The 108,166-nt window shown below is 39.9% G+C and overlaps 1 protein-coding gene across 2 annotated transcripts; it reads left to right on the forward strand.

The window, feature by feature from the left end:
- Window positions 1-20,448: 20,448 nt before the first annotated feature.
- Window positions 20,449-104,842, forward strand: EPC2 (enhancer of polycomb homolog 2). 2 transcript variants are annotated; one of them, XR_004647643.1, is made up of 14 exons: window positions 20,449-20,824; window positions 49,394-49,553; window positions 62,807-62,952; window positions 67,616-67,822; window positions 70,349-70,497; window positions 70,788-70,920; window positions 74,862-75,053; window positions 76,033-76,122; window positions 79,619-79,764; window positions 79,881-80,224; window positions 97,595-97,731; window positions 100,122-100,281; window positions 101,438-101,500; window positions 102,216-102,304. XR_004647643.1 is itself a non-coding variant. In XM_034785356.1 (14 exons), the coding sequence occupies exons 1-14, from the start codon at window positions 20,672-20,674 to the stop codon at window positions 103,642-103,644; spliced, it is 2,424 nt and encodes an 807-aa protein (XP_034641247.1). In that variant the 5' UTR covers window positions 20,451-20,671; the 3' UTR covers window positions 103,645-104,842. The 2 variants fall into 2 exon arrangements, 1 of the variants encoding a protein (XP_034641247.1); XM_034785356.1 differs by lacking the exon at window positions 101,438-101,500 and adding an exon at window positions 103,572-104,842 and having other exon boundaries at window positions 20,451-20,824; window positions 102,216-102,549.
- The last annotated feature ends 3,324 nt before the right edge of the window (window positions 104,843-108,166 follow it).

A 108,166-nucleotide genomic window follows, 5' to 3' on the forward strand; every position in this document is an offset into this window, starting at 1 on the left:
ACCTAATTGAGGGGGTCTGGTCGTACCTACACGCTCTGCTTGAGACTGTGTTCCTGTCCTTAAATAAACCTTCTGCTTTACTGGCTGGCTGAAAGTCGCAGTAAATCTCGGGAAGAGGGGTGCAGGGCCCTAACTCCCCCACAATCCGCAACACCATGCAACTAAACTTCTGATAGTGTCTGCCATGCCTTTCAAACACCTTTCTCCAAGGAACTACAGCAGTTTTAGGGAGGAAATTGATAGATGTGAACTTAAGGTTGTTAACTTAAGGTTGTGTAGATTGGGTGAATTATTATAGAAAGTTGACATGTGTTTTCTGTTTATTTTTCATGATGAACATAAAGTTACTCTTTGGCCTGAGAAGAGTATCCTGCCACTACCAACTTTACACTGGTCCTTAGACTAGGGCTCTCTAGTATGTATTTGTTTCCTGATGCCCAGTGGCCCTTGTGATCATGCTGACAATTGACAAGTCACAGCTACTTGCTTGCTTTGCTCCCACTTGGTCCCACTGTTCAGCAAATGGGTGAGGAGCATGTGTCATGGTCACACTGCCATAATGTTGCTTATTAGTGTCTTCCCGCTTCCCTCTGTTTAATACTATTTTCTATAACAATACTCCTAAAATAAAAATAAATCAGGAGCTTTGTTCTCGGGACAGAAGGAAACCCTGCAGCATGCAGACAGAGAGCAGCTAAAGCACACAAACCACTTGTGCAGAAAGATGCCAAGGGCAAGACTTGAACTCACAGCACATGAGTAATGCTCAGAGTTCCTGGCCACAATGTGTTACCTTGAGTATCAGCTACTCTAACATCAGCAAATACTCACCAGCAACCGCACACCATACAACATAAACACTAACCCAGGAACCTATCCTTGTAACAAATCCCGATGCCAACTCTGTCCACATATCTATTCAAGTGACATCATCATAGGACCTAATCACATCAGCCATGCTATCAGGGGCTCCTTCACCTGCACATCTACCAATATGACATATGCCATCATGTGCCAGCAATGCCCCTCTGCCATATACATTGGCCAGACCGGACAGTCTCTACGCAAAAGAATAAATGGACACAAATCTGACATCAGGAATCATAACATTCAAAAACCAGTGGGAGAACACTTCAACCTCTCTAACCACACAGTGACAGACTTGAAGGTGGCAATTTTGCAACAAAAAAACTTCAAAAACAGACTCCAAAGAGAGACTGCTGAACTTGAATTAATATACAAATTAGATACAATTAACTTAGGTCTAAACAGAGACTGGGAATGCTTGGGTCATTACACTAATTGAATCTATTTCCCCATGTTAAGTATCCTCACATCTTCTATGGGTCATCTCGATTATCACTTCAAAGTTTTTTTTTCTCCTGCTGATAACTCATCTCAATTGATTGGCCTCTTACAGTTGGTATGGCTACTTCCACCTTTTCATGTTCTCTGTATGTATAAATATCTTCTTTCTGTGTGTTCCATTCTATGCATCCAAAGAAGTGGGCTGTAGCCCCGAAAGCTTATGCTCAAATAAATTTGTTAGTCTCTAAGGTGCCACAAGTACTCCTGTTCTTCTAACATCAGTCTGTCCAGAAACACTTCAGCTTACGATGGAACCACAGTCCTGCTGTTCATGCACAATGACTTTCTCTGGCTTGTCAGCTTGGCATGAGCCACGTTGTGGTTCCAAATTTTACTCTGAATAACTCTTTAAATATTGCCTCCCCAAAGGTGCAGTGGGTGCTGGGTAGTAGTTAATATCAATCCAAAGCAGGTGATATCAACCTGTGAAAGATCAGAGTCAGGTTTGCGCTCCAGGTGTGTGCAAAAAAAATAGAACTGCAAACTGTTGATGTTGTGACTTTTAAAGGGACTGTATCTGGGTACCCCCTTGCTCAAACAACCCCAAATGTGGGCCATTAACTTTACCCAGGACTCAGAAGTGGCACAAGACAATTCAAGTAAGCATGTGGATTTTAGATAATTTAAACAAATAGTTACAGTTAAACAATGACTGTCTGCCATGTACATTGGCCAAACCGGACAGTGTCTACGCAAAAGAATAAATGGACACAAATCTGACATCAGGAATCATAACATTCAAAAACCAGGAGGAGAACATTGCAGTCTCTCTGGTCACTCAATAACAGACCTAAAAGTGGCAATTCTTCAACAAAAAAACTCCAAAAACAAACTCCAACGTGAAGCTGCAGAACTGGAATTAATTTCCAAACTGGATACCATCAGATTAGGCCTGAATAAAGACTGGGTGTGGTTGGGTCATTACAAAACCTACATTTAATTACCCCAATACTAATTTCTCCCTACTGTTACTCACACCTTCTTGTCAACTGTCTGTAATGGGCCACTCTCTTACCACTTCAAAAGTTATTTTTCCTCCCTTGGTATCCTGTGGTTAATTGATTTATCTCGTTAGACTGACCTCACACTTGGTAAAGCAACCCCCATCCTTTCATGTATTTGTACCTGCTCCTGTATTTTTCACTTCATGCATCTGATGAAGTGGGTTCTAGCCCACGAAAGCTTATGCCCAAATAAATTTGTTAGTCTCTAAGGTGCCACAAGGACTCCTTGTTGTTTTAGTTAAACAGTAAGTCCATCTGCACCTTAACTAGAGTAATACTAACACCCCACTATATCATTTCAGATGTCTCCTGGTTTGTATTTTCACAAATATACCTATAAACTCATTTGTAGAAAGCATCCTGGCAACCACACTGATCTTAAAGTTCAGCAGAACTCTGCAGGTTTGGGGAGAGGAGAGAGAGCACCTTTTCAGATGGTGGCAGAATTTCTCACAGATTACATTTCTAATTAAAGACATACCCTCTGGGATCTGAATGTGATGACTACTTTGAACATACAACAAAGACACACCATTTTAAATACCCTGTAGCACTTACAGTGTTGGCAACTCTTGTGATATTATCTTGAGTCTCATGATTTTTTTTAAAGTCCCAGCTCCTGGGGACATGTTATTTAATGAGAATCTCAGCTTTCATTTAAAAAAAAAAAAATTCTAGCAGAGAAAAGCTTGAAAAAGTGACCCAAGTGTATCCTCAAGACTCAAAAACCAGAAGACAAATAAAAAGGACCCAACTTAAAAACAAACAAATAAAACAACAACTCCTAATTGTTAAGCCAATCTCATGATTTTTGGGGCCTGACTCATGACTTTTGAATGCTTAGAGTTTGAAATATTGCACCTATGCTGTGGGCAGATTCCGTCAAGATCCTTCTTACAGATTATTCATAGCACCTCATTCTTGCCCTCACATTATTTACTGACAATTACCAAGAGCTTTCAGAGTGCCTGAATGAATAGCAGTACTTCAGATAGCTTTATTTTGACAGCTTCATCATAAATCCTAAAAGTGGGAATATAAGCCTATAATTACTTCTGTGAATTGATCTTGCTTTCATTAGTTCCACTTTCAAATAATGGATATGCTCAACTTTATTATTGCAGGATGCTTACCCAAACAATTATGCCCCCTCAGCGTCCATAAAGATCTGTGGTGTCAAAGGCCTAAGTCAGGATAAGTGGAAGGACATAAAAATAGTCAATGTCTAAGGTTTTTTATATATATTATTTTTCTCTATGGACTTGTTCTTGAAAGGATTATGTATTTAATTTGTGCAAGACTGTTTTTCCATACCACATTTTTCATGATTTCTTTGAAAGTTTATCACAGACTGGCTGCATAACGTGGAATTTTCTTATGTTTATATCTCAGTAGTACTAATAGTTCACACTTACTTCGCACATTACCTTCAGAGTGCTTTACAAACATAAATATACATCCTCAAAACTCTCACAGAGTCAGTGTTAGAGCCAGGATTAAAGCTCAGAGTTTCTCACTGCCACTACTCTCTCTAGATTCAACCACTCTACCTCCCATGTGTGTGATGCACTTTTTAAAAGATGATGATTTTTTATTTAGGAATCAATCATGCAAGTAATCCTGAGCAGAGATCATTGAAATCCCTGGAAGTCCTCCAGGTGACATACTTTAAGTCCTTTAATTTGTAAATGAGGTAGTTAGCAGTTCTCTACAGCCAGAACAATTCACCTCAAGCCAGGATAACTCTTATAATTTAATTTGATTTTAGTTGGCCAGCAGAGTTTCTGGTTTTGGTTGATCATTTTCTTTGGATCCTAGTTTTTGAGGAATATTGTGACTGTGTGCAAGCAAGGAGGCACTGAATTGCAGATCCATAGAAAAGGAAAAGTGCTGACCTCTGCCTACATATATGTGAGCAGGATTTAAGACATCATCCAGTTCTGGAGACTCCTTCTTGAACACTTACAACTAGTCTACAATAGGAGATATAATTTTATTAGACTGTATTGCCACATGCTTCATTAATAAGGTCAGTTAACTCAATACTAATATGCTTATTTGGTTCCTGCCCCTCCTGTAATGGTTAATTATAGGGAAGCAGATGAATTGGAGAATTGTTACTAAGGGGTTCTATATAGTAACTCACTTTTTCCATAGTTCCCATATACTCTTCCACTTACCTCTAAAATAGAATACTAATCAAATAAACAATCCGCCCAGATTTAATTAACTTTTTTAAATATGAAAAAATCCTTTTTCTGTAACAATGAATATAATTAATAGTAACATACAATTAAAATATACTTTCCAATCAGAGCCTTACCCTGCAAGGGAGCCGAGGGCACTCTGCATCCTTCCTCCAAGAACCTCAGTTCCCAGGTAACCCCACCTGGTCAGTTTGAGTGGAATTGATGCCCCAAGTACAACGGTAGCCACCTAGCTCTGATCATGGTCACTAGCCTTTCCTCTGCAAGTCAATTAATTGTAACAGTTATCCTTTCTTTGTGGACGTAAGCATGTTAAAATGTGATACTTCTCTGAGTTGTGCATCCCCCATGGTAGAAAAAGCTCCAGTGTGACTCATAATGATGGGGAAGAGAGTAATGTAGCCCAGGAAGTGTGATCGCACAACGAACAAGTACACCAAGGGTGGTGGGTGGGTTGGTTGGTTTGGTTAGTTGGTTTTTAAAAAAGCAAAAGACAAAATCTAGTCTGGGGTTTAACCACTGAGAGAGAGCGGGGCAATTTAGGGATCTAAAACGTAATACTTGGTATTGATATAACATGTCCCTACTTAATGACACAGAAAAAGCCACTGCTTATACTCAGTTGGACAATCCTTCAAACATGCATGTAACTGTTCCACTTGATTTCAGTGAGACTGTAAAGTTACTCACATGGTTGTGAGACTGGGCCATGTGATGCATTCCTGCAGTCTCCTAGCAAGTTTTACATAACAAACCACAAAAGGTCCAGCAGAGTCACCAAATCCTAAAACCACCATCTAAACATTATGCTCCATAACAGATCCAAAATATTCTTGACTTAACTTTAATTTTGCAATGTTTACAGCTGTTGGTTGGCTTATGCACTGAAGCATGGGGTTTTATGTATCGTCCTAATTTTAATCATATTTAAAGTGAATATTCTATGAATATACTCATTATTGCATACCATATGGGAGGAAGGAAGAGTCCTATAAAACCTTGCCTGCTTCCAGATACATCATCACCAGGTCATATTTTATATTCCCTTATGTGTTACAAATACAATTCAACTCAACTTCCTTATGCACGCGTGCTGAATTCTTTAAAACACCTAATATTTTTGCTTTTTTTCCCACATACCATATTGATAAATAGATTCACTTCCAGATTGCTACGCATAAATTTCAGCCTGTAAACTAGAAGTCTGACAATGTTATAAGCATCTGAAAATGCCACTTTCAAAATGAAAAAGCTTTTGTAACCTTAACCATAGATGTTGCTGAGTTCTCCATTTACTTTATATATAGTATGCAAAAAATGCCATTGAAGGGAATACGTTGCAGTAGTTTTATTCCATGCAGACACACTTTTATGGTATTATAATGAAAAGGCAAACTCTTCCTGTGTTATAATTGTGCTACTGTTCATTTGGTTTTAGAGTGGTATAATATAACAGTAGTAGGATAAGTTTGCCTTTTGATGATGACTTCATACACATGTGTAGAGGGAAAACAGTTGTATCTGCTTCATTCAGTGGTATTGGGAACCCCTATGAATAACACCTTGGATTTTGGCTAACACTCAAAAAGCTTATTTCCCCTTTTAATTTAAAAAGTAATTCTTGAAATACATTGTTTGGTGTAAGATTACTGAATATTGCTTGATTATTTTTCATCATATGACCTTCATGCTCTAATTTTGGTATTGGATATTTCCACAGTTACTTCATTGATTTATGGATTTATGTTGTGCCTATTGCCGTTGTGTTCAGCATTTAACTTAGAAGTTTTCAGCCTAGAGAGCTTTCTGTTTTTTGGTTATTGGTTTAAATCTGATAAACTGCATATAAACTACTTCATGGTAGATTTCTGATGGTTTCTGGCTAACTTTCAAAAACAGAGGCTTAATTCAAAAGAGGAAAATGTGCAGAGAGATAGTTACCTAAACTCTTTGCATAATTGAAGTAGAAATGGTTTGGAACAGCTGATATATTTAACTCTGAACATTAGACACTAAGCATGCTTAATATCTACTTTGATCAAGCTTTTTCCCCCTGACAAAACCCTCATTGAAATGCATAGGACAGAGGGTCCATTCACTTCAATGAGAGTTTTCAGACAGAGGGAGAAAGAAGGACTTCATAGCCTTTATAAAGACTCCTAGTCCATTCATCTATCCGCTAGAATGCTCAGCACTTGTCCTTGTGCTGAAGATACGGCACTTGTTTTGTGTCTACTCTTCTGCTACCTTCCAGCGAAGCGCCACTTCAAACACATGATCAAAAAACTGTAAAATGAGTAGCATTCTACCCCCACTAAGAAAGGCTCCCTGAATATATGACAGATGTATCTGTGAATCTGGAGATTGTTTTATGAACAAACAACCATCATCACACCCTCATAATCACATTTTTTCACCTACTCGAGTAGCGTTTACTTAGCATGTTAGAAATATATGTTATTGCAATGTGGGAGATCCAGGTTTAAAGCTGATTCTTACAAGCTTCTTGTCTCTTTATAATGTTTTCTGTGTGCTCCTATCATAATTAAATTATTAGCATCCTTAAAGTCCATTTAACCTGTATTTTAATATGATACAATTAAATTATGTAAACACACCTAAAAAAATGAATTGCAGCATACCTTGTTTAGAGGACTTTTAGGATTCTTTCAGATGATGTCCCTATGCATTTCTTTATAGTGTTCATCCATTTTTTTTATATTGCAATCCAATGTCTCTTTACAAGATCACAAACGTGCAGATAAAAATGTAAAATAAGAGAATACTAAATGTTCACAGTTGGGTCATGATGGAATATTGTACACTGAGATAATTCTCAATGTACATATCTGGAAAATTTGCATCAATGCCTTGCTTAGAAGCCTAGGGTTAGGGTGATGAGGTGGAAGATGTTAGTGCTAGTTAGAGGTTGGATCAGAACCTGTTGGTGTGCTTGCTTGGTAGGTTTTCTGTAATGTTTATTTTTTTCTGTTTCTGGTAAGAATGTCATTTAACTCAAATAATTAAATAACATCAAGGATTAGACACCAAAACAAGCACATTCCGAGTTAAAGCTGATAAGCATCCCAAACTATATCTATCTAGGCATTGCTGCATACCTTTCCCTAGTATACATAACTACATCTTCTAAGTTCCCCTGCCTTTTATAAATTAACTCAATCTTCCACAATGTTAACTGCATATATGATAAAATGGGTGGTTTTGGTCATATGGACAAAATATGGTCTCAGAAACAGAAATTAGAAAAATAAATCCTATTGAGAGGAAAACATGAATATCCATATACTTACTGTGAGCCATATATTCAGTGTTCACTCCATTCTGACTCAAGCAAATCTTGATTGATATAAGGACTGAGTGAAACCAGAGTAAGTACTTTAGGGTTTGCCCCATATGTAGTAATGTATATTTATCACATCAATTACAAAGAAACCAGTAAGGACAATTCAACTATTGAACAAATGTTTTTGCCTGAGACATTATTTCTTTGATTTTGCCTTTCAGAAGTCAGTTCTTTTATCTGAGGGTCAAGTACAAACAGTTTGTACTTGATCGTTTGGGTTCTATCAAATCTGTAATATTTCACACAGACAGAGAGAGAGAGATGAATATATAATAAAATAAATTAAGGATCTGGCTTCAAGTTAAAAAAGCAAGAATAAGTTCTAATTTAAAGTTGAAACTTTCTTCAACTCATGCTTTCTGCCTGTGCACAGCAGCTCTCAGATTACATAAAATAACCCAGTATCGTAAAGGGCCCCTGATTTAAAAAAAATGGCATTGCCTGCAATACATAGGCACAATGCGATGAGTTTAGGACCCAGAGCCATGTTGAAGTGTGAATATACTACTCTAATTTTGTTTGCTTTTCTAAGTTTAAGCAGTGAAAAAAGGGAAAACACATACAAAGGGAATAAGGTTATCAACATCTATTGTTTCGTTTGTGTTAATTGAAGACACAAAGAATGTCATGGAAATGTATGAGATGTCTATTGCTTGCTAGAAAGGAAGCAGGGAAAGACAGAAAAATCACTATTCTCATTTTACCTCATGGGAGGCATTCAGATATTATGATGATTGCCAAGGGAGCATCCGGCCCTCTGACTACTACCTCATGCTGCTCATCCATGCGGGCCCTAATGATACTGCAGGGTATAACACTGAGCAGATCAGAAATGACTACAGGGATCTGGGAGTGTGGGATGAGGGAGCTGAGGTCTCAGGTGGTGGTCTGATTGATCCTTCTGGTCAAGGGTAGGGGCCCAATTGGAGACATACACATCCTGGAAGTGAATGTATGGCGGCATGGATAGAGTTGCGAGGAGAGCGTTGGCTTCTTCGATCATGGGATGCTGTTCTGAGAAGAAATGCAGTCCACCTATCAAAGAAGGAACAGAGTATCTTTGAATACAGCTTGGCAAACCTAGAGAGATGGACTTTGAGGTTCGATGGGGGCAGGAGACAAAAGCCCACAGGTAAGTCGAGAACATGGAGACATGGGTGAAGGGTCACAATCTGGAGGCAACATGGGCAATCATAGCAGGGACAAAGGAGAGACAACAAGGAATATAGAGGGGAAAATCTAATGAACATCCTAGATGTCTGTATACTGATGCAAGAAGTATCGGGAATAAACAAGAAGAACTAAAAATATTAGTGAATAATCAAAATTATGACATAATTAGCATCTAGAGACTAGGTGAGATAATTCATATGACTAGAATGTTGGTATAGAAGGGTATAGCTTGTTCAAGAAGGACAGGCGGGGGAAAAAGGAAGAGGTGTTATTTTGTATATCAAAGGTGTATAAACTTGCACTGAAGTTAAGATAGAAGTGGGAGATGGACTTGCTGAACATCTCTGTGGGTAAGGATTAAAGGGGTAAAAAATAAGGGTGGTGTCATGGTCAAGTCTACTATAGACCACCTACCCAGGAAGAAGAAGTGGATGAGGACTTTGGTGGTGATAGAGGACTTCAACTACCCAGACAACTGTTGGGGCAATAAGACAACAGGGCACAGATTATTCAATAAGTACTTAGGATGCATTGGAGACAACATTTTTTAGTACATAAGGAGGATAAAGTGACTAGGGGAGAGGCTGTTCTCATTTAGGGAGGAACTGATTCAGGATTTGAAGATGGAAGGCAGCTTTGATGAAAGTGATCATGAAATGATAGACTTCATGATTCTAAGGAACGGTAGGAGGATAATAAAGACAATGCACTTCAAGAAGGCAGACTTGAGCAAACCCAGAGAATTGGTAGGTAAGATCCTGTGGGAAGCAAGTCAAAGAGAAAAAAGAGTTCAGGAGAGTTGGTAGTTTTTTAAAGAGACATTATTAAGAGCACAAGAGCAAACTATCCCAATCCATAGGAAAGATAGGAAGAAAGGAAAGAGACCAACCTGGCTTACAAAGGAGGCTTCAATGACTTGAAACTCAAAAAAGAGTCGTACAAAAAGTGGAAACTAGGTCAAATTATAAAGGATTAGTATAAAAAAACCCACAAGCATGTAGAGACAAAATTAGAAAGGCCAAGGCAAAAATGAGATTTAACTAGCTAGGGACATAAAAGATAACAAGAAAACATCTTACATATACATTAGATGCAAGAGGAAGACCAAGTATAAAGTAGGCCCATTACTCAATGAGGAAGGAAAGACAATAACTGAAAATGAAGCAATGGACAAAGTGTTAAATGCCTTTTTTGTTTGTTTTCATCAAAAAAAAAAAAGGGTTAGCAGTGATTGGACAATTAATATAGTGAACATGAGTGTAAATAGGGTAGGATCTGAGGCTAAAATAGGGAAAGAATAAGTTAAGAATTACTTAGACAAGTCAGATGACTTCAGGTCAGCAGGACCTGACAAAATACATCCTAGAATACTTAAGGAACTGGCTGAAGAGATCTCTGAGCCATTAGCAATCATCTTTGAGAACTCATTGAGTACGGGAGAGATCTCAGAGAACTAGAAAAGGGCAAATATAGTACCCAGCTATAAAATGGGGAATAAGGATAACCCAGGGAATTATAGATAAATTATCTTAACTTCAGTACCCAGAAAGATAATGGAGCAAACAATCAGTTTGTAAACACCTAGAAGATAATAAGATGATAAGTAACATCATCATGGATTTATCATGAACAAATCATGTCAAACCAACCTAAAATCCTCCTTTAACAGGATAACAAGCCTTTTGTATAGGGGAAAGCAATAGATGTGATATATTTCGACTTCAGTAAGGCTTTTTCTACTGTTTCACATTACTTAAAACGCTAGAGAAATATAGCCCAGATGAACCTACTATAAGATGGATGCACAACTGGTTGGAAAAGTGTATTCAGAGTAGTTATCAAAGGTTCACTGTCAAGTTGGAAGGCCATATCGAGTGGGGTGCCTCAGGGATCTGTCCTGGGGCTGGTTCTATTCAGTATCTTCATAATTGATTTGGATAATGGCATAGAAAGTACACTTATAAAATCTGCAGACAATACCACAGCTGGGAGGGGTTGCAAATGCTTTGGAGGACAGGATTAAAATTCAAAATGATCTTGACAAAATGGAGAAATGGTCTGAAATAAATAGGATGAAATTTAATAAGGACAAATGCATAATACTACACTTAGGAACAGGGCCGGCACCAGCCCACCAAGCTTGTGTTTGGGGCAGCACCTGGAGGGGGGCAGCGTGGCGGCTCTGGCCGCCGAGGAGAGCAGAGCCGCAGTGGGCTCGCCGCCCTCCTCCCGGAGCTCTGGCCGCTGGGGAGAGCGGAGCCCCGGCCGGCTCGCCGCCCTCCTCCCGGCGCTCCAGCCGGTCGGGGAGAGCGGCCCATGGCCGGGCTTGGCGTCCTCCCCTGCCGCGCGCGGGGGGAGGGCGGGAGGGAAGGGTGGCGGGAGGCTTTTTTGCCTTGGGCAGCAAAAAAAAGCCAGAGCCGGCCCTGCTTAGGAAGGAAAAATCAGTTGCACAAATACAAGCTGGGAATGACTGCCTATAAGAAGGACTGCAGAAAAGGATCACAAACTAAATATGAGTCAACAATGTAATACTGTTGCAAAAAAAGTGAACATCATTCTGGGAATGTATTAGCAGGAGTGTTGTAAGCAAGACATGAGAGGTAATTCATTCACTCTGCTCAGCACTGATAAGGCCTCAACTGGAGCATTGTGTCCAGTTCTGGACACCACACTTTGTGAAACGTGTACACCTTGGAGAAAGCCCAGAGGAGTGCAACAAAAAATGATTAAAGGTCTAGAAAACATCACCTATGAGGAAAGATTGAAAAAACTGGGTTTGTTTTAATCTAGAAAAGACTGAGGGGGTGCATGATAACTATCTTCAAGTACATAAAAGGTTGTTATTCTCCTTATCCACTGAGGACATGACAAGAAGTAATGGGCTTAAATTGCAGCCAGGAAGATTTAGGTTAGACATTGGGAGAGACTTCCTAATTGTAAGGGCAATTAAGCACTGGAACAAATTACCTTGAGAGATTGTGAAATTTCCATCACTGAAGGTATTTAAGAACAAGTTAGACAAACACCTATCAGGTGCTATAATAGGGGGAACGGGTCCTGTGGGACCTGCAGGATCCCAGTCCCAGATCAGGACTTTGATGTAAATCAGGAGCAACTCCACTAGTCATTGGCATACACTAACCAAAATCAGGTCCTCAAGTCCTGTCTACACTAGGAATTTGACCCATTATTGATAAAGGTGGTCAGCAATGGTTTCCCTTGTACTGGAACTGAAAATAGTTTAATGTATAGCATAATTCTATTTTCAGTAGCATTAGTTTCTACAATGCATTCTGTAAGGGTGCTGAAAATGGTTTTATCTCATCTACACTAACCATTAAACTGTTTTCTGCACTGGTTCAGGGGGACCCATAGTGACAGTTGGAGCAGAGATAGCATAGCGGGAGCGGGTAAAATGTACTTTGTTGTGGGCAGGATCGGGTGGGCAACAAAACAGACTGCAGTAATTTGCGGGGAACACTTTAACTCCTGTTTAATAGGCATCAAATCTCTTTCTAAACCTCACTTAAATTTAAGTATTAAAAGTTTTAAAGTATTTTTACATGGTTTACGCAAGATTTGTTTTATTCTTTTAGTGGTAAAAATTGTCTGAATTCCGTGTATATACAATATATTAGCAAACTGTTTTTTTAGTAGCATGGGGGAATCTCTGTCTCTTGCAGGATTTGTGGGATCTAAAGATTTTGTGGGTGAGAATGGGATACAAATGCAAGAAAAAATGCAGGAGCAGTTGGATATTGTGGAGTGAGAGCTGGATATTGTGGGGTGAGAGCTGGATTAAAAAAATAGTCCTGCACAGGGCTCTAATTTTATATCTGTGAGAGATACAGATAATGAGATTAGTGAGGATGTCTTTAAAAAGACTGGTATAAATAAAAATAAATAAAATATTTATGTAACTTATTCCTATGATCCTTTGAAAGACTAGCCAGGAGTGACATTAGCAGTACACCTCTCCCCTAGCTTGTGGGTCCTGTACACAGGGAAGTCTTTCACAGCAGATCTGTAATTCACTCAGGGCTGTCCCTGAAAAACACCATGGGGTTTCAGCTGGTGTAGAATGCAGTGACCCATCTTCTACATAGGGCTCAATGTTATGAGCACACAAAATCAGTGGTCAGATCATTGCACTGGCCTCTTATATGCCTTTGGATGCAGTTCCAGATGTTGATTATCTTTTAAAGCCTGAATGGCCTTTTGTTTAGTGTTTTGTTTATTAAGTATATAAGAACGGCCATACTGGGTCAGACCAATGGTCCATCTAGTTCAGTATCCTGTCTTGCGACAGTAGCCAATGCCAGGTGCTTCAGAGGAAATAAACAAAACAGGGTAATTATTAAGTGATCCATCGCCTGTTGTCTAGGCCTAGCTACTGGCAGTCAGAGATTTAATAAATAAATAATAAATTAATGGAGATATCCTATCTCCTAGAACTGGAAGGGACCTTGAAAGGTCATCGAGTCCAGCTCCCTGCCTTCACTAGCAGGACCAAATACTGATTTTGCCCCAGCTCCCTAAGTGGCCCCCTCAAGGATTGAGCTCACAACCCTGGGTTTAGCAGGCCAATGCTCAAACCACTGAGCTATCCCTCCCCCCGAGGGACACCCAGAGCCTGGGGTTGTATCCCTGACCATCTTGGTTAATAGCCATTGATGGACCTATCCTCCATGATCTTATCTAATTCTTTTTTGAACCCACATATAGTTTTGCCCTTCACAACATCCCCTGCCAATGAGTTCCACAGATTGACTGTGCATTGCATGAAGAAGTACTTTCTTTTGTTTGTTTTAAATCGGCTGCCTATTAATTTCAGGTTCTTGTGCTATGTGAACGGGTAAATAATATTTCCTTAATCACTTTCTCCACATCATTCATTATTTTATAGACCTCTATCATATTCTCCTTTAGTCATCTCTTTTCTAAAATGAACAATCCCAGTCTTTCTAATCTCTCTTTGTATGGAAGCTTTTCCATACTCCTAATCATTTTTGTTGCCCTTCTATTATTTCCAGTTCTAATATATCTTTTCTGAAATGGGGCGACCAGACCTGCATGTAGTATTCAAGGTATGGGCATACCATGGATTTAAATAGTGGCATTATGATGTTTTCTGTCTTATTATCTATTCCTTAATGATTCCTAACATTGTTAGTTTTTTTGACTGCTGCTTCATATTGAGCAGATGTTTTCAAAGAACTATCCATGATGATGCCAATATCTGTTTCTAGAGTGGCAACAGCTAATTTAGACCCCATCATTTTGTATGTATAGTTGGGATTATGTTTGCCAACGTGCATTACTTTGCACTTATCAACATTGAATTTCTCCTTGTTTTGATTTAGTTTTGTTGTGAGTTTATTCTGTGTTATGTTTACATGTTTTGTTTTGGTTGTTAATTTTTGGCTGTTCTGAATGTTGAATATGCTCTTTATTAAATGTAGACTGGTGACAGCCACTATGGCAGTATAATTTAAAAAAAATAAATTAAAAAATGCAATTGAATCCCCTATCATAATAGGCAATGTAAAAATTAGTAACATAAATAAAATGAAAGGATATTTTCATATAATAGGTGCTCCAAGGGAAACATTACGTTGTGTGTGTATTATACATACATACCTGTGTGTGTGTGTGTGTGTGTGTTTTGCTTATATTTATACACCATGTGTGGGCATATGTAATAAATACTTCACACAAGGTTGGTCCCATGCAAGTAATAATTGGTTTTAAATTATTTTGTAAATAAAACACCTTGTTCCTATGGCAATAAGTGCAAGAAATGTGTAATCATAATTGTAAAGAATTTTAAAATGCCTATTATTTACCTGGTAGATTCTTCTATTGGACCTATGCCATTAATGTGTATGTGTGAGAATATTTCTGTGTGTGGGCACATTCAAAAAAGTCTCCTCATGTAAGTGTGTTTGTGTGTGACACACACAAGAATGTAATGGTTTTCATGGAGTGGTCTATCAGATAATAAAAAGAACAGGAGTACTTGTGGCACCTTAGAGACTAACAAATTTATTAGAGCATAAGCTTTCATGGGCTACTGCCCACTTCTTCAGATGAAGAAGCCCACGAAAAGCTTATGCTCTAATAAATTTGTTAGTCTCTAAGGTGCCACAAGTACTCCTGTTCTTTTTGCGGATACAGACTATCACGGCTGCTACTCTGAAACCTATCAGATAATACAATCTCCATTTAAAAAGTCCCTAAATATGCATTTAATTTTACAGTGACTGTTGCCATAGTAAGGAGGTGCTTTACTTACAATTCTAAAATACAAAATTGAAAGAAACATACCAACCTCTGGGCCTAATCATGCAATCCCTACTCTGTCAAAACTTTTTGAAGTTTGCAGGAATCTTGCATGAGTAAGATCACAGAATTTGAACCTCAGCAATAGCGTGTGTGTGTGTGTGTGTGTGTGTGTGTGTGTAATACATGGAACAAAGCACTGGAGAATATGCTGTGAGGAACAGTCCTCCACTAGCTTCAGGGGCTGGAATAGATGTGATTTAATAGATATTTTTTTCCCAATTTTGAACTTGTATGATATCCAGTCATGGTGAATTTTTCTAATAAGGATGATCAACAGTCAAATAATTAACAAGCTTAATATTTATATGGTCATCAACAGAGTTAGCATACCACTGAGATAAATGAAAGCAGTTTACACCTCTGTTGCAGCACAGAAATAAAACTTCTTACAGCAGCTATGGTTTTAGGCATTTTTCCTGTGGCCTCTAAGAAGGCACAAATGTGGGGTTTTACAATTGATAAAATTTACTTTTCACTCTACTATAATAAAAAAAAAAAAGCTCACTTCCCTAAACAACTAACTGGGGAAGGTACTGAAAACAGAACATTTCAGCTGAAAAGGCAAACATTTCAAAATGTTCTGTGCATATGAAAACAGGAAGTTATAATGGAAAAAGTACTGAATTTTAACTATACGGGTTGCTACTAATGCCTACTGAAATTGATCGACTCTGACACTTATTTAACCTATTTTGTGTATATGTACCTTTGTGTTGGCAGTCATAGTGTGCATCCTATTTTTAAATCTATTTGTTTTTAAAAGGTGAATTTACTCACAAAATGAGGATCTGATAGCTAGTTTTAATAATCAATTAATGCACACACAGTGCAAGTTTCCACACTTGGCAATGATGACACTACCATTTTTACTAGTCAGTATCCATGTTTTTGCTATTCCAATCCTGTACCTCTCCTGAGAAAAGGTTGACACTTGTTTCTTTTCTGTTTTTTCCCCTTGTGATGCAGTATGTGAAAAGTGTCTGTCTCTATGCAGATTGAATGGTATTGGTTCTAAATTCTGTTTGGAACTGTGTATGATTTAAATATTCACAATGGAGGTTAGGGTGACCAAACAGCAAGTGTGAAAAATCGGGATAGGTGGTGGTGGGGTAATAGGAACCTATATAAGAAAAAGATCCAAAAATCGGGACTGTCCCTATAAAATTGGGACATCTGGTCACCCTAATGGAGGTTGAGGAGACTATGTCCACCTGTAGACCTTAAAGGTGATGACCCAACATTTATTTTCTATAAACCATGCCTTATCATCCTGGGAAGCCTCCATAACCTTTAATTTAATCTAAAGTGATACTATAATCAACAACATCCATCTTCCCCAGAGTATCACACTGAAACCATTCAATCCCTGTCTGCCTCTCTTCCCTAAAATATCAGGTGAGACCTTCTTTCTGGTTGTCCTAAAACCCATTTGGACCTAGATCACCAGAGGTGAAAAGCTAGTATAATAATCTGCTGTTACCCCTATTTTTGAGGAGGTCTTAATATAGGGCAGATCTACACTACAGCCTAAGTCGATATAATTTATGTCGCTCGGGGTGTGAAAAAGGTCCCCTCCCCAAGCGATGCAAGTTTCGTGCTGTCCACACAGGCGCTATATCGGCGGGAGAGTGCTCTTCCATCAGCATACAGTGGCGCAGCTGCACCGATATAACGCTGGAGTATAGACTTGGCCTAATACAGGCTATTTAGAATCACACTGCGGTGACATACAAAACATAGGTTCTCAGTAAGAATGGCAATAGGAAAAAAAAATCCTAGATGGATTACATGTGTCTAGCCATTTATGTTTCTAAAATATACTGGCGCTTACCCTGGTTTTAATAAAGGAGTTAGCTTAACCAGTGCAAATAGCACCTTTGACTATCTATCCTACAAGTTTGCACTGGTGAACCAATGCCATTGGCTGGCTGGGCAGCCTGCAGTGCAGACAAGCCATTAATTTATCTTTGCAACCACCTGCATATGTAAAACTGCTTTAGGGGAACTACAGTCAAATACAGCCTATGCCACTGATGAGTGGTATATCCTCTCTTCATCTATGACACTAATACATATAGAGTCTGCCCTGGAAATCACTAGCACCTAAAACAGAGTTGGGAGTAATTTTCATGTATAGTATTAAGGATATTTCTACACTTAAAACACTACAGCGTAGACACTACCTACACTGACAGGAGGGATTCTTCCTTCAACATAGGTAATGCACCTCTTTGAGAGGCAGTAACCCCTAACCCTTCCATCAACCTAGCGCTGTCTATACTGGGGGTTAGGTCAGCTTAAATACACCGCTTAGGGGGCTGGATCGTTCACACCCGAGGTACATAATTAAGCTGACTTAATTTTCTAGTGTAGACCAGGCCTAATTGCGTTGCATGAAAGGTCTTATCAATGTTACTAAATTCTACCATGCTGGGAGGCCTGGTAACAACACATGCCTGATGGCTTTAAAACATGGTTTAGTCATGACAACGTAGCTAGAACTGAAAAACTGTGTTTTAACCATGCTCCTATATTATGCTTGCTTCTTGATCTTGCAAGGTTGCAGCACTATTTGATAACACTGTAAATAATGTGGTAACTAAACTAAATCAATATCCGCTATTCTTAAACCCATTGAAGAGTGGTCACATAAGGCTGTTGAAATTAAGATAGTTAGATCAGCGCAATTGCTGTGGGAAGACCAAAGCTTAAATTTTGTAGAAAATTTCTTGCAAATTTTATAGTTCTTATTGTGAATTTTGCATGTCCTTAGCTAAAGATAAGCTTTTCCATTAACTTGTGGCATCACATACAAATGTACATTTTAAAAAATCCCTTCAGAATTGGGGAAAATCCTGTCTGAATTGGGGGGATGGCATGCCATTTTCTGCAGATATAATTGTCCCACTACCACAATTTTCTCCTCTCCCTGTTTGTTGCATACTGATTACTATTTGAATTACAGTGGTGCCTATATGACTCAGCTGAGATCAGGGATTCATTGTGTTAGGTACTGTACAAATAGAAGAGTTTATAATCCAAACAGACTAGACAGACAAAATATTGGAGAAAAAGTATTTATCCTCATTTCAAAGTTGGGAAATGAAGGGAGAGAGTGTCATTTTTCCAGGGTTCCACAAGGAGTCTGTTTGGGGGTGCAGGAATTTAAATTTGACCATTTTTGGAGGGACACGTTAAACACCTGATGTTAGGAGAAAACACAGGACACCCTCGTTATAATGAACTCCTGGCGATCCAAGCCATTTGGCCTTTATAGCCAGGGGTTTGTTATACCAAAGGGTGTGTGGGGGGGGGGGAGGGGCAGAGCTCCGCCAGAATTGGGGGCACAAAGCTTCTCTGGCCTCGGGATTGCAGTGGGGGCGCAGAGCTCTTCTGGCCCCGGGGCTGCGGCGGGAGCTGACCCTGCCTTAGCCCCAGAGCTGGAGGAGCTCAGTGACCCTGCCAATGTGTTGGGGGGACCGTGCCTCCCCAGGGCCAGAGGAGCTCTGATCTGTGACCCCACTGCAGCCCCAGGGCCGGAGGAGCTCTGTGGCCCCACTGATTATTGGGGAGGCCCATGTCCCTGGTCATCCCCCCGCTTCTGCATGCTCCTGAGTCTGTGGCAGACCTGGGAATTGATCTCCCGAGTTGCAGTCCCCAGTGCCTTAACTAGAAGAAGATCATTCCTTTTATTAGGAGTGACTGACTGGTACTGTTTTTATTCTTCATCATGCTTTCTATTACATTGCTTGATACCTAAATGTAACTGCACTTTGTGTGTTAGTAAACATATTCTGTTTTGGGAGTTTAGATGTTCTCCCATCAGTGGGTAGGGTGACGGTGTGCATCACATTAGTTACTTTGTATCCAAATTTCAGATGGCTAGCTAGTCTCCTGAGTCATATTATCAACTACTCTAGGAGAAACATGGAATCCTGAACTCAGATATTTGACAGATACATGTATAGAACCTACAGAAGTTGATGAGAGTTTTGCCTAAGTGCTACATCATTAGAGGCTATGATGAACCTAATCCAAAGCTCACTTGATTTTAATGGGCGTTGGATCAGTCAAAATGTGGCCAGATCCCAGTTGAGAATCTACCATGAGGCGTTACCTCACATGTAGGTAACTCTAACTAACTCTGAACTATAGACAAACTCTGTGAGTTTTGGGAACCATGTTTGAAATCCTTTTCTCTTTGAAGCTGACAGCCGAAACTCCCGTGTGCTTCAATTACATCAACCTCTTCTTTGGAAAGTGTTCCTTCATTTTCAATATGTTAATGCATTAAATGACATGGGAGCTACATTGCTATAAAATGCCATCTTATATATTTTGGGTATGTAGATCTGTGTATTTGATTTGTGTATTATCTGCACCTGAATGGGTGTAGATCTATAGCTGTATGTGGTGCTGGGAACGGTGCAGCTCTCTATATAAAATATATTTCATGCAGGTGGAGAGCTAGCTCCTTGTCTGTTGTGGGTGTTGTTTTGTAGTGTGTACAGGGGGGGAAATGTATTTGTGCATCGGGCCGTACACATCCCCAACTCCTCTACATTAACTGCTGCAAACTGCAGGTGTTTACATGGGTGGGTGGGTGGGTGGTGTGTGCCGTAGTGCAGCTGTACATGTGCGAAGGTGTATTTGCGCACGTGGGCGCAGGCGTGTGTACACACACAAGCGTAGGTGCTTAGGGTTCGGGTGAACGCATTTGTTTGGCCCTGGGCACGAACTCCCGCCGCCAAGCCGCTAGGGTCGATGTGGCCGAGCCGCTGCGCCGCGGGCCAGAGTCCCCCGCCGCCTGCCCGGCACTCACACCCCACAGCCCGGGTCGCGCTGCCTGCGCCGCGCTCGCTCTCTGTCCCCACGGCCTGGTTGCGCGCGCAGACCGGCGCCCCCTCTCACTCCCTCTCCATTCTCCCCCCCCCCCCCCAGCTCTCGCGTTGGCTGCCGGGATCGCTGGCCGCTTTGGTTAATGTCCGCCATGTTTGCCATGGCGCAGGGAGCGGATCGAGCGAGCCCGGCGCGGAACTAGGGCTGCGGGGCGTGCGCTGCGAGCGGCTCTGCGGGGAGCTGTGCCGGGGCGGCGGGGCCCTCCATGGTGTTGCGGGCCGGGTGCGGGAGCGGCTGGGAGGCGGCGGCGCGGCCGCAGTGAGGGGCCCCCCGCCCGCCCGGCCCCGGGGTGTTATTGTGAGGGGGAGACAATGAGCAAACTCTCCTTCCGAGCCCGGGCGCTAGACGCCGCCAAACCGCTGCCCATCTACCGCGGCAAGGACATGCCCGATCTCAACGACTGCGTCTCCATCAACCGGGCCGTGCCGCAGATGCCCACGGGCATGGAGAAGGAGGAGGAATCGGTAAGGAAGCTGCGCAGGGGGGGCACCATTGTTTATCAGACACCCCCTCCCCTCCCGGGAAATAGGCCATTGGTATTCACCAAGCGCGCTACGCACGCTCTACGCCGCAGCCTTGCATGTTCCTTATGGGTCCTGCGCAAGTAGCGCAGCGTAAACTTCCCTCCGACGCCGTAAGCGGGCCCTGCTCCGCCATCTTCTTTGCGTCCCGACTCGCGAGTGTTTTGATTAGCCGGGGGAGGCTCTTACGCTAGCGTAAGAGAGAAGTAGGCGCAAGAGGCATTCTTGAATGGGGGAGTGTGCGCGCCAGCCGCTCTTGGCGTAGCGTGCCTGTGCTGCTGCACTCTTCACTGTTGTGTATGTGGGACTCCAAGGCAGCAGGGGAGTGGAGGGGGCTGTGTGCGCTGTGCTCTTTCCGTGCAACCAGGAAGGCTTTGCATTGTACAATAGGAACGTCCTGCTTTTATACTGTCCTACCATGGGGGGTAATGGGACTGGCACTAAACGAGAATGAAATAGGATGGGGGGGGGAGGACCCCCATTCCCACATTGACAGCTGGAAATATAAAGACAGACTGCTCTTATGTTCTGAGTTTGGTTGTTAACTGTTGCATCCGATGTAGGGAGCATGCATGCCATGTAGTAGCTCAGCTGTCCATTGCTGCGGTGCTGTAACTGAAGATACACTGCTGTGTGCATCATACTGGAAAGCTTTTGTGCTTTGTAGTTCAAGATTTTTAAATAACGCAGCTCCCAGCAGGTTGTCTGTTCATTGCTGAAACTGGAGTGATATTGCAGCCTGCAAAACATATACACACTCTGGTGCAGCCTGCATTACTGCACTCTTAAGGAAGGGCTTTGTAAATGTTGCAAATAGAATACCAGCTGTCTGCTGTTGCAGATCCTATAGTTGGAAATATAACTGCTATAAGAATGCTTTGTACATGAATGTTTAAGAAACACAGTAACTAGGAGTTAGTGGTGTTCGGTTGTGCATGTAAAATACCTGCTGTTACAGCATAGCTGTAGCTGGATCTATAACTAGACCTAGATTTTACAGTGTAGACCATGCTGTTTAGTGTTAAGATGATTTAAAGTAAGCTAGTCAGTATTAGGAAACGTATTGCCTGTAGAATGCTTGCTGTCCATTTCTGCAGTGCTGTAGGTAGGATACATTATTGTCTGTATCTTTACTAGAAGGTAATTTTAAGATGAGTCTTGTGAGCATTAGAACAGCACTGTGAATACTTGCTGTCCATGATTGCAGTGCTGCTTGTCTGAACTTGTCACTGTCCTTCTTAAAGACTGACACTTGAACTGTTAGCTTTGCATCCGGCTCACTGCAGTCACACAGGATGTCCCCTCGTGTGGCTGTACTTATATGCAGAGTTGAGAGTAAATGCACCCATAAGAATTTCTTCAATGAATCTCTATCTCCGCCTTGTAGCCAGCCCACTATGTTTGTGGATTGGCTTTTCAGAGGTTCTGGCTGTCAAAAGAAGGCTCCTACTCTCTCTGATTGGCTTCCTCATTTAACTATTAATATTGAAAGAAATCTTTTGTGTCTTCCATTGGTTACTCATGGTTCTGACCTCATTGTATTTCTCTTGTATTACAAATTATAATGTATGGTGCTCAGCACTTACAATGCTTTACTGTATTTTGATCTTAGAGCCCTGGAATGTGTGTGTGTAATTTTAAACAGACAGCAATATAACATTAATGTTAACAAAGCAAACTTGGAGGTGATACATCTTTCTTTTCCTTGCAGTAAAATGTAATTTAAAAGACCCATTAGTAGACCGTGTGACATATTGATTGTTTGTGGAGTATGGGAATTCTTAAAATGGCAAACATGACTCCTGATTTATATTTAAAAAAAATATGTGACAGTCTTTTTTTTTTTTTTTTTAATATGTCTCTTAAAATATTCTAACTTTCAGAGTGTGACTTGTTAAATTACACTTTAAGTAAGTAAAAGTCAGACATACATTTTCTGAATTCTGTAGTCTGTGATTGAGGGGGAAAGAAATAAATTGCCCGTGTTCCAGTTAAATCAGTGGGGGGGGGGGAGAGTATTGGGCTAATTTCTGCATTGTAAAATCCCTTTTTATATGTAAATGATCGACTAAATAATGTTCTACTAAAATAATACAATCTCTATTTTATGAGCAAAATTTGTGTCCCCACTGCACTAAAAATGTGGCTGGGTTTGGTATACTCTTCAATTCTAAAGTTATTTCATACTGAGATTGTTATGGCTTAATATACAAGCATAAATGCTAGCCACTTCAAACATCATTTCTGGTTGAATTCCAAGGTCTAATGTTAAATTAAGATTATTGTCACTGCATTTGCAATAGTTTTTACGTGTGTGTGTGTGTGTGTGTGTGTGTGTGTGTGAGAGAGAGAGATCTACTTTATGCAGCTTTGCAGCTTTTTTTTTTTTTTTTTTTGACTTGACAGTTAAGTCTGTTAGTCACTCTGTGTTTAATTACTGAGAGATTATAGAGAGACCGGGTGGGTGATATCCAGTATATTTTATTGGACCAATTTTTGTTGGTGAGATAGACAAGTTTTCAAGCTACACAGAGTTCTTCAGGTTTGGGAAAGGTACTAAGCTACCCCTACAAAGAAATACACTGAAAAGAGCTGGAGTAGGACAGCTTGATAGTTAAATTCACTGTACAGGCAAGCAAACGAGATGTTTCTCTGGCTTCATTCTTGCATGTGAACGAACCCCTTCCCTTGTATGACGCCTCAGTGAAGTTAGTGGGACCCATGTGCGTGCAGAGGTCCTCTTGTGTGCAATAAGTTGTGTGGTTTTGGCTCATAAGAAGCCACTGAACTTCTCTGGACCTTAATTTGCACCAAAAATAACATGTTTCATAGCATCTCAATTTTTTTGTACTATTATCATCATAACAAAAACTGAGGTTCAAATTAAACTGTTAACCCGTAATGAAGAAAGGTTTGTGGGTATTTTTTTACATAAATTCTCTGTGTGTGTTTTGTGTCTGATAATTTTGAAGTATTAGATTCTTCTCACATAACAAATACTATATTGTGATTAGAATGGGAGGTTTAAATTTTTTATTAAAATTTTACTGTTCATTTGTACTACTCCTACATTATATTATAATGTCTTACTACTACACTTAGTCCAGATTGTTATGCCATTTACATTGAAAAATACTTAACACAAAAAGCAATCCCATTGAATTCAGTGGGAAAAATTTGTGTAGTAAGGTACCCTTACTCACACTGAGCAGTATCACAATCTGACCCTTAATATTACCATTTTACCAGTGAATCTTCAAATAAATTCTGGAAATATCTTGCCATTTTCAGTATTTTACTAATAGGCTTCTACCCTTGCTGATACGACATTATACAAACTGGGGGCCCAATGTTGTGTTTCCATGTATCTGTAATTTTCATGGGAGTTCTGTGTGTGCAGGGAATGTAGGATTGTACTTCAAGATCTGAATCTACTGATGTTCACAATTTTAATCTTGAATTGAGCTATTGGGCCACATCCTGCTCTCAGTTAAAATTACATAAATAGGGAGAAACTATTTTGATTTAAATGGAACAAATCTGGATTTATGATGTCATAAGTGACAATAGAACTTCTCTCTTTTTTTGTGTGTGTTTAGTATTAGAAGGTGGGGAGAAGGGGAGTATTGTCAAATTCCTCAGATGCTATATTGAAAAGCTACTTAATAATCTTAATTCAGAAAACAGTACAGTACACTAGTACTTGATGTATTTCCTAGCACTTAACTACCAAATCTGAATTAAAATACATATTATCAGAGGCTATTGTGTTACACCCTAAGGTAAAAATTAATTTTTAATAACAAGATGAGCCAAAATCAAGAGTAATGGAAGGTTTTAAGAGGTGGATTTGACTTCCTTTGTGTAGTTACAGACACAAATACATCACAGTAATTGATAGTTGTGACTGGGCAGTTGAAGTGCTATTAGAGATTTAACTCAGAAATTTAGATTTGAGCATTTGTTCATTTATAACTAGGCATGACTTCATATTAAAAGTCAAAGGTTATAAAGAGTAGCAAGGTAAGGCTATTGTCAGACGGTGCTAAAATGCACGATATTTTTAATGTACGCATGGGGGGAAGAATCTTAAAATTGAAATGGGTACATTTCATTTTTAAGTCTTTGATTCAGTCATTTGAGGATACTCCTTTCAGTACTCATTTAAACCATCATGTAATTTTGGGTGTTGGCAGAGTAAATTGAATTCCCTTGGTCTCTGTATTATGTCTTTTTTTTTTTGTCTTTCTCCATTCTCTACTTCCATTGCAATGTTGGAAACCTGATTTCAGTTCATCATCTTACGACCAGTTCCAGGCAGCTAGGAAGTACTTCCAAAGCAGCACACGTGTTCCCCAGCTGAGGCAATTGGTCTAGAGCAGTGGTTTTCAAACTTTTTTTCTGGGGACCCAGTTGAAGAAAATTGTTGATGCCCGTGACCCAACAGAGCTGGGGATGATGGGTTTGGGGTGTGCGAGGGGCTCAGAGCTGGGGCAGAGGGTTGAGGTGTGGGGGTGAGGACTGCAGGGTGGAGCTGGGAATGAGGGGCTCTGGGTTTGGGGGGAAGGTGATTGGGGTGTCGGGATGGGGGTGCAGTCTCTGGGGTGGGGCTGGGGATGAGGGGTTTGGGGTGCAGGAAGGGCTCTGGGTTTTGGGGGGGAGCTCAGGGCTGGGGCAGAGGTTTGGGGTGCGGACTTACCTCCAGTGGCTCCCGGTCAGTGATGCAGCTGGGGTGCAGAGGCAGGCTTCCCACCTGTCCTGGCACTGCAGACCGTGCTGCGCCTGAAGCTGCCAGCAGCAGGCCCGGCTCCTAGGCGGAGGTACACAAACGGCTCTGCACAGCTCTCGCCTGCAAGCACCGCTCCCTCCCTCCAGCTCCCATTGGCCAATTCCTGGCCAATGGGAGTGTGGAGCTAGTGCTCAGGGCGGGGGCAGTGCATGGTGCCCCATGGCCCTCTACCTAGAAGCCGGATCCGCTGTTGGCTGCTTCCGGGGCGCAGCACGGTGTCGGAACAAGTAGGCACTAATGACCCAGTATTGGGTCATGACCCGAACTTTGAAAAACGCTGGTCTAGAGTGCTTTCATTTTGCACAAATTACACTTCTTCCTTAATTCTGAACATTTTTGTTATTACAAGCAACAGTGAAGACTACTATAACCAAAAAAGATGTAGAAAAATATTTTTCCTCATGTTTGTCTTTGGTATTTGACAGTACTCCCTGTATAAACATTTCCACTTGTCTCTTCATCTTTTTATTTATTTATATAGTTAGGTCCCAATCCTAGACATATATTGCTCAGGCATAAGGGTCCACCTGAAGTAGAGTTCCACTGAAGTAATCATCCAGTGATCCATCCCCTGTCGCCCATTCCCAGCTTCTGGCAAACAGAGGCTAGGGACACCATCCCTGCACATCCTGGCTAATAGCTATTGATGGATCTATCCTCCATGAACTTATCTAGTTCTTTTTTGAACCCTGTTATAGTCTTGCCCTTCACAACATCCTCTGTCAAGGAGTTCCAGAGGTTGACTGTGCATTGTGTGAAAAAATACTTCCTTTAGTTGTTTGTTTTAAACCTGCTGCCTATTAATTTCATTTGATGACCTCTAGATTTGTGTTATTAGAAGGAGTAAATAACATTTCCTTATTTACTTTCTCCACACCAGTCATGATTTTATAGACCTCTATCATATCCCCCTTTAGTCGTCTCTTTGTTTATGACACCAAGTTCCATATTTGTTTGGAACTGTGTTGACTTGTATGTTTTGGGGCAAGTCACTTAATGCCTCTCTTCCTCCATTTCTGCATTCGTAAAATGGGGATGCTGATACTTAACAGCTGTGTTGTGAGGCTAAATTAATGTTTGGAAAACACTTTGATATTTTTGTATGAAAGTTGCTATATAAGTGTAAATTATTTAATGTCTTTATAACAACAAAACTATATCTTACCAAGAGTTGCTTCTTGTATACAAAAGTTGGTACTCATACTTGAACATAATGTATATGTACTTTTTTGTCTATACGAAATTATGATTTCCTAACCATATATAGCAGAGGTCGGCAACGTTCGGCACGCGGCTCGCCAGGGTAAGCATCCTGGCGGGCCGGGCAAGTTTATTTACCTGCTGACGCGGCCGGTTCGGCCGATCGCGGCCCCCACTGGCCGCGGNNNGTCGTACTCTCAGTAGTCGTACTGTCCTCAGTCGTACTATTAGCAGTCGTACTGACTCAAGTCGTACTCATGAGAGTCGTACTCAAAGCGGCTTCCCGCCGCCCCTATTGGCCCGGGACGGCGAACCGCGGCCAGTGGGGGCTGCGATCGGCCGAACGTGCCGCGTCAGCAGGTAAATAAACTGGCCCGGCCCGCCAGGGTGCTTACCTTGGTGAGCCGCGTGCCGAACGTTGCCGACCCCTGATATATAGGATCTCTTCCTTCCCTCCCCGCCCCTTGCTCTTTCAATACTCAACTGAAGGAAACATTTCATAGGTGTTTGGCTTATATCGTATGTAGTGTTCAGGCTTCTGGATTTTAATAAGGAATGCTTAATATTACATTTACAACTTGATAAACTTTTTTCAATAAGTAAGGTGATAAGCAGCTTCTTTTAGTCATTCTTCAGCTAATTAGGATATATACCAGGTGCTGCACACCATTGGTGCTTTTTATATTATTTAAGTGCCTGTTGTTCTTTCTATAAATACGCCTCTCCCTCAGTAATGTGTGTGAGAGAGAGAGAGAGATTAGTTTTACCAAGTGCATGTAATATCAGGAATAAGTAAAACAAAATTTCTTTAAAAAAGTATACATTATTGGTTTAATGTAGATATTGATATCTCCTATCTAATTGTGTTGTTTCTGCAGAGCTTGAATTATGTGAAAAATAAACTGCCTCGACTTTTTATTAATTTTTATTTTACAGTATATGGGAATGAAGTGTTAGATGAGATACTCTACAAATCTAACTCCTATTCTTCAAGTATTGGATACTAATTAATATAAAGAGTGTAATTACTGTCAGCAGGTTTTAGTCTACTGCTCCTTGTAAGATGAGGATTTGTTGAAAATATATATGCAAAGAGATTGTCATACTAATTTTTTTTGGGTAAGTGTTATGTGGTGCAGTTTGGAAATATTGGGGGCAGAGCGTAATCAAATCAGTCAGTGCCCTTATAGCTTTAGGCCTGTATAAATAAAAGAATTTTTTTCCCCTGTAAGGGCCTACTGTTCCAGAGAGATTGTTTTAAGTTGAAAGTTTCATGTGTTGGAAATGCACTGATGAAATGCAGCTGAATCCACCAAAGTCATTTCCATGGGAGGGACTTAAGAAGAGTAGACCCAAAGAGCAGTCCACGAAAGCTTATGCTCTAATAAATTTGTTAGTCTCTAAGGTGCCACAAGTACTCCTGTTCTTCTTTTTGCGGATACAGACTAACACGACTGCTATTCTGAGACCCAAATGGTCAATGCAAAATTCTGTAGGTCAGAACTTGGGAACGAGTGATTCTAGGTTTGGTATCTCAAGAGAGTGGAGTTTGTGCAAAGGTATAGATAGGCTTGGGAGAATTCTATTTTTATTTTTTATTTTGATGGATACACCTCTACCCCGATATAACACGAAATCGGATATAACACGGTAAAGCAGCGCTCCGGGGAGACAGGGCTGCGTGCTCCGGCGGATCAAAGCAAGTTTGATATAATGTGGTTTTACCTATAATGCAGTAAGTTTTTTGGCTCTCGAGGACTGCGTTGTATCGGGGTAGAGGTGTAGTATTGATTTTTAAGCATTTATTTTTTTATTTAATTTTTCATAGTTGCAAGAAATATATGGGCATGGTCAGACAATAATTCTTTAATGACAGTGGACCAGTAAGCATTAAGATTCAAACAGTTAAAGCTTTTATAACCTTTAAAACACAAGTTGTAACCATCACATGTCAAAATATACAACATAAATATCCTTAAAACAAACTCTACTAAGTTCAGGGGTTTTCAAACTGGGGGGTCGGGACCCCTGAGGGGGTCATGAGGTTATTACATGGGGGGGTCGCGAACGGTCAGCCTCAACCCCAAACCCTGCTTTGCCTCCAGCATTTATAATGGTGTTAAATGTATAAAAAAGTGTTTGTAATTTATAAGGGGGGGGTCTCACTCAGAGGATTGCTATGTGAAAGGGGTCACCAGTACAAAAGTTTGAGAACCATCTAAAGCAACATTTTTTTTATGTTGCCTATCTGTACATTTTGATTATTATTGATGGAAATATTTTTTTTTTCTTTTGTGTATATGGTTTACCAACTTTTACCAGTAAAACCTAATCCTTCTAAGCATAGGTACAGTCAAGACAGGATTTCTTTCCTTAGGGGAGAAATGTGGTAGAAGCTGAAGAAAGCGTCTCTACAGAGAAGTTTACTTTTGGCAGTCTGTTTTCTAGATGTTTATTACTTATATATGTAAAGTATTATAGCAGAGCAACAGCTCTGTTATAGTTAGGGATAAGACCAGCTTGCTGTTTAAAGCTCTAAAAATCTGTATGGTTGCTTGGATTGACTTGGAATGTGGTGTTCCAGATGAGGGTGCAGAGTTAGTGATCCAAATTTTGGATCATTTGACCAAGTGGTTCCCAAGATAGGGCACTTGCTCAGAGCTGGAGAGCAAACCAAGGCTCATCATTACACCAGGGTCTCAAATGCTCGAGCGTTACCCCAACAGAGTGCACAGTACTCTCAAGTCCTTGGGGGGAAATCAAATTAAAACATTATTTAAAAAAAAAATTGCTTCAGTGAGGTGAGCTAAGCTCATATGCCTATTTGCATGCCTAATAGATTATTCTGAGTATATGCAGCGAGAGAGGCTAACGCTCTGGAGAACTACTCCTGCATCACAGGACTGGTGTGGCTCTGAGGGCATGTAACAGTCTGAGAATCTGAGCACTAGCTCAGGCACTGTGAATTCAAATTCAATGTAGGGCAGAAATCTGAGGTAAAAAAAAAAAGCAGGCGTATTGCTGTAATCTGTCTCTATCTGTTTTTATTTTGGGGAATATGCAGTCTGAATATACTAGAATATTCAGATGCTGATGAAAGTAATTTTTGAGAAGAAAATAAGTTACACAAACAAATACAGGGAGTGGAGGGTATTGGGGTAGAAGACTAGTTGGAACCATGGGAGTAGAGGAAGCGTAGTTGGAGGATCAGGTGATGGGAGACTAGGGGAGTTGGAGGGGAGGGACACTGGGAAGGGAGACATGAGGGTCAGTGGCGGGGGGTTGTGGAAGAATGCTGCCAGGGGTGCTTGTCAGCCTCACATTCCCATCCCATGTGTGTGCAATGATCTGGGGAGCCACAGCCAATCTACAAAGGTATGGACCCCCTTCCTTGCCACCCTCAGGAGAGCCTTATGTGAGCCTGGAGGCAGTTTTCCTATCTGGGGCTATGTGAGTCCCACTCCTTAACCCCATCATGGGATCTTAACCCCTCGGGTTGTCTGGGGGCGTGTTTATCCTACAAATTTTGTCAACATAAAGCTGTCACAGAGAGAATATTGCTTGTGTGTATGCATACTTGACTCCTTACTTCAGTGCTGTGTGTACTCACTAGGAGCACTGGTTGCGATGCACAGTGCTGTGTGCTATGGGTAGGTATCCCAGCATGCAACTCTCCGTCCAGTGCACTGTCATTTGGTAAGTTTTAGCAATGTGTGGTGAGGCAGAAACAAGTCATGCAGGGGTGACTGGGACTGCGGGGTCAGTTGTGCAGGTTTCTGCATCACATAATGCTACCTCTATCCCAAAATTTTTGCACCTATTTTGAAAATCCCACAAACCTGTGTGGAACTTGTCGCTGTTTGCCATCTCTGGCAGAAGCATGGAGCCTGCACAGCTCTGCACTATTGTCATGAGCATTGCACGGGATGCACAATTCACTGGTATTTACAGAGCCTCAGGGAACATGATAGCTTTCTTTGATATGGTAACAAGCCTGGTGGATGGGGGGGAAGCGTTAGCTGTGGCATAGCTTGACTTTAGTAAGGCTTTTGATACTGTCTTACATGACTGTCTCTTAAACGAACTAGGAAAATACAACCTAGATACAGCTATTATGAGATGGGTGCATAACTGGTTGGAAAATCATTCACAGAGAGTAGTTATCCGTGGTTCATAGTCATGCTGGAAGGGCATATCTCATGGGGTCTCACAGGGATCAGTTCTGGGTTCAGTTCTGTTCAATATCTTCATCAGTGATTTAGATAATGGCATAGAGAGAACACTTACAAAGTTTGTAAACGATACCAAGCTGGGAGGGATTGCAAGTGCTTTGGAGGATAGGATTAAAATTCAAAATGATCTGGACAAACTGGAGAAATGGTCTGAAGTAAATAGGATGAAATTCAATAAGGACAAATGCAAAGTACTCCACTTAGGAAGGAACTGTGAGTTACATACTGAAATGACTGCCTAGGAAAGAGTACTGCAGAAAGGGATCCGGGGGTCATAGTGGATCACAAACTAAATATGAGTCAATAGTGTAACACTGTTGCAAAAAAAAACCCCAAATCATTCTGGGATGTATTAGCAGGAGTGTTGTAAGCAAGACATGAGAAATAATTCTTCCGCGCTGATTAAGCCTCAACTGGAGTATTGTGTCCAGTTCTGGGTGCCATATTTCAGGAAAGATGTGGACAAATTGGAGAAAATCCTTTTGTTGCTCTTCTCTGGACTAAAGGTCTAGAACGTATGACCTATGAGGGAAGATTGAAAAAATTGGGTTTCTTTAGCCTGGAGAAGACTGAGAGGGGACACCATAACAATTTTCAAGTATATGAAAGGTTGTTACAAGGAGAAGGGAGAAAAGATGCTGTTCTTAACCTCTGAGGTTAGGGCAAGAAGCAATGAGCTTAAATTGAACTAAGAGCAGTTTAGGTTGGACATTAGGAAAAACTTCCTAACTGTCAGGCTGATTAAGCACTGGAATAAAATTGCCTAGGGACAGTGTGGAATCTCCATCATTGGTGATTTTTAAGAGCATGTTAGACAAACTCCTGTCGGGGTGGTCTAGATCCTATTTAGTGCTGCCATGAGTACAGGAGACTGGATTAGATGATCTCTTGACGTCCAGTCCTACGATTCTATGATTGTGACACTATTTCCTGGAGGTCAAATTGTTGTGAGTCCGAGTGAGAACCAATTCAAGGTTGTTGTTGGCATTCATGAAGCAGATGCAGATGTGGAGCACCACTTCTGGGCCTGAGAAACAAGCACTGACTGGTTGGATCGCATTTTAATGCAGGCATGGGAAGATGAGCAGTGTTTGTAGAACTTTTAGCTGTTCAAGGCCTCATTCCTGTATCTGTGCTCCATGCTTGCCTCAGTCTTCCAGCACAGGGACACCAAACTGAGAGTCACACTTGTAGTGGAGAAGCGAGTGGTGATCGCACTACAGAAACTTCTAATACCAGATTGCTGCTGGTCAGTGGGAAATCATTTTGGAGTTGTCATGCAAGCATGTAGGACCGTTAATCGTCTCCTCTTATTCAGGACTGTGACTCTTGGCAATGTTCAGGACACAATGGATGTATTTGCATCAGTGGAGTTCCTGAACTGCGATGGAGCAAGAGATGGCAAGCATATACATGTTTTAACACTAAACCACTTTGCCACGGAGTACATCAACAGAAAGGGCTATTTTTCTATGGTTATGCAGGCACTAGTGGATTACTGGGAACATTTCACCATCATCAGTGTGGGCTGGTCAGGGAAGGTGCATGACGCTTGCATCTTTAAGAGCACAGGACTATTCAGAAAGATACAAATAGGGACTTTCTTTCCCGACGGGCAGATGACCATTGGTAATGTTGAAATGCCAATAGTTATTGTGGGGGACCCAGTCTGCCCCTTATTTCCCTGGCTCGTGAAGCTGAACACTGGTTACCTTGGTAGCACCAAGGAAAGATTCAGCTACCAGCTCAGCAGGTGCAGAATGACAATTGAATGTGCTTTTGGTAGATTGGAGGAGCACTGGCCTTGTTTACTCACCAGACTGAATCTCAGTGAGAAAAATATCCCAAATGGTTTTAGTGCTTGCTGTGTCCTGCATAAGATCTGTGAAGCAAAGAGTGGGAAATTGCTGCCATGATTGAGGGCGGAGGTATAGCAGTTCTTTTTTCAGTTTGAACAGTCAGATATAAGGGCTATCAGAGGAGCTCAGTGCGATGTTATATGGTTCAGGGAGGCTTTGAAAGAGGACTTTAACAGCGAGCCACAGTAATGCGTTGTGGCGTACTGTACCCTGGCCCTACAGTTTGGGGGCTGTTAGGAATTGTGTGCACATCTATGAATATAACACCGACAATGCATCTATTAATTTTATAGTCCTTGCTGTAAATCTTCGATTATTACACTGTTAGTCAATGATCCTAAAAGTTGTGTCAAAGTGTACGCTAACAAGTGGGTGCTTTCAGTATTGGCAGGCATTCTGCAGTATATGTTGAGAACTAATAAAGATGAATTATTTTCCAAACAATAGAGTTTGATTGAGTAACAAAAACACTTCAAAAAATTCTGTGCAAATTAAAAGCAAATACATGAAAACCTTAACATATTTATGGAATGGAGCTTGAAGAGCATTCATGTCCATTTTAGCGGCACATACAGTGACCTGTGAGAGCCATTGTTGAAGTATGTGAAGCTGTGCTTTTCCTTAATGTTCCCTGAAATGGAGTGGTAGCGGTAGGGATGTGGCCCCTGATACCATGTGGAATGTTGAGGGGCTCGTGTAGGGAGGTGCTATACTGGAGTTCTCCATGAACTGCAAAATAGGCGAGTTGTAGGTCCACAAGAGTCTGCAGCATATATGTTTGCTGCTGGAGAAGCCCCATTATATCCTGGTGCATCTCCTCTTTGTCTGCTTTTTCCTTCTCCATACAATCTGCAGTATTCATCCTCCAAGCCCTCTGATTCAGCACTGTCTTGCAGGACCTTGCTGAATATATCATCCGGAGTTCTTTTCTTCCACCTCCTTATCTGGCTCAGGTGTTCTGTGAGTGTGGAGGGGAACCCCTCAAAGCAGCAATGGCAGTAGCTACAGATAAAACACAGAGGTTACAATGTCAGTATAGTCACAATGGAAAGCAAAAATAAAGATTCAGAACTCCCTTTCCTTAGAAGTTCATAGAATATCAGGGTTGGAAGGGACCTCAGGAGGCCATCTAATGCAACCCCCTGCTCAAAGTAGGACCAATCCCCAGATAGATTTTTGCCCCAGATCCCTAAATGGCCCCCTTAAAGATTGAACTCGCAACCCTGGGTTTAGCAGGCCAATGCTCAAACCACTGAGCTATCCCCTAACGTTTTAAACAAGACAGGTTTATTGACTCTCCTGCTTTGGAGGCATGGTGCCATTCATAGCTCCAGCCAGGTGAGTATGGCCCACCAGGGGTGAGGGAAGTGAGCAGGGAATTGTTTCGGCTATGGCTACACTGGTGCTTTACAGCGCTGTAACTTTCTCACTCAGGGGTGTGAAAAAACACCCCCCTGAGTGCAGCAAGTTACAGCGCTGTAAAGCGCCAGTGTAAACAGTGCCTCAGCTTTGGGAGCCGTGCTCCCAGTGCTGTGAGCTAATCACCTCGTGGAGGTGGAGTACCTGCAGCGCTGGGAGAGCTCCCGCAGCAGCGCTTTGAAGTTTTGAGTGTAGCCACGGCCTTAGTTGCATGAAGCCATGAGTACAGGGCAGTGGCACTGAATACAGACACACTTTTCTACAGGCAGTGGTGACATCTTATTTCTGAGGCTAACAAAGGCATAGAGAACACAGCAGCTGCTGGCGTCCCAAAGCTGTCCGGGCCTGTATGTTTGCTAGCTTGTCTACTGCAATGGTGCTTGCCGAAGTTATCAACAACTGGCATGGGAAAGCCTCTTACCATGGAGAAAGAAATAAGGAAGTCATCCCGAGAAACTTTCAGGAGAGGATTGCAGGGTACTTCCATGAAAATTTCATCAAGATCTCTCAGGAGAATTCAAGGGACAAACTGCTCTGCATCCCTGCCCTCCTTCCAACTCTACAGGGGAATGAAAAGCAGATAACAAAGAGAGGTAATGTTGTTGTAATGATTCCTCTTCTGGTACAAGTAAATGAATGCAAAATCAATATCTATGATCTGCGTAGTTGGGAGTGCCATCACTGAAATGGGAAATAAATGTGCAAACTTACTTAAAGTTCCTTCCCCTGTCATGCTAGACTGCTGAGACTGACTGGATTGCAATGGAGGCTTAAACAGGTCCTGGCTCGTGGCAGAGCTGGAACTCTTCTCTCCCTTGCCCCCGAGTCACATGGCACTCCTCTTGCTCCTTCACCACCACCTTGTTGTTCAGGCTTGGGACCTCTGGCTCCTTGGAAGTATCCACAGTGGTGTGCAGGGGAGTGGTAGTGTTTCCGTCAAGTATGGCTTGCAGGTCTTTTTAAAAGCAGTAGGTCTGCAGTTCAGCATCTGATTAACTGTTGGCTTCCTTGGCCTTCTGGTGTGCTTGCCACTGTTCCTTTGGCTTTACATGGCACTGCTAGTGATCCTTGTTGTACTGCTTCTCCTGCATCCCCCTGCTATCTGCTTGGAGTTGTCCATGTTTCTACAACTGGTCCATACCTATACTTGCACAGTCTATTCTCCCCACAAGCCCAGCAGATCCAACATCTCTTATGTACTCTAAGCTGGAGTGTATCTGGTATAGCCAGCATGATCACCTGAGCACTTGCAGTCAACACCGAAAAGCTGCTAGGTGTTCTCACCAAGCTGGACAATGAGGAAAAGGCATTTCAAAAATTCATGGGGTTTTAAAGGGCCTGGTGCACTTTCCATTCTCTGACTTCTGGGCAGTGGAGTTCACAATTGTGACTAGGGTGGTCGGTGTTTTGGAACAACTGCTGGAGGACTGTTAGGGTTGACATAGGTAATGCAGTATCTACATTTGTGCTTTGTTGACTTCAATACATCAATAGTGGTTCAGTGCCACGCAGTGAGGTGATGTAATGGAGAGCTTACATTGGTGAGAAACAAATTTTAGTGTAGATATATGCACAATTAGGGTGACATAAAGTGGGTTACGTTGACCTAATTTCGTAGTGTAGACCAGACCTGAGGCCTGCTTCCTGCACCTTTGTTTGTGCCAGGATCTGGGCAAGTGCTACCCCTCTGGGTGGGAAACTTACAACAGGCATGCTCAGAGCATGCACCAAGAAAGCACTTGTGAGACTGGTTGAAAAGCTGAGAATGGGTTTGCTTGACACATACCAGAAACTCTCCAGCACTGGGGAGGGCAGAAGAGATCACCCACTGACATAAATGGAACAATTAATACGTTTCAGAGCTATTGGTTCAGACTGTATTTATCTCTATTGGGTATTCTTTCATCTAAGAGCATCTCCATTGAGACACATGGGTCACTTCACACCCCTCTGAGCCTGTTATCCTGCTGATGGTTATGTAGAGCCCCTCTAATTCTAATTCTCCCTCTAATTTCAAACAGTACTATAGCAGTTCAACACTGCCATAGTTGAGTATAGAGCATAGCTTTGCCGTAGTTAAGGTCAAGACCAGCTTTCTGTTTAAAGCTCAGTTCTAAGTGCTCCAAAGTCCGTACTGTTAACCTAATTGCCTTGAAATTTGGTGTCCATCTTGGGGACACAGAATATAGTCAGTGATCCAAATTAGTGGGCCTTTTGAGCAAGCAGTTCTTAAGAAACAGCCCCTAGGTGGGGGGAAAAAAACATTTCATTGTTCACAGATTCTAGCAACTTTAAAGTTTGAAACTCAGCCTGGCTGAAATCTGAGAATGAAGTAAGAGAGTGTGTGTGTGTGTGTGTGTGTGTGTGTGTTGCAGAATATTTGGACGGTGCTGAAACAGTTTTTGAAAAGAAAATTAATTATACATGCAAATGTTAACTGGAAGAGAGGAGAGATGATTAGGGGTGCAAGAGTAGGTGGTAATATTGGAAGAGGGGTTTGGGTCTGCAGTGAGTGAAGGGGATATTGTGAGGAGGGGATAAATGGGAATGTTTGGTAGGGGAGAGAATAGGGTTTGGAGGGGCTCAGGTAAGGGGGAGTGGTAGGGGAGAAGACAGGAGGGATTGGGGATATGGGGGTAGCAGAGGAAGTTGGGGGTTTAGGAGTGTGGGGGGTCAGTCAGCCCTGAAATCTTCTGTGTGTGTTGGGAGCCCTATTCCTCTGCAGGGGTCTGAGCCCCTTTTCCTGCTTGCTATATTTTCTGGAATCTGGGGGACCCTGTTGTTCTTGGGGTGTCTGAGCCCCTCTTTTTGCCCCTCCAAGTGAACTTGGATCTCGGTTGGGTGGACTGAAGGCAATGCAAATTTAAACATCTGAAATCCAGAAAATAAATGATTAAGATACACATTACCCCCTGTGTGGGATGTGGGAGTGAGCCAGAGAGTGGATAGACTGGGTAAACCTGACTGAAGCAGCAGCAGCATTCCCAGCTGGAGGTGGGAGTGAGGGGCTAGCTCAGTGAACAGCTAGGGCTACATAACCAAGGTATCGTGCAACCTAGTAAGCTGCTGCCCGTGGTATGTGAACACAGAAGCATAGGGTAGGAGACAGCAAGGACTAACTTCTTAGATTTAGTGCTTCTCTATGGTGCCAACTAGTGGCTTAATGGAAAGGGGAGGGAGAGCTGGAAATGTTGTCAGGAGGGGCTTTATGTTGTAGGGGGTAGAGAAGGAAAGTGACACAGCAGTCTTCCCTCATACGATTAAAGTTACTGTAACATCCATCTAATAAAACTATCATGGTTTTGGGACATAGACCATGGGTGAGATTTCTCTCACTGGCAATGTTAGCAGCTACCCATTTCAAAGCATGACTATTATCCGTGTACTGCTGTAACAAAATGTATTGGAGGGGTAGGAGCTCTGAGGAATCACATAGATGCCAGGAAAGACCACTGGTCTGGGACTGTTCTTAGCTCTGCCATGGCCTGCTGGTTGACCCTAGGCAAGTCATTTCACTTCGCAGTGCCTCAGTTTTCCATCTCTAAAATGGGGACAGTGATGTAAAGTTCATTTGAGATCTACTGATCTAAAAAAAAAAAGCTAGATCTCTTGATTATTGCTAGGTGAGAACTACAACTGCCTGAATGACCATTAACCCCTACCACAAACATTTCTGTTTAAAAAATGCCAAAAAAAATTAGTTAAAGCAGAGTTAGGATTGCACTATGATAGTTTGTACCCATCCACAACATCCAGTTCAGCAAGACTCAAACTTCTGAAAACCAGGAAATACAGAGTTAAGATAAACATCCATGAAGTCTTAATTCTACCCTCTTTGAGTGATGCTCCACATCGCACTCTCCCTTTTCACTGTAATGGACAGGTGTTACCTGCACTTGTCCTACTCTAACACTGAAGCTGCTTCCCCAACAGAATATCATAGTTGTACAATTTAACAACCACTTCATACCCTTGTAGAACCCCTTCACACTGGCACACAGAATACTATCTAAGCCTATACTTTCCCCTACCCATTATTAAATTCACAGATTGTTCTCATATCCCTACACACTACTGACAATACCCATGGCAAAAGGACCCCAGTGCCCTCCTACTAACACGATTTACACAATTTTGTATTGAAATGATGCAGACAGGAACCTCCAGGTACTTCTGCACCTCTTTCCTTTATGAGACAAGGCAGGTGAGGTAATATCTTCTGCTGGATTATCTTCCTTTGGTAACAGGCATGGGGGGAGACTCAGCCCCAGATCACCTCATACAGACATTCCCTGGGTTATGCAAACCCGCACTCACAGAAAAAGTTTCGTAAGCTGGTTTTGTTGTGGTTGTTGATTTTGCGCGTAATTGTCAGGTATACGTCCCCGACTTACGCAAAATTCGACTTACGCAAGGTGTTCTGGAACGGAACGTTTGCATAAGTCAGGGAGCACATGTATCATAATCACAGCTCTTCTAAGCTGCTCTTACTTATTCCTCCACCATTCAGTACAACTACACCTAATACAGTGAATGCAGCTGGAGTGCATGCAGATAATTCCCACTGGCTATTCCCAGCTGCAGGGGGGCAGAAAATGTGTGGGCATTTATTTTAACACTGTATTTTCTGGTTTTCAGAAGTTTTGAGTTTTGCAGAACTCTCTGTTCTGGAAGGGCATAAGATCTCACTGGGCAACCTTAACTTTGTATTAACAATTTATTTTTTGCCATTTAGTTTGTATATACAGTGTTCTGAAATTGCTTGTGTTACTGAAGCTTGGCAAACACTAGACAGTGTAACACTGCTTTGTACATTGACTTTTAAAATTTACTTGTTAATGACAATCCTTCACAGGATTTTTAATTCCAGTTTTGTCTATTTGTAAGAGCTTTCTCCCATCCTTCTCCCTCTCTGCGCCCCCCCCCGTCCATGCGCTCATAAGGAGAGAGGTTTTATTTCATTGCATCTTGTTCTCCTCCCAAGCACCTAGCATTTATCCCCTTTTCCCAGACTTCAGTCCTGTTATCAACAAACATTCTCTTGTCTTCCAGTGGTTTGTCTTCCACCTGCAGAGCATCTTCACAGCAGAAGAAATGACCTTTCAGTTCACTTGTGCATTATGATTTCCTGTTGGTACTGGCATTGTAGGCTTAAAACTGAATAGATAGAATCACACAAACCTAACTGCTGGTATTGTCAGGAAAGTGCTGTTGAACGAGAACACAGGCTTAACTCAAGCTGAGGGTTAATTCTATGGTGAAAGTTTAAGAAACTATTTGAAAATCTGATTCTCTGTGCCCAGTTTAAATCCTTACCTCAATACACTGGAGCTTCCCAAACATATGTACTAAAGCTTCCTTGTCTTTAATCTTAATGAAACCATGGAAAGAGATTCCTCAGACAAGTTGACTTTTAAGGGGGAGGTGGGGGATTGTATAGTGCCAAATCTCATGCTCCTGGTGCTTCACAAAATTTAAAATGGTATTCAGTGCACATTTTAATTATTTAATTTGTAAAAACCATATTATATTGTTACTGAGGCTGTAACCAATAATACGGTACTCATATTCAGCAGCATTGGTATAAAGTTGAGTACAAAGTCAGTAATTCCAGGGTAAAAATCTTGAGTTAAATTCTTCCCTCACTTACACAGGTGCAAGTCCCATTGAAATCTGTGGGAATATGTAATGAATGCATATACACTGACAGGATGCCTAACCATGTAAAATAAAAAGAGAGACAACTTCATTATATCTGCCCTTTTCCTATATCTGCTTTTGCCAGAAGTAAGCTGCCGAGAGCTGGCAGAGAGTGAAAGAGCTTTAGGCTTCTGGAGCATAAATAGCTCTCTGTTTAAAACTGCCTGTCTAAAATATAATAAAGGTGGATATAATAGGTCATCTGATAGAGTCATCTGCTCTTAAAGAAATCCAAAAATTGAAGAGGAAAGAGGACTATCTTCCCCCAGTTAACACAAGTTGCATCTCTGTGAGGGCGGAATTGTGCTGCTTGTGATTAAGGAACTAACTGTCCTTTTGGCTCAACTTTGGCATACTTTATACAACGTCCAGGCCATCTTTCTACTACTATAGAATTTTCCCCGGCAGTGTGTTTTCTAGTGTTTTATCACTGTTGACAATCATTAGGATTTCTACCTTGAGAGGCTATTTTCCAGTTTGCTAAATATAGTTCTTGAAAGTTTTTCATGATGAACAGCAAATTTTTCCTCTCTTAACTTTATCTCATTATGCCCATCTAAATGTTCATATTTATGTTGGTCAAATATTAATTATGTTCTCTTGCTCCCTCCTGCTCCAGTCATGCCGTGAGCATATATGGCCGACTCTCTTCATTTTTCCTTATAATTCAGTTCCTTCAGCTTCTGATCAGTTTTACTACTTCTCTTTGAAGGCTCTCCAATTTATCTTTCTGGCTATTTGATTCCTGAAATTCAGCACACGACTCCAGATGTGGTTGTACCAAAGCCACAAAGAGAAGGGACTACTGTCTCTCTGATTTGTAAATGCCTCCGTATGATGAATTTGCTGTCACATTGTTTTGCAGACTCATGTTTTTAATTTGGTGTCCATTATCGCTACTTCCCTACCAAATTCATGGCCACGAAAAACACATCATGGACCATGAAATCTGGTGCCCCTCCTCGCCTTCTGGTGAAATCTGGACTTTTGTGTGCTTTTACTCTATACTATATAGATTTCATGAGGGAGACCAGCATTTCTCAAATTGGGGGTCCTGATCCAAAAGGCAGTTGCAGGGGGGTCACAAGGTTATTTTAGGGGGTTGCAGTATTGCTATCCTTACTTCTGTGCTGCCTTCAGAGGCGGGTGGCTGGAGAGAGGTGGCTGTTGGCTGGGCACCCATCTCTGAAAGCAGCACGGCTGCCAGCAGTAGCGCAGAAGTAAGGGTAGGAGTACGGCAACCCCCTCTACAATAACCTTGCAACCCCCTCACAACTCCTTTTTGGATCAGGGCCCCTACAATTACAACACTGTGAAATTTCAGATTTAAATAGCTGAAATCATGAAATTTACGATTTTTTAAATCCTATGACCGTGAAATTGTCCAAAATGGACCATGACTTTAGAAGGGCCCTAATTATCGCTCCTATGGCTTCTTCACGTTTACTACTGAAAATACAGATTTTTCTTCATTCTGCTGGATTTCTGTGTTTTGAATGGTTATTCCCTAGTGGCAGATCGTCAGCTGGTGTAAATAGTTACAGCTATGTTGAAGCTAGTGGCCCTAACGGCATGTTTACACTAGCACTTTTGTCGGTATAACTTATGCTGCTCAGTGGTGTGGGAAAAAAACATCTCTCTAAGCGACAAAAATTATACTGACAGAAACACCGGTGTGGACAGCCTTATCGGCGGGAGTGCTATTCCACCAATATAGCTTCCGCCACTTGTGGTTTAATTATGGCAATGGGAGAGCTCTCTCCCATTGGCAGAGTATGTTTCTTCTCTTCTATCCCCATCTCGTCTCTCTCTCCGCTCACACCCCCCCACCCCAAAAAAAAAGCAGACACGGGAGAATAGATTATTTTGGGTGGCTGATCCATTTTCCCCAAGGAATCTTGCAATTTTAAATGAAGTATAATACATTGGACATATACCCTTAGCGCCCAAGGTTTTTCTAAATCTTTACCCTCTATTAGTAGCATTCAACTCCTTGCCTGCTCCTGCAGTAAATGGCTGAACAGCCAGCCACTAGCTTTGTTACATACTCAGTGAGTGGATTGGAGTGGCATAGCTTATTCTAACACTCCTCTGCCACCTTACTGTCGATGTTCTGCTGAGTTATGCAACAGAATGGCGTAGCTCATTCTGCCATTGACAAAATATTTCTTCCCTTTAGCCATTCTCTAGTAGTAAAAATAGGACTGAAGGGAAAAAAGGTTGCCCCAAATGCCTAGCTCTTTTGATTCTCCTGAGGTGGTAGTTCTTCTGTATAGCCAAGACCACTCTTTCTGGTGCCCTCTAGATCAGTGGATCTCAAAGCTGGTCCGCTGCTTGTTCAGTGAAAGCCCCTGGTGGGCCGGTTTGTTTATCTGCCGCGTCCGCAGGTTCGGCCGATCGTGGCTCCCACTGGCCGTGGTTCGCCGCTCCAGGCCAATGGGGACTGCGGGAAGCGGCGTGGACCGAGGGATGTGCTGGCCGCCCTTCCTGCAGGAGAAAACAAAAGGTGTTCCTTTTCTGTTTTTTTTTCGAAGACCAGAAATGCAATTTACTAAAATTGACTTTTCTACAATTGTCAAATAAATTCATGTTTGCTTCTTGGAAATCTGTAAGAAAGCAAATTGGCCTAACCCTGAAAAGATTAAAGACCAATTGACCAGGGTTGTCATTGGATTCCATAACTATTAGGGATCTTGTTAGTGTTGGGCAGAGGTGTTACTGCAGTGTTCTACACACTTTCTTTAAAATCTGTGGTTGAGATTTTCAGAGTTAACAAGGGAATTTGACACAACTCCCATTAAAATTGAATTGGAGTTGTGAATCTAAGTCCCCAAATCAGGTTTGAAAATCTCAACCTATAACTTTAATGTCCTAAATTCAGTAGATGTAGCGTTCACCCAGTAGGACATCCAAGCTTTAGTGTAGTAACCTTTTTTATGGATTCCCTCTTTCTCCTCTTAATTTTGTTTTGGTTTGGAAATAGAGCAGACTACTGCTTACCTCTGGGTGGGCCTGGAAGAGATTTCATCTGATTACAGAGAATTCCTAGACAGATTTATCTAGGGCTTGGTCTACACTACCCCCCCCCAATTCGAACTAAGGTACACAACTTCAGCTACGTGAATAACGTAGCTGAAGTCGAAGTACCTTAGTTCGAACTTACCTTGGTCCACACGCGGCAGGCAGGCTCCCCCGTCGACTCCGCGGTACTCCTCTCGCCGAGCTGGAGTACCGCAGTCGACGGCAAGCACTTCCGGGTTCGACTTATCGCGTCCAGACTAGACGCGATAAGTCGAACCCAGAACTTCGATTTCCAGCCGTCGAACTAGCTGGTAAGTGTAGCCAAGGCCTAGAGTTTTGGGGAAGTACTGTGGTGACCTGTGAGGTCTTGCCTACACTGCCACTTTACAGCGCTGCAACTTTCTCGCTCAGGGATGTGAAAAAACACACCCCGAGCGCTGCAAGTTTCAGCACTGCAAAGTGGCGGTGTAGACAAGGCCTTTCAGCGCTGGTAGCTACTCCCCTCATGGGGGTGGGTTTTTTACAGCGCTGGGAGAGCTCTTTCCCAGCACTAGTGCCACAACTACACAGCCACATTAAAGCGCTGGTGCGGTAGCACTTTCACTTAGCTTTTCTGTGGTATGTCTTTGCTAGCTAATTGCTTACCTGCTAAAATTTCTTGGGTCTATAAAATATCCTTTTGGGATAATTTCAACATTTCTATAATATGTTTTACCTTTAAATTACTTATATGTAGTTAACTCCTGTTCAACAGTTTTTATGTGCGAATTAATTATTTATAGGATGAATAGATAACAGAATATCCTTATTTAACCCGTTTTCACTTTTTGATGATGATTGTTGTAATAGTTGTTCTTACCTACCTTTCCTCTCAATGTGAAGATTATATCAAATTAGATCTATTACTCTTCCATTCCAATTTATTTTTTAGAAGAGTCTGCTCTGTGGGTGTACCATTAATATGTCTATTTTAGTAACTAAAGTGAATGACCCTGAGCTATATTATTTGTAATCTTTCATCAGTGTTGTGACTGTATTTTAATGCTATGAATTAAATCTACACTAATTGCTTAATTGAATGTTTACATATATATTTAACTCTCACTTAGGAAAATTGTGATTCATTTGGATATTACAAAATATGCTTAAACTGCAAGAATAATTTGTATTAAACTCAGCTATTTTTGATTTGAATGTTCAGCTTTTGTTTTTAGCATTAAAGTGATATATCAGTATAAATCACATTTGTCTGAATTTTTTGAGACATTAGAAATGGGAAAAATGTCTCTACCTTTTAGTTTCTTTCTTTGTTCATTTGGCAGCACTTGCATGTTCAGTTTCACTGTTTTGTCTTTATAGTAATTCAGTTAGTTGTTTGTATGGGCCTTTCATACACCAACAGGGGAGATAAATACTTGTAAAAATATGATATTCTGATTTGTAAAACCATAAAAAATGGCAGAAATCTTAGGCAATGTACTCAAGACTACTTAGTCTTAGTATGTCCAAGACTACTTTTAACTCCTTTTGAAAACTGATCATGTTTCAAGTTTGCTGTATCCCTTTTAGTAGATCGAGTCTAATATGAAAGTCTTTAATATAGCAAACAGAATTTCAGTTGTAGGAATTAACATTTAGCTTGTATAGATTTTTTTTATGAAGTTTTGAATTTTTAGAAGATTTTGATAGCCTGTTGCTTAGTCTGTGACCCTTGAAATAAAGAACAATTGTTTCAGAAAATCATCGTATGTTTCAGTACTGTGTTTTTTTGGTTATAGTTGAGAATTCATGTTTGTTTATTTTCATTAAGACTGAAATCCTTAATTACCTCTCAGTTTTTATAAACTCGCTTTGTATGCTTTATTTCTTATTTGTAGTATTTCTTAAGATTGTTAAGAAAATGTGAATTTATTTCCATTATTAAATAAAATATAGAAATATTTCTAGAGCAAAAGAAGGTTTCCTGAATCTCAATTGTTATATGCCTTCCCTTTCAAACAGATCAAATTTCTCTATCCCTTCATCAATCAGTACATTTTTATTCCTTACTTTATTGGCCTGCTAAACCCAGGGTTGTGAGTTCAATCCTTGAGGGGGCCATTTAGGGATCTGGGGCAAAAATCTGCCTGGGGATTGGTCCTGCTTTGAGCAGGGGGTTGGACTAGATGACCTCCTGAGGTCCCTTCCAACCCTGATATTCTACGATTCTATACAAATTGGGTTACTTTATCTTTTATTTTCAAAAAGTTTGTTTTTAAAATGTAAGTAATTTAATCCGTGGTATGGCACTTCTAAAATAGCTTGAGGTGTGTTGCCTATAAGGATTTCAGAGCACTTTATTCAGCATCTATTTTATAGTCTTTTTAATAGAAATTTATAGTTACTTTGGATAAAATGTCAAATTGAAAAAGGAACAGGAATTCTTTTGCATGACAAAGTTTGACCGCGGATGCCCTTGCACATTCGTATTGTACAGATTGAGCAAATCTTTGACACTGGAGTATGTTTACTGAAAAAAGGTGCAAGAGAATTTAACTAAAGGTATTAGAACAAAATCTCAGAGGAAAACTTGCTAAATCTAATTAATTATATGGCTTCTGAAAGTATGAAATGTTAGCACAGGAAGTTAAGTGTAGGAGGGAAAAGCAAGTGCCTTGGGAATGACTAGAAATCCAATTAAGGTCTGAATAGGAGAAATTTACATGTCAGTCAAACAAGTGGTTTCTGGAAGCTGTGCTAGGCCATCAAATGCAATAAGATCCTTGTTACTTCGCAGTACAGGAGAGATAGTAATGGCTGCATTGGTAGTAAGTACATCAAGAAAGTTGTAAACTTGGATTACAGATGAAGTGGTGTCAATCGGAATAAGATCGGTGCATGGAATCCTTGAAAACTAGGGTTTCTCAAGGTGCCTGTTACTATAATTTAAACCCAGAATCTGACTGTGTGTGGTCATCCTATCATCCCAGGCCTACTTCAAAGCTGTGTCTGCAATAAGAAACTCCCAAGGTCATGGATTCTCAATAAAGAGCAATTTAATACCCTTGCCACTTCATCAAGCACTTGGGATTAGGCACCAGGTTACATAGTGTGTTCATCTGGGAGGAGAACTAGACAGTTTATCTTTACTATCCAATCTTCTACTTCCCAAACTTGAGTGAAATTTTTAATGTAGTTTGATGGTCTCCTGTATTGATCTTTTCATTTGAGCCAGATTTTGATATTGATGCATGTTGCAATCCATATAAATTAAAACACAAAGTTCTCTCTAAGTATGTTTAGGGAAACAGGAGTTATAACCTCCAGGTAAGGAGAGAGATACATTCTTCAAGGTGTGCTGACAATGTAAATAGTGGTCTGGACGAAGAAGATTTTGAAGAAGTAAAATAAGGGCATGTCCTACAGACTCAGGAAAGAGCAAGGATACTAGAAATTTATGTTTTTAGAATAAAATGCAGGAATCGTAGTTTCAGTGGCCTATCTGAGGACAAGGAATGGCAGAAAAAAACTTGGTATTTTCCCACCTCAGTTGTAGATCAGTCTTCTGGTCCACTTGATGTGTTTGTATTGATATCAATTAGGGACTACTATGGGGCCGTTTGACAGCTAGTAAGAAATCTAGAAACGAACTGAGTAACTGTAATTTTCTTAGTTAAATTGCTCAAAATAGCATTGTTCATCTTTATTTTTAAAAAGAGACTTACACGATGAAGTATTAGATGTGCACAAGATATCTGGTGTGTTTTTCTGAAATTATTATATTTGAATGTACACTCTCTGGTCTGAGCTACAGCATTGCACTTAAGTCTTGGGAGCCTGATTAATCGAGTAATTTTGACTTTATTTCTGTTGGAGATGCCTAGTCCTCCTCTTTTAGAGTTTGTGAAGTCTGTAGTTTGCCATTGCAGTTTGTTTTAGTAGTGGATACTTCCTTCCCATTGCTGAAATAACTTGAATTAAAAATAAAATATTTATTAAATAAATATGCATGTTTTGAAATATCATTGTTTCAACAAGTAAAGGCAGATGAATGAAAACTGATTTTTGCAGAATTAAAAAGAGAGAAACCTCTATTCCTTTTGGTTGTTTAGAGAGTTTACCAAATATAAACCAATGTGGAGTACTTTTCTTGCATCTGCCAACCTGCATCAAATGAAATTTAAAAGAATAAAACGCTTCTTCATAGATGTGTAATTGTCATTTTCACAGTGTTGATGCTTGGTGAAATTATGAGCACAAGAGACAGACATTGGAGTTGTTAGTGGGAGGGAAGACCACCCAAACCCCAGATGCTGGGAAGGGAAGAGAGTAATGAGGGATTTTTTCCATTCACCCCTTCTTCCAATAGCTAGAAGTGTGAAGGAATAGGTAGAATAGAGAATCTGAGCCCCTTACAGCAAAGCAGTGGTGGAGGCAGAGAGATGAAAAATTCCCTTACGGCAGCAAGAGAGAATTTGGCTTCAAGTTTATCATAATCCTGTTAGCCTGATATGAAAGATGAAGTCCCCAAGAAGGTTCGATGGCAGGACCGTAGTATATCATCCTCTCCATTCTCAGCAGCTGCAAATCTGGTCTGTGGGGACTGTTCATCTGGCATTTTCTCTGGGTCTTGCTAGTGGGGTTCACCACTTACCTTTTATTGCTAGGAGGTTTAATCTCTGATTAGTAGGTTTCATACATTTTTCCAGCCTTGGTTGCATAAACAATTGTTGAAGCAAAGTTACACTGCAAATATAATTGTATATTATGTTTTCTAGCAGCTTTCTTTCTTTGTCTCATGGATTATAGTGTGAACGTTTTACAAAATCCATTGAAGGAGAAAAATCACAATTATCCTATGCTAATCCACCTGTGTGGTTGGATTTGCACCAAAATAACTAGTAAGATATATGGATGCTAAAGAATTCTTATAACCTAATGAAGGGATAGTGTAATTCATACTTCCTGTGACTTGGGTGTGGTTATTCTGTCTCCAGTAGGGTAAGAATACAAAGTATAATGAACACTGTTGCATATTTGAGGAACTGGAGTTCCACAAATATTCTGTGTGTTCTTCTGTGGGGAAATATGTGCCTGTTACTTTTGCCTATTATAGTATTCTAAAAAAACGTAAAAACAGAAGCAGGTAACAAATTAACATAGTAACGGCCATACTGGGTCAGACCAATGGTCCATCTAGCCCAGCAACCTGTCTTCCAACAGTGTCCAATGCCAGGTGCCCCAAAGCGAATGAACAGAGCAGGGCAATTATCAAGTGATTCAGCCCCTGTCGTCTAGTCCCAACATCTAGCAGTCAGAGTCTTAGGGACAGCGAGAGCATGGGATTGCATCCCTGACCATCTTGGCTAATAGCCATTGATGGACCTTTACTCTATGAACTTACCTAATTCTTTTTAAAACTCACTTATAGTTTTGGCCTTCACAAACTCCCCTGGCAACAAATTCCACAGGTTAACTGTGTGTTGTGTGAAGAAGTACTTCCTTTTGTTTGTTTTAACCTGCTGCCTATTAATTTCATTACGTGACCCCTGGTTCTTGTGTTATATGAAAGGATAAATAACACTTCCTTATTCACTTTCTCCACACCATTCATGATTTTATAGACCTCTGTCATATCCCCCTTAGTTGTCTCTTTTCCAAGCTTAATGGTCCCAGTCTTTTTAATCTTTCCTTACATGGAAGCTGTTCCATACCCTTAATCATTTTTTGTTGCCCACTCTCCATTCTGAAAACTGGCCGGTGCATAAATCTTAAATAAAAACATGGTATTATTTTGCATTTGGCAGTGGATTAAGTTTGTTCATGATCTTGATTTGAACCATGGGCTTCCCATATTATAAGGAATTAATGTGCATACATTGCTGGTTTTGAGCCATGACACTTTCTATACCTGCTTTTAGATTATTTTGTTTAACTTGGATCACCTACTGTCTGTTTTTCTGATTTTAAAAAAAGGTTTGTGGGTATGCTTAGAAGATTTTTTTCTTCCATCTTGAGTCCCCCGTATCATTAATGGAGGCTTGAGATTTTTTTCCTTATTTGGAACCTGTCAACAGCTGAATTTGCCTAGGACTTGGTGTTAAATGCAGAGGACTCTTTCTCTCCCATTACTGTACCCTGCTGGCCTGGAAGCAAAAAAAATAAAATAAAATAACATAAAATGTTACTAGGATCTTCTCATGACACTTTAGAACACTATTGCTAGGAAAATAGACTAACTTTATCCATTTTTTATATTTAAAAAAATAAATACTGTCATCTAAATAAATTTTCTAAACTTTTCCTCTTTCAGGAACACCATTTACAACGAGCTATTTCGGCACAGCAAGTCTTTAGAGAAAAGAAAGAGAGCATGGTTATCCCAGTTCCTGAGGCAGAGAGCAATGTCAACTATTACAATCGCCTGTACAAAGGAGAGTTTAAACAACCAAAGCAGTTCATTCACATTCAACGTAAGTTCATGGATATGTTGGTCTGTCTTCTTTTAAGTTAACTTGGGAAAGTTCTTAATGATTGCAGAGGCAAAATTATAAAAGTATTCATAGGGTAGGTGGAAGGACCTGCAAAAAACCTGGTACACCTCTATCCCAATAATGTGACCTGATATAACACGAATTCGGATATAACGCGGTAAAGCAGTGCTCCGGGGGGGGGGGGGGCAGGGCTGTGCACTCCGGTGGATCAAAGCAAGTTTGATATAACACGGTTTCACCTATAACGTGGTAGGATTTTTTTTGGCGTTATATCAAGGTAGAGGTGTAATAGTTAAAGTAGCTAAGTCCTTGTTTCTCCTTTGGAGTAGCCAGGAGGATTTGGGGATTGAGGGAGAGAGGAAGGTATTATTTGTATGGCTGGCTTGTGGATTCCCATATTGACGTTTTGTATGTGCTTAAGATAGACAGTAACCAAAGGACAAATCCTACTAGTTATCTGTTGTGTTGAGCACACCATCATAGAATCCATTTGATTTCCTAACTCTGAGATGGAATAACTGAAGGAGCCATACTAAAAGTTGTCTGTGATGATTGTTTCTTTGTCATCAGTTTTTGATGCTGTGGTTCCTGAGTGCCCCTTATCTCTACTCGCAGATCACCTTAGCAAGAAGATAGATTAAATAGGAGAATATCTGTAGTGGAATCTGTAGTGGAAATCACTGTATCTGGTCACCTGATTGTAGCATGAAAAGATTTTGAAACTTTATGCTGAGATTGTGTTGGAGGTAAAGAATGGGCTCTTCACTGTAGTGTATGTGGAGTTCCAACTTGCAGAAATACTCTGAGCTACAGGTAATTTTGGTGAATATGTATAAATTTTGTGAAAATGTAGAATTGCGTATTTATTACTGCAAAAATTTTCAGTTTGTCATACCTGAGACTGCCCTGATTTGGATGGGATTGACTGCCTGTGTGGTAATAGATGCATTTTAGGGGGAAACAAACGTAAGGTCACTGTTTGCTTTGTTTTTGATTAGTCATGTTCTCTGAGGTATTTAGGTTGGCAGTTTGTAAACGGGACTCATCCCACTTGTTGTATTATTGTAAACTCTTTGCGCATAGACCATCTTTAGGTTCTGTGTTTGTATAACACTTAGTACAGTGGGGTGCTAGTCTGTGACTGGGGCTCCTTGTCACTACCACACTACAAATAAATCAAAATAATAATAAAATTTTGTGGTAAGACACTGGGTCTACTTTTTGTTGGAATTTATCAATGCCTTTTTGGGAAGGCAAGAAACTAAGCACTTTTCAAATGGTTGATTGTTAAGCCAATACTCAAGAAATCCTTTCTTGCCACTGACCTCCTGATCCTCTTTTTTTTTTTTTAATAAAAAGTTTTGGAAGGATTATTGGCAAAGTTACGTTGAAGTGTCTTGGATAATATAGGAGTCCTCTGATCTCCTTGACTCCATTTGTTAGGCTTGTTTATGATACATACTATGTTAATTTTGTTGATCTGCATCCTGTGCCAGATATAGATCCTCTATTGATTCTTTGTGTTTCATCTTCGAAGATGTTTCAGCCTCCATGAATCTGTTGTTTATAAGGTGTCATTGAGCTGCCTATGTATATAGGTGGAGATAGGCTTAATTTGAATGTGTCTTTTTTTTTCTCATGGGGAGAAGCCAAAGAGTACTGTTAATTAGTTTTTGAATTGCGTCATCTGCATGCTGCTGATGCGGTCCTCTGTTTCTGTTTCATTGCACCTGGGTGGTGTATTTTCTTGTCTTTCATAGTATTTTTCCAAAATTGGGAGTTGTGTGAAGGTGAGTTGGCTGAAGCTCCCTTTTGGATAAGACCGAGATGATGCTAGTAGTGTGAGGAAGCAGCCAAAGGAAATAGTATCAATAAAATCCTTTTGGTTTAAATAAAATTAAATTAAAAAATCACATGCCTAACCAAAATATATTGGTACAAAAAACTGTTCATAGACCATCCTTATTGCAAGGGGCGGCTACTCAGATCTATATGGTTTATACTGTCAGCAAGCAGTTCATAGAAAAATGAACTTTGATTCTCTTTTGTGACTTGTTAAATGTATCGACATTAACCAATTATTTTTATTTTAAGTAGAAATCCATTCATATTACGATTGCTCTTATGATATGAATTATGGTTTAATAAATCTTGAGTTGTGACTTAGTTTGGATAGGGTGAACAGACTAAGGTCATGTTTATACTACGGGCACTGTAACTACATCTCTGTAATCCTGTAGCGTAGATGCAGAATACAGCATGAAAGGGGTTTTTTTTGTTTGTTTTTTGTTTTGGTTTTTTTGTTGCTGTGGGAACTCTACCTCCTTGAGCAACAGCAGCTTATTGACAGAAGCATTCTTCTGTTGACCTAGCTGCATCTATACTGGAGGTTAGGTCGACATAGCTATGTGGTTCAGCGGTGTGGATTTTTCACACCCCTGAGCACTGTAGTTATGTCTGTTGATTCAAGTTTTAAGTGTATACCAGGCCTAAATGTAAAAGAGAATCAGTGGTAAAAAAACTACGTTAATGCAGAGTTAGGGTTGTTTGGTGGTACACCTCTACCCTGATGTAACGTGACCCGATATAACACGAATTCGGATATAAGGAAGTAAAGCAGCACTCCGGCGGATCAAAGCAAGTTCAATATAACGCGGTTTCACCTATAACGCGATAAGATTTTTTGGCTCCCGAGGACACCGTTGTATCTGGGTAGAGGTGTATGATGTCTCCTTGCAGAATGCTGAGTTGAGCACAGCTCAAACTTTTGAAAGCTAGGCAGTGCACCAACATGCCCTGTTAATGCACATAATTTTATTCTGCCAATGCCCCAGCTGCTGAAATGTGCCATCTCCTTTTACAAAGTATTCTCTGTTACCTGCAGGATTTCACATAACACTATTAAAGAACAAACAGGAGAAGGAGGAGGGGGGGAAGAAGACTGCCCATGCCACTTTTCCTTTGTTTCTTTGGAGCTTTCAATAGCCAGTGGGAATTATGTTCATACATTACAGGTGCAGTCAGTGTGTTAGGGTTACCAGCACTAAATGGGAGAGGTAGTAATTGGGCCTGCTTGCTAAAGGTGTGTTTGTGAGATGAGGACATATGTGGATTACTTTGAGGACATGTGTGGCTCTAGGTTTCCTTTTGTATGTGAGCAAAGGGAACAGCTGCATGTGTACCTATGGGATCCAGCATGCATCATTTCAGTGCAGAGTTATGCACATTTATATAACTAGTAGGGCACAGGGGTTTTATTACAAAGGGTTTTGTCCATAGTGAGCTGGGGTATGAGAGCAGCCTGAGCATTTATTATCTGCATGCGCTCCAGGTAAAATGAGTGTGGTCAGTATCAGGTGTTGCTGAACTGAATGGTGCCGACAGTAGTTAGCTCTGCTTGGTAGAGGTGTGTGTGCGCGTGAGATCTGTGGATTACTTTGAGGTGTGTGACAGAGCTGTGGTTGTGATATGAAGAGGTCTATGTTTTGCACCCTCTCATGTATGAGGAAAGGAAATAGGTGTATTTCAGGATGCAGTATTCATAATTTCTATACTGCATTGTGGAGATTGCCAGTGGTGGGGCTTTTTTTACAAAGGATATTGTCAGTAGTGAGGTGAAATATGAAATAATTCTAATGCTTTAATGATGGTTAAGTGAACACATAGGTTGAGACCTCTACCTTTGAGCTAAGAGACGTTATTCCCAGATGCGCGCGTGCGCGCACACACACGCGCGCTTTGCTTGAGCTAGTATGCTAAAGATATCAGTATAGCACTGGAGTAGCATGAGTGGTGGCTTGTGCTACTTGCCAGATACTTGGGAGGATAGCTCAAATCACTGCCTGTGCTACCTTGGGTACGCTGCGGCTTTTTTAGCATGCTAGCTCGAGCAGAGCTAGCATGGGTACATCTGTGTTAGGTGGGAGTCACACCTCCCAGCTCAAATGTAGATGTATCCTCAGGGTAAAGGAGTTGTAAAAGGTTGCAGAGTGACTCTTAGAATACCATATGTATAAAATGTTTCTTTGCATTTGGCTAAGTATGTGAGTGTATGCCAGGATCCGAATCTTGTAGTGAGAAGGGCTAGTGTGAGTATGTGCATATTGAAGCATTGCCCAAAGAGGATAAAAAGAAGGTGGCTGGAAAATCTTTTTCCTTTTTGTCCTTTTAATAGTGTTAAATGGAATCTTGTGGGTGAGAGTAAATAGGTTGTAGAAGGTGAAGAGATGGTACATTTCAGCAGCTTGGGGGTTGGCAGAGTAAAGGGTATGTGTTAATGAGACATATTGGGACATTGCTGAAAGAAGACAGAGTTAAGGCAACCATAACTCTGCATTTCCTGATTTTTCAGAAGTTTGAGCTCTGTGCAACTCTGTTCTGCAATGGGAAGATGTACCATTGAGTAATCTTAACTGTGCGTTAACATACTTTTTTGCCATTGAATTTATTAGTTTTTTGAACAGGAATAGATATGTCGTTGTTCGGAGTTAGTAATCATTTAGGCAGGTGTACATATAATGTCTTGCAATTAGCAAACTCAGCCAGTGCCGCTCCTCTCTCCGCTTGTGCACAAGCACCCCACTTGCTTTGCTTTCAGACCTCCCCAGACATCCCCTTGACCCATTCACCTTGTCCTTCCTCCAAGCTGGCCTCATCCCCACTATTGTACTCACACCTCTCCCCACCAAGCAGGTGACAAATCTCCTTGAAATCTTCACTCCCTGGTATACAAATGTTTCTGTTGCCATTATTCTCTTATACCTCCCCTCCTATAACCGACTCGCATGTAGTACCTGGAGTGAAAGACAGCTGTATTACAGAGAAATAGTGTCCTAGTTTCGTTTCACAATGGTTGGAGGGTGCCGTTTGTGGCAGGGTTGGCGTAGGTTTCCGTTCCAAAGGACTGGCAGTTAGACCCCTGTCCAATAGATGTATCCCATCTCCGAGAAACACTGAGGTTTCAGAGCTTATGATGTTTCAGTGCCATACAGTACATCGTTTCCAGTCAGCCATGAACCCTCCAATTTCCCAATTAATGTTCTTCCAATACTTACTATTAGCTTTTATGCAGCGTTGGGTTGCACTGGCAGAGCTGTGGGGTGCAGGGGGGTTCAGTGCATAGGCAAGGCTGAGGGTGCCATGCCTCCCTCACCTGAGCCCCAACCTCTTTCCTCCCCTACCCTCCATCTCCATTAACCACCCTCTTTTTGCTGCAGCCCCAAACTCCCTTCCTCTAGTTCCCCCATCCCCTAATACCTCTCCCTTCCCAAGAATATTTTCCCCACAAATACTTTGATTATTTTCCTTCCAAAATGAAATTGCCACCCCAGACTCTCACTTAGGCCTGGACTATACTAGAAAATTAAGCCTGCTTAATTATGTTGCTCAGGGGTTTGAAAAATCCACATCCCTGAGTCACATAGTTAAGTTGACCTAACCCCCAGTGTAGACAGTGCTAGGCTGATAAAAGAATTATTCCATCAACCTAGCTACTGTTTCTCTCTAGGAGGTGGATTACCTACTTGTTGGTGATGGGGGACTTCAACTACGCTGACATCTATTTGGAAAATAATACAGCAGGGCACAGATTATCCAAGAAGTTCTTGGAACATATTGGAGACATCTTTTTATTACAGAAGGTGACTAGGGGAGAGGCTATTCTGGATTTGATTCTGACAAACAGGGAGGAACTAGTTGAGAATCTGAAGGTAGAAGGCGCTTGGATGAAAGTGATCATGCAATGATAGCGTTCATGACTCTAAGGAATGATAGCAGAATAAAGAAAATGGACTTCAAGAAGGCAGACTTGGCCAAACTCGGAGAACTGGTAGGTAAGATCCCATGGGAAGTAAGTTTAAGCGAAAAAAGAGTTCAGAAGAGTTGGTAGTTTTTTAAAGATACATTATTAGGGGCACAAGAGCAAACTATTTCAGTGCGTAGGAAAAATGATAAGAGACCACCCTGGCTCAATCAGGAAATCTTCAATGACCTGAAACTCAAAGAAGAGTCATACAAAAAGTAGAAACTAGGTCAAATTATGAAGGATGAATATAAAAAAACAACGCTAGCATGTAGGGTCAAAATTAAAAAGGCTAAGGCACAAAACGAGATTAAACTAGCTAGGAATGTAAAAGGTAACAAGAAAATATTTTATAAATACGTGAGAAGCAAGAGGAAGACCAAGTTGAGGTTAGGCCCTTTACTCGATGAGGAGTGAAAGACAGTAACAGAAAACGCCATAATGGCTAAAGTGTCACCAAAAAAGGTAGCAGTGATTTTATGACTACGTAGGGAACATAATTGTTAATAGAATAGGATCTGAGGCTGAAATAGGGAAAGAATTAGTTAGATGCCTTCAAGTCAGCAGACCATGATGAAATACATCTTAGATTACTTAAGGAACTGGCTTAAGAGATCTTCGAACCATTAGAAATTATTTTGAGAATTTGAGAAGGGGAGAGATCCCAAAGGATTGGAAAAAGGCAACTATAGTACTTCTCTATAAAAAGGGGAATAAGGACAACCTAGGTAATTATAGACCAGTCAGCTTAACTTTGGTACCTGGAAAGATAATGAATCAAACAATTACCATATATACTCGATTTTTTTTTTTAGTAAAAAAGGGATGCACCAGAGAAGGGGGTTGGTTTATGAACGGGTATAGAGAGGAAGAGGTGGGACACAGCCCCTCCCCCCAACAGAGGGAGCAAGGAGAGGCAGCAGAGCCAGAAGGGAAGAGACGGGGCCAGAGTCTCTCCGCTTCTTGCCATGCTGCTCTTCCCCCAGCATCCGAAGCAGCTGCAGCTCTGGGGCTGGCAGGCTGCAGCTGTGCCGCTTGGCCCCGTCCCTCAGAGCAGGATGTGGCCGTGCCGCCTGGCCCACTGGTGCACGCTGTGGCCATGCCACCCGGCCCAGCCCGCTGGAACATGCTGCAGCCGCACCACTCAGTATGGCCCGCTGGAGTAGACTGTGGCTGTGTTGCCAGCCTGCCGGAGCAGCTCCAGCCAGGCCAGAGACAGCCTCTCCAGATAAGGTGGGGTGGGATGGGATGGGGAGAGTGTGGGGGTCCCGGGTTAGGGGTGGGGTCATGTGGGGGGTGGTCACTGGAGTTACTCCCCTGACTCCCAGCTTCTCCCCCCCCCCCCCCCCCAAAAAAAGTTTCCCCACCAGTTGCTGTCCCGGCCTACAAGGACACTTTGTTACTTAGATTTACCTCCGTGCCTGCGGATGCTCGAGGTAAACAAACCATCTCAGCCCACCAGCGGCTTATCCTGATGGCCCGGGAACCAAAGTTTGCTGACCTCTGAATTATAGGGTTGTCTTATGAACGGGTCATAAAATTTTTCCATTTTTACTTATCCATCTTGGGGGGATCGGCTTATAAATGAACTGGTTTGATCAAGTATATACAGTAATTTGTAAGCATTTACAAGAAAATAAGGTAATTAACAGTCAACATGGATTTGTCAAGAACAAATCATGTCAACCCAAGCTAATATCTTTCTTTGACAGGGTAACGAGCATTATGGATGGGGGGAAGCAGTGGATGACTTTATTGAGGCTTTTGACACTGTCTCACTTGACCTTCTGTTTTAAAAAAACAAAACAAAAAAACCTAGAGAAATATAGCCTAGATGAACCTACTGTAAGGTAGGTGCACAACTGGCTGGAAAAGAGTAGTCAGAGTAGCTATCAATAGTTCACAGTTGAGCAGGAAAAGCATATCAAGTTGGAGTCATGCATGGATCTGTCCTGGGTCCATATCTTCGTAAATGACTTGGACAATGGCATAGAGAGTACACTTATAATGTTTGTGGACAAATCCAATCTGGGAGGGGTTGCAGGCATGTTGGAGGATAGGATTAGAATTCAAAATGATCTTGACAAACTGGAGAAAAGGTCTGAATAAAATAGGATGAAGTTCAATAAGGACAAAGGCAAAGTACTACAAATACACGCTAGGAAATGACTGCCTAGGAAGGAAAACTGCAGAAAAGGAGTTGGGGGTTATAGTGGATCACAGACTAAATGAATCAACAGTGTAATACTGTTGCAAAAAAGGTGAACATCATCCTGCACGTATTAACAAAAGTATTGTAAACAATGCACAAGAAGTAGTTTTTCCACTCTACTTCACACTGATAAGGCCTCAACTGGAGTATTGTGCCCAATTCTGGGCACCACACTGTGGGAAAGATGTGGATAAATTGGAGAAAGTATAGAGAAGAGCAACAAAAATGAATAAAGGTCTAGAAAACCTGACCTGCAAGGAAAGACTGAAAAAACTGGGTTTGTTTAGTCTGGAGAAGAGAAGACTGAGGGTGCATAACAGTCTTCAAATTCATAAAAGATTGAGGTCAGGACAAAAAGTAATGGGCTTAAGTTGCACCAAGGGAGAGTTAGGTTAGATATTAGGAAAGACTTCCTAACTGTAAGGGTAGTTAAACACTGGAACAAATTAATTACGTAGGGAGGTTATGGAATCTTTGTCGTTGGAGGTTTTTAAGAACAATTTAGACAAACACCTGTCAGTGAAGGTCTAGATAATACTTAGCTCGGCCTTGGGGCTGGAGACTGGACTAGATGACTAATTGAGTTTCCTTCCAGTCCTATATTTCTCTGATTCTATGAACAACCTTGAATAAAATTCAACAGATTGACACCATTTTGACTCACATCACATCATATAGATTGATCTCTCCTTGGGGAGGGAGGTGGCACCTAGAAAGTTTTTTTTTTTAAATGGCAGGCGATGGTGGGGTTCATCTCTCCGGAACCCCTAGCACCAATGATTGTTTCACTAAGCCTACCCTGCACCCTTCTGAGGCATACCAGATTTCAAAGAAATCTGATTAAGCATGTTGATGTTCGATGATTTAGAAAGATACTATGATGTAATTGTACCTGTAGTGGCACTCTTACACCACTACTATGTCTTTGTTTAGATATTAATGTTTTGAACAGTAAAGATGAAGAAAGGAACATAGTCTTAATAGAATTCTTTGGTCTGGAATTAGTCTTCTAAAAAAAGTGGATAATCTAATTTGTATATTGTGAAAAACATTAATCTATTAAAATTAAAAGGCAAGGGGTTTTTACTAAATTTCAATCCCAAGGCTCACTGTGTTAAGTATAATCCATTACTTTTAGCACAATAGAAGTAAGGTCCCTTTTGTTAATTTCTGATTCGTTGGTGTGAGAAAAGGTATCCTGGTACAATAGCATTTCTTTCCCAGCAACCCCAGTTTATTTTTAAAATAAAATAAAGGCATTTCAAAATTAGATTCTAACTAAACCAACTAAATTTTAAATCCATTGCAATTAATCTATTACAAAAAAACCCTATTAATGTGATTAAGACCATGTTAAGGCATATTTTTAGATGCCCCTCATTAAGTGTAGTGAATAAATCAGTATTTTCTTTTTTTCCTGCAAGTACAGTATTCCTTCCCCAAATTAAAAATAAATGAAACATTTAGACTGGGCTGTCAACCAATTAAAAAAATTAATTGCACTGTTAAAGAATAATAATATTTATTTAAATATTTTTGGATGTTTTCTACATTTTAAAATATATTGATTTCAATTACCACACAGAATACAAAGTGTACAGTGCTCACGTTATATGGTTATTTTTATTACAAAAATTTGCACAGTAAAAAACAAAAGAAATAGTATTTTTCAATTAAGCTAATACAAGTACTGTAGAACAATCTTTTTATCATGAAAGTTGAACTTACAAATGTAGAATTATGTACAAAAACTTAACTGTACTCCAAAAATAAAACAATGTAAATCTTTAAAGCCTACAAGTCCATTCAGTCCTACTCCTTGTGCAGCCAATCGCTAAGACAAACAAGTTTGTTTACATTTGCAGGAGATAATGCTACCTGCTTCTTGTTTACAATGTCACCTGAAAGTGATAACAGGTGTTTGCATGGCACTGTTGTAGCCCTCGTCGCAAGATATTTCCATGCCAGATGCACTAAAGATTCATATGTCCCTTCATGCTTCAACCACCCTTCCAGAGGACATGCGTCCATGCCAATGACGGGTTCTCCTCAATAATGATCCAAAGCAGTGCAGACCGATGCAAATTCATTTTCATCATTTGAGTCAGATGCCACCAGCAGAAGGTTGATTTTCTTTTTTAGTGGTTCAGTTCTCTAGTTTCTGCATCGGAGTGTTGCTCTTTTAAGATTTCTGAAAGCGTGCTCCACACCTCACACCACTCAGATTTTGGAAGGCACTTCAGAATCTTAAACATTGGGTCGAGTGCTGTAGCTATCTTTAGAAATCTCACATTGATATCTTCTTTGCGTTTTGTCAAATCTGAAGTGAAAGTGAACACTTAAAATGAACAACGTGCTGTGTCATCATCCAAGATTGCTATAACATGAAATTTATGGCAGAAAGTGGGTAAAACAGAGCAGGAGACATGCAATTCTCCCCTAAGGAGTTCAGTCACAAATGTAATGAACGTAATTTTTTTTTTTTTTTTTTTTTTAACAAGCATCATCAGCATGGAAGCATGTCCTCTGGAATGGTGGCGGAAGCATGAATAGGCATACGCATGTTTATACCTTTTAATGCCGGCTACAAAAGTGCCATGCAAACACCTGTTCTCACTTTCAGGTGTCGTAAATAAGAAGCGGGCAGCATTATGTCCCGTAAATGTAAACAAACTTGTTTGTCTTAGCGATTGGCTGCACAAGAAGTAGGACTGAATGGACTTGTAGACTCTCTAAAGTTTTACATTATTTTTTTGTGTAGTTATGTAACAAAATAAATCTACATTTGTAAGTTGCACTTTCATGATAAAGAGATTGCACTTCAGTACTTGTATGAGGTGAATTGAAAAATACTATCTTTATCATTTTTACAGTGCAAATATTTGTAGTAATAATAATAGAAAGTGAGCACTGTGCACTTTATATTCTGTGTTGTAATAGAAATCAATATATTTGAAAACGTAGAAAAACATCCAAATATATTTAATAAATTTCAGTTGATATTCTATTATTTAACAATGTGATTAATCACGATTAATTTTTTAAATCTCGATTAATTTAAAAAAATTAAATCGCATGAGTTGACTGCGATTAATCGACAACCCTAATTTAGACCCGAGCATTATCAGCCCCAACAGTTCAAAATGTATACATCAGCCCCCCCAGTAAGAAATTGCGTCTTAAAAATCATAAGATTATAAATTTTTTATTCTTTTTATTTGCCTTCTGATGTCTGAACCATTAGGGTTTGTGTTTTCAGGTTTTTTCTGCATCCATGAGGGCTACACACTTCTTTCATGAGAGTTGAGAGTCTCTTGTAAACATACATCTCCAGGGGCTAGGTATTTAAGGGAAAACATAAAATACCACAGCACTCATGATAAAATTTCTGGAGTTGGCAACACTGAAAACATGGCTTTTTTTCCCTCCAACAACTCTAGACCCAGCTAATTCGCAGTAGAAATTTCCTACATATCTTTTATGATTTCTTCAAAAACTGTAATACACATTTAAAATAATGAAATCTTGGTAACATGAAGTATCATCACTGCAATTCTAAAACTCTAAATGGGAAAGACTGCTGGCTTTTTATTTAAACTGTTTTTATTTTAGTGTGGATGAACGAAGGTGCAGGTTTGCAAGTTTTTATAAGTACCATTTTCTATAATATTTTACAAATTCATGGTTCTGTTTTCATCTTTTCAATCTATGGACATTGATGGAGTCCTATAGACTTTCATTGAGAAACTAGGACCTAGTGTTGTGAGTTGTAACATCCTCACATGTCTTTTTCTAAGTAATACATTCTATTGATTATCAGATTTCCATCTAAATAAAATCTTGCGTAAACTTTTGACACACATCATGGAGCTATTTTTAATACAATTTCAGTGATTCAGTACTTAATAAACAATATTATTCATTATCATCTATGTATTTATAGCACAGAGCCTATATTCAGTTCTGAATTAAATACTAAAGTTTTTTTGAATGGATTTGTTACCCTAAGATAGATAAATTTTCTTTTAACATACGCCTTCAATGGTTCTACTGCAGTAATCATGAAAATTAAATGATTTGGGGAACTGAAAGACTCCTTATCCCATTTTCAACCTTTTAGGTTCCTAGCTTGAAACATTCACTAATTGAATGTTAGCATTAATTGAAAGTTCTTGCAGTTGTTAGGACTTTAATCATCTATCTGAAATGAATTGGCATTGCTGCATTATCTACCCAATACTTGTCCTGTCTGGATTACATCTTAACTGACAGAGACAAAGATTTAATATGCATGGAAGCTGAAGTTATGCTCTAAGTTCTAGAGAAACAGTGTTTCCAGGTCAAGGCTTGGGCATGTCATAAGGGCAGTATCGTTGGGGAGAGAAGGGGAAAAGAGAGTTGGCTGCTTTTTTATTCCTCCTATGCTATACCTGTTTTTGACATTAATAGTGCCTTAATTTCCATTGGTATTGATCGAGCACTTTTATAAACACAATATAAAAATTAAAAACAAACAAAAAAAACCCTCCCACAATATATTACGTACGCTAATTATCTAAGTCATCTCAAATAGGAAAAATAGTAAATTAAAAATTACATTGGAGCTCTATTTTTCATGTGCCTTGTTGTGTCTGAGTAAGGGTTGCATCTGAAAATTATAACAATTTAATCTTTCAGAAAAATTTGCACGTGAGTTTATCGACAGAATTTTAGCTGCCACTTGAAATTTTTTTGTTTTTGTGGGTTGGAGGGAGACTAGTTAAGTTGGCCTGGGTAAAATGTTAAATAACTCTGATTTTTAATGCAAATTTTAAATTAGATTTTTTTTTTTTTTAGTAAATCTTATGGTGACTGATGTATAAAGTGACTCAATCTCTTAATAATTCAGCATCTGATATTAATATAACTTGGCTCTGACCTTTTCTCTTTTGCTGAGTATATAGTATATATTTAGTGTATATATACTAAAGAAAAGTAGGTTTTAATTTAAATTAAATATATAAGAATATTGGAAAACATTAAAATTAACAGATAATGAGAAACTTACACACTTAAAAGACATAACAGAGGTCAGCTAGTTTGAAGGGTGTTAATTTGCAGCTAAAAATGGTGATTTGTTTGTTTTCTGATACGTTACTGTAATATCTTAATTTGGAATCCTTAACATAAATAAGTGACTTCTGTAACTAAAAGCAGCTTTTATACATGGTTCTGTTTCAGCCTTTAATCTGGACAATGAACAACCAGATTATGATATGGACTCTGAAGATGAGACGTTATTAAACAGACTCAATCGGAAGATGGAAATCAAGCCGCTACAGTTTGAAATTATGATTGACAGGCTTGAAAAAGCCAGTTCGAATCAGGTATTGCACTCTTTTAAAAAATAATCCTCTCTTCTTTTACTGATAATCATTCTCATTAATGTTTTGTTTTTGTTTCACTTCTATTTAATCTTTTAATATTTTTCTTAACCTTTGAGTATCATTACTTTGTATCCCACTAGTTGTTTGAAAAACACAACCCCAGATGCATAGTGTGTGTTCATAAAACCACAGTACTCCTCTTTATCTATTAGGCAGGTAGATTCACTAAATGTTTAATTACCTAGAATGAAAATGGTAAGTGAAATAGTGTTTTTGTTTTTTTAATGTCCTCATTGAACTCCAAAATTTAGTGCAATAGAAGAGGACGGCTATCATCCTATTTTGTCAATATCAGTGTTAAAGAGATATCAGCTTTAGTAGGCTGACAGTTTTTTGCTTGCACATCCTGATTTTCCTTAGCGTTCCTTTTCTTTGGTCTAATTTTGGGTTTGGTGTGCGGGTGGTGGTGGTGGCCAGTGATATCCAGGAGGTCAGACTAGATCCTCTAGTGGTCCCTTTTGGCCTTAAATTCTATTACTTTGAAAAAAAAATCTGACATTTTAAATTTGTATTGTAATTTAAAAAGAAAACCAAAACGCCCAAAACAAGCTAAATCCAGGATTTTTCTGTTGTTACAGGCTGATCTTTAGTTGCTTTAGTTTACTTTCCAAACTTAGTTCCTGATCCTGCGAATTGGGGAGCACTCTTTCTGTTGACTTCAGTGGAAATCATAGAACTTCAGTTGGAGTTGAGTGCTCAGTACTTGGTGGTGCACAACCCTCCAGCTCTGAGTTTAGATTCTAATTTGAGCTGTGTCTTTTATAAAAATTCCTTAATGATTTACTATTTTAATATTTTACCCTAAATATGCAAAACGTGTATTAGAAATTTCTTAAATAGTTTCTCTGTATTACACTATAATTATGAAAGGTAATTCTGCTGACATTGTTAACCTTAACAATAATAAACTATATATAATCTGATGGTGTGATGGGTGAATAAACTAATCTGTTACTGAGATACATCTTTCTCTTTTTAATTTTATTTATTTATTTATTTATTTATTTATTAAACCCTCACATCTTGCAGGTTGTAGACACAAATTACTTTTCTGTTTGTAGGGAGTGTAAGATGATGACTTACAAATCAGGAAAGGGAAAAATAAAAATCCCAGTGACTGGTCACTTCACATTCCATTTTTCAGGCATGCTTCATTTCAAAAAATAAAACTCAAAACAAGAACAAATCAACTTAAACTACTTGGTAATAAACACGTGATCTTTTCCACTTCAGCCAGTTGGTTGGAGAAAGAACATGCTCTTCCTCTATAATTCCCTCTTTTGCACCAGCTTCTGCTTTTCTTTTATAACTCTGGCTAGATCATCACCTCTCTCATGCCAGAGTGCTTTTACACCTTGTCATGGGGGTTCCAGCAAATGGGAAATTGGGTTGCTCTTCCTTTTTTTGCTTAGTTGGATAGCTCCACCAAAGGACCGAAGGAAGATTTTGGCTCCTTTTTCTCTTCAGTTAGCAACATGTCTTCATTAACCAGTCTCTTTTCTATGTTAGCCATGGATAAGATGCTTCAATTCATCTCTTAGCTGGCTAAAGATGGAGCCTCAGAAGAGGACACTCAAGAGGTGATCCTTGTGTGGAATCGACTGTGTGTATCCTTTCCAGGGAGCAGAATAGCCTACAGTGATCACATCACCCTTTTCCACCCTTGGGTAGACAGTGGCTAGGATCTCCAGCTGGTGCTGGATCTTGCTGGGAAGTTGAGGCCAACCACAGTGAGAAACATGGTAGGGAAAGGAGGAGCCCCTGTACCTTTCACAGCTGGATCTGAATACAGTTCATGCCACCTCAGTAAATTGTACATCTGGGGGCTCTCTTTAGTACTGCCATTAGTACTCTGTGCAGGAGAGTGAAAAAGTAAGGAAGTCCAGGAAGAAAGTTTCCATAAGTTGAACAAGTATTAAGTTATGATTTTGTTCATAGAACTGGTGCAACGGGCCTGGAAGCACTCTTGTCATCTCCTAAGTGTTTTCCTGACTCTCAGGGGGCTCAGTTAGGAGAGCTGCATGCGTCTGTTCTTGGCAACATGATCAGACAAATCTCTGCCTGTGGGAATTCCCAGAGAATTTTACTGAATGCCCCTCACAGGGCAGTCATCACCAGCAACACCAGTTTTTGAAATTGGGGAAAAGCCCAGGAGACATGGCCCAGGCAAGAAAGGGATGCATATGTCAGTCCTTGAGCTTAGAGCAGTGAGACTAGCATTAATGTTGTTTTAGGAGACAGTCTCCAAGCTAGTCAGTCCTTCATTTAACAAAACTATGGTGGTCTTGTTTATTATGTGCCAGATGCTTACCAGGAATAGAACCTGAGTCAGAGAAGAATGTTCTCTTAGAATAAATGGGGAAGAATCTCAGAGCGTTAAGAATAACTGTCCTGGTAGGAGCCCTCAATTTGCAAGCGATTAACTGAGTTGTAAAGCTATCAGTCTTGATGAGTTTGATTTGGAGGGAAATGGAGTGGATCCCCCAAGGATTGTGTTAAAAAGTAAAGGGAGATGAAGGAATATTGATTCTAGTGTCTCTTGCCTGGCCTTACAATTCAAGCTAGTTAACTAATGATCTAATCAACAAGGGCCCTCTCTTTTTGGATTTGATGTCTCCAGGGCCATTTCATTTTACTGCCGAAGGAAAACTACATTGAAAGGATTGGTGTGTGAGAAGCAAACCTTGAAACGTCTGGGGCTGTCTCTCAAAGTGAGGCAGACACTTAGCTGAGGTTAAGAAAGTTGTCTACCTCAATGGTTCCACAGCTTCACTTGGAATACTCTTTTGGTTTGCACCAGTGCTAGGAGGCAAAAGATCAAAGTGGTGCTCTGTTCCTTATGTGGGTTCAGTAGTGAGAGAGCTGTGGAGAGACACTGGGTAGGTTTGCATCCCTTAGTAGCCAGATTTTTTCAGAGCAGTTGGAACAGGTTTTGGCTAAACAAATAATTGTTTCTCCTTGGCCACTGTAGTGCTTCAAACATTGAATATTTATCTCTTGTAAAACACTGGCATTGGTTACTCTTATTTTGGCTCTCAATTAAAATGACCTTTCTGGTGACTGTAATTAGGATGAACTTACAGTCCTCTTGTGGTGATTCCTCTTTCCAGTTTTTCACAGCGTTAAAGTAACACATCTCTTGGTTCTCAGCTTTTCGTTGAAGATGAATGCTGAGTTGCACAGGAATATAGAGATTACTCTCCTTCCCTTTAGGCCCCTAGTGTCTTCTGATAATGAAAGAGCTTGGCATTTCCTAGATGCCACTGGGGTCCTGAAAACTTACCTACACAAAGTCAAAGAAGTCAGTGCTTCAGACTCCTTGTTTTTCTTGTGTTCTTGCCAAGAAAGAACAATTCATTTTCTGTTGGTCCTTGCTAAATGGATTTGAGTACGTGTTAAGGAAGCATATATATCAGAGGGTTTTGTGTGTCCTGTGGAGGCATTAGGAATTGCTGATTATAATGTGACTGCTTCGTGGGGAGTGTCTGCGTAGAGAAAATGTCAGGCAGCTTTTTGGTGCTCTCTACATAACTTCATGGACCATTTTGTGGATGGTGGAGCTTCTGCTGATACTTTGGGGTATAGGATTCAGAATACTGAATCTGAGTGTTAGGAACCACTGGGCAAAAAACAATTTCTAGATTGTTGGATCCCCACAAGCAGAAACAAGTTTGATCCCACCTGTAAATTGCTTTTCTGTAAGGGCTTCCAAAACTGTGGAATCCACCTAAGAATCTTACTTTGTACATAGTTTGTATTTTAGTTTTATTTGGAATGTGGGTTCTGCTGATGAAGTTAAAATCTGTTAAAATGAGGGTCAGTTGCTAGCTGAAGAGAAGAAAGATGCCAAATGACCCTGTCAGTCAATTTGAGGAGCTACCTAAGTAAGCAAAAGGACAACCCCTCTCGCCCCTCAGAGTCCATATTAATAGAGCCCCTTGTGGGAATATAATTAGCAGGTAGGGTTGGCCAAAAGTCCACTTTCCTTTACAGAGAGAACAAAATTAAATAATGAATCCTGTTCCCAGTGCAGAATTGATATTTTAAAAATATTCCTTCATAAAGAAAACCAAAGGAAGAAAAACTAAATATTTTAGAATTTCTAAAATGTTATTCATAGTAATGGACAGAGTGGCTGTTTTTTTTTTTTGAAAAGTGTAGTATATATATTTGTATATAAATGAAGTACATATACTTTTCTCAGTAGATACTGTATGGGCATGTGAGCAGGTGCGTGTGGCCACTAAGGCTAGTATTCATTCCAGTCAGAATAGACAAAATTACTGTGTTAGTGCTAAGTGACAGTGGTTACTGTGGAGATATCACTTATTTTATAACTTAAAAAAAAATTCCACTGCTGATGTTTATCATGTTCTTTTACTTTAGCGTGGATGGTAGGCTTAATACTACCTCATATGCCTCTGCCACAGAACTCCTTTTGAGGCTGAGTACATGACCTTCTTGTTACAGTGCAAATCAAGCCTTTCAATGCAAGAGAATTATTGGGTTTATCTAGAAGCTTTAGAAAGAAGGATGAATGAAGATTGTAAATGACTTTCTCATTGCTGTTCTTACTGAACTACATCTTTGTGTTTTCTTTCAGCTTGTAACACTTCAGGAAGCTAAATTGCTGCTAAATGAGGATGATTACCTTATTAAAGCTGTCTATGACTACTGGGTGAGAAAACGTAAGAACTGCAGGGGGCCATCCCTTATCCCTCAAATCAAACAAGAAAAAAGGGACGGCTCCACCAACAATGACCCTTACGTTGCCTTTCGGAGGAGAACTGAGAAAATGCAGACTCGAAAGGTAATTTGTGAATATAGGACTGGATCCTGCAGCATGTTAAGCACTGTGGTCCCAATCCAGCAAAGACCAGAGTGCTCAGTACTTTGTAGGATAACTCCATAATATGCCTAAATTTGTTTTCTATCAACTAGTCTTTTTGTACTACATTCATCGTTAGTGTCTGTCTAATGTCCTGAGTAAATTTAAACCTTGTTAAACTGACACAATAAATTGTAATCTAGCCTGTTTTCTAATAATAAAAGTAGCTAAAGGTCATACTCCTGCTACTGTGGTTTTACAATCTGTTTCCTGTGCAGCACCTGATCATTTTAGTAGAAATGTCTTTAGCATGCTTATCCATTGTTGTTGGATGCAGCGGTAGAGGGTTATGATGGAACTGGTAGTTGAGCTGAAGAAAAGAGTATTAAGTCTCCTCCTTGTCCTGGCCACAAGTGGGAGGGAAAGAGGCGATGCATCCTCTCAACTGCTTCTTGGGTGTGTGACGGGCTGTGACTCACCACTGTGTCGCTTCCTACTGTCTATCTTGGGAATTAGCACTGCGCCCTCTTCTGGTGGCATCTCGCCCAATGTCATCTCTACTTTTGGACCCGTCACTCCCAGGACTGCGGCATCCTCTTCATGACACTGCCCTCCAGCTGTGTCATACTCTGTGTTCTTCCCTTCTGGGGGACCTGCAATCTCCGCCCAGCCATTTCCCTCAATGGCAACTGCAGACCATTGTTCCAGGGCCGCTTCCCATGCAGCTCTAGCACTCTCTTCTGCTCTTACCTCAGAGCCTCAGTCTGCAGGCCCTACCAGCCAGCCAGGTCCCTGCTTGCAGCACTGAATTGTCCCAGGTGCTGGGGCTTTTTCCCCCTGCTAGGAGCCTGCTCTTCTCTCCTCTAGTTCCAGTCAACTAATCAACTCTGCTCTGCCCTGCAGCCCTTCTTATATGGGCTTGCTGGGCCATGATTGGCTGCTGCTTGCAGCCCCTCTCTAACTGGCTGCCTCCAGCGCAGCCTCCCTAGGTCTGCTTTTAACCCCTTTTCTGCCAGTGAGGGGTAGCTGCCTCATCACAGGGTGCCAAACAGCCCTAACAATATCCTATTCATCCTTGGATGCCGAAGGCTCCAACTGTTCCTAAACATCCATCTTCCACCAGACAACTTCAGCAGTGTAGCTAAGCATTTTCAGTACAAAAATTTATAATGCATTGAAAATTTAAGGGGCAGTGTAAAATAAATTATATTTAATATTAGAGTAGAATACTGCACAGATTGTAGCATTTATTTTCTTATTTAACTAAAAAAAACCATCTCCATTAAAAAAAAAAAATTACTCAAAGCTGCCACAGAATTATACCTTAAAATACCTCAGAAGGCAGGATGATTTTATTTCGGTTTTTACGAAAAAAGTTGGTAGTGATTGGCATTTACTGGCATGTTAGATGTCCAATGAAAATGAGGCAGGATCAGAGGCTAAAATAGGGGGAAAAACACACCCCTGAGCGATGCAGGTTTCAGCGCTGTAAAGTGGCAGTGTAGATAGCGCTGGTATCTGTTCTCCTCATAGAGGTGGTTTTATTACAGTGCCGGGAGAGCGCTCTCCCAGCGCTGGAGCCACGACTACACAGCCATGTTAAAGCACTGCTGCAGCAGTGCTTTAAAGTCATCTGTGTAGACATACCCTTGGACAAGTTAAATGTCTGTTGAAATACATCCTAGAATACTCAAGGAGCTGTTTGAGGAAATATTTGAGCCATTAGCGATTATATTTGAAAAGTCATGGAAGACAGGAGAGATTCCAGAGGACTGGACAGGGCAAATATAGTACCGAAAGAGAAATAAGAACAACCCAGGGAATTACAGACCAGTCAACTTAACTTCAGTACTTGGAAACAAAATGGAGCAAATAATTAAGCAATCAATTTGCAAACATGTAGCAGATAATAAGGTGATAAATAGCTGTCAGCATGGATTTGTCAAGACCAAATTGTGTCAAACCAACCTAATAATGACTTTATATCTGATTTGTACCACAATTTACTTGAACCTGTTTGTGGGAGACAGAGGAACACCACAATACAGATCAGCTGTTTGAGTTGCTAATCACTAGCTTAAGTTGGTTATAGCTGGAACTGTACAGTCTTAAATTTTTCATAATTTGATATTATCCTTAAAGCTTTAGTATAGTAAAACTCATCACTTGCAGAATCTAGGTAAGCAAAATATTTTTGGGCCAAATCCTCAGCTCTTTATTTATACAAACTTCCATTGACTTGATTGGAGCTTTTTTGAAGGAAAAAAATTAGCTTAGGATTTGACTTTACAGAGATAATGCTCTTCCTTTCTTGTAATCATACTTACGGTTTGGTGCACTGAATAGTTTATTCTTGTGAAAGGTTTATGCTACGATTCACATGGTCAGATTCTGCTTTCCGACCACAAGCCTGCAATGTATAATATTTTGCTAAAATGATGCAATTTAAATCTTCCAGATTTTGCTTTTGATTTATGCTCTGACTAATATTCCATCCATTTTCAATAGAATCGAAAGAATGATGAAGCCTCTTATGAGAAGATGTTGAAATTAAGAAGAGAGTTTAGCAGAGCCATAACAATTTTGGAGATGATTAAGAGAAGAGAGAAAACAAAACGGGAGTTGTTGCATTTAACATTAGAAGTTGTGGAAAAAAGGTAAAGTTGCCATCCAACATTAACTATGAGAGCCCCACTTTAAATACGTATAAAATACTGCATTAAATAAAGGCGTTTCCTTCTGTCTCAGATGCATAGTAACATATTTTGCAAATTAAGCTATTGCTCCTGTATGTATACATGACTTTTGAACTTTTTTGCTTAGTTGAAGGCTTAAATCTCACTGTCAACTTCATAAAACTGAAAATTGTGTGTGTTGTACAGCTTATTTTTTTGATAATATGGTGTTCCCATTAAAATGTATAATGTTCCCCTTTTATAACTTTCAGGTACCACTTGGGTGATTATGGAGGTGAAATCCTTAATGAAGTCAAGCTTAATAGACCTGACAAAGAGATGAGCACCACTCCAGCAACTCTTCATAATGGAAACCACCACAAAATTCAAGAATGTAAAGTTAAGGTAAACTTGTTTTTGTCCACAATGAGACATCTTGTTGCTTTGAACAGCTCTTGTAGTTGGGTTGGCTAGTCAATCTAACGTGCAGAGCAGGTACTTGGGTTGGGAAAGAGTAAAAGACTCTCCCTAGCCTGAAAAGCTTATAGTCTAACATGGTTCAGATGTCTAGGTATCAGTGACACCTGACATCACAGTTTTTTCTTTAAATAAGAATAATATAGTATTCTTCGTTCCTATCTTTCTCACTACCCTCTCTTTTAGTTGTAAGGAGATACATACGTAAACACTTAAATGTGAATGTAAGGGCCTATACCATATACTGAGACGTATAGTGAACTACTTCTCTTGCCTTCCTTTGGGGAGTAGAGCTTTGAACTTTTTTCAGCAGCACAGTCCAGGAATACTGATAGCTTTGGACAGAATCATTCCACAACACAAAGATGAGAATATTAGGGATATGTGGGGTGTCAGTAAAAGGCAATGAAAGAGCTACAGAATTCTAGGGGTTGGCATAAACTAGGGATTATGCATCAGAGATCAAGGCCCGTTAACATTTCCAGGTAGCTAGCTAGCCCAAGAATACAAGCTTTACTGTTTATTTTGTATTATGTCAATGCTTAGTGAAAACTGAGCGACCAAAATTTTCAGGAAACTCCTGGGGTTGTGTGTCAGTAGTCTGACATTATTGAGAGCTGTGCATTGTCGATATCAACTAGCAGTGATTCTGATTTCCTCCCTCTATTGACAGTGTGATAAAATCAGAAACTGTGTGTTGTTAGTGGAAAACAATGCAGACAAGGTGTGAGCCTTTTAATTCTACATAGGCACCACAAGCTACTAGGAGGGAGAGATCTGGAAGACTTACTCTATTTGTCATGTGCACATTAATTATTTTGACAGGCTGAGATCGGGCGAGCTGTGGGCTGCCAAATTTTGTGAAATGTTATCCTTTATTTGCAGAAGAGTGTTGTTCCTTAACTTCCTTCTGTCTATGCTGAACCACAGTTAGTCTAGTTTTATTTTTATACCTACTGAACTTGGGAGTGTTTGTAACATCGGAAAAGTAGATGTTACATAGCTAGAAACATCCATAGCTAGAAATTTTGGACACCTTCAAATTGGTCACGCTGCACAGTTTTTTGTAAACTCAGGCAATAGATGAAATAATTAATCTTTTTGAGATCTCTCTATTTAAATCATTAGTGGGAGAAGCTCCACCAAATAAATGCTCTCTAACAAATAAACGTTTTAAAACTCCTGGTCCTGATACATCAGAAGAGAAGAAACGTATCAAGAGTCGAGGTGTAATCTAGCCAGATCATCAAATCAAAATTGCCTAAGAGGTAGTGGAGTTAGATCCAAACATCCATCCTACACTGATCATTTTTTACCTAGTGCTTACCTTTATCCTTCCCTTTTCCTTAGTGCTTCCTGAAAAATACATTCTCAGAGCTCAAAAAACAAGGGAAAAAAAATCCTGTAGAGTTCTCTCTCTCCTTTGTATTGGACTGCTCAAAATAGATGAATAAAAATTAGGTATTCAAAAAACACCAAAAGATTGTAGAATAATTATCGGAATATTCCATTAGAGGATAGTTTTGACCTTTTGTGCACAATAGAAGTAAAATACTTAGTACAGAAGGACCTAAAGTAAACACAGTTCCTCAGGGCTACTCCATGAATAGAATGAGAGATTCAGATATTCCTGCACAATGTTGTCTTACTACTTCAAGAAAAGAGCGCTATCCTTGTTTTCAGATGAGAAAAAAAAGTAAGTCCCCCCCCCCCCCCCCCCTTTGTCCTGTGTCAAATGCTGATTGGTGCTGAGCATCTGTAACTCTAACTTAAAATGAAATGGCAGTTAGGTCAGTATGCTCAAAAGTATGTACTGTAGGTTTTGAATGGTTTGTCTAGTCTAGTTTTAAACTTACCATGTGATGGGACTTCCACCATTGGGAGTCTGTTCCAGAACCTAATGGATCTCATCAAGAGGTAAAACAGTTCCTAAATAATTCGTCCCTTCTTGATGCTCACACCCTTCAAATAATTGTAGATGGTTATGTCTTTACCTCTTCCTATTTAACCACGCTAAACAATTCTCAGATCTCTTGGGGACAGTCTTTGCATGAAGCACACCATTGTAATGCAGGAGAGGATGAAGCTGTTAATATTTCCTCTTAATCCAGAAGTCCTTCTGGTCCCAAATCACTGTTAATGATTGTGAAGCACAGAATTAAATACAGTAAAGTATGAAGATCAGTATAAAAAAGCAGGGAAGACCGTGAGGATTTCTATTGCCTATGTGCCTGATTTAAAAAACAACAACAAAACAATCATTGTAACAGGAGCAACTCTGAATTCCTGAAACTGTGGTTGGCCCCTATGAGGAGCCTCAGTCAAAGCCAGGGAAAGAAAAGAGGTGAAAGCAGAGGGAGGAAGGAAATGGGAATTTCTTTTTGCTTTATTGTTTCCACTTGGGACAAAGCAGAATCAGAACTGTGCGCTGAATGTTATTTGTACAGATGGTTCTCCTCTTGCTGAGCTCTTAGAGGAAATGACACATCAAGAAAGAGAAAAATTAAGCAGTGGCAGACATCAGAATCCACACATTTAAAATATAGTAGAATACAACATCTGTTTTCAGGGTTTTCTTAAGTATGGGGAGGAGACTAAGGGGGGTAGATTGCTGCCACCATTTAACTGTTTTTTTTCTGTTAAGAAAGAAATATGTCTGTCAGAGAGAGATACTTTTGTAAAAGTATATAGGTCATGTGCACACTTCAATTTTATAATAATGAAACAGCATTTAAAAATTGAATTGACAAAAGCATATTGCAGGAACTTATGATATTTGTAAGTTGTTTGTCCTTTTGCTTCCTAGATTCATTCCAGAATATGATTTTATAGCATTATGACTATGAATTACAGTTTTTATTTAACACTGGTGACACCTACTGGTTAGTTAAGTTAGTTGCAGGCAGTTACCTTTATTCTGTTACAAGAACTTACTTGCCTTGTACTGTGTGTGTGTGTGTGTGTGTGTGTGTTTTGTTTGTTTTTTTAATTAAGGCAAAGTTACAGTAAAACATAAACATAGTACATCTTTTACTTGCGTAGGATCAGGTTAATTATTCAAAGATCCTGGCTAATGATTCTGTTTTTCTAGCTAGGGAGCCCTCCTGAGCATTCTAGAAAGGGTGACCAAATTTCTAAATACCTATCTGTTGTACTGTGTATTATCAGTTATTAAAATTACTTCCATTTCTTGCATTAGCTACAATCCAACATTGGTGCTGACAAGTTAAATTCTTAGAAAAACTTGTAGCTTCCTCAGCAGCCAAACTGTGTCTTACTTGTAACAGAAAAGTAGAGTGAGGATAAGCATCTGTTAAAGTTTTAAAGTATCTTGAGAGTTTTGAAGCTTAACTGTTGCTGATAAGCATTTATTCTTGAGTAAAGTTTTTGATTTAATTCTGATCAGGCTTCATACTGTAGATTAATCTTGCTGAAGTAAGCTACTAAGATGAAATAGTGATAACCATTAGCACTGGATTCTAAACAAAATGAAAAGTGATGAAATGAGAAATAAATGGAATAAACCCAAATCATCGTTCTTCATTCCATATCCCAAGCAAATTTAAAACATTTAAGAGAATTGCACGTCTTGTGGCTTAGGAAACTGAGTTTTGAAAATAACCAGAAAGGGTTTTTCAGCTTCAGGATATTGAATTGATTGGTCCAAAAAACCACAACTCCCTCTGTAGTCTAAAAAAGATATTTGTTCAATATAAAAGATATTTCAGTGTTCCTTTTGTTTAGCTCTGAGATTGCAAACAATAATGGCTTCCCAAATGTATGTTTCAGGAAAAGAGGAGAGTAGTTTTAATGAATTAAGGAATATTAAGTTTTTTTCTCTTGTCCAAAAAAACCTTCTTTACAAACAGCATCCTCACCACCCATCTCTAAAGGAAGACGTGTCAGACGTTGTCCGTCAAAAGAAGAAGTATCCAAAGAAGCCTAAAATAGAGAGTGTAATAACTCCTCAGCAGCCCACTACTGAGCCATTACCTGTTATCAGTAAGAGTGACATTAAACAGTATGACTTCCACAGTTCAGATGAAGATGAATTCCCACAGGTAATTTTTAACTAAAATAAAATACAAGTAGTTACTTATAACTGGGGAAAAAAATCAAAATTGACTTGAGTTTAGGTGATCTAACCTCAAAAGTGGGTATATGGTTCTCCTGATAAGAGATGTTGAATAGTTGGGTTGAGACAAACGCTTATATAGCATAGTCTTCTAAAATAATTGAGGTTGGTTCTGTTATTTTGACAAAGATAGAGGGGCCTAACAATTAGAGGAGGGGGCTGGGAGGTAGATAGTGGTTATATTCCTGACACTGTTTGTAAAATGGATTAATAATACTTACCCAACTTTCAATGGATCTCAGAGCTCTTTAGAAGAAAAGCTGTATAAATGCCAAGTATGTGAATGCCTTATGTGGCCATCAAGTTTTTATCTCAAATACACTGCATTTTAGTGAAATCAATGTGGATGTTTGTACACCTGCATTTTAGAGGACCGTCTTCCACCATCTGTTTCTCTGACAAATGCTGCTACCAAAATAACATATTATAAATTATATTGGAAATGCTTTCTCATCAGTCCTAGATTCTCCCCCCCCCCCCCCCCCGATATTTCTGGTATGATTTTCTCAATTTTAAGTGTTAAATAGATAACTTGGGATGGCAGTTTCGACAGCTGTGGTTCCGTGGATTAAGCACAAGACTGGGAGTCAGGAGATCTGGTTTTATTGCTGATTCTCCCACTGATTTATTGTATGACCCTGGGGATGTTACTTTACCTTTCTGTGCTTCATTTTCCCCCTCCCCCCCAAAAAAAGTTACAATTTTTTATCCATCTTTATAAGCTATTTGAAAATCTCTGAATACAAAGCGCTACATAAATGCAGAGTAGCATTACTCAGTATACAGTCAAAAAGAGTTAATTGCTTATGACCTATATTTAATTATTAGTGGCGTTAAAGAGGCCATGAAGTATCTCTAAATTGTGGATAGTATGATTATTGAGAGTGAATTTGCTTGTGCTTTAGGTACCCTCACCAGTATCAGAACCTGAAGAAGAAAATGATCCCGATGGACCTTGCGCTTTCAGAAGAAGAGCGGGATGCCAGTATTATGCTGTAAGAATTTTTGTTGCTGTTTTTTAATAGCGTACTGGCAGCATGCTAATATTAAGAAGAGTGTCTCTATCTGAGATAAGGAATTAGACTGTTTGTTCAATCCAAAGAAAATCTTCACAACAACCTTTCATTTTGGGTTTATTTTTATTCCCTATCTTTTTTTCCTCTTTTCTTACTGTAGATTGAGTGAGTGCTTCAAGATAATCTATAGCACTTCCAGCTAGTCAAATCAACCATCACTGCTAGGAAACAGGGAGTACTGCTTGTCTAGTTCTCCCAGCTCCTTTTTCCCCTCAGCCTTCATGTTCTGGCACAAATAATAAGGGTTCTGAGGTGGCACATAAACCTGGATATGTAATGTGATGATTTAATTAAGTGCTTGTCTGCACAAACAAGGTGGGATGTGAATCTATCTTGTGGTAGCCTGCTGTGTTCTAACTGTCCATGTGGACTCTGCTGATGTGCACTGATAGTTTAATGTGCTTTGGTCTAGACCGGTTTCAAATGCCACTTAAATGTTTGTGTAGACAAGCCCCAAGAAACAGTGGGTTATATCTATTAGTATTTAGAACAACTAAAGAGATTTAAACTGAAACCGTGGAGAGTCATCTAAGTGTAAAATGCAGAAGTTACTAAAAAGAATGATATTTGTTGTAACTGCTATATAAATATACTTGTTGAGTCAAAGAACTTAGGGTTAATAGAGATTTATTTTTTATATCAAGATGCTGCTTAAATAGATTACAGTGAGTACTTAAAATAGAGTACTATTACCAGAGGTCTTTCTTGAATGCTAATCTAAAATCTGTATGTGCAGTTTCATCAGTTAAGCTCTTTTTTTTGCTTGAAATAATTTAATTTTAAAATACAGAAGGCAACTAGACTACCTTTGAAAGGTCTTTGATGTACATTCTAAATGGAAATATCAAAAACTTTATGTAAAAGATCTCTTAACTGTTTAGAATAAACAGTGTGAAAATTGGCTCAGTTCAGGCACCAGATAATTTACTTAGAGGAAGATTACTATGCCTCAAATTCTTGATCACCCAGAATGATCCAGTAATTGGGCAAGCTTAAATTACAGTCTTTCTCTCCCCATCCTCGAGGGGCCCACATCAAATGAGCTGTAAGAGGACTATTTAAAAAAAATTAAGTGAAATTCATCAGAAAAATTATCATCCCAAGAAAGACACTTATTCATTTTTATATGTTTATAAAAATGCCTTTTGTACATTCTTGTGTTACAGCAAAATGTATTAATACTTAGTGAAAGTGAATATCCTTTGAGATCATCCAGATTCTTAAAGAAGAGTACAAAATTCTTTGAAGGTGTAATATAACCTCACAGACATGGTGGTGCTTCAGCCTTCAAACTTGAAGCAGTTTAGCAAAATGTCCAACCATAAGTGTTGCCATATCACCTCAATAGTGTAGGGATGGGAGAAGAAGAAATAAGTGACATAATTAGAATTTAAAATACTCATCAGCACAAACTAAAGAAACATCTGCTAAAATATATTTCATTTTTCAGGTCCTGAAATTCTTTTTTGCCTACAGAAATTCACTTGTTTTGTATAGCATATCTTTTATCAAAGCATACTTCTGTGATTTTCTAGATAGTCTGGATTTTAGTAAGGATATTAGTAAGATAATACAATTCTGTTATGCTTTTATTGGCTTGAAATATCGAGAAAAGAAAAACCTGAGCCTTAACGTATGAAAGCATTTATTTTACATAAGCTCTGTATGCTTTTGTCAATCTTAAGAAGTAAGCTTTACTCTGAAATTTTTTGCACTTTTCTTCCTGCTCTATGCACAGGCTACTGCATCAGAGGGAAAATGTGAGGTCAGTGTGATTTGGAAACTGGCTGACTCAGTCCTCTGAACTTGAGACAGATGTCTTGGTTTTGAAACTGTGGCAGTGGGGGAGATCTTTAGTCCTCTCCGTTTACCTGACACTGATAGCTTCATTGATCATAAGTGTTGATCACCTAAAACTCCTTTTTGAAATCAGTGGTAGCTGTAGATGCTTAACACTGTCAAAATCAGCCATGAATGCATATAGTGGAACTGGATAGAGACTAACCCTGTAGTGCCATATCGTCTTAGATCCAGTGGCATTGAGAACTCACCAAACAGCTGCTCAGACATTGGTGAGGTGTCTACTGCAGAGAACACCACAGGCAAGCTGTCACCATACCTTCAGAGTGATCCATTCTCTTTGCTTGCTGCACTGAGACATAAGAGGCTGGTAGTGACACACAATCCTTTTTGTAAGCTTAATCTTAAAATAGAACAAGTATTTAAAAGACGACATATTTAATTAAAAAAACATCATTTTTAATCACATTAACTTCTCTGTAATGAACTAGGTTGGTTGGTGCAGAGGAGAAGAAAAAATTTTTTATACAATACCCAGAATGTAGAATATGTACTCGTTAAAAGTCTACTGGAGGATCTTAGGTCTCGACTAAGTAGATCAGATGTGCTGTCTTGTCTGCAAGTATCCCAGCAGTCTCCCAAGTGACTTGGTTCCTTCTTTGGACACTGTGGGTCATGAAGCTTTCTGTATTTGTTCCTCTTTTTCCCCCCATAGGTTTTCTTAAGTGCATCTTATGGTTCTGTAGCCTCAGGTGTATCTTAGTGATTTCCAGGTTCCTACAGCTTATCAGATGTTATTACTCTAGTGTTCTTCTACTTTGCAGATACTTACCATTGATCAGGCTGTTGGCTTGTACATTTGCATCTAGCTCTGGTACCCTAGTGTTGTTCTTCAGTTTTGCTGAATTTTCTGAGTGCTGGCAGCAAGTGCCATCCCTGGTTGGCCACTAATTTAGTCATTAGATCCACTCAGCCCTAGAAATTTAGCTGCAGCTTCCTCCTCCTCAGCTCTTCCAACAGCAAAATGAATGATTTTTGATGACACTTTTTTTTTCTGGTGCAATCAAGAAAGGGGCTATATTGTGAGCACTCCTCCCCCCCCCAACAAAATTCCCACCTCCTTGTCGCACAGGCATACGTTTTCCCCCCACAGAAAGAGTTGTCTGACCCCTTAGTTTTGTGATCTGAACTTTTGCTAGATTGAAAACACAAGAGTTGACAAAGTGGGTCAGACCGTGGTTCATCTTACCCAGTATCCTGTCTCTGACAGTGGCCTGTACTAGAGTTTCAGGGGGGGATGTACTGAACAAGGCAATTATGAAATGATCCAGCCCTGTCTTCCATTCCCAGCTTTTGGTAGTCAGAGGTTTACGGTCGCCCCGAGCATGGAGTTGCATCCCTGACCATCTTGGCTAATAGTGATTGATGGACCTATCCTCCATGAATTTACCTAGTTCTTTTTTGAACCCAGTTATACTGAGAGCATTCCTCCCTGTGTCAGTTATAGGTAGTGTTGTAAGATACTTTTAAGAAATGGTATTCTACATTCATAGTTTTCTTGACCCAAACATATGCCATAAATTTGTGCAAAATTGAATTTTCTTCTCCTCCGCAGCCTCGTTTGGACCAAACTAATTATTCATGTGAGAATTCGGAACTGGCAGAATTGGACAAGCTGAGGTACAGGCATTGCCTCACAACCCTTACGGTCCCAAGAAGATGCATAGGATTTGCAAGAAGGCGAATTGGCAGGGGAGGAAGGTAGAGTGGCATTGCGTTGATTCTTTTGGCCCTTTTAACCTTCCCATCCTTTAAAAAGAGATCACATAACTAATGTCTATTAAATTGTTTTTTGTTTTTTTTTCTTTTTAAATCAGGGTTATAATGGACCGAATATCTACAGAACACGATCCTGTCCTGAAACAGATAGACCCTGAAATGCTAAATAGTTTTTCAAGCTCTTCCCAAACTGTAGACTTTTCTTCTAATTTCTCACGGACCAATGCTTCCAATAAACATTGTGAAAACAGACTGTCCCTTTCTGAAATACTAAGCAATATCAGATCATGTCGACTGCAGTGTTTCCAGCCAAGGCTACTAAATTTACAGGACAGTGATAGTGAAGAATGTACCTCAAGGAAACCAGGGCAGACTGTGAATAATAAAAGAGTTTCTGCAGCATCTGTAGCTTTATTGAACACCAGCAAGAATGGCATATCAGGTAGGCAAGGATTTGAATTGTTGTGGAACTTGACATTTACATCTCCTATGTTATCCCTGGGATTGGGCTGACAACGTCATCAGTGGGGATATGTGACCAAACAAGTACAGGTAAAAACTAGTCATTTTGAAGGTTTGAGATGCACAAAATCTTCACAAAAACCAACTTCAAGTTTCTGTGTAAAAAAAAAAATATATATATATATACAAAAATTTGGGTAGATAAAGGCCAGATAATGTGTTAGATAATGCAGATTTGGGTATTCATGGATCAAAAAGTCAGGAATTACCTGTGTTTCAGTGCTGCTGTGCTACGCCTCCAGTTGCTGAGATTGAGAGTTTTGAACGTATCTTGTTAGCTGAACCACTGTGTAAGGAAGGAAAAATACTCCTTGTAAGTGCAAAACAGCATTTATTTTAAAGGACTTATTCATTTGGCTTTCATATCCTGCTGAAGGAGAAAGAAAGCAGCAAAAATATGTTGATATAAAGCACTGGTGGTGTAATAGCAGTGCAATAACTATTTTTATGTGTGTGTATTGACTCCATTAATGTATATGTGTAGTGGGAAGTTTGTTTGAGGGAATACCAGTTCTTGAAGTATAATATAGCTACATGTACCACAGTGTGACTGTCACTCATTAGCTACAGGAGAAGAGTTGTCAGTGGTATCTTGATGATAGTCATGAGTAACAGATGCATTATTTTCATCCCATGAAGCGACAGTTTGTTTATGGCTTTTGTGGAAGGTCATCATTTTGTATAACTAACTTTGGTGAAGTAGTCTTTGATGGGACATTCTGTGTGCAATTATTGACTATTTAGGAATTCTTTCGTGTTTTAAATCCCCCCCCCCCCAAACTTTAACATGTATAAATGGCATCCAGTACCTAGATGTAACTTTTAGTTTTTTGAGTTGTCATCCAAATCCTTCTGTGTAGGTGCCAGTGCACCTCAAGCACATGTCATCTGAATAACAGTCTGTCAGAGCTGCGCAAGTGTCCTGTGCCTCCTTATGCTACCTTACAAGGGCAGCATAAAGGGTGGGGCAACTCTGACCCTCCCTCAATTCTGTCTTGTTACCTGTGACAGCAAGACAGAACATGGTGAGCATCTGACCTACTAGCTTTTAACTTGGGCTAAAATATCTTAAATTCTTCAAAAAAATCTTCAGTACTCTTCTGATTCACTTACATATGACCACCATGAATAATACTTACCCATCTGTGCTGACTATTGAACGGATTCCCCCCTGCACACACTTTCCTGTACTGGGCTCCTCAACATGGCAGATTTGAAAACTGGGGGCTTCAAGCCCTGCCTGTCTTATGATGGACTGATTTCCATTGAAAGATAGACACCCAAAGGTACGTCTTCTGTTAAGGAGAATCCCATATGTTGGTGTGCCTACCATTTTCTGCAAGAATATGTAAGTTATGAGACGCCCGATTGAAACTTCATCTTCTGGAGCAACATATAGGGGGTCTCTTCAAACCCAGAGGAGATTAAAAGCTAGCTTCATCTGACACATTGGCTAGCAGATAGGTGACATCAAAGACAAGAATGGAGAAGACAAAGCCAAGTAAGGACATGGCATCATGGAGAAGAATCTGCCTCATTACAACTGCAAGTGGCAAATTGCCAGTCCCTACTGTCCAGGTATGACTTTTTGACCGGGGTAGAGCGACACCCTTTCTCTCAAAACTCCCACATGACAACTGGGAGAGGCTCAGAAATAATCAGGGAAGGCCAGTTGCTGTCCAAGATGGCCATACAGGCTCCTGTGGATGTTGTCAACACCACAGGCAGATCTATGGTCACAGCAATGACGATGAGCAGAGAATTCTGGCTCAAAGCACTGGGCATCCCTAGGGAGATTCAGGTCACAATCCAGGACTTACCTTTTGAGGGCATGGAACTACTTAGTGAGTGAATGGACAGTGCTTTGCACACTTTCAGAGACTCAAAGGCCATCCTGCACTCCCTGGGTTTTACATCGCAACCCTGTACCATAAGCTGTATCACCCTCAACCCCCATCAAGACAACAGGTGCCAGCCTGTCATTCCTAGCAACTTGAGTACCATGCCTGGCAATGCATCGTGCTTCTACAGCATGTCAGCAAATGTGACAGGATGTTTGGGAGCCACATCACATCTAGTCCAGAGAGCATGAACTTCAGCAGCCACCTCACCCCATGGGTGTGGCCTGCCAAAATGTTGGACAGATGGATGTTGGAGATCATTGCCCATGGCTACCCATCCAATTCTACTTTTTACCTGTATCCACCCTCCTTCCCCTATCAGGGACCCTTTGCACAAGAGCCTGTAAAAAGCAGAGGTGGCCTTGTTGCTTTGCCTAGGAGCCATAGAGGAAGTGCCACCAGAATTCAGGGGAAGAGGCCTGTATTCCTGGAGTTTCTTAATCCTGAAGAAGAAAAGGGCGGTCTTTGTCCTATCCTAGACCCGAGAAGACTCAGCAAGTACTTATGCCATCTTAGGTTGAAGGTGGTAATGCTTGCCTCCCATCTTTCCATGTCTTCGAGATCAAGATTAGGTTTGTGGCTCTCAACTTGCATAGCACAGATTTTGACAGACAATGCATCAACAGTGCATTATATAAACAAGATAGGTGTGCTCAGTCATAACCCCTCTACCAGGAGGTCATCAGGCTGTGGACCTGGTGTCACTGGATAAACCCCTCTGGATTTACACTTTCCTGGAACCAGTTACAATCTGGTGGATTTCTTAAACAGGCATACAGTAACCAACTGTGAATGGTCAATGCAGATGTCTGTCGTATTGCACCAGTGGGGAACTCCCACAATAGATCTGTTCATCGCAGAGGGCAACAGCAAGTGCCCAGACTTCCGCTCCAGGGAGGGTATTAGCTCAGACTCCTTTCCGGACACCTTCCTGCTACAGTGGTTTGCAGATCTTCCCTTCCCTCCATCCCAGTGTTCCTGATCCTGCAGGTGATCTCAGAAATCAGCCTGGACAAAGCCATCTTGATCCTAATAGCTCCCTACTGGCAGAGGAAATTTTTGGTGTCAGACTTCCTGTATGTATTTGTTCCATCTCCTGTCTTTTCCCCCATCTGCCCGGACATGATACAGAGTCAGTTTAAAGCCAGAAGGGACAATCAAATCATCTAGTCTGACCCCCAACACCACCCAGCACATGCACACTAAACCCAGCAACCACAATTAGACCAAAGTATTTCTGCCCACAGGAGACTAGACTAGACTAATAATCTGCCACAGGCTGAGGATAGAAAGGACAGAGGTATATTCGTGCCCAAGCCCCGTGCAATGGCAGGGAGATGATTAAATGAGATATACACACACATCCTGGCAAGTGACCTGCATCCATATGGTGCTGAGGAAGGTGAAAGCCCCCCAGTGAAGTCACTGCCAGTCTGGTATGAGGGAAAATTCTGTCTGTCTCCACATACGGCGATCAGTTAGACCCCTGAGCAAGAAACAGCCACCTGAGAGAGAGAGAGAGAGAGAGAGAGAATTCTAATTGCCACCTCAGAGCCCTGGTCCTTCCTGTCCAATCTCCCATTTCCATAACTGATGCTTCAGAGAAAGGAGATTTTAAAATAAAAACAAAAAACAGAATGTATTGTGGAGAGGAGTCTCTTTCTGACCCCTGCAGGTGGCCAGCTAAAACCATGAAGCATGAGCTTTTATTACTAAAAGATGTAAACTGGAAGTGAGTTCCAGGGCAGCTGAGTCCACCCTCTACCACCACAAGGTACCCAGTCATATAGACACGCTCATATATTTGTCTAGCTCGCTCTTAGTAAATTTTAAGTTTGTTTGCCCTCACAACTCCTACTGGGAGGCTGTTCCAGAACCTCACCCCACTGATGGTTAGAAACTACCTTCTAGTTTCCAGTCTGAATATGTTCATGGCCAGTTTATATCCATTTGTTGTTGTACCAACATTGTCCTTTTGCTTCAATCGCTCTTCACCATCCCTGGTATTACCCCCTTAATGTATTTATAGAGAGGAGTCCTATCCCCTCTCTTCTTTTTGCTAGACTAAACAAGCCAAGCTTCTCCAGTGTCCTCCATCCCTTAATCATCCTAGTAGCTGTTCTCTGCATTGGTTCCAGGCTGAATTAATCTTTCTTGAACCTGGGGAACCAGAATTGTACACAGTATTCCAAATGAGGTTTTATCAGTGCCTTGTAGAATGGCATTAACACTTCTCTGTCTCCACTAGAAATGCCGGACCTGATGCATTCTAACATCACATTTGCCTTTTTCACAGCTGCATCACATGGATGGCTCAGAATCATCCTGTGATTGACCCACATACCCAAGTCTCTCTCCTCCTCCGTTGTGTCTTACTTATGACCCTGCAGCTTCTAGCAGAAATTCTTATCAGACCCTGAGTGCGTGACCTTGCACTTTGTACTATTGAATTTCATCCCATTTCTGTCATTCCAGCCTTCAGGGTAAACTAGATCTTCTTGTATAATGTTCCAATCCTCCTATGTATTGATGCTGCCTCCCAGGTTTGTATCAGTAAACTTCATTAGCATGCTCCTACTTTTCTGTGCCAAGGTCATTAATAAAAATATTAAATACGATTGGTCCCAAGAGCAACTCCACTAGTAACCTCCTTCCAGTCTGATAGATCACCTTTCATCACATCTCATTGCCTTCTCCCCTTTATCCAGTTCCTTATCCACCTTATAATTCTTGTACTGATCCTCTTCCCCCCCCCCCCACCTAATAATTTCCCATAAACTACCAGGTCAAATGCTTTACTGAAGTCCAAGTATATTAGCACTACTACTCTTCCCTTATCTAGAAAAAGTTATTTTCTTAAAGAATGATCTATCTTTGGTAAATCCATGTTGCATTACATCATCTTTTCTATTTACTTCCATTAATTTAATTATTTTTTCTATCACAATTTGGTTTAAATTTGTGTATACCACTGAGATCAGATTAACCAATCTGTAATTGCCTGGATCTCTTTTTTCCCTTTCTTAAGTATAGGTATGACGTTAGCTATCCTTCAGGCACATGGTGCTACCATCAAGTAGATAGAGGTATTAAAAATCCTCGCTACTGGACTAGCAATCTCATGTGCCAGATATCTCAGAACCACTATCAAATATTGCATCCATCCCTATAGTTGTTGCACCTGGCAGCTTGGGTGTAGGCTGGTTGAGCTCTATTGACAGACTGTTTTTGACAGGTTCAAGAAAACACCATACAAAGCCGGAAATCGTCTACCAGAAAATCTACCCCTCCAAATGGAAATGGTTCTCCTATGGGGAATCCAGCATAAATTAATTCCAGTTAATACCAGAAATCGTTAACTACATGCCACACTTGAAACAGGCTGGTTGGACTCTTAATTCTCGCAAAGTCCACCTTGCAGCAATATCAACATGTCACACTCTGATGCAGTCTTACTTGGTCTTCAGTCATCCAACAGTATCCAGATTCTTCAAGGACCTCCTGCATACATACACACATATTAGAGACCTGACTCCTGCATGGTATCTTAACACCATCCTCCTGAAACCTCCATTCAAGCTGTTATCAGATAGCTGCATCATTACCTTGCCCTTAAGATGTGCTTTCTGGGAGCTATTACCTCAGCGTGGAGGGTCAGCAAGCTCTAAACTCTTATGTCTGGATCTCCTTGTATCTCATTTCATAGGGACAGAGTGATTCTCAGACTGCACCCTAAACTCATCCCTAAGATAATCTTGGAGTTTCACTTCAATCAACCTGCCAGTCTTCTTCCTGATACTACCCTCGATGGGAGGGAAGAAGCTACTTACTTTGGATGTTTCCAGAGCCTTGCTTTATTACCTTTCAGACAGTCTCCCTACCTCTTTGTGGCTGTGTCAGGCTTGTTGAAAAGTCAAGCCATCTCATCTAATTGAATCATACATTGTATCTCCACCTGCTATCAATTAGCTGGTGAACTTCTATCTCCAAACATTAAGGCATACTCCAACAAGATACTGGCAGCATCTTCTGTCTTTTTTCAGAAATGTATCAATAGCTGAGATCTGTAAAGTAACAACATAGAGCAACCTGCTGATGGTAATTAAACAGCCTAGAGTGGCCCCCTCACCACGAACTGCGACTCTGCATTGGGAAGCTTTGCACAAAGCAGGGGACCCTTCCCAGATGGCAAGGACTAGCCCCCAGGGCCAGGAGAAAACCTTTGTAATCTTGTCCATCTGCCACTCATCTCTATTTCAACTAGCTCTGCCTGCTACTTTTCTCTCCATCCCACTCTCCCCCCACTTCCCACCAGCTCAAATCCAGGTCGCACATCCTCCTCACCTCTGGTGACATTTACCCTAATTTTGGTCCTCTCTCCATGCCCACTCTCTCCTCATTCTATGCACATTGCTGTCATCATCTCTGCCCCTTTCATGTCACCATTCCTAACTTCACACCCATCCCTTTTCTCCCCTTATCCCTTTTTCTTGCTGTCTTTGGAACAACCACTTCATCTTTATTAAGATCACAATCTAGACACATCTCACTCCTTCCAGCTCATGGCTCTTCCAGAGATCTGGATTCCTTTGGCTGAAGCTGCCTCTGCAGCTGCCCTTTCTTACGGAGGCCTCTCGTCTCATGCTCTCCACATTGGATCAGACTGGGGTGAGGGTGTTGGGCTGCTTCCAACATTCCCCTCTTCCCATTCTGTCTCCTTGTTTGAATAGCTCTGCATCTGACTGTCCTCTCTCTTCCCCTTCCAAGTTGCTGACAATTACCATTCACCTAACTCTTCCCCATCAGTCTTTCCCTCTCATTTTGACTTTTGGCTCTCTCTTTTACTCTCTTCACAATCTCCCACATATCTCCTCATATTCAGCTTCCACATTCATGACCCATCTGACACCTTAGCTGCATATTTCCTTGGCCTCAACTCTTCATTTGGCCCGCACCTCTTGCCAGTTGTTCCGCTCATTAAAGGGCCATTGACTACACTGCTCTCCTTGCATCACTGTCCTCCACTTTTAACTCTCATTACAAGATCAGCCCTGACTCATCCCCATCATCCACTTCACCAATTTCTTCCAAGAGAAGATTGACCAAATGGCCTTCCCTTTCCCCCCTACAGCTCTTCTCCTTCTCCACTGTAACAGATGCAGAAGTTTCTCATCTGCTGTTCTCCTCTAACCCCTCCACTTGCCCCAGTGACTGCATGCCCACCTCCTGATCTCCCTTGCACCCATTCTCATCCTCTCACTTACTATTCTTCACTCTCGTCTGGCCCTTTTCCCCTCTGAATCCACATAGCTTTAGTCTGTTCCATCTTAAAAAAAAAAAAAAAAAAAAAAAAACCCAAAACAAACAAAAAATCCCACCTGTGACCTTACTTGCTTCTCCAGCGAATGCTCCATCTGTGAGCTCATTGAATGCATTGTCTGTAATTGCTTTCTGGAGTTCCTCTCCTCCAAGTCCATCCTAGACCCTTTCCAGTCTGGCTTCTATCCCTTGCACTCCACTGAAACCGCTCTTGCCAAAGTCTTCCTAGCCAACCTTAGAAACAGTACTCCATCTGCATTCTCCTTGACGTGTCAACAGCCTTTGACACCAACAATGCTCAATCTTGTCCAACCTTATCCATGACTGTCCTTTCCTAGTTCTGCTCCTTCCTTTGTAATCACTTCTTCAGCATGCCCCCTTTCAACTTTCTGAGGGGGTTCCAAAGGGCTTAGTCCTTGGGCCCCCTTCTCTTTTGTATCTCTGAGTAATCTCATTCACAAGCATAAATTCAACAACTATTTCTACACTGATGATTCATCGATCTACTTCTTTTCTCTAAATCCGTTTCCTTCTATCTAAACTAAAATCTTGGCCCCACTCTGACATTTTTTCCTGGGTGTCTAGTTGTCAGCTCCTGTTCACTGTGTCTAAAACACAGCACTCGACCTTTCCCTCTCTTCCTCTTTTGATCATTCTGGGCAACACACCACCATTGGGCCTGAATGTCATCTTCAGCTCTGACTTCTCTCTAGGTCATCACATCCAGACTAAGGCCATGTCTATATTAGTGATCTTACTGGGGCACAGCTCGTATATCCTCTCTGTGCTGACTGGAGAGAGTTCTCCCATCAACATAATATAACCACCTCAACGAGCAGTGATAGCTATGTCTCAGGAGAAGCTCTCCAGCCAACACAGTGCTGTGCACACTACTACTTATGTCGGCGAAACTGATATCCTCGGGGGTGAGTGGGGGTGTCACACCCCTGAATGACATAAGTTTTGCCGACGTAAGTGGTCATGTAGACCTAGTCTAAGTCTTGCAGATTCTTTCTGCATAACATCTCTAAGATAAGACCATTCCTATCCATCCACACAGTCAGAATCCCTGTTCAGGCTCTCATCTCAATTACTGCAACATCCTTTTCTCTGACCTTGACAAATGCAATCTTGCTTGCTCATGTACATTCAAAATGCTGCTGCAAAGATTGTTCTCTGAGCCCATTGCTTTAACCATGTCACCTATTTTAAATTCCTCAACTGCCCCACCTCTTTTATTTGCTCAAAGAAAAGCTGCTTGTCTTCTTTCACAGCTCTTGACAGCCTAACCTCACCCTACCTCCCATTCAGTATCAAAATGTTGACTCTGTCGCCTCCAGTCTGCCAATTATGTCAGTCTCCATTTGTTAACTTTTCAAACAAGCACTTTCATGCTTTCTCCCATGTTGCCCCTCATGCTTGGGAGGAGTTCTCCATCTATAGGCATAGCCCAATAAAGTATATGCCTATAGATAAACATTTGCAAAGCTATTTCATTATCCTCCTTCAAATCCCTACTTAAAACTTCCTTTGCCGTGATGTTTACACAAATCTTGATGTAGGCTGCTGGTGTTCTGGAACCACTGTCTGTCATGCTGAACAGCATTGGCTCATTGTTTCCTTGTACTCCCCTAGTATCTGTCTGTTGTCTTATATGTAAATTATAGAAACTTCAAAATTTAGGACTTAATCTCCAGTTTGTGCATATAATAACTACAACTGAAGGATTTCTTTATTTTAAGACCGTTTACTATTTGCCAAATACTTACGAAACAAATTATTTTCTCTAAAGATGAAAGTGATGAGAATTCTATGTACTTGCAATTTTAAGATTTATTGTTAATATATTTATTAAATGTTCTAAATTTCATATTTAATGTTTTATAGTTGTAATACAAGATTGTATACACAGCATTACCTGTGACAGTGTTTTTAGATCTAAATTCCATTTTATTTATCACTTAAAGTGTACAAAGATTGGTTATATTTTTGTAAAATGTTTTTCCTTATGCAGATATGAAATAACCTTTAATAATGGAAGCTTAGGATAAATCACAAAGCTTTTTGCTTTCTCTCTGAAAAGACCATACATATGTACAATGCAACCCAGTTAAAGTTGCTGTAGGAACCTTAAGTTTTACATTTTTTGACTTCATAAATTTAACATTGCAACTTTAACATTGTACTAATACAACTTCTTGTATGTATTGATAGTGTCACAGGCTTTCCTGGCTCGTGAGACTTTTTAAACCAGATAGTCCTGGTCTGAATAATTTTTAAAATGTAAGATACCAGTTCTGCAATCCCTTACTACTACGTGTAGTACACGGTGCCCATGGGACAACTCAGGGTATTACGTGCTTCCTCACTAGCAAGGATGTGTAGGATTGGACCCTAAATTTGATAGATAACAGAAGAATGATTGACTGCTAATGAGGAGGAGACAACACAGTGTAAAAGAAAAAGAAACCGCTATTGCAAGTTACTTGTTACACCAGAGCATTGTGTCTACTCAAGGGGTTTGCACCCGTACATTTATGCTGGTGTGAAAAACCCAAGTGTGGACAAGGACGAAGACTACTTGCGCTTGTTGTTAAAAATGAAACATCAGCTTGTGATATGTAGAAATTTTTTTTAACCTCTCAGTTGTGTCACTTGCCAAATAACATTTGCTGAACTTTCAATGTAGCAAATCTGGAATCTAATTTTTTAAAAAACATTTGACCTAATATGTTTCTGATGGTATTTTTAATTTTGCAATGTATAGAGCACAGAAGTAGGCACTTGATTTATTTATTTTAGATCTATAAAATGACAAGAATTACTAATATATGAATTTGAAAAATAAAACCACATATTTACGATCAGTATTGGGTACAGGGACCACATGGTTCGTGGTTCCATTCAGGAGATAATTGTCAGTCAAGTTGGTGTGACAGCATGAGTTTAACTTGCACCACAAATCTACCATTAAAGAGCTGACAATGAAATACCAGTAAAGATCCATTTTTGGAAAGGTTATTGTCTTAACTGAAAATAAGTCTTAAGGTTACCTGCTGTGATCTTCAGTGCATAAGAAATCTGTGGGGGAAAAAAAAACACTCCTGCCTTGTACTCGCAATTTTATTTATTAATATTACTGCTTTATTAATAACATTGCTTTATTTGTATTACAATGGTGCCCAAAATGTTCTAGCTACTTTACAAATATGTGAAGAGGGGTATCTGTTCCTAAGCACTTGATTTTAAGAGAATAAATATGTGAATCTAGTGCTCGTAAAAGGTGCCAGATCAGCATATGAATAAAGAACAGTTGGTTCAAACTAATTTTTTCTTTCTTTCTCGTGTTATGTCAGTTGGAAAGGGGGAAGTGGTTTGAAGAATTAGCATAGACATTTTCCACTGAAGCAATCTGCCCGTTCAGATCAAAGTGGTGCAAACTTTCATGGCCCTTCTGGACCCTCGCTAAGCCTAGACAATTAGGTTACATTGCTGGTGACAAATACCTTCTACCTCAAGTTTGCTAGGAAATGTGACCACTTCCTGCAGTTTCCATTGTCATTTATGATCACTGTAGCATCCAGAGGTCTGGTTGTGCTCAGTGCTGTGCAGACCTATGTTGAAAGACAACCTTTGCCCTGAAGAACTTAGTCTACTTTCAGGCAAGAGACAACAGTGTTAGTATAACAGACAATTGGAAGAAATGTTTGAATGAGGGTAACAGAAATAGGTATGTGTAGCTCGATACTATGAGGCAACTTATCCAGTCTAGGGATGATAAATGTATGGTGAACTGCAAGTTCTTATTTGTGGGGCTGAAGGTGGAAGCCATGCAAAGGCTTTAGTTTATGCATAGTATAGCAGTCCACCTCTTGAGCAGGCCAGGTAGGTTGCTCTTGGCTCCCAGTCCGCTTTCATTGCTAGTTCAAGTTCCTTGGGCCTGATCTTTAAGATTACGAGTGAGTCAGGACTCAGTGAACATCAGTAACTGCACTGCAATCCATCTCCTCTCCTCCTTCTCCCCCTCCCCCCACACACACACATTAGTTGTGTTTCTCTGGGACAATGATTCTAATGAAAGATGTAAGAGTCAGAGATAAGCACACTCATATAATGACAGGTTTCAGAGTAGCAGCCGTGTTAGTCTGTATCCGCGAAAAGAACAGGAGTACTTGTGGCACCTTAGAGACTGCCACAAGTACTCCTGTTCTTTTCACGGATACAGACTAACACGGCTGCTACTCTGAAAAGTGTCATTATGCAAGGCACTGCATTTAGCCGTATGGAGTAAAATTTGTTAGTCTCTAAGGTGCCACAGGTACTCCTGTTCTTTTCACACTCATATAAGTGATTTGGCTGTGGAATGAAGCAGTTAGACTAATGAAAAGTCTACCCATCTTTAGGGCAATCTGAAAAATCCTCTTATTAGATAATGATAAGCTTTCTCACCATAGCAGGAATGATATATAACATTCTCTAATGCAGAGATTATTATTACTGAGGAAGGGAGAAAAGCAGAAGATTCTATTAATTTCACTGTGGACCTTTCTCTGCACATTTAATTTATATGTGCACTCAAATGCTACCGTGATGGCAGCCCTAGAAAATCCTAAAATAGATAACAACACTACAGGTTAAAATCCTCAAACAATGGAATCGTTAAAACTTTGCAAACTTCCACATTTCCCCTTAATTTGCTTTAACCACGATGCAGAGAGTGACAATGCAAGATCATTCAGTTCTTGGGCTCTAAGACTGACAAGGATACTAAAGGTGATGGTGACTTTTGATGTGACCATCAGATTAAGACCACCAGCTAATTTCAGATTGACCACTAAAAAGTCATTAGGTGATAGCTACGGATGTTGCTAGGATTCATACCAGTGACATAGTTAACAATGTTTGTTACTAAAATCCTAGGTTCTGTAGTCTCCTACATACCTTGAAATATTTCATATTTGTAACAATGTGTCAAACATAATTAAAAAAATCTGTCTGGAAATATTTGTGCAACTGATATATGGGTCAACACTTAACTAATTTGTGAGCTCTCTGGGGCCGGGACTGTCTTTTACAGCATGTATGTACAGTGTCTAGCAAGATGCAGCTCTGTTTCTTGATTGGAGCCTGAGTTACTGCAATACATATAATAAAAATAAATTATAATTAAGTAGGTATTATGCATCATTTCGGTTTATTTTTTAAAAAAATCAGGCAATAACAATCATGCTCTACCAAATTTTAAGAACAAAACAATAGGTTTATCTTCCCAGTTCCTTACTGTCCTCATTTATGCTCATTTTAGAAGACTGTTGTGAGGTGATTGATTCTCACACAAAGTTTTGTTCACTGACTGAACCTGTTGTGCATACCTTTTCAACAGTAATTCAGTCAAGGTATGGAATTTAGGAAATCAAAGAGAAAAGAAAGCGTGCAGAAATAAAAACATAAACTACCACTGTGGAGTTTTTTTTAAACCATGTTGGAAAGGTTGGTAAACCACCAAAAAGCTAACTGCAATGTCTATGGATGTATAACTGAATTAATTTGCTTCATTAATGTGTTTTAAGAGTGTACATGTGGATGTAAACTAATAGGGACACTTTTACAAATAAAAAAATGAACATAAGAAAGTGGTATACTGGAATACCTGAGTCAGATTTAGCAATCTTTATAGAAGGTGGCATAGCTCAATAAAGTGTATGCCTATAGATTAATAAGGAGCTTTTTTATTAAACCACAGACACACACACACACAACACGTAGTTTGAAAAGGATTTTGCTGTGAAATGGGTAATATTTTGTGTAGCAAATTTAATAAGATTTAATTGTGAACATCGGTACTCATTATATTTTAACTACAGGTGTCTCATTTCATTCCAGAGAAAAATAAATAAACTGGCTAAAGATTTATTTTGTTTGCTTACTCAGATTAGCGCATTAGTAAGTGTAAAGAAAATCTTGGTTTAAAAAAAAAAAAAACTACTAGTCTGATGATCCAACATCTGTGTTTTGAGAGTGGGTAATAAGAAAGACCAGTCAGAATGAACTATTCTACTCTCGTGTATAGTCCTGTTTCAGCTATTTCCTGCAGCATCCCTCTAAACAATACATAAAGAATTACTATTGCACTAGTACCTAACTCGAAAAGTCGGTTTTCCTGGGATGTTGGAAGCCCACTTAATTAGCGCTATGAGAAAATATTTGCATATTGGTTTCTGAGTATGGTCTGACTTGACTGTAACTAAAGTCATCCTTCCATTGCTTACTTAAAATGTAAGTAGCAGATGAACTAGAGCCAACACTGAAAGTGTAGAATGGTTAATATTTTAATTGTTAGCATGGTGTTTTTTTCATTCAGCAGATACTATTCATGTAGATTCTAGATATAAGTTGGGGTTGCAATACCATTGAGTATATGTAATTATCGTTGAGAATGAGATGCTGCAAGGTTTAGTGAACAAGAACTTTGGATATCGAATCCACTCTTTGTCAGCACCTAAAAGAACTTAATTCTATGACTGAATAAAATCCAGGTAGCATTAAGCTGTTAACAGTATTTTAAATTAATTTGGTTGAGGAAATAAGGATTCTGTCTAAACTAGATATGGGAAACAATAGATAAGGGTAACGCAGTTGGTGGCAAAAAGAACTGGAGTACTTGTGGCACCTTAGAGACTAACAGATTTATTTGAGCATAAGCTTTCGTGGGTTACAGGCCACTTCTTTGGATGCATAGAATGGAACATATATTGAGGAGATATATATACACATACAGAGAGCATGAAAAGGTGGGAGTTGTCTTACCAACTCTGAGAGGCCAATTAAGTAAGAGGAAAAACTTTTGAAGTGATAATCAAGATAGCCCAGTACAGACAATTTGATAAGAAGTGTGAGAATACTTACATGGGGAGATAGATTCAGTGTTTATAATGATGGTTGGTATATTTGTCATAGCTATGAACCAGTAAATGACCAAGAATAAGCATAGTCTTGCATCGTTTTGCTTTGTTATCCTAGGAATAGCTAGTATTCTACCATGCACCTCATGCAGTGTTAATTTTGATGTGGTTATTACTGCAATCATAGCTTAGATTCTGGCCTCTGACTTCTTTTGAATGATCTTCAGTTTATATGTGTGTGTGTTGCACGGGAAGGAGAAATAGGGGAGAGTTCATTCTGCCCTATTTCTCTCCCATTCCCACCCATATCTATAATTCTGTATTGACCTCTCAGTTTTGCTTTAAACACCAATGTTTTCTACATTTTTTTAGCTTTCAGTATGCTCTGTGTTTTCCTTCAGAGTGTTGAATTCTGCTTATTATGGTTTGAAGAAAAATATCTTGGCATTGAAACACTATTTCAGACGAAATGCTTAACAAAACATTCAGTTCAGTGCAGATTTACAGTAAAAGCTTTGTTATCTGGCACGTTCGGGGATTAGGGGGTGCTGTTTAATCAAAAATTCCGGTTAACTAAGAGTTATGCTTACCAATGAAATACCAATTTTCAAAAAATTAGAATCAATAAAATGAATAAAGTATATAATAGTATACAGGTACTCACAAATCCAATAGTAGTACTGCACTGCAGAGTGGTTGGTTTCTTGAAGCACTTAAGTGTATACAAGTAAAGTTTTCGATACAGTAGATTATCTTATGACACAACATATCACTATGGGCAGCGCATGGTCACTAAATGGTCACCAGATCACTAAAAATACACTTAACACTAAAACTATACTGAACATAAATTAATCTTTGATGATTCAGAAGGCACTTCAGGATTGTGCAGTGCCTCACAGTCATCATTATCAATTATCATTGTAGCTGTAGAAGGTGTAGGAGATTGGCCTGAATGAGACACTCTGGATGAGACACTCTGGAAGCTGCTTTTTTGAATAAATCCCTGATATCCGCTTGCTTACTTGTCTTCTGCCTCTTTTGCATAAAAGTAGAGTGTAGAATGTGCAATTGCATAACTTCCTGGACAGTATACTAGTCCCGGTTACTAGATTGAAGATTTGTATTGGGAGATATCAGAAATGCCGGTTAATAAAGCTTTCCGGTTGATAAATTACCAGATAACACAGCTTTTTACTGTATATGCAGCTGTTTACATGAGTCTTCAGAGAATAAAGTAGACAATAGTTTTTGCCATAGGATCATGTTCAGTAATTGGATATGGGAGAGAATTAAAGTCCATTCCTTTACAAATGTAAGATGTGTTCCCCCAACAGACTCGTTGGAGGTTTTTTCTCCTTGTGAAAAGCTGGTATAATGTAAAAACTTGCTGTTCATTATGGTCATGTCAATTCATTTTTTATAACATAGGGCTACTGATATTTTCGTTATGGTAGCCTACAAGAAAACTGACAACCTTTCCGAAATACTAAGATTTTCTAACAATTATGTTGCGTCAGTGGGCATTGTAGTACAGTAGAACCTCTTCAGTCTTGCACTTCACTAAATGTAATCCTGTGCTAAAATTTTACTTTCAGGTTTGGAGTTCATTAAATTGAGAATTAATGACATTTTGTTGTATTGTGCTGAGGCTGGGCCAGTGCAGGTGCTGTCTGTCTTGAGGGACATATCCTTCCCCACCATGGGAACAGCATAAGGAATGTCATCTTTATTTGCTTTTGTGGCTGAATGAGTACACAGGTAGCAGCTGTCAGAGCAGCCAGTGGGGAACGTAAATCAGTGGGGTGGTGATGGCCTTTATAACTGTTTTCTCTCCCTGGATTAAACTGATCACTGGGTTAATTATTATTCCGATGGCTGCATCAAAACCTCAGGAATAATGACGGCCTGCACCCTGCCTTTATTCAACAGCATGTGGGGAGTTTGTTATTTTTCTAGCAGTTTTCACCCACTCATCTCAAAGCACATTATAAAAAGAAGATAGCCACCACCATCCCCATTTTGTAGATATGGACATTAGGGCAAACAGCACTTCCCTTCCTAATGCCCTGTGAGAAGGTGATATCCTTCAAGTTTGCCTCAATGTGTTTCTTACTAGTCAGCAAACTCTTTAATCTCACTTGAAATCTCTTGTCCCCCTTCCCCCCATTAATGAGGCCTTGATGTAATACTGTCTAGTTGCAGAAAATGCTGCTCAAGTCCTCCTTCAACACTCTTTAAAAAACAACGAGGGGATGAAATAACAGGAGCAGTTCGAAAATCACAGGATAGAAATTGCTTATTAACCTTAAACGCTGACTGTGATCCATCATGAAATTATTGGAACTATATGCTAGATTTTAGACCTGGGGAGCCAGTTTTTCTCACCCTACTCCAGTTCCTTGGTCTTCAAGATTTTGGTGCACCTCTAAACCTGCTGCTTAAGTGCACTGAATGGTGCTCCACTCACATTGCCTAATACATATCGGTAGAGTGGAGATCTGATCACATAACACAAATACTAGGTGGTGCTGGAACTACCAGGGGCTCTCCTTCTGAACACATCCCCATATCTCAGGGGGAAGAAAGGTAGAAAGAGGCTACTATAGAGGGTAGTAGCTGAGAGTGGTTATAGTGAAAGAAAAGTGAATTAGCCATTCCTCTGTCCCAGCCATGATATGGGAGATCCTTCTCATTTCCCAGAAGCCAAGAGAAAAAATTCTTTATGATTTCATTGGTTGGGAAATGGAGTAGCTTCATAAAAGATGTCATTTAGTGGGTGTGGCTATGATGTAGTTTCAGTTTAATTTGCCTACCAAAAAGTAGCCTACCTAGTACAATAGCCAGAGCTACTGAGAAGAAACACTTTGAAGGCACTTTTCAGTGCTAGTAAGAAGCTGTTGTTTCTGAACTATCAGATCCTTATCATAGGTGACTCTATACTGAAAGGGAATTGGCCAGTGGTACGCATTTACACTGGTGGTTTCACCTTTAGAGACATAGATATATTGTGGTCTGTGCAAGTGTTCAGTACCCTCCTTTCATGCATCTTGTTTTCACATTTCATTGTCCCATGTCAGTTTGCTTTGTACTTCACTTTTGTTCTAGAAACATTTGTTTGTTTTCTTCAAATATGTGAAACTCTGGCTTCATTTTTCTCTTCCACAGTAACAGGGGGTATTACAGAGGAGCAGTTTCAGACACATCAACAGCAATTAGTTCAAATGCAAAGACAGCAACTTGCTCAGCTTCAGCAGAAACAGCAGTCTCAGCATTCCTCACAACAGACGCATCCAAAAGCACAGGTAATACTCCTTTAAAATCTTTTTGATGTGCCAAGATCATCTTCCACAGTAGGTTCCCCCTCCTGCTTGCTCACTTTTTTTAAGTCTTTGTCACAAGTTAAGATAACCTTTTGTTAATGTACTGATTGTGTGAAATGCATTTAAATTATTTTGACCAAAATCCTTTTTAAATTTCTCTGTGTGGCTTTGGAAAACTGAACAACTCTCTAGGTACCAAAACTTTTTTGCTTTTATTTTTTCTTGTAATTCAGAATGTGGTTATCCCTTATAAACTTTGAAGGGACACTGCTAAATGAGTGCATATTTTGAAAGTATGAATGTTCTTACTTACGTTGCAAATGGTTTGTTTTAAAAATATAGTTCCACTATTTTTATGTTTGTTTTACTTTTAATACTTAGGCAACAGAATAAACAGTTTTACTTTGTCAGTTTGCCAATTTCACTCAGGGTTTCATGCACAATGCTGCACTATTTGGATTGCAAACATTGCTGGGGATTTTTTTTATTGGAGAAAAATATTGTTAAAAAGCATTTCTCTGTCTCTAAAAAGCATTTCTGTTGGTCTTGGCTGTTGTCTTATTTATTTATTTACTTTGAAAGCAAAAAAACCCCAAACACAACAAAACTGGATTTTAAAGCAAATTTGCTTAACAGGTATTCCTGTAATAGAATAGGAAAATGTTTGATGTCTTACTGCCTGCACAATTATCTGTTCTCTTTTTCATATTTAAATTTCTTAGAAATTAAATACACTTTGTTTAGGGTTAGAATTTGCCACCTGTACTGTTATTGAGTCGTACCTTACTGTGTGAGTAGTCTAGTTGAAATCAGTGTGACTTATTTTGGAGTAGGGTAGTGTGAGTAAGAGTGGAACAACTTAGTCCTTTGGTAATTATTGAGTTAAACAGCTTTTAAATGTGTTATGTTCCGAAATTTTTTTGCGAGAATTTAATTTTTCCAATGTAATATCCACTGTGGGCAAAGGATGCACTTACTGTCAGGTTTACATAGCTAGTATTTTGCTAAATAATAAGAAAAATATAGGCCTGCTAAACCCAGGGTTGTGAGTTGAATCCTTGAGGAGGCCACTTGGGGATCTAGGGCAAAAATCAGTACCTGATCCTGCTAGTGAAGGCAGGGGGCTGGACGCTGGACTCGATGACCTTTTAAGGTCCCTTCCAGTTCTAGGAGATAGGATATCTCCATTAATTTATTTATTTATAAAAATCTTATTAAACATTACTAGAAAAACTTTTTCCCTATATTATTGTGAGCAGGGTGTACATGAACACCAGTGTTCCTTTCTCCCTCCAACCATTTTCTGAATTTATTCATCATAATCTTCCTGTATATATTATTGGTTGCAAAGATTTTTGGGCTATTTCCATAAAATATGGAATGGTGATTCTAATTAGGAGGAGAAAATGATATTTGATGGTTTAGATATTGAAAAGTTAGTGTATTAAATATGCAGCCATATACCAGTGGTTCTCAACTAGGGACCTGGGGCCCCATAGGGGCTACGAGACGGTTTTAGGGGGTTCGCCAAGCAGGGCCAGCATTAGACTTGGTGGGGCCCAGGGCAGAATGGTGAAGCCCAGGACCCCGAAGCCTGCCATCTGGGGCTGAAGCCGAAGCCTAAGCCGCTTAGCTTTGTGGGGCCCTCTGTGGCATGGGGCTCTGGGCAGTTACCCTGCTTGCTACCCCGTAATGCCAGGCCTGGCTTTTATATGCAGAAAAATGGTTGTGGCAGAGGTGGGCCGTGGAGTTTTTATAGCATAGTGTGTGTTTGGGGGGGAGGCCTCAGAAAGAAAAAGGTTGAGAACCCCTGCCATATACAACCAATAGGGTACTGTATCAAAGGGTAGATGGCAAGTGCTGAAAAAATGAATATTAGTACTTATCATGTCTCCAAGGTGGCTGGATTAGTAGAAGAAACATTCTTCCAAAGCTCAGTAGGCAAGATCCCTATGAGGCAAATTAATCCCTGACAGAATAACGTTTTGGACTTGCCTAGACACACATGTATATACGTTAAATAAATAAACCTTCAGGATTTCAAAAAGCCTCCCAAAGTCTGTGATACAAAAGATTTGTCAAACACACTATGAATTTTATGTGTATCAGTTTAATGAGACCTTTTACAGTTGAAGATTGAAGAAGCTCCCCTATGCAGCCTGTCCACTTTCTTTATAATTGTCTAGATCGACCATTGTTGGGAGGGATTCATAAAACTAGATTCATGACCTTTAAATATTTCATGTTATAATGTTGGTTCAAAAGATGCTTCCCCTTAATTCACTAGTAGGTATGTACTGTTGTTATTGTCTTAATGTGTTTTGTCAGCTAGTACTGGCAGAATTCTAAACACTATTTGGTTAATTCCATAGGGCTCAAGCACCTCTGACTGCATGTCCAAAACACTCGACTCAGCCAGCGCCCACTTTGCTGCATCTGCAGTGGTCAGTGCACCTGCTCCCAGTCGCAGTGAGGTAACAAAGGAACAAAACACCAGCCACAACAATATAAATGGTGTTGTCCAGCCTTCAGGTGATGATTTCTTAATGTTAGCTGTCTAATGGAGAGTTCAGAATCTTTGAACAAAGGACTTCTAGTTTCTAAAAATATATTTGAGTTGAATAAATAACAGTGCTGATTTTAATTATTACTCTTTTAATTATACAGTTTTGTACAATGGCCTGGCCTTATCGAATGTTGATATGTTAGTAAACTACAAACTATATTTGGATAATGTTGAAGATCTAACAGCATTTTCAGAACAAAAATTTCCTATCTTTAAATCATGAACATTAATTCAGTAACTTTTCCATTTTCTTTTCAAAGTAATAAAAACTCTTTGTAAAGTATGGATTGGTTATGATTGGTGCAGTCTATCACTCTATTCACACAATTTTTTTAAAATGCCATGTGACAGGGTCAGGCCAGATGGCTACAGGAGAGTGTGTGAAGGCAGATATATTAGTCCCAGATTAAGTAGATCCCTTTTCCTTGGGTAAGGTAACATGGGCAGTTCCAGAACAAGCAGGAACTTCTGGAACCAATTAAGGCAGGCAGGCTAATTAGGACACCTGGAGCCAATTAAGAAGAAACTGCTAGAATCAATTAGGACAGGCTGGTTAATCAGAGCACCTGAGTTTAAAAAGGACCTCGCTTCAGTGTGCATGCGAGGAGCTGGGAGTGGGAAGGCATCTTGCTGGAGGATTGAAGAGTACAAGTATTATCAGACACCAGGATCTGGTGGTGAGGTCCTGTGGTGAGGATAAAGAAGGTGTTGGGAGGAGACCATGGGGAAGTAGCCCAGGAAGTTGTAGCTGTTGCGCAGCTGTTCCAGGAGACACTCTAGACAGCTGCAGTCCACAGGGCCTGGGCTGGAACCTGGAGTAGAGGGTGGTTCCCCCCCAAACCTCCCAACTCCTGATCAGACACAGGAGGAATTGACCTAGACTGTGGGCTCTAACAGAGGGGATGGTCTCTGGGCTGTTCCCTGACCCACATGGTGAATCTCTGAGGCAAACAAATCCGCCAATAAGCGCAGGACCCACCAAGATAGAGGAGGAACGTTGTCACAGCCATTATTCAGTGTCTTGTGATCTTCTGGATGGTTTTATGGGGAGGGAGTTGGTGTTTAAAACTTTCAAATCCATAATTGGTTCTACGGTCTTATGAAATTTCATTCTTTAATTAGTACTGTAGCCCCAAATCAGGATAGAACATATATGCTTATCTTTATCCCATCGACATCATTGATGTAAGTATGTACCCAAAGTTAAGTATGTGCTTAAATTCTTTTCTGAATAAGTCCTAAATGTACATACTGGCACAGACTAGAGCAGTTTTTCCAGAGAACCTAGCTGCAAAGCCCTAATGTATCTGAAATTGGCAATTTTTCTGTGAAACTCCACTTATCAGAAACCAATCATGACAAAATCAGACAGGTTGGATTATTGTTTTACTGGTGGAGACAAAAGTACATTAGGATTTGACTTAGATAATAAATCAGAGGGGTTTTATGGTGTGTTTTGTTTAACAGCTAATGGTGTAATGGGGTTTATAGAACCTGTGCACTGGTGAGGAGGAAGAGAGTTAATATATAGTAAATCAATATGCTGGAACTGATCCAGGAGAGAAATGTAGCTCAGCCCATTGTGGTAAATCAAGTCATTCCTTAGCACGTTCTACAAGAGAAAGGGCAATGCTCTGAGGAGCCTACACTAACTGGGACTTGGAGGCAAACTTTTTTTCCTCTTCATTGAACAGAAAAGACTGTAAAAGTTGTGACTGCAAATAAACTTTAGTAATTTTGTTCCCAAGCTGTAACTTAGGCAGTGGAATTATGGGATAATTATTGCTATTGATAATTACAGCCTTATACTTAAGCTTATGTTTAAACTTCTGTTTTGCAACTAAACAATTACATGTGTTTTTATTGTGTAATTTTTACTGAAATGTTTTGTTTCTAACAGGAACCTCTAAAACTCTGTACTCCACCAACATGGCTTTATCATCCAGCCCAGGGATTTCAGCTGTACAACTTGTAAGGACAGTTGGCCACAGCACCACAAACCACTTAATTCCAGCTTTGTGCACAAGCAGCCCTCAAACACTTCCCATGAACAATTCTTGCCTGACTAATGCAGTGCATCTAAACAATGTCAGTGTTGTTTCTCCAGTCAATGTACATATCAATGCAAGGACTTCAGCACCATCGCCAACAGCCTTAAAACTTGCCACAGTTGCTGCCAGTATGGACAGGGTGCCAAAGGTTACTCCCAGCAGTGCCATCAGCAGTATAGCAAGGTGTGTATAAAGTATATTGGGGCAGAATTTCTTAAATTCCGGTATTATTATATGAATAGTTCCATAAATGTACCTGGCTCAGTAGTGTGTTAAGTAAGACATAGTCCCTTTTTCAAAGATCTCAAAATCTATGACTTTGGTCCTACAAAGGGATCCCCACCTGCACACCTTTACTTCCTTACTTGTTTTTGTTTTTTAATAAATAAAACTGGATATAGGTCAAAGTATGTCTAGACTAGAGAAAAGATACTTTAACCAAAAACAACAACAAAACCCCAACATCCTACAAACACCCCTTTGAAAGTTTAGGGTGCTCAGCTGTTTCAAGTTATGTTAGCTAACTCTTAAAAAGCACCTTTATTCCTACCCTAGAGAAGCCTTATGGTTCTAACAGGTGCAAAATCCCAAAGAGCAGTATATAAAGACTGATACAAAATTTAAAATTCTTTATGCTAGTGCTGAAAAGTATTTAACTAAACTGATAAAAAGATGGGCTATGTTAGAACAGTAATTTGTGCACCAGGATGCATGGAATAGTTGTGCTTCCCGCAGCTCCCGTTGGCAAGGAACGGCAAACAGCGGCCACTAGGAGCTGCAGGGGGCCATGCCTGCAGACGGTCAACATCCACAAAATGTCTTAGAGCCCGCAATCAGCTTACCCTGATGAGCTGCATGCAGCTCGTGGGCTGCAGGTTGCCCACCACTGCTTTAGTACTGTCTTATAGGAAATCATCAATCAACTTCAGCAAAGTTAGCTGTTAGTACTTTATTAATGTGGCAGCGCATGAATAGGATCATGGTATTGGTGGACTAAAGACAATATTTGGTTTTCAAGCAGAAGTCTGGTCAAGTTCAAGCAGAACTTTCCCTGTTCCTACCTGTTTGTTTGATGTGTTTAATGGTCTTTCCATACCCCAAATAAGAGATCTGTGCAGAATTTATATCAACAAAAATACTGTGAAATCTTATACAGAAATATTAATGTCCTACTTGTAACTATTCCATATTCCATTTTATTACAGAGAGAACCACGAACCAGAACGACTTGGTTTAAATGGCATAGCAGAGACAACAGTAGCAATGGAAGTGACATAACCTCAAACCAGTGGCTTAACCTGTGCTGGTGGTGTAGTCATTTATATTCCAACTGAATGCAAAATACAACACTCTGTGGATCACAGGGAACTGAAACGGACCTAAATGGACTATCATTATATCGTATATTAAGTCGATATATAATGTACATTTTGTAAAATTGGGAAAATCACTACCTTGTAAAATAGTTTATTTGTATCATCAATATTATTTCTGTTACTTGAATAGTAGATATTCATCATCATGCTTTTGCACTTGAATTTGCAACTGAATGGATTTAAAAAATAATTCTTTAATGGGATCATGAGCATGAAATGAGATCCTGCATCACTTGTTTTAACTATTTATTTTGCCATGTTTACATTTTGTATCTTGTACAAATAAATCCAACTTTGTGTCTAAAAAAAAGTTAAAAGATTCATAGCTAGGAAATGAAATTCTTGTAATTTTTTTCTAAAGGAAATGTAAAGTTTTCACTTGGTTCATTTTGTTTCACAATTTGACTAGATGGACTTTTTGGTAAATACTTTAGTGGCATTTCACTGTCAAATATGAAGTTCAAGGCAAAATAGTATTTTCTATTACTGTGCAGGGGAAAGGGATGGATCGATACATGCAAATTTAATGTAGTAACTCACTTTTCCATATATTTTGAATGTATATTTCTATTTATAATACCAGTTTATAAAAGATAATTACACAGAAAAAACTGACTAGGAAAAATTATGCATCTAGCACACATTAAACTGTGCAGATATGAAAAATTTTCAACTGATTACATTTTATCTGAAGACTGCATATTTTAACCGGCTTTAAAACTGTAACACACCACGTAAAGGATATTTTACCAGGTATGTATTGCATTATATATCATTGCAATAATTATTGGATGTCTAGATATCGAGCCATCCCAGGTCGTGGGAGGGGGGAGGGTTGTGGCAAGATTGTCTTTTCAATTTTGGAGAGTTTTCCTGTGGCTACAAGGCAAGTAACGGGTTGGAAAAAGTCTGACTGTAAGCGTTGGACACCTTCGTAGTGTAGTGTTTTAGTGACTTTTTTTATATGGTTCTTGTAAATTAGATACGTGTAGTGGTGTTTCAGAATGTTTGTTTATGCACTAGTTCAGACAACTTTCCCTGTTACTTGTTCTTGATAAGTGAAAACTGCAGGGAAATAAAAATACATATCAAAACATGGACATGTTGCATATGTGTTTATTTCACAATGTGAAAACAATTTGAATGTTAAGGTGGTACTGGTAGTCTTCGGAGATGTTTTTAATCCAAGTATATTCACTAAAACTTCCACTTTTATGAGAAAGTGATTGTTTCTTGTCTTTAATGTATTTGTAGTATAACAGGAGAGAAACAATAGTCCAGTGGTGGAACTCAAGAGACCCAGGTTCAATCTGTTGGGTTTCCACCACAGAACTTCCTGTGTGACCTTGTGCAAGTCACTTATTCTTTCTGTGTCTCAGTTCCCCATCTGTAAAATGGGGATAATAGCACTTCACTATCTCAAAGGGCTGGTAATAGTAGGAGAATTAAATAAAAAATTGGGAAGTGCTCCAGTGCTGGAGTAATGGGAACCATATACAGTAGAGCCCCAGAATTACAAACTGACCAGTCAAAAACATACCTCATTTGGAACCATAAGTACGCAATCAGGCAGCAGAAACCAATAAAGCAAATACTGAGCAGTACTGTGTTAAACATAAATTACTTAAACTTTTTTTGTTTGTTTGTTTGTTTTTAGAAAAATATTTGACAAGGTAAGGAAACAGTTTGTGCTTGTTTCGTTTAAATTAAGATGGTTAAAAGCTGCAAAAAGTTTCAAAGTTATATTAAGTCAATGTTCAGTTATAAATTTTTGAAAGAACAACCATAACATTTTGTTCAGAGTTACAAACATGGCAGAGTTACGAACAACCTCCATTCCCGAGGTGTTTGTAACTCTGGGGTTCTGCTGTACATACGTTACATAGACTTGAGTATACTAGAAATCCCAGAAATAATTCCCATCTAATGTGTTGCAAGAGTTGCTTCATACCTACTAGAACCATTTTACTGGAAATGTACTACTACATCAGGTGAGTGATTGGGTGACATCCACAGTTAAGCAGTGCAATTAAATCTAGTTTATTCTAAGTTCATGGATGTTTTATAACTATCTCACTAAAGCTGAAGTGTATTGAAGTGCCAGCATGTAGAGCAGCAGGTAAAATGAGAACTTAGACTTCTGCCTTGCTCTCAGGATTGGTTTTAATTAGTTCTTCAGTTCATATTGCAGGTTTGCACAGAAACACACACAAAAAAGTAAATAGTGCTTTCTCCTTCAACAAGGTCTACGTGTCATTCTTCTTCCTGTGTGCCATGATATCAGTTTATGCCTTTTTTTAGCTGTTTCATAAAGATATATTGTTTGTTTTCTTCAGACACTTTTCCCGCCCGTTAGCTGTTTTATTCTGTTACAGGTAATTCAGTAGATATTGTTTTGAAGTATTTTCCATATTGTCTATCAGAGAGCTACCCAGCAGCCTGAGATGCTGTAGGCGATCCAGAAGTATTCCCTGTTGTTACCGATAACTAGTACCATTTTTCTCTCTTAAAAAAGTTATAAGGACCATAAGAAGAGGGAGGTGAGGGTTTTTGTTTTTTTGGGGGGGGGGGGGGGGAGTTCAAGGAGCATTTCCTCCACAGACCTGGAAACCCTGTACCACTGGATATGGTAAAGGATGAATGTGGGATTTGGGTAGGCAATGCACAGGGTATTCATCCTTCGCATTCAGCCCAGATCTGCCATAGTGCCCTGCATGATTGATAAATTGTTCTTTACATATACATACCCTTTGACAATTATTTCGGATTTTGTGTAGAAGTAGAGTTACTTTTGTAAATAGCTAGACAGCTTATGTGGTCTGAAGTACAAATGCTAAATTTATCACGAGTTATTGGTCAGATTATTAGCATATTGCAGAACCATTTGTCTTCTGTTTTGTACATAGCTAACAGAATTCTATCCTTTCGACCTCTGTGTCTAGTCAAGATAGCCCAAGAGGCCTTCTTTTGTTCATAAAAATGTCAGGGCATTGTAAGCACATGAAAGCCATCCTGCTGAAGATTGAAAGTATTGTATTTAGCAGATTACAACTAAGATATTTAGTTCAAACTATTTTAAATGACTAATTTAGACCATTTTCATGGTAAATTAGACTGAGAATGTGTTGGTTACCTAGCAGTCACCCTTTGTGGCTTTCTAGAGAAGAGTTGGTCTTTAGTTACTTAAAAAAACTCTGACTGGAGCTTTACCTAGAATGCATTATGGCCAAATGTGTTTGGTGGGGTGGCGAAGAGGGCATCTTTATATTCTCCAAAGGCTATTTGATAAGCAATACTATACACTTTGGAGTTTGTTCCATGTAGGATTAGCAGTAATGTATTTTTACTGTAAAATAGAACTGATCACACTATTCTTGTTAACAGTTTGCAGTGAATAATTAAATTATTTTAACTGTCTGACTCAGATGCCACTCTTGCTATACAGTCTATTAGGGCTATAGCCTGAGCTGTGTTAAAAATGAAATTTTATTTCAGTTTGCTGTGAGGTCAACCATAAACTTCTTAGAGGACCCACAAATACATTTATCTTTGGTTTAGCACCCAACAGTGAAAGAGAAGCCTACCAAAAAAAAAAAAGCTTGTTCACTGACTGCTCATAAATTGCTGTGGCATTAAATGCCAAACAGAATTCAGTATCTTCCAGTCCCATCTGAAACTGCTGTCAATTTTACTGAAATTCCTCATCCTTATGCCTTTGTTCAGACATTTGAGAGAACCATTTCTATGGTATCACAGATGTTTAACTTGACCCAGAGGCCAAATATCTACTACTGTAGTTGACATCGTATAGACACGGTTATAACGTCATTTTGACATGCTTCTAGATTTTGCAGGAACAATGTAACTTTTTAAAAGCATGCAGTGGAACTAATGGGGTTAAGAGCCACTTTGTCCATTGTAAAGTAACCAGAAAAATTCTACTGTCCTCTGGATGTCAGTTTAATTAGTATTCAACTAATTGACCATGTAGATAACTGTACAGCAGTTAGGCATATTACTTTTTAAATATATGTCTAAATACTATAATATTTTCCAATATGAGCACATGCAGCCAAACTATCCAAGAATTATGAAATTGATTACTCCATTCATAATCAATATGCAGTATGCATATTAATTGTTTAAAACCATGTTGATGAATCATGGGGGGGGGAGAGGCTGGGTTAATTTTCATCCCTTTCATTATCTTTTAAATAGTATTGGAAAAAGAAAGAAGTAACGAATAATATTGAATTCCAGCATGCATCTACAAAAAAATTAAATCAGAACTCTAGTCAGAAACTATTCTTAATTTCTCTTTATGCCTAAATGAAGCAGGGATTACTGACTGGGTTATATTTCTGTGATGGCAATCTAGTGTGTGTTAATGATACAATATCTGTCTTACCTCTGACATCTATTGT

The sequence above is a fragment of the Trachemys scripta genome, chromosome 11 (assembly GCF_013100865.1).
Source record: "Trachemys scripta elegans isolate TJP31775 chromosome 11, CAS_Tse_1.0, whole genome shotgun sequence".
NCBI lineage: Eukaryota > Metazoa > Chordata > Testudines > Emydidae > Trachemys > Trachemys scripta.

Bases quoted from the DNA above. Each gene is read 5' to 3' on its own strand.
- EPC2 (XM_034785356.1), top strand. From the start codon at position 20,672: ATGAGCAAACTCTCCTTCCGAGCCCGGGCGCTAGACGCCGCCAAACCG. The intron at 100,282-102,215 runs GTGATGATTTCT...TGTTTCTAACAG, and splicing joins TGGTGTTGTCCAGCCTTCAG to GAACCTCTAAAACTCTGTAC. The intron at 102,550-103,571 runs GTGTGTATAAAG...ATTTTATTACAG, and splicing joins GCCATCAGCAGTATAGCAAG to AGAGAACCACGAACCAGAAC.